This window comes from Ipomoea nil, unplaced genomic scaffold, assembly GCF_001879475.1.
Source record: "Ipomoea nil cultivar Tokyo-kokei standard unplaced genomic scaffold, Asagao_1.1 scaffold2921, whole genome shotgun sequence".
Lineage (NCBI taxonomy): Eukaryota > Viridiplantae > Streptophyta > Magnoliopsida > Solanales > Convolvulaceae > Ipomoea > Ipomoea nil.
The window spans coordinates 1,734,050-1,878,228 of NW_017619349.1; the positions used below are offsets into that span (position 1 = coordinate 1,734,050).

Genomic DNA, 144,179 nt, shown 5'->3' on the forward strand with positions numbered 1-144,179 from the left:
TTTACAAAATTGACAATGAGGGGCTACATTGCATATCTGGGAACTATCGAGGGACCAAAAGTGCGATTTTCCCTTCGAAATATATGGTTACAATAGATACTGTAAGAGGTGCTTTTGGTAGTTCTCGAAGCAATATGTTTGAAAATATTTTTGGAAAGATGGATTAACTTAGCCTTCAAGGCCATCAATTAGTTCCATTCTAAAGTCAGTACAAACTATAGCTACCATTTCCAAATCACTGACTACCAAGCAGTACATCATGCTAAAGGTAGTTTACAACTATGACTACAAATTTTATGTGTTAAAGTGGTTGGAGTGTGTGATTTTGACTATTTATATTTGTGAGAAAAAATTTACAAAAATTCTAATTTGATATAGAATCTAAAACTAAAAATAAAATAAATAAAAGCGTTTTTTTTTTCTCAAAATGGTCCCTATTTTTTTTTTTTTTTGTGAGAAAAAATCTACCGAAGTTCTAAATTGGTAGAGTCTAAAAACAAAAATGAAAATAAACAAAAAAATGAAATAAATAAAATAATTGAACAGGCCAAAATGCCATTCATTTTAACACTGAGTCAACGGAATACCTAAGGGAGGACTGAATTGGGTGAGTTTTTGAAAGTTGATGGACTATATTTTGTATAATTAAAAGTCAAAAATATAAAATTGAGAATGAGCAATAGTCTATTGACGAGAAAAAACTCTTTTCAAGACATAATCCCTATAAGATACAAGCTCCATTGTGGAAAATGCTAACAAGTGTGTTAAGAGCATCAATTTCATGTATGAAATTCATGAGTAATCATCATTAAATATAAACATTAAAATGTAAAATTAAGAGATAAACAACATTTTCCATTGGTGAAACGTACAGGGCACAGGGCAGTAATACTCATTTTTAATTTCTTTTGTTCACCACAAGAAATGATTAAAAAGAAAGAAATAAATATTTAATGTTTATATCACTCCATTATGTAATAATAATGTCAAAAAATGACAACACATGGGGGCCGAGGTGTTATAGAATGACAACATTGTGACACCATAGTAGTTTACTTGGACTATTATAGTGTGTGGTGGGCTATATTACCTATATATATGGCTATGAGAATTGACAAGTATAATGGAAGAATAAATTATAGGCTTAGCTTCATCTTTTCATTCAGTCTAGATACATCAATGTAACAAGGGGAAACCCCCAGAGTGGTCACCTGAGAACACAAGAGGATTTGGTCTATATATATATATATATATATATATATATTTGGGCGACTAAATGCACTTGTGTTCTCAGGTCACCCCTTTGGAGCCTTCCCCTTTATTATTCTCAAATTATCATTCTAAAAAAGTGAAGGCTTACTCTGGGACATAACGTAGTAGTACATGCTCGTGTCTTGATTTTATGTCACGACTAAAGACGATCGTGTGAAGGTTCACGCATGAATATTAAGGTGAGTAAGGTCTGACTGGTGGGCTGATTATGAAAATAGGATTGGATCTCCTGTGCTTTCATTACGCAACTTGCGATTTACCTCTACAATGACTTTAAGAGTCTAGGGGTAGGATTTTACTACTAGCTTATTTTGAAAATATTATTAAACAAAGCTTATAGCTTATTAGTAACGCTGAATAGTTGATGGATATTAAGGGGGGTGTATTCAATCATGACTTTTGTAGAGTTTTAAAGACTTTTAAAATGATAGATTTTAATAAACTTTGATTGACTTTCATAGAGTCATTCAAAACTTTTTAAAACTTTATAAGACTCTATAAAAGTCTATATAAAAAACATTCATAGACTTTTATCAACTTTTTATTTTAAAAAATCTACAAAAATTCTTGAAATTCTAAATTGAATACATCCTTACAAACTTTCAATGGTTTTGATTCTTATCATTTATATAATTTTCTTACAAAACAATTTTAATATATCATAAAATTTTCTTATTATATAGTTCTTCACCCCATCAACACTCTCAACATTATTATTTTTATCCATAGTATGCTGAGACTTATATGCTAATTACTTATATATATTATTAAAAAGCATCAAAAAAATTATTTCATTAGAAATTCATAACAATATTGAATATAAAATTTATAATAAAAGAGTTGATCAAATAAAATATTTAAAAATATAATTACAAGTTGCATAAAAAAAATAAATCTAACATTTATAATATATATATATATATATATATATATATATATATATATATATATATATATATATATATATATAATTATACTTGATATATTGCTAGACATCATGCAAAGAACTATTATTTGCAATAAGACTTTGGAGAATTAGAGAAAGTTAGGGATAAAAAATTAATAGATCAAAAAAATAAAAATTAATATAAACAAATAATAATGAAGTAAAAATAATATTATTTCAAATTTTTAGAGAAAGATTGTAAAGTTTAGGAGAGAGAAAAATTGGTAAAGTTTAGGTATGAGGAAAATATAGGATAATGAAGAAAAAAATAATTTTATTAAATTTAGATAGGTTTATAAAGTTTAAATATGAAGAAAAAATAGAGTTTAAATAGAGAGAGACAACATTCAAAGTTGTTAGAAAGAAAATTTTGAAATCTTGGGGTTGATGGTTAGATTTCAACTATTTATATTTGAGAAGGAAAAGTCTACAAAAGTCTTAAAATTAAAAAGTCTACAAAAGTTCATAACTTTTTGAATACCACATGACTTTTAAAGACTCTCTAAAAGTCTTAATCGAATACCACACGACTTTTAAAGACTCTTTAAAAATCTTGATTGAATACCGCTTGACTTTTAAAGATTCTCTAAAAGTTTGAATTGAATACCCCCAAACTCTTAAAGTTCATAAAAGTCTTTAAAACTCTATGAAAGTCATGATTGAATACACCCCCCTAAGTATTGTGTAATGTGTATAATGATATTAGAATAAAAAAAAAATTATATAATCATTTTTTTCAAATAAAAAATAAAATAGAAAAGTGGATGACTGCGAGAAATCCACGTGTAGTTCGATAATTTTCCCAAAATTTTAGAAATACCTCCGAAAATTCACAACTCGCGAAGAACAACTTGAGCAAGCTCCGTTCTCTCTCGTTGCACTGATCTTAATGCCAGTGAGTTCACTCTCATCTCAGCAATTTAATATGCAAATGCTCAATTTTTCCATTTAATTCTCACTTTCGTTTTGAATTTGCTGAAGATCTTCTTGGAAGTTTTTAGAGATTCCTATTTTCTTTTTAATGATAAGTATTCGTTTTGTCTATTTACAATGCTTTGTCAATGTGTATTTAAGGGTTAATTGGAGTAATTAGTTTGATGCTCGAAGCTTTTGTGAATGAATTATTTCAGAATTTTAAAATGATTTATCCTAAAAATCTGATTGTAAAGACGACCCGAATCCTGGTTGCTGAAATAATGCAAGTTTTACGTTATTCATGGGGTTTTCCTGCAAGATTCTCGATGGATAGATGTTAATTTTTTTTTAAGCTTTTATTTTCCCTGCATAGATTTCAGGAGAAGCTGATTAGTAATTGAGCAGAACTTTTGGCAGAAAGTTTTGAGGTTGAGTGTGAAAAAGGGACTGTTTCTTACCATCTGGAAATGGTTCAAGGGGCATCTCTAATCACTGTGGCAACTTCCAGATATTGTGGTGTTTGTGGAGCTACATGTGGTTCGAGGAGTTATTTTGGGCGTTTTAAGGGCGGGCCAGTAGTGTTTGGTGTGGAAAGTCAGTATGATTGGCATCAGTATCGAAAAAGAATATCCTTTGGTAGAAACATTGATATTGCACGGGGACGGAATTTGAGGGTTGAAGCTGGATGGCTGTTCAAAGGGGGCGGCAATCAGGACTCTGCCAGCATTGAGCGTAGCGAGAGTGCCAATGAGGATATATTGATGTTCTTCTTCCAACTGGATTTGGCAACGCGAGTTCAGGTCTGAAACTGGTTTGCACGAACTTATCGTATTGTTATATAATTTAAGAAAGGCCATGTAGCAATTGGTATGTTGAAACTTGAAAGAAATGTAACGAGCTCCATTATGTTATTTTGTTGCAGTATGCTTTGAATTTGGAACAATATGACATAGCACAGCAACTGAGGAATAAGCTCAGTGAGGTTAGTATAAAGCTCTTAAGTGTTTAATGATATTTGTACACTTTAATGTTTTGTGACTTCTTTATTTCCCCTCCAAATTTCAGCTCGTTAATAGCTGTAAAATGAACCTCTGAACTGGCAATTGCAGAACTACTATGCTCTCTTTTATTTTTATTTCAGAGTTGGTGTCTAGATTGGGACTGATGGAAGTGGAGTATTGAGTATTGAGTATTGAGTATTGATTAGCATTTCGACATGATTATTTGATGTTTGCAGGTTGAATCAGAAGTTTTAAAACAGCAGGAGTCTAGACTAGGATCAGCCTCAAAGAGTGAAGTTCAAGATATGGCTATTAGCATCTTGCGCCTGCGGTGAATGTCCACCAAAATTTGTTTTTCATTGTTCCTTCTGACTGTTACTGAATAGTAATGTTCCAAGGAACTATGAGTATACAGTGTCTCTTTACCTTTTCAACAGTCTATTTTTCTTTTTCTTCTTTCTGAACACTACTTGTTTAATTTTTCTTCTTTCAGTGCAGACCTGCAGAATGCTGTTGAGAGTGAAAACTATAATTTGGCAGCTGATATACGAGATCAAATATCCAAAATTGAGGCAGAATCACTGGCTGCCTCAGTGAGAGCCCAAGCTTATGAAAATGCTCAGTATGCATTCCGTTTGGGTCAGAGAGTGAGACACAAAGCTTTTGGTATGAATTTTGCTAACTAGCTTTTTCCACATTCTTACTCTGTGTCAAAAGCAATGATATAAATGTATTCAGTTGCCCCTGAGACCCCGGTTAGGGGAATTTGATCCAATGCTGAATTACTGCTTCTTTCTGCAAAATATACCCATTAGCAAGTTACATTGTCTTGTCTTGATCTGCTGTTGCTGAACTTTATCTGAAGCTGATACTGTGACTCTAGGATATCGTGGTGTAATATGTGGGATGGATCCAGTGTGCTGTGAATCAACTTCATGGATGGAAAACGCCAAGATTGAAAAGTTGTCTCGTGGTCCTGATCAGCCATTTTATCAGGTTTTTCTTGAACGTACTTATGTACAGAGTATTTATTTTCGGTGCAGAGAGCCACTTTCAAAGGCATCTGCCAATTACTGGCTACTTTGGTAGTGCATGCATGTTAAACGACACATTACTTTCAGTCTAGAAGTTTAGGAAAAACTCAACGCCGCAAAGAATTTAAGTCATCTTTGAGGAAAATAACCAAATAGTGATATTAGTAACAACAGATAAATACTTGAGATTTCATTATAAGGGACGTGGATCCTTTGCTTTTGTTTTGGGCTTCCCCAGGAGGAAGGAACTGTCACTAATACGAGTAGTGTTATTCTACCCTTCATCTCATATCCAGCTCCTGTTTGCTGCCATCCAAGAAACCGAAACTCCTTAATGTGGGGTTTTCTCATTTCTGACCTTCGCTATGATATATAAATCTCGGCTTTATTATTTGCAGGTGTTAGTTGATGTCCGTGCAGATCCAAATCTATTAGTTACATATGGTAAGATTTACGTTCTACCTTCCATCCTTTATAGGAAACGTCTATGATCTATCTAGTTTATAGGATTTGAGCTTATAAAGAATGGCATCATACATTTGTCTTATGGTTTGTCAAGCATGTTTCACTGGTCACGTGAGTTGTGTTTTCATCTTTCAGTGCCCGAAGAGAATTTAGAAGCCCCGAGTGAGGAAGATACAGTAAGTAATGCTATTTTCTGCAGAAAGTAGAAACTTGAACTCGCTTTTTATCTGATCGAATATACTATTTCCGAATGTCTGTACAGAAGAGGTTTGATCATCCCTATACCTCCTTCTTATTCTATGGGATGGATGGCGCGGGTGATTTCATCCCTATCAAGCAGCTGCGGGAGAAGTACAACAAGCCCCGGCACGAGGTGCCATATGATCCAGACGATGAGAAGTCCGGAGAAGATGCCTAAATGGCTCCCCGGCACAGATGAGCTCTATCCTAACAATTGAGCTTCTTTAGAGTTTGGATTATTCGAAAGTTAAACCCATCTCGTTTTTGTTATTGTACATTCTCAATTTTCGCTAGCAGAATTTCTCATTGACACCAAAATGTTTTCTAGTTACTTTTAGGTGGTGTTTAATTCAATTTATATCACATCTGTGGTTTTTGAGGGGCTTTTGCAGCAAAAAGTAAAAAAATAAATGCGCTTTTTCATCTCACAGATCACTTGGCAAGCACATGTTTTACACTTTTACACGTGCCTGCCGGGGCGATTCAAAGTCGCTGCCAGCTAGCGACTGCTCTGAATTGACCATTTTAATGGCCATTGCCAAGGGCAACAACCTGAGTTTTAAAATTAAAAAAAAAAAAAAAAAATTATTATTATTATTGATGATGATAGGGATTATCCCCTACCGAACTGTAATCTACACTTGATCGGTATCGGGTTCCGTACTTGAGAAAAGCCCGATTCAATCTTCACTGAAATGGACTGCTCGCCTATCCGATTTGAATAACGACCTAGTGCAGTCCGGTCGGCAGAACGAAGGGCAGTAGTGCAGTACCAATCAGCTTGCCTCGAGCACATAAGGTCGGGACTGAACAGTCGACTTATAATACTTGAGCCCAAGGCCTAGTTCCCTATTTGAACTTGAGGGCGGTACACCCAAAGGAATTAGAAATCTTCGAACACAGACGAGCCAATCTGCATTTCGAACTTGCCAATGTATGTATTCCACGTGCCATGCATGTCAAGAGGTCGAAACTGTCCCCTTTTTCCCTCTATAAATATCGCATTAATTGTTGAGATGAGGAACTTTTGACATTTTCCACACGCTAACCTTTAACGCGAGAACCTCTAATCCACTGTCATGTCATTCGAGCTCAAAGACTTAAACCAACAAATAGACTAAGTAAAGGCTCCGTAGCCAGAACCGATCTTAGCAGCGTAGAGATTAGTAAAAGTCCGTATTTACTACACCAATTATTATTATATTTGTTTTATAAATATATCTATCCCTACGACTTTAAATCTTTAATCACTGTCTATCCTATTTTTCAATTCATTCATATCCCACTCTTAGTTCATTCGTATCATTCTCTCAATTTATTCCTATCATTTTCTCAATTTATTTCATTTACATCAAATAATTTTTTTAATCACAATGGAAAGAGGTAATTTAAGCCATCAAAATTCAACAAATCCAAACATTACAATATCCTCCCGAATATTTTTTCTTCACAAAATTATGATTACACAAAATTTCTCATACAAGATATATGTAAAAATCACATGGATTTGGTTGAGCATATATGGAGCAACAACGGCAATTAATTTAAATATTTACATTTAAATTTTTTATTTTATAATTATCATTTCAATTAAGATTTTGTCTGAAAAGGAGAAAAATGACTTCTAAAAAATGAGTCATTTTTCATAAAACATTTTCTTTTCCCCTATTTTGCTGCATAGCAGAAAACTATCTTTGTGTGTTTGGTTCATTTTATAATTAAACATTTTAAATATTTTATTTAGAATATAAAAATATTTATAATAATATTATTTATCAAAATTTTATTTATAAAAAAAAAAAAAAAAAAAAAAAAAAAAAAAAAACAGGTTTTCGGCGAAAACCAGAGCTGTTCTGGTTTCCGGTGAAAACCATAGCTATTTTGGTTCCCGGCGGAAACCAGACTTATGGTTTCCGCTGGAAACCTTGTTCTGAGTGTGGCGGAAAATGACTTCTGCCAAATTTTGGAGTCGTTTTCCGCTAAAATGACTAGATTTTACCCAGTCAATCGAAAATATTTTTCGTTAACTAAATTTTCCAATTGCATCCAAACACTGAAAATTCAGAAAATGATTTCGTTTCCAAACACTGCCCAAATGTTGGTATGACTTTAAATAATTAATTTATGAATAATATTAAATTAATTGAATTGACACTATTAATTTCAAACCCACATCTCTGCTCTTCTATGTGCTTTGTCACACTCAAAAACTATAATTTTTATCATTGCAAGATAATAGTACTAAAGTAACATGATTAATTTCTCTTCTACATGAGATGAGTCTACGTGATATTCCAACACGGCAACACCATTGTTAGGTATGACAATTTTGGAGTCGCATATCACTATTCTATCCCTACCTTTCATTATGCTTATACTATGTATGTAGAGATAGATTATTATCATTTTGTTTGTTACATTGTATCTAAGAAGGATATATATGATGTCCAAATTCATTTTATATGTACTAATTTAGGAGCTGCTAGCTAATATTCTCATAAAAGCCATGCTACCATATATCAAGTCATCTCTCGACCACCAGTTGAAAAGGGATGGGAGTGTCATCAATAATGTACCAAATATTCTAATCATCAATAATAATATTAATAATTCTACTTATCTCTAACATTAAACAACTAATTTTACAAAACATCTTTTTATATATAAATTACTTATACAATTGACTAGTCAAAATCGCTAACACAATCCACTATCCGATAACTCTTCACTACCAATTATCAAACCAGGCAAAAAAGAAAGGTGTTTTAGTGACCGATATTGCTTACTAGCTTAGCGAGTGATGCATGTAGTATAATATCTTTTTATTTTTATTATTATTTTTATTTTTGACATAGAATTTGCAATAACTTTTTATCAAGAAAACATTAGGAGCTGAATTTCATGAGAAAATTTTATTACTTAGGTGAGAACGGAGTGAATTTAGCATCAGTTAGAATCTTGTAAAGTATTATCATATCACAACCAATATTATATATATGAAGGTGCTTTTCGGAATGAAATTAAAAAATAAAAAATAAAAAATAAAATACTAGTGTTAGTCATAACCGATTCTAGATGCTTTTATAAATAGCCAAGGGAAAATTACAGTTTTTCTCCATGAATTATATGTTTATAAAATTATTTTTTCTTCTTAAATTATTCATATATCTACACTAGCTTCCTCAATTATTTTAAAAAAATTCATTTTCCCTCATTTTATGTGAAATGAAAATTTTTACTCTTAAAAATAAGTATTTCATTTATTTATCTTCTCTAACAAATTATTGCTTACTAGGATTATGTGGTCTAATGGTACTTGGGTTGAATTTTCATTTAGAAAGTTGTGAGTTCGAGCTTCAGTGGAGGTGTTATTGGCTTTTTGTGTTTTAGTAGGTTGAGAAAGTATATGAACAGATACTACATTGTAATAGAGCTAGTAGCATTCTAGTAACAGAATTAAAATTTACACACAAATAATTCATTAATGCTAATAATTATAATTATTATAATATTAATGGTACTAGTACTAGTATAATAGTATTAATTTATAACTAGTATTTTCACCCGTGCGATGCACATAATGAAATTTTTGTAATATATTAAGAATATTTAAATTGATATATAATTATTTAAGAGTTAACTTCACCAGAGATTGCTTATCTTTCCTGACAATTCCAAATTTAATCCTAGACTATAGTTATTAATTATTACGATTTATTCTATGTTATAATTCTTACGTTAATATTCTTACTATTATTATTAATACTTAATTACTTTTAGATATTATTTTTACCACTTTTATTATTATTATTATTATTATTATTATTATTATTATTATTATTATTAGTTTCTTTTCAAGTTCTGTTAGTATATAATGGTCGTGAGGCACATAATAATAATATAATCATAATTAAATATTCATGTACTATATTCCGTGTGTCACAATAATAATATAACAATAATAAAATATACTTTAATTCTATATTCTTCTAGAATTTCTATTACCATCATTAATTATTCCCTAATTTACCATAATTAAATAATTTGACCAATTATAAAGAGAGATTATTAAATCATGCACGGGATAATTTTTTAATTAAAAATTTTAAAAATTCATTAATGAAACATAAGGTTCTCATAGTTTTTTGCTTAGAAACTATTTAAAAAAACATTTTTTTTTTAAGAAATTGGTGGACCAAACCGCCTACGGCTGTTTGCAGTGGATAGATATCGAAAAAATACGCGATTTCAAAACAACATTTGTCCAAAACGGAAAACCGAGTCAAAAGTTATGTCTTGCCAAACTTTTAACACTTCACAACTTTAACCCAGAATTATTGTACGAATGGGAAAGTAGAAATCAATATATTTTATTGGGAAGAAAGAATTTTTAGGAATTGGGCGGGAAATTAAAATTTTAGGATTTTGTTATTATATGAACAGATACTACATTGTAATAGAGCTAGTAGCATTCAAAAAAAAAAACAGTCACCATTTGCAAATATTATAATTATAATTTTAAGTTAATTCTAGTAACAGAATTAAGATTTACACACAAATAATTCATTAATGCTAATAATTATAATTATTATAATATTAATGGTACTAGTACTAGTACTAGTATAATAGTATTAATTTATAATTATATTTATAATATTTACAAATAGTGTGTGTCCTTTTTTTCGCATTTATTCTGATTTCTATATATACGCCATAATTTGTTTGTTAAAAACTAAATAAAATACACCAAGATTATGTGGTCTGATGGTACTTGGGTTGGACTTCCATTTGAAAGATTGTGAGTTTGAGCCTCAGTGGAGGCGTTATTGGTTCTTTATGTTTCAATAGGTTCATTCAAAAATGAAATACATGTTTTGTCTTTATTTTTAAGAGTAAAAATGTCCATTTAATAGAAAAGAATAAGAGAAATTGTCACTTTTAAAATAATTGAGAGAGTTGATGTGGATATATGAATAATTTAGAGAGGAAAAAAAAGTTATGTATATAATCCATGAAGAAATAGTGTCATTTTCTCAATAGCAAATGTGTCGTTTCAGATTAAAATTAAGGGAAAAATTGGGACGTAACTTAGCGTCGATATTCAAACCGACAAAATTAAATTTAATTTTCAACATGAAAATGGATGGTCGGTCGAAGGTGAAAGCAAACCTTGGAATATGCTGCGGAATAAAATACAATAATACATATGGATTGTCTCACCAAACAAACTCTCACATCCATATGTATCGCCACCTAAATATTTGGTGGAAATGTTTTGTGGAAATAAATGTCTTCTTAATTAGGCTGAATTTATTCCGAAAGAAGGACCTTTGCAAGTTGATGTGGAAAGAAAAAAAATATAAATATTTTTTTTAATAGTGATATGAGTTGTAAACTTACAACTGCAGCAAGTGTGTAACCCTGCACGAAAGGTTGTCACACTTGGATGATATTTTTTCTAATCATCGATGAATAATAATATTACTTATAACAATTCTCTTAATTTAAACACCACTAGCTAATTTTTTACTTTTTCAAATTTACCATTGCTTTCTTTTAAAAATTTTAGGCAATACCTAATCCATTTCTTCTTAGAAAAGTAAATTTGAAAAAAAAAATCATATCTTATTTGTTTTATTAAAAATTGTGGGAAATACAAATTATCCTTTAAAAAAAAAAAAAAAAAAAAAAAAAAAAAAAAAAAAGGTACAAATGGATCAGAGTGTTTCTAGTAAATAAAATTTTAAGTTATTTTTGATGGGAAAAATCTTTGAGTGGACTTATTGTAATTAATTAGGTGCTAGAAAACACATTCCAAAGGAAATAAAAATTCCCCAATATAGTGTATTATACTCACACCTTCTCCCAAAGTAATCTTCAAAATAATCTATCTCTAATTAAATATATAATGATAAAGCAAAAAAAGAAATCAGGGAATAATTCCCCAAGTTACAAGGAAATCAATATTGTTGTATTTACAACATAATTTATCATACCTTTCAGGCTAGGGACCACTAGCCACCCATCCAAAAGGATTCATTTCTATCTGAAACCATATAATATTATTAAATCATTGAACTCCGATCCCTACCTATAAATTGGTCACCTGCTTCAAAGGCATTACCATAACTTAGCTTGCTTTCACTCCTTTTTTCTTTTGGATAACATATCATCATATCATATCAATGGAGGTTACAAATTTTGTTATGTCTTTGTATAAGAGTGCCAAGCCACTCTCTCCATCTTTGGCTGGCCAAGATGCTAAGATTGTGCCACCACCATGTTCATCATCATCAAGGAAAAAGGTGGTGCAGAGTGCATTTTCCGGCGGCTCCGACGGCTACATTCATGGACCCGATGGTGGTGCCGGCGACAAGAATGTGGATGTCAAGGCTACAAGCTATATTTTCCAGGTTAAAGAGCGTCTTAGATTGGAAGAACTCAAAATTATGAATGAAAACTTGAAACTTGGTGTGTAAATAAAGTGATGAGTTGATATATATGTATGTTGTAAGGCTTGTTCATGAATTATTACTTTATTAGGTAATCAGCCCATAAGTGGTGGGCTCTTAGATATGCCTGGATGAGTGTTTCACTATTTAATCCTTTTTCTTTTTAATATATATTTGTTACTTGTTACATGAAATAATTAGCATTACATTGTTTTATTATAACTAATGATCACTGATATGCCAACTATCATATAGTGTGATTCCGGTTAACCATCTAAATGGATGGTCATGTAAAGCATAGACTAATGGCTGATTGCTTGCTTCACGAACCTCTAGTGTGCTTAATGCCATCTGTCATCAAGTCAACACTACTAGCTCGATCCCAGCAAGTATATTGTGTGATCCACAGACGGCACGCCCTTACAGTTAACGGAATGCGCATGTTTATTAGTGTATTAATTACCAACTGAAACTACAGTAACCGACACTGCCTCACGTATTATTTTTATATTATCAAACGAAACTGCAATTGAATTGAAATGAAACTGCAGTGTATATAAAATGAAACTGAATAACATTTCACATATTTGAGTATATATTGTGCAATGAAACTGTAGTTATATTGAAATGATAATGTAGTTATGTTTTAATGAAACTATAGTTCATATAAAATAAAATAAAATAACATTTTCACATATTTGAGTGTATAAATATCGAATGAAACTGTAGTTATATCGAAATGAAACTGCAGCGTATACAAAATGAAACTGAATAACAGAATTACTTTTTGTGGAACGGTACGGAACAACACGAAACGGGTACCATTTTGTTTCATTAAAAAAAACGACGTCGTTTAGAAGCTCGGTGCATAATCCATTATGCACCGTTGTGCACAATATAATTTGTCGCTCGATCCTTATCCTAGTTTGGTCATGTTACCTTTACCTAATCTGAACCAATTTTATATTCTCGGCAAATTGCCAAATTATGCTGTGGACTCGTGTCCACAATGCATTGTGGACATCGTTTTAAGGGAAAACGCGGTCTTCCAGTTAATTTTCTTTTTTTTTTTTTTGATTTTGTCTTGTCGTTAACGGCGTTAACGACACTATTCGTTTGTGGCATTATGAATGTACAGTTATGGAATTATGAATGTACAGTTATGGAATTATAATTATGAATGTAAGTTATGGAATTATGAACACAGGGCTCTGACATTATGAACTTACAATTATGAACATATAGTGATAAAATTATGAACATAGAGCTCTAAAATTGTGAACATAGAGTTTCGAAAATTATGAATTTACAGTTATTGAATTATGAATGTACAGTTACAGAATTATGAATGTACAATTTACAGTTATGCAATTATGAACACAGAGCTCTGACATTATGAACTTACAATTATGAACATATAGTGATAAAATTATGAACATATACTCCTATAACAAAGTGATATGAAATTTAAAAACAAAAAAAAAAATAATAAAAACAAAAAAAAAATGGAAGAGAACGGTGCCACTAACGGCACCGTTACCGTATCCAGCATGCATGCTGGACACGGGTCTATAGCATAACGATTGTATATTCTCCTCCACATTTTATATGATGGATGGTGTACAAGGGCCCATAGCCCACTGCCTGGTAAATTATATCGTGCACCGCGGTGCATAATCGATTATGCACCGCGCGTCAGACACTACAGTGTGTCTAAATCGACACTGTCAAAACAACGTCGTTTTATTTAATGAAAAGAAACAGAATCTTCGCAATAAATAACTCTGTTCTTCAGTTTAATTTTGTATACATTGGAGTTTCAGTTCAACACAACTACAGTTTCATTTCGATATAACTACAGTTTCATTCAATATTTATACACTCAAATATGTGAAAATGTTATTTAATTTTATTTTATATACACTATAATTTCATTAAAACACAACTACATGATCATTTGAATATAATTACAGCTTCATTGTACAATATACACTCAAATATGTGAAATGTTATTCAGCTTCATTTTATATATACTGTAGCTTCATTTCACCACAACTACAGTATCATTTTGATATAACTATAGTTTCATTTGATAATATAAAAATAATACGTGAGTCAGTGTCGGTTTAGACACACTGTAGTGTCTGACACGCAGTGCATAATCGATTATGCACCGCGGTGCACGATATAACGACCCCCACTGCCTAGCAAGAGAATGAATGAATAACTTGGGCCTAGTCGTATTGACTTATTATATTATTTATAATGTAATAACGACTAAACTTATTAATCATAATGTAATAATAGTTGGTTTATTATTCATAATATAATAGGATTGGGCGCCTTATTCCTATGTAACAAGGACATGAATATGAGATATTCTATGATTTCTAATCCTAGTAGAGCTCCTAGCCAAAAATATGTATAAATAAACCCACATACATGGGAAGAGGACAAGCAATATTCAGTAATACAATACTCATATTCTTTCTATATTTTCTATATTCTCATATACTCGTTATTTTAATAGTTTTGTTGGTCAGCCGTTGATAGCCCAAAAACCATAAAACCAAGATTATATATTCTTGTTATACATCTTAATCATTACTTGTTTTACTTGTTGCTTGTCATAATCAATCTTTTTAGGGCTAGATTTCCATGGAATTAATAGCATTTTGTGTTTGAGAACACATAAACTTGCATCTATTGCCAATCATTTTAGAACGATAAATTCACTCAAATACTGCTCCAACCAACGTTTAACGGAGGTTTCACAAAGAAACACTTACCTATCTTATGCAAGGATTATCCGTTAAACACTATTGTTGTTTTTTTCCACTTTCAAAGTCAATTTTATTCATACGGAGGATTATTGTTTTGAAAAATTTGCATAAAATTACATTTAAATGGTCATTTTGAGGCAATGTTTTGAGTGAGATCTACCCCTGATCTGGATCAAAGTCAAAGTGGATTTGGATTCTCCTAGAAGGGAGGGAATTCCACAGTAGTGTTGCAATTCCTCTGGACAGTTGTTGGGCATTCAATTATGTCTTTCCCATTAAGATCAACACAAATGTATATCTGGTAGAGCTGGGAAACCTTAGATGCATCTGAATTGCATTCTATCAGTGGTGTCACACCAACTCCTGCCTTTATTGCTTCTTTGATGGCTTCTACCTCGTAAAAATTCCCGTCTGGCTTGATTCCTAACACAAGTTTAAATGTTAAAACTTAGAAGATTTATAAAATCTGAGCTTAGCTCACTGGTTCAGTAGGCAGTATTTGAGAAAAGAGACTAATGTTTGAAACTCGATAATAACAATGTGGGGATTATGTTCAAAGTGGGCAAATCCCTTGTGCGCACTGACATTTGGCCTTGTCTATTAACCCATTGAATAATCGCGATTTACATCCTCCCAAATGTTCTGTCAGGCCAAGTTTCAACCTTTTGGGAGAAGATTTATAAGATCTGAAACCTTAATTAATTTAAGATTGATCTTTACTTTTGGATATTTACTTGGTCATAACAATAATTATGATACCTGCATTCTCAAGCGCTTGAAGGAAATTGACTCTGTCCTTGATGTTAAGTGTTGATTCAAAGTATGCACATTGATCAAATATAGAGCATGTTCCATGCTTTTCCCATTCATGTTTCCAGAACTTAGAACCATTGTTGGATGGACACGATAATGTTGGCCATTCACTTTGCATTCTTTCAATCAAATATGATATCTACAACAACATTTAATTTCAACTAGTCCCATCAAATTCAGTAAGGTGGACTACTAACATAAGATACAATTTTGTTTTGAAACATCATAAGGTACAATTTTAATATGAGTTAATGTCATATAGAGTCATGTTTAGTCCTAAACTTTCAAATTGATCACTCGTGGTCCATCGGCTTTCAAATTGTTACCATATGTGGTCCAAGTTAACCACTCATGGTGCATCAACTTTCAAAATGTGACCAGTCGTGGTCCTTCTAAAGACCATGGTTGGTTAAAATTTGATAGTTGAAGGATCATTGATGGTTAACTTGGACCAAAGATAGTAACAATTTGAAAGTCCAAGAACCACATGTGATCATTTTGAAATTTTAAGACTAAACGTGCCAAAATCACTATACTCGGGGTATTAACTCATTTAAATATATTAAAAAAAATATATTTTTAATACAAAGATTCATTTTGAAACTGAATGTTTATTATTTGATAATGAACTTTCAATACACGAATAATGTACTTTCAATATAAAAATGAGCATTCATTTATGGTCCAGAGTATAATTTGCCATTGATGGTAGTATAGGCTAATTGGATGAAAATTGCAATTTAGTCCAAAAGGTTTTATAAATGATATGGTAAATATCATCATAATTTTCTGTAGATTGACCGATCGACTTTACTATTAGATAGTTGTGTAAAGGCATAGAAAATTATAATACAAGATTGGATATGATAATAACATTTTAATCCAAGTAACATTCTCCCAATTCTTTCAAGTATTATACATCATGGGTTTAATCTTACATCACATGTTGATATGTTAGTTTTTAAATATAACTTGTTTATATGTAACTGGTGTATGTTTATTGAGAAAATTTTATAATGTCATAGATGTACATTTCAAAATATATTTTGTACTTTACAGAGTTTATTCTCTAATTTCCTTATACATTTGTCAATTATCACAAAATATAAATATAACTTCACAAAGTATTCGACTTGACATGCTAACTCACAATATTATAAAATTTCTATTTTCGTACATTTTCACGCTTAATTATTGTACTAATTTTTTATATTTTAAAACAATATTATATTGATCGCTTAACTAAATTTAAAAAAAAAAAAAAAAAAAAGACAAAAGACAAAATTAGATCCAAAATTGTGGTAAAAAATCGAGTTAACTCAAATATAAGGATGAAAAGAACTCTATTTGTCCCATTTGTCTCATTAGTCAAATCAACTTATTCTTCCATCTTTGCCTATTTTCTTTATTATTTTTTATTAGTTTTAAATTTAAATATTTGTAATGTGTTTAATAGTATTTTAATGTATTAAATTTAAATATGACTTCTTCCGTCTCATTTTATATGTCGGGTTCGGTTAACGAGGCTTGATTGAGGTTAATTACAATTTAATTTTTTATAATATTAAGTTTAGAATTTGCATGTGAAATTTATATATTTAGAAACTACATTAAAAGTACTATTAAACACAACAAATCATTTTTAAAAATTATAAATAAATACTAATAAAAACAAGCAAAGAAAAAAGAGTTGGTTTGATAAAGAATAGTAAATAGGATAGATAAAATGAGATAGATGGAGTAATACTTTATGAAATATTAAATTAAATATAACTTTAATCAAGCATCATTGACGTTAATCAAATTAGACACATAAGGGTCACACTTGTGTGAGACCATCTCATAGATCTTTATATGTGAGACATGTCAATATGAAAATGTAATACTTATACTAAAAAATATAATACTAAGCAGGAATAAAATGTTTCTTAGAGAAAATGTAATGTTTTTATATTTTGATGTAAAAGTATTAAATTTTTGTATTATATTTTCCCTAAGTAATGTTGGCAAGTGTTTGTTACTAAGAGAAAAAAATGTAAAATTCGAAGAAAAATATAATACTTTTAAATCAAAAGGTAAAAGTATTACTCGGTATATTTTTCTTCAAAAATATTACATTTACTCATATAAGTAATAAACATTTTATTCATGATTAGTATTACATTTTTCAGTATAAATATTATTTTTCATCTTGATTCGATTCATTAATAAGAATCTATAAAATGATTACATACAATTTTTTTTTAACACATAAAATGGGACGGGGAGTAATTTGGTGTGGTAGGTACCTTGGACTCATCATAGAGACTATTGGGATTGCAGTTCTCTGGCCAACTGCCATTCAACCATGTAGGCCAGAGTCCATGTATGCTGAAGTTTGTCGCAGGTTTCCCTGTGGATGGGTAACAACACCCTTTCTTGGTGTCGCAATAGGATCCTGGCCACTGACCAACAACATTAACTGAATCAAAATTGAATTTAAGGATACAAACTTGTAACTACAAGATTATGAGTTTAAATCTCATTCTTGGTTTAAGTCGATCAGTTATGAGCAATTTAGTTTGATTTTTTTTTTTTTTTGTAATCTTTTGTTTCTCTCAAAAGATTGAATTCCCAACCCCAAGACCCCCATATCCCGACCGGACAGAGTATTTGGGAGGATGTAAATTACAGTGACTAAATGCCTCCGCAAACATGGTCAAATGTCGATGTGCACAAGGAATCGGCTCACTTTGGGCATAATCCCACACTGCCGCTGTCGAGGTTCAAACCTTGGTCTCTCCTTCCAAATACTATCTACTGAACTAGTGAACTAAGTTAGTGCAGACAAACTTGACCCAGTGCACATCCTCGAATAGTAACTGCGGGTTTCTCTCGTTACTCAAAAAATAATAATAATAATAAATTAAGCTAAAGATCCAACATTCAAAGAATTGTTGGAGAAAATACCTGTTCAACGTAGTAGTAGAATAGATCGGAATTATGATCTGCAGCAGCATCATCTTCTGCAAATGCAGTCACAAAAGGTTCTTCTTCCTCCACTACTTGTTCTGCGTAGTACAAAAAGCTTTGACTGTGCGCAGCGTATATAGATATTGTGCATTGTAAGATGACAAGGCCGATTAAGATGGACTTCATGTTTTCCCCACTCTCTGATCTGATCTGTTCTCTACTTTAGAGGACAATAATGGTGTGAGGTTTGCAGTGATGGGATGGCTTTGGTTTATATATATGAGGAGGATGACTGTATTTTAATCAAGTTTGTTATGGCATGGAACATGTGAACGTTTTAAAATTAATTTTGATTGTTTACTATTTTGCATGTTTATATATAATTGGGTAGGTAACTCTTCTAAGTGAGACGGGTCGAGTCTACATAAAAATGTAATGTTTATGAGGTAAATTGTAACAAGAACCAAGTGGGATTGGGGTTAGGAGTGAATGATTTTTTTATTTTTTTTTTTTTGAATTTTGATTTGCCCACTCCCCATTGCATAAGAGAATGCATGTCTCTTAACAATACGTTTCAAACTCTTTAAAAAGTTTAAATTTATATATGTCAGTGCAAACTCATATATATATATTTTTAAATGTGGACAAATGCTACTTTAATTTAAAGTCTTTTAAAACTCTATTTTTTTCTAACTTTATAAGTACATTTTGAGAATCAATTTCTTATTTACTCATAATCGATTTTGAGTGTTAACATATCAAGTTAAACCTCTCAACTATGAGAATTCAAATTCATATTGATCTAGCCAAAATAGAGAGTGGACCCCACTCAAAATGTAACATCAAAATTACCACTTTAAGTGTTATTTACGCTAATTTTTCAACAATCCCTCACATTAATAAAATTGATTTTTGGGTCTGTAAAAAGATGCAACAATGTTCAATGGAAGATCCATGCGAGGAATAGGTAGCTAGGTCCCTTTGAACCCACCCTTGTAAAGATATATTTAATATTTCCACTGGCTATGCATTTAAGAGGATTCCTTGGTAGGTTACTCTCCAATCTCCATGCATCCTTGTGACAAAAAGGTTAAATCGTCCACCCAAACGCCCTCACATCCCGACCTGATAGTTTGTGGAGGGGTAAATCATAATGACTCAACTTATTAAAAGAGACTAGACTTTTGTTCACTGCGCACTCTCATTGCATCCTTGATGCAATGACTCAACTTATTAAAAGAGACTAGACTTTTGTTCACTGCGCACTCTCATTGCATCCTTGATGCTATCACCGATACTCCAAGATTTACTCGTTGGAAAGATTTTCTAGTATGTGTTCATATATACTTTTTAACCTATTGAAGCCCAACGAATCAATACTACCTTCATTAAGACTCGAACTCATGATCTCCCATTTGATAGAGTCATTTTATGTCGCTTAATCACAAGATCTTTGGCAAATCTGATCTTTTAATTTGATTCCCAAGCTTCACAAACTTTCCTAGGAACATCTTAATTATAATAAAGCTATATGATTTGGGAAGAAATTAATGTTACAATTAATGCCACAACATCCTTTATTATTAAAAAAAAAAAAAAAAAAAAAAAAAAAAAAAACACAACATTTGAAAAATAAAATAGCTATATATTATATAACCATATAAAAAATGAGCTTTTGAAAAATAAAATAGCTATATATTATATAATCATATAAAAAAATGTGTTCAATTAGAGTTTAAATTTACTCATACAAAATTTAAAATTTGCTTTCCAAATGTAATTATCTTAGTTATTATTCGTATTGTGAAAATTATAATATAGATGAAATATAATTAAGAATAAATTAATGTAATTATGTAAATTCTCTCTATAAGTTTATTTGAGTATGCACATAATTAGATATTATATTAACCATACAAAATTTTAATTTTAATTTTAATTTTAATTTTGTATTTTATAAAAATAATAAATACTTAACCAATGGAAGCTCAAAAATATTTATTATATTAAATAATTTAAAATATTTTAAATTTTCTATTTTTATTATATTTATAATAACATAATTTTTCCTGTGCATCGCGCAGGTGAATTATTAGTTAGATATTAAAACTAAATCAATCCCAAAAGAATTGAACTTCAGAAGTATAAACCATAAAAGTGAAGATTAATTCTTCTTAATACATAACCAAATAACGAACATTTTTTTATATATTATAAAGGAAGGGGATACCCAAACTACTAATTGTCCCAAATAACGAACAATTTTTATCAACAAGTAATAAAGTTTCTATCAAGTATAAAATACTATTTTTAATTCCACAACACCAAAATATTATTTATGTTTCCAGTGACATGTCTAAACATATAAATTCAACCATTTACTACATAAACATCCAACATTCATCCTTCATTTATATAGTAAACCTTGTTTAAATTGTCACAAGACACTAATGGACTTAGATACTGAATGATGAGGTGAATGTTAGGACCTAAAAAAAATTGAAAAAAAACCTCAACTGATGAAGATACTCTAAATAGTGATCTAGTAGAATCTTCGCCAGTCTGTGATCTTGTCTCAATGGAAATAATGACTTGTGGAAAAACAAAAATAAATACGGAGTATTAATCTGCCAAAATTTTTATTTATGTTTTTTAATGTTCGCCAAGCCTGGCATCTGAATTGCTCATTTCAATGAAGATTTTCGTATCTCGAAAATCCAATTTTAAAACTGGAAAGGGGAATACATTTTAATATTTTATCAAAGCCAGATAGGCTTTATCTTTTTCCTCGTTGGCGCGCCTAACGAGGATCTCTATTACGGAGTATTAATATGGAAAATACTATATGAACTCTATTTTTTACTCTCAACTCCTACTCTCTTTTATAATTTCTTGATGTTAACACTTTTTCTGATGTTCATATGATATTAAAAAAAAAAAAAACAATTGTCAGGCAAAAAAATTTAAAAACAAATATTTTACACGACTACACGCGCCCTCTAGGCGCGAAGCATGCGCTGGACGAACATTAAAGGAGATCGGCTTTTCATTTTCTCTCTCCACACGAGCTCCACGTTTGAAGACGAAAACCCACTCTCCCTGCAAGAATCTCCATCTCCTCTCTCCAACACTCTCTTTCTCTTCCACGTAGGCATAATCTCCTCTAAAAAAAATTAAGCAAAAACCACTGATGGAGATGTTCTTAGGTAATTTAAATTTTATTTGATTAATCTTAAACTCATAGAATCTATTTTATATCCCTACCCAAAAAAAAAATAGAATCTATTTTATAAAGTTACTATAGAGATAAATTGCAAGTCGCGCAATCAATCAATTAGTTAAACTTTAATTTTTATGCGTGTACAAGAAATCTAATTCACACATTATATTATCTTTGGACATTTTTCCAACAAAGACAGATAATATTCATAGTTAGTGACCCATGTGACAATAAATAAACAAAAAAATAAAAAAAAAAAAGATAAAAGACACAAGGCAGGACAACACGTGTGAAAAATAGGAGCCAATGTTGCAACTTAATATTGAATATCATATGCAACTCAACTATCACTTTACTTTAAAGTTAGAAAAAAAAAAACATTCCTTATTTTAGTTACACCTCTCCATAAAAACAAACTAATCAACCCACCAACGTAATTTTTAGGATCTTTCTGAGCATTAACAGCGATAGTGGAGTCTAATATGAGGTGAATAATAGAAAAAAATGACAGAGAAAACATTTTGATCTATGCAAGTTAAGGATTTTTTGTGGACTGCAAAAGAGAGAGAATGAGAGAAATTACGTGTTTTGTGCACAATAGCGCTCAACAAGGTGGTGCAGTTCACACGTCAGCTGGCGCGTTAAGCATATTCTCTCTTCTTCTTTTTTTTTTCTTTTTTTTTTTTTTGTCGTCATAATACTTTTTTTCTTTCTTTCTTTTTTTTCTTCTTCTCTCTCCCTCCTCTCTCACCTCTCACGGGCTCACAAAAGGATGCCAATTAGAGCATCCATATCAGTTGGGGATATTAGGGGGAAAATGTAAGAATGATTAGGAAAGGAAAGATGTGAGGGAAGAGAAAAAAAGAAAAAAAAAATTGAATTTTAAAATAAAAAATAATAATACTTTATGATTGTCAGGTGCGCCTGACGCGCCCGCTAGGCGCAATGGTGACAGCCATGTGTGGCTGTCACCATTAGTATAAATTGTGGTGGGTCCCACAAATTCTGAATTATCCCAACTTTTTACGGGAGCAATTCAAATTTCTCCCACCTACACTTCTCTTTTCTATGTAAGCTCCATATTTCTTAAAAGTTCAGCATGCTCTTCAAATTCTCATTTGATGTAGAGCTCTTTGATGATATTGATATTGACAAAGAATTTAATTTGCAGCAAAAGTTTGAATTGAGATGATATGTGTCGGGCATGTAGCAACACCACCCATACATGCCTCTACAGTATCCACACAATTTCAAAAATAAAAAATATTATAATTACCTATATTAGCAAGTTTAGAGAATTTACCCTAGGTTTTCTGCAAGGTTACTCTAATTTAAATCTAAATAGACTTATTATAATACTAGTTCTTTATATGCGCGATACGCAAAAACCTATGTCCAGGGACGAATCCAACATTGGGACAGTGGGGACAGCTGCCCCCTCACCCCACTCCCACCCTATATATAACCCTTGTATGTATATATGTATATATATAGTACAAGTTTTAGTATAAGTATAATAAAATAAAATAGATAAAAGTTAACAAAAGATTACTAGATTAAGTGGCAAAGTGTGTGTTTTGTCTTTGTAAGTGGTTAGGGTTTGAATCCTCAGTGTGTGTAGGTTTATTCTATATTACTTAGGTGGTAAAGTGTTTATGATATATATATATATATATATATATATATATATATATATATATATATATATGACTTTTAAATACTTCGTAATAATTAATTGTGAGATTTACACACACATATATATAACTTTCTTTTATATTAATAATGAGATGTGTTTATAATGTATTTTTTATTCGAATTATTTTATCAAATTAATTATGTTTCATATTTTGTTATGAATATTTTTTATAAAGTTTTGATGTGTTTTATTTTTCGTCCATATCCAACAATATTTATTCTATACTTTAAGTGTTTTTTTTTATCAAACTATCTCTTTTGTTTTAATGCGTTTCGCCCCTACTGAACAAGTTTTCTGGGTCCGCCACTGCCTATGCATGCCCAATATTTATATTTTTAAAATAACTAACAAATCCCTACTAATTAAAATCTATATGAAATCAAATTTATTTATTATAATAATCCAATATATAATGTCTACAAATATTATTATCATTAAAGAATATAAGAAATTATATGTTGGATATATGTGCATGGTAACAATAATGGAAAAGATAACGAAAGTTATAACGACGGGGTATTTTTGTCCAAAAAATTATATAGTACAACCCTAAAAGCACAATGTACAAAATGATTAGCATTAAAAATATGAACATAAATGAGGAATATAACTTTGATTGATATTTATTATGTTTTTAGATAATAATAATGCTATATGACATTATTTATATAGCCATGAGGTTAAACCATTTATCCCTAATGGACCAAGATTATCCCAATTAATCGTAGCCCAAATAATTGATCTTTGGGCATCAATTACCAATTGTTATGATATGGACCCATGTCCAGCATGGATTGTGGACACGGTAACGGTGTCGTTAGTGGCATCGTTATCTTTCACTTTAAAAAAAAAAAAATTCAGATCGCTTTGTTATAGAAATATATGTTCATAATTTTATCACTATATGTTCATAAGTGTAAGTTCATAATGTCAGAGCTCTGTGTTTATAATTTCATAACTGTACATTCATACTTCCGTAACTGTACATTCATAATTCCGTAACGGTACATTCATAATTCAATAACTGTAAATTCATAATTTTCGAAGCTCTATGTTCACAATTTTAGAGCTCTATGTTCATAATTTTATCACTATATGTTCATATTGTAAGTTCATAGTGTCAGAGTTCTCAGTTCTGTGTTCATAATTTCATAATTGTACATTCATAATTCCATAACTGTACATTCATAATTCTATAACTGTACATTCATAATTCCATAACTGTACATTCATAATTTTTGAAGTTCTATGTTCATAATTTTATCACTATATGTTCATAATGTTAGAGCTATGTGTTCATAATTCTATAACTTACATTCATAATTCCATAACTGTACATTCATAATGCCACAAACGAATAGCGCCGTTAACGGCGAGACAAAATTAATTTTTTTTTTAACTGGAATGCCGCGTTTTCCCTGAAAACGACATCGTTTTGGACTCGTGTCCACAATGCATTGTGGATACGAGTCCACAGCGTAATTTGCGAACAATTACATATGCGAGCACACAGCAAATTATATCGTGTATCAAGGTGCACAATGTATTGTGCGCCTTAAGAGTGTATGTGTATTATGTTAAGAGTTAATATGTATTATGTATTATGTTAAAATTATGTGTATTATATTAAAAGTTTATATATATTCTACTATACAATTGTGCACTTACGAAACATGGAAATTTTAGGGCGCATTGGTGCACGATATAACAATTGGCGGGTGCACACACACATTTATAGATGATGCTTCATGCATGTGAGAATATATTATCATGTAAAAGTGATGTCTAATCTGGTCTATCTGTTGGAAAAAATAGCTTAAAATGACATGTTAAGTGGCTATTTTGTGGTACAATTATCAGTGGGTTCCACTTTCGATTTGGTTCGGATCAAAGTGGATTTGGGATCTTCATAGTGAGACAAAGAGATTGATATATTATATACTCAAAACGGATAATGGGTGAATGAGATATTGATTCTCAAAGTAGACCCATTTGAGTTGAAAAATGAAGGGAAAAGTAAAGCTTTTGTCCCACATTGGTTTGGGAAGTGGATTTGCACCACTATTTATACAAGAGCTCTTTTAAAACTTATTAAATTGTATAATATAGAGGTTCTCTCACGAGCAAAAGGGTGCAAATCAAATCACAAAGATTGGATAAGGCTTGTCCCAACATTGGGCATCAACGAACCTTGTCTTTAAGGTTGCTTCCTTCAACCAGAAAGCATTTTTCCAACACACAAGAAATCAGCTCCAAAATCTCTGTTTCTACTCCTTTCTTAGTCTAATTGTATTCATCTCGTTGCTCTAGTTCGTCGGCTCCTAGCACTTGTGAGAGGTAGCAAATAAGGTTTTAAGGTTATTATTTGAGTTTTACCAACGAGATTTCCAACACTATCCAATTTGGTAATTACGGAAAACTAAATCGATTATAAAATCAATATTTGAGGATTTAATTTGACAAAATTAATAGTTGATGACCAATTTAATAATTACGGCAGCATAGTTGAGGGACCAAAACAGTCATTAATTTTTTAAAAAAATAATAACACATTTAGTAAAATTTTGTATTTATTGAAACATGTCTAAGATGAAATCAACCTAAAATTATAAAACTAAACTTGACATTTTGACTAAGTGGTCATTTGAAAACTAAAAAAGGGCTTTTGGTAGTCCTTTTACAATATTTAGTTATTCAAGAAAAATGAAGCCATATATAATTTTTTTTTAGTGTAAATCATGAGGTGGTCCGGATCAGTGTGTTTGGTTCGCACATAGGAATTAAAATAAGAATGGACATCAAATACTTGGTAATGGTAATGAGTTTTGGTGAAAGTATATTATATATTTGATACTAAGGTGAAATTGGAATAATTACCAATATTGTTATTTGGTTATGTATGATCTTATATTACTCTTTAAAAAATGGAATAAGGTTCAAATTGGTCACTGAACGTAACCTGAAAATGCAATTAGGCCACTGAACGAAAAAAAAAAGTGCAATTAGGCCACTAAACACACCAAAAACGTGCAATTAGACCACTGAACACTCCAAATGTATGCAATTTTACCGGATAGCAGGTTACCATCAATTTTAGCAGGTTACTTACTTACGTGGCAGCTAAGTTGGCATTTTTAATAATTTTTAATAATTTTTAAAGTAAATTTAATAATTAATTTTAATTTTTTAAAATAAGTTTTAATAATAAATTTTAAATTTTACTTACTTACCATTGTTTTTTAAAAATTTTAAAAAAAATTTATTAAAAATTATTTAAAAATGTCAACTCAACTGCCACGTAAGCAGGTAACCCGTTAAAATTGATGCTAACATGCTATCAGGTGAAATTGCATACATTTGGAGTGTTCAGTGACTTAATTGCACTTTTTTTTCGTTCAATGACTTAATTACATTGTCAGATTACATTTAGTGACTAATTTGAACCTTATTCCCTTAAAAAATTCTATAAAATCCACCCCTTAAAAATTGACTTTTCAATCCATCTAATTCTAAAGCCTTCACCAGATCCGAGCTCAATAAAATATCGCCCACCTGAAAAAGATTGCCACTACGGATAAATCTGAACAAATAAATACACCCAGCGCACATTGGTCCATTTTTTCCAGATTCTTCCAATCCTTCCTGTGGGCCATCCATCCATCATCTTCTCCATAAATCTCCCTTCCAGTCTCCATTTCACTCTCTTCATCTCTAAACCTCTCTCCTTCCATAATGGATTCCCAAACAGAGCATACCCTTTCCAGAAACAGAGACCTCTCTCAGTTACTCCCTTCCTTTTTCGGCATCCCAAACCCTAACCCTAACCCTAACCCAGTCCAAAATTCCTCGGACCCAGATCAGGAGACCGGAGGATCTTCCATCGCGCGTGACCGGATCGTCCTCATAAACCCGGTGACGCAAGGCATGGTGGTCATAGAAGCCGGCGGCGGCTCATCTTCCTCCTCGAGCTTGGAATCTCTGCTGCAAGACTTGGTTAGTAAAGATAATGGGCACCCACCGGCTTCAAAATCCTCTATTTTGTCCTTGCCGAGTGTGGAGATTGGCGAGGGTGAAGAGAGCAATGAATGTGCGATTTGCTTGGAAATGTGGGGTTTGGGTGGATTAGCTAAAGAAATGCCTTGTAAGCATATATTTCACCACAAGTGTATTGATAAGTGGCTGGAGATTCATGGGTCTTGCCCAGTTTGTAGGTTCAAAATGCCAACCCAAAATGGTGATGATTTGAACAAGAAGAATCCCAATAGACAGAGGAGAGAGATTTGGGTGAGCTTTTCGTTTGGCAGTGATAGGAGAACTGAGGAAACAACTCAAACTCAGCATATTGCTTCCAATTCAGCTGCTCTTGATGATGAAATGGAGACATAAAGAGAATTTTTGTAAGAATTTTTTTTCTTAAAAAATTTTAAGTTGAACATGTGTATAGAGCCAAAGCTGTTGTATAATACTTAATGTTTTTTGTTCTGTGGATTTAGAAATAAAGTTTTGATCTTTCCATATTTCTTCCAAAGATTTTTTTCTTTGGTGCAATCAAAGCTATTTGTTATTTTCAAAATAGGAGGACAGCTTAATCAAGTGGTTGCCCCACCATTCTATTATATAAGTTGAGGTGGACCTTCTACAATCATATATCCAATAAAATATGGAAGATAATGTCAACTGTGATTTGTTGTGTACACTGATTTGTCACTTTTAGTTCTAAAATTTGGGTGAATGATTAATTTGAAAGTTTAAGATTGAACTTGGCAAAACTATTATACTTAGAGGATCCCAGATGACATTGACTCTACAAGAAATTGTGAAGTGGTACTTAAATTATGGGCAAACCTTGCTACTTATGAGCTAGCTTTTGCGGTGGAATTAGGATCTTGGCTTGAGTGTCTATATACCCAGAAAAGATCTTTGGCTATTCATTCACAAATCATGATATATATATATATATATATATATATAGTTTGTATAAACAACATTATAGCTGTACACCAGTGACTTTATAATATCAAAATCAAGTGAACTGAGCATCTGCATTAAAGTTTGCATGCACTAGCTATACCCATTAAATTGCTCCACTCCATTGCTGTTCAAGTCAATAACTTTAGGGCCTGTATCAAAGTCACTAAGGCACTTGGCATTCAAATCCAGATTCTCCAAGAATCCATACTTTTTCAACTTGTGTTCATCATATGTGCTGCTGGCTTTGAATATTTTATCAGATGGTTTTTGGACACAGGTATTATCAGGGATGCTGGTGCTTTGGCTTCTTTTCCTTCCACTTCTTGCTTGATCATTTGATGCATTATGGGTTGGATGCATTTCCATCAGTGAGAGTTCGATGGAATCCTCCCCCCTCGACTTGTTGCTATCGTCTTCTGCTTCTTGCTTTGCTCGAGAACGTTCCATCCTTCCCGAGCTCTCAGATGATGAGGGTGAGCTGCTTCTCATGTGTTTATTCTCGGTTTCTTTTGTTACTGAACCTTCCTTTTCAGTCAGTACTGACATTGAAGAACTCTGCAGGCACCCCCCCATTTCCGCCATTGACACTAATTTAGAAAGTTCGGCTTTTGCACCAAGCTCCACTCCTGTACAAGAACCGTACCCTGCAAGTGTTTCCTGTGCCTTTTTCATAACAGATTGGAGATACTTTCCCTGGGCTTCAATTCTCAGTTGGAGATGTCTTTGCACCTGATAGAGAGATGTTAATTTAGTATTTACATAAATATCAATGCTAATATGTTGGGCAGAGGCCGGTGAAGGGCCAAATCTAGACCCTAACAAGTGGTATCAAAGACAAGACAGTTAAGGCTGACAGGTGTTGAGGGAATTGTTAGGCGGAGGCTGGTGAAGGGCCAAGTCCAACACCAGGTGGCTAGGAGATTGTTGAACGGAGGCCGGTGAAAGGCTAAGTCCAACATGGTATAAGGAAATAAAGTTGCGTTATTTTGACGCAGCGGTACGATCAAAGACAGGGTAGTTAAGGACTTAAAGCTGACAGGTGTCGGGGGAATTGTTGGGCGGAGGCCGGTGAAGGGCCAAGTTCAACACCAGGTGGCTGGGAGATCGTTGGACGGAGGCCGGTGAAAGGCTAAGTCCAGCATGGTATAAGGAAATAAAGTTGCGTTTTCGGTACGAGCTGTAACTTTTGACGTAGTGGTAAGTGCTTGATTCTAACGAAATATTTGATTATTACTCCGTATTAAAGATTGCTAAGGAACTTACCTCAATTTGTTCATGTAGTTTCCTCTGCACCTCCATTTGCATTTGCAAAGCCCGAGCTATCTGCGTGTTTCTGAAAGAGAAGAAACAAGTCTGAATTCTATCTAGTTCCAAATCCATTCTAAGAAAACGTTATGAAGCTAATTTTATCAGGTATTACTCATTCATCTGCCCCTCGGCTTCATCACACCTATCTGCAGCAGGTAAATGACTCGGAGATTCTCTGTGATCTGCATCAAAATCTTTTCAGTTAAGTCCATTGCCTGCCAGTTTCATCTCCTTTCAAGGTTAGAAATAAACTAAAATTGAAACGTGTGCTCCATCTCAATTGAAAGCCTAAGTTGGCAGTTGGATTGCACATTTCTGTTTATATATTTTTTATGCTCAACACGCCTCCTCAGAGGCTCCAAGCAATATGTGTACTATAGTCACCCTAACTCTTGCATGGGATCAACTCTGATATCAAATTGAAGCTTGTGTTCCATTTCAACTAATAGTCTACGCTGATAGTTGAATTGCACATTTGTGTTTATATATTTCATATGCTCAACAAAAATGCACCCCACATATTAATTACCTCCCTGCTTGTCATCTTGGTATGGCTGCAATTGCTGACTTTTCCCCAGCCGAAATTTCTGCAGCATGGACCATTCATCAATTCATACTTGTGTCATAGAAGAATAGAGATAAACAAAACTTGAGCTTAAGTTTGTTGAGCATATATATATATATATATATATATATATATATATATATATATATATATATATATATATATATATATATATATATATATATATATATATATATATATATAATATATAAACATAAATTTCCAGTCCAACTATTAGCTCCGTCTTTTAGTTGAGATAGAGAACATGCTTCAATTTGACATCAAAGCCAACCCCACGCCAGAAGTTATGGGTTCGAAATAAACATACCTGCAAATGGCTCTTGAGGTGGTGCAGAGTAAGGCCATGAATGTTCATCGCTCTCATCAATGATTTCGGTGTAGCCTCTGCAAGATAATGTCATCTATTATGAATTGAATCATGAAGAAGAAGAATAAGTCTTGGTTTTGCAGAACGTATAAGTAGACTACACTCACTGTCTGCACCTCCAAGCTGAGCAATGGCATCAACGAATCTCTGGTGAAGTTCTGGAGTCCATTTCAGCCGTGGCTTCGCATCGCGGGATAAAACCAAGCGTGGATCCTTATTGTTTGATTTCTGAAGAGCCATTCGTGCTACAACTGCAGTATTCCGCGGCTTGAAACATATATGTATGTATGTATATGTTGGTGTGTATATATATATCTAGAGAACAGAGAGGGAGTGTGTGGGAATCTTGGTTTGATCCTTAATGGTGTTCTGCCTTAAAATGTGGAAGCTGTAGTTGATTTTATAATTGGGAAGGTGTCAAAGTGTCCCATGTTGTTCTCACTCTATTTCTGGAAACATAGGCCTAGTTATGTAGGTAGGGGAATATATGCCATCAGCTTTGGCGTTTTCTTTCTTTCATTTCCCATTTCATATCAAACTTTTTCTTTATTTCTATACAACCCTTTTTTTTATTTTTTAAAATTATCCTTTTTCTTTTCACTCATTTGGGCATGTTCCACATAGACCTTTAGACCGTAGATCACTAACATAATGTACATTTTTAATATACTAAATGTACAGTTTTAATAAACTAGTTCATGTATTGAAAGTATTGTCTGAATATTGAAAGTACATTATTCAGTACATTATCAAATAATGAAACCTTCGATGCACAAATAATGTACATTGACTTGATTTCATAACTGAAGGCGGTAGTATGGAGGTTCGAATCCCATAGGAAACATGAATGAGAAAAAAGCTGATGATGGAATGTGTGGAACTGTGGGTTGGATCTCCCGTGCGTGCATGAAGATTAGGGTCTGATCAGTGGGCTGATTGTGCGTGTTGCAATATACCTTTGCAGTGGATCTAGGGGCAGGTTATGCGCGCATGAAGGTCAGGGTCTGATTGGTGGCTGATTGTGCGAGTTGCAATATACCTTTACAGTGATTTTAGGGGCAGGGTTTTGTGGGCTTAGAATTAGTTGAGGTTTCTTTAGGTCACTTGAAAGGGTTGGAGAGAATCTGAGATATACCAAGAAAAACCAAAGAAATCAACACTATATTTCTCAAATTGAGTCTCAAAAGGAGAGAAAAGGGTAAAGTGTAGTAGGCAGGGTTTGTTTTTATCCTTAGTGTTCTCTCTAATCCTCTCCTCTCTGCTTGATTCCCTGCAAAAAAAGGCAGCCCCACCAATATGAATAATGGAAGAAACTTTATTTTTAAAATTACTATTGCAAGCTAGCTAGTCTTGATTGATAATGGGAGAGGGGCATTTCTTTTTTTAGAGATTGAAAGGGATAACCAAATGAGTATGTCTTTTTATTTCATTATATTATTATTATTTTTTATTTTCTTTAATTTCCTTTGGTGAAATTGGCAGATTCTTTTTGTTTGCTTGTAAGGATGAAGGAATCAAAGAATCTAGTGGGTATAGATTTTAAGACAATCTTGTTTATCACAGTTAGTGGGTGAATAAAAATCAGCCATTTCACCAGCTGTCTTAGACCTACATAGAGTTCATGTCAAAGTCCTTTTGTCAAGTGTATTTCCATGATTTAGTAATGACTTAATACCCAATTTAGTTCTCGGTTTATAATGATTTTTCTCGATTTAGTTCTAAACGACTTTTTATATTTAATTGGATCCTCAACTTTGTTGGTTTTACCTGATTGAGTCACCTGTTATGATAACTTGGTAATTTTCCATCTATTAATATCCAATTTAGTCATCGTCTATAATAGTTTTATCTTAGTCATTGAATGTAGTACTTTTACCCAATTTAGTCATCGATTATTGTAATTTTTCTTGATTTAATCTTTGACTCTAACAGTTATCAGAGGCAAAAGACTTAATTAGGTAAAACCATTAAGTTCAAGATTCAATTAAGTACAAAAAGTCATTTAATATTAAATCAATAAAAATCATTATAATCGAGAACTAAATTAGATACTAACTCATTTAATTCTAAATAACACAGAAGTACACATAATATCGTATGGTTTTAAAAAGGTGTTAAATAAACGAATGACATAAAATTATGTGTTGATTTTTTGTCATATTTAAAGTGGTAACCTATCCTTTCAGGATTATAAAATTCTCAGGTCAGGTGTCTATATATGTTATGTGATTGTGCTGATAAGAACTGATGCTTAGCTGAAAAAAGAAGAAAGAAATATATGTTCATTGTGAAACACAAGCCATTGACCACCATTTTGGGATTTTGCTTTATTGTAGTGAGGGTGTTGGGCAAAAGCTGGTGAATAGTCAAGTCTAGCACCAAGTGGTTAGAGGGATCGTCGACACGGAGACCCTTCAAGGACCAAGTCCAGCACATTGCCAGTCGAAAATATGACGAGTATAAAGAAATAACGTTGCGCATTTGCTATCAGCTATAATTTTTTTTGGCGTAATAGAGTAAAAAATGTACAATTAAGGCTGATAGATACAGAAGAAATTGATGGGTGGAGGCTGATAAAGGATTAAGTCTAGCATCCTGTCTATGGAATGCTTAGCTTGTATATGAAGTGATCAAAGGCAACAAAAAGATTCTCAAGTAGAAGAAATGAAAGCAGAAACTTAGCAGAAAAGGAAGATTGGCTTTTCCTAAAGCTCAGATCCACATGCAGTGGAACTGATTAAACAAAAACACACTACATATTTTTTGTGTAAAGAAAAAGGGAGAAGAAAACAAAAGCTGATGAATTGAAGAAGAGGAAAGTGGCAATCAAGCAAGAAATCTCTAAAGTCAATTAGGATCATATCAATCTTAATTGGGATTTCTTGGATTGCAGTCAAGGGCTGGCCTGTTTGATCACTGGAATCAAAATCCAATAATAATTCATCATCTTAGCAATATAGGTTTAAAACTTTAAACTTGAGGGCCCCTCAGGGTCTGAGGGCTTGCTTTTTGTTTCAAGGCTAAGATCCTCTCTCATTGAGGAGGTTCGAACTCGAGTATTTGTTGGGTCACTACACACACTCAATCGTTTGACCATTGAGCTAAGCTATGTCCCGGGGGCTCATCTTAGCAATATACACTCACCTGATATGCTCCATTTCTTGTGACAAAAAGGTGGAATCGCCAACCCTTGGTGCCCTAACATCTCGGCCCGACAGTATTGTGGACGGATAAATCATGGTGACTCAACTGATCAACAGATACTAGACATTTGCTCATTGCACACAAGAAGCCTCTCATTTTGAGAGGTTGCTCCCAGCCTCCCACACTACTGCCGGTGAAACTCGATCACTGGTCTCTTGTGACAAATTTCACCTCTGTGAAGATACACTCCATTTCAGAACAACTGAAAAGACAAAAACACAGATTCTTCACTGTTGCAATAAAAATACTCCACTAAACTACACAGAAGCATCACAATCCATGAAATAAACAGAAAACTTGGTACAAGATATCTCATTCAATTAGCACACATTTTGTGCTGTTTATTGAACTGTAGTGAAGTGAAAACATAGTACTAATAACATAGTCTTCCTCAAAAAAATCTCAGTAAACTGAAAGTTCCCTCTGGTGTATCCGATAAGCCTGGGGACCAGATGCATAAGGGCAATTCAAAGGTAAATTCTTTATTAACTTTGCTACTTTTTTTCTGTTTTTTTGTTATTTACATGTTGGAAGAAAAGAATATATGAGGCTATAATGATTCATAATGTGTGGCCCCCCAAGTGTCTGAAAAATAAAGAAAAGAAAGGGATATTTGGGTTGAAGTATCTTTGTCTGTCTTTAAACTCTTCTTCTGCCTTCTACTTTCCTGCTTTAACAAATTCCATAACAAGTAAAGGAGATTCTAGGATGATGCCTGGGATTTTGAGGCCTCAGATCATCACTGTTTAGCAGAATGTCCTAGATGTATGTGAATCAAAAAGCTGGTAAATTTAAGGCCGTAGGTAACATAGTTAGCTTATCAGTCAATTTTGTTTTATTTGATCACTATTAGTTGTTTGACTTGATTAAACTGTCAATATAATTGTTTGATTAATTAGCTTTTGTAACAGCTTATTGCTCCAAAATATTAAAATTCAAAAAACTACTTTGAGCAGCTTTTTCGATAAGCTATTTGAGAAAGTCATTTTGCATGTAATCAGCTATCAATTAACAACTAATTTACCAAATATTTTTCTACAATAAGCTAATGTTATCAATTAGTCAAACCTGCTAAACCAATCAGCTAACAGCTATTTACCAAAAACCCGTTAAGTGACCATAATAATGTTATTGGAGTATATATGAAAAGAAATAATCAAGCAAAGTAGAGTGTTGAGTACAAGTTTATTTGAGTGTGTCCCCTTGTTACATGCAGTCAACCTTTATACTAATGGTAACAGTTACAATATTAATGGACACAACGGCCTCTAAATAAATGCAACGGTTCCCCTCCTCGCGACACCTTAGTAATTGTTGAGCGCTTCCCTACACAACTTCTGCTATTTATGAGTCGGTGCTTCAATAAATGTGATAAGTTCTGCCTTGAGTGCACCGTTACACATGCTCTCTGCTTGGTCGTTACTATTTGACTGAGTTAATTGCTTTGACTCTTCCATATTAGACTAATGGCATCGAGTCGAGTCCAGTATCTTGTCCAATTATCTTGTCATTAAGCAAAGTTGGCCTTAGCTTGAGTTGATAATCAATTATTGTTCTGCTAGGGGGCCTATCTGGATCGGAGTGAGCTTTTGGCCTTAGCGAGGGAGGGCACTATATCTCACTAAACAAAAAGCAGGGAAAAGAAGATGAGAAGAATGTGGCTGGCTGGCTGGCAGGCCTCAGGAATCCAAAAAAGCAAAACAAAAGGAACTTGCCACAATCCCAAAAAAGAATAATTCATATCAATTACCTATCCCATCTATTTCTACCTATACAACATAATTATTGATCAAAAATGATGAAAGCATAGTGGTTCGCCGCCTGACTTGATGCCACGACTAAAGGCAATAGTTGTAGGGGTTCAAGTCAAAAACATGAATGGGAAAAAGGTCCAAGAAGTGCGTGTGATCGGTGGGCTGATTGCGCAACTCACGCATGAAGACTAGGGTCTGACCGGTGAGCTAATTGCGCAGCTCGCTATTTACCTCTGCAATGGCTCTATGAGTGGAGTCCTATGACTTACGATTAATATGGCGAAACTGGGATCACCTAAGTATTAAAAAAAATGATGAAACCCTAGGGTCATTCTTAGGTGAACTTACTAGGTAAGTCCTTTTGGGGTTTCCTGAGGTGACATAACAAATCATATGTATATGCAATATCCCACAGATGTATATATGCATTATTGTGTGTGATATGAACAAGTGCAACCTGACTTTTACTGTTGGATTGAAAGGAAATGTCTTAATCCCACAAAGAGAGTGTGATCAAATGATCTAAAGTAGTTTTCTTTCCTTAAAGTTTGCAATGATAATGAAGAATTCCATGATTATATATATATATATATATATATATATATATATATATGATTCCATGCTTTGCCAATAAACCTTGATAGTGAGGCCACTTTCCATGTGAGGTGCAGAGGTTAACAATCAATTCTTGTGGCCATACAACACTTTCGAGAATTCTATACAAGCAATGAATTTACAAGAACCTGAATAACTAAGCTAACGGGGAAGCCAAAGACCTTGTGATCGATCACCATGACTATGGTTCTTTCAAATGAGAGTTTATAAGTTCGAACTCAGACAGATACTATATTGTAACAGAGTCAATAGTACTCCAAAAAAAAAAAAAAAAAAAAAAACATAAGAGAGGACAAGCCCTCCAAAGACTTTGCTGAATAATGCTTGCTTGTTAGATGAATAATTTCATTCTTGACTTAGCAGACAGGTGCCCCACATCCTGAGGAGTAATCTTTGTCTAAGACCCCACACAGCTTGATGAATATAATTCAGAGTTGAGACACAATCAAAATCATGAGAATGAAAAAAAAAATATTCCCTCAGATAATAATTTTCCTGTTGTGTCTGTTTTCCTAATATTTTTGAAAATTCTTGATTGTTAGGATCCCGACCCCTGCCAACCTTAACTGTAACCTGACTCTAATGCTACTTGTTAGATCAAGCGTTTGTCACTACGCCTAAAGTTATAGTTAGTAGCAAAGACACAACTTTATTTTCTTATATACCAGCACATTTTGGAAAAGAATGGTGCATAATATATCAAATTAAACATCTCACTTAAAAAAAAAAACCTGAACCGACATTGATCCAATTCAAATTGGAAGTGAACCTGACTAAAAATTAGACCATAAAATTACCACATTAAATACAAATTTTACCTAATTTTTCCAACATTTTAACGTTTCTACTTTATAGCAGGCTATAATTGCATGCCCTTAGGAATCTCATATTTTTCTGCATGTCCTTTACTGATGATCATGATATTCTCAGAAACAGGCAACTCCAATGATCATAGCATTTTCAAACATAAAATTATTGTGTAAGAGACATGATACTATACACACACTATCAATAATTGGAAAAAGGTCATAAGTATTTATACAATAATATATACAAGAGACCAATAGTAGGTGAAGCTAATTTACCTGAGCTAGCTAACTACAGCGACAAATAACAGCAATAGATAATATCAAAGTTGTCCACACAGGAAGCTCAATTGGTTCTTGAGTTGTAGATTGTAGGCAAGATAATATCAAAGTTAGAGCTGAGCCATATTTATTGTGGGTACTGAAACGTTGCTGACTCGTAATGCGAATAGCGTAGCTTTTAGAAGGTTTCATTAATTCCCCGGGGCCCTTGGCCCCTTCCCCCTACCACAAAAAAAAATAAAATAAAAAATAAAAAATAAAATTGAAAATTTGTGGGTACTGAAATGTTGAGTTTTAGTGGTACTGAAATAGATAATCCTCTAAAAACAACCGCTAAGCCTTATTTATACCTCCAAAACGCACCAAAATAACAACTTTTTAACCTTCTGGGCGCTTGCTCACGATTTGATCGTGAACTCTGGCAAGCCTTGCGGCTTCCCAAACTCACAACGGACATCACGATTGTGAGTTCCTAATCCAGCTCACGGATTATTGTGGTCACTCTGATACTCACAGCCGTTATGCGTCATGAAATCAAGAACACTATTCAATAGAGCCACGAATGGAAGAAAGAATTCTTATACAAGTGCAAAGAAAATTTTAGGAATTTTTATTGATAACTTACTCTTTAAAATCAAAACACACACACCCCTTTTATGGGTGAAAGTGGCATGTGATAGAACCCTTAGCTTCTAAAATCCAATAAAGAAACCTTCTAAAATCTAATAAGAAAAGCAACAAATGTAACAATTTAAAATAGGAAACAATTTTTCTAATCTAAGTAGTGATTAGGGCTCTATCAAATGCCCAAATCAGCTTGAATGCAGTTAAAATACTCTAAATATTCACCATCATTGATTGGACTCCTTATTGAGCATTTGAGCTTTCAAGACTCTTCCACCAATGTTGCACAAACCTAGTGGCCCAATAAAATATTAAGAACTCTTAATGAGTCATGTGTGAATTGACCCACATCACACCCCAACTTTTAAACTAATTGCTAAATAATGCATATGACTAATGCATTGAAACCATAATCTCACAACCTTTAGGCATATTAAATACAAGTTGAAAAGAGAAATAAGTGAATTAATCACCTGATGGCATCTAAAGTTTCAAACACCCCAAAAAATCAGTAAATATAAAGAGGATTAGAATCCTATATTCCTATTATATTTTAAAGCCAACTTAAGAATCCAAATATAAGCACTAATCTTGTTATAGAAAAGAAGAGACAAAAGTCAAATGTAAAATAACACTAACATTGCAGTGAAACAAGGACTAATAATCTTGCTGACCCATATAAAAGTATTACATATTTGAGATCCATTTCACATTAGAATGTCTCACACAATACCAACTGATTCCAAATATATTTTATTTTTGAAATACTCAAGATTCTTTACAGATAAACCATGGGTTACGTTACTCATTGGAGGAATTCTGGCAGGGGTCATTTCTGATATAATCGAAGCCCGAGCTTTAGTGAAATCTATAATCCAAGTACTAGACATTTGTAATTTTCGAAGCCAACACTATCAAATCAATCTTATTCATCTTATAGCTAATCTGTAATACAATGTCTAACACACATTTCATTCACTCCTTGTGTTACTATGCAACACCAGATCGACATCATTACTCGCTATCCAGTGTATCAGTAAGCCACAGAGTAGAGGAGCAAAGATATACAATGAAGCATTTAGCACCGCTTATAACAACTATACTTATTTTGCCAACTGCTATAAACAAATATCTCCTGAAGAAGCACCACACTTTTCAGAAGGTATTATCACAATATCACCAAGCCATTCTAGAGAACCCCATATAAGCCCATATACAGAATGTGTTATTACTAATCACCATTAACAAATAGGGAGTTAGTGTCTATTACCATAACATTAACTGAATTTGTATTTCATTATTCCATTCTCAAATAAGGAGTCCAGTTCATGTTGTAAAAGTTTTATCGGCATCACGTTTGGAGCCAATATATATCTATCTTGAGTCGGGGAGTCCATAACAAAATATCAAATACTGAGTACCAATATAACAGTTTAAACACAAGATATATTATAAACCCTCACTTCTTTACTCACACCAATTTCTCAATAAATAGAATATACTCCTTTCTCCAATTACATTAATTCCCTATCAACTACAAAGTCAAGTCCATATCTAAAGCAAAACCAAGCAAATGTATAATCAAATAATGGTTAATTTGCATAGATAATAGCACAAGATTATCATATAAAAGGGGAAGAAAAACCAAACAAAATTTAGCTAGGTTCTTATTCTAAATTTCTAGTATTATAAAAAAATATTGTTAGCTCTCACTGCCAATTGAGAAAGCAAAAAAAAAAGCAGTGATAAATGGCAAAACAATATCCTCGAAAATTCTTAGAGAGAGCAACTGAGCAAAATACCCTGAATTTGAACTCAGAGTCTCCAAGAATTAATTTTTTTTACCAAAAATTCAATATCCAATCATAAATGAAGAAGGGAAACCTGAAGCAAAAAATTTCAAAAACAAGAGAAACTGTTAGAATATAAGCACAACAAATTAAAAATTCACAAATGTATCAATTCAAAATTCACATATTATAATTATATCTCAGAAATTAATCTTATCATTCTAATAAGAAAATTTCATACAAGTTTCAAGGATTTGTGGAATTATGAATTTACGATTAAGGATTCAACGATTTGAACTTGACAAACTGCTGCTTCACGGCTAACGACAGTTGACGGAGTTGCTGACCGGAACCCTAAGATGGAGGCGGCAAAGCTGCATGCTAATGCGCACAGATCAGACAGTAACTCCAGTAAGGCAGGCTGTTACTACTCGACTGCTCGCTGAAATATGCAGCTGAAGTTGTTCTGGAGAAGAGAATAATGGAAGAAGGCAAGAATTGTTATACCATAGACCCGGGTCATGTCCACCTTGCAACGTGAATCTGGTTTTAAACGACGTATACATTGTTTATTTTTAGTATTGAAATTAGAAATTTTTAGAATATAAATTATGTTTCTAAGTTAAAATACATAACAGTTGTAGAATGGAACTTGCAAATACAATACAGCGTCATAAAATCATAATATTAAGTTAATATTGTGTGACTGCAATATTTGAAAGGAACTTGTGAATACAAAACAAGGTAATCAATTACATATATGTTTATTCCAAAAAAAACTACATATATGTTAACATTGTGTGTTAGTAGTTTACAAATTATGAATTTTTAAGAGATAAATTATAAACATTTAGTATGTAAATTGTTAACATTTGGACCCAGGTCCACCTTGGAGTCCACAGAATAATTTGCGAGCATAAGGATTTGGGCTTGAATGCGTACAAGGCAAAAATTACAAATAAATAAATAAGCATGGAAAAATATTAAACATCTAGAGTCCGTTTAAAAATTTGGAAAATGTTTTTTGAAAAAATAATTTTTAAAAAAATGACTTATTTTCTAAAAAAATATTTTAATTTTTTAGTGTTGGGCTAAAGTTCAGTGCGAGTTGGGTTCTGATGAAGCGTTTGTACATTCTACAGTGTGTGGATCCTCAGCGAAATTGTCGAGCATGGTTGGGGGTTCGTGTTAAGTTGTTTGGTCCGCAGTGTGCATTGCGGGGTGGGATTTTGCCAGCTACAATGACAATGGGTCTTGGGAGCTGCTCTATAGAGTTGATAGTATTTCTTATTTGTGTTTTGTCATTGTTTTTATTTTTTCAACCCATTGAGCTCAATCGGGTGCACTTGACAGATGTGTTATTGATATTTCACTATAGGCAAAACGAAATACATGTCACCTACTCGGGACAAGTCTATTAAGTCTTTTATTTGGCAACGTTTTGATAATTTGGAGCATAACGTTGATTTATATAGACATTATGAATACTTTGGAAGTTTTTTAAGGAACTATGAAATCTCAACATACAAATGCACATAAATGAAACAACTGAACAACAATGAAACATTATACAAAATAAATAAATAAAGTGGTGCATCAACAACTTTTAATGTGCCCTGTAGGTGCTATACGTGCATGACACTTGTTGGGCACATCTAATTTTCTCACTCACCTAGCTACCAATTGCCATAAGATTATTTATTTATTTTTAAAATTTTGGTCAAATGTGCATATAAGATAGTATATTTAAATATATATTTTTCTCTAATCAATGTGTAATACGTACACTAGGACTTATATGACATCTTAATGTTCCCAAATGGTGGCGTCATGAGCTTGTCGCGATGTTTCTGTATTGTTGTGACTCATGAGATCTGTTGAGAAAGAAAGAAGGTGGCGTCATGACCAATTGCCATAAGATTATCAGGTGAAATTGCATACATTTGGAGTGTTCAGTGGCCTAATTGCACTTTTTTTTGTTCAGTGGCCTAATTGCATTTTCAGGTTACGTTCAGTGGCCAATTTGAACCTTATTCCAACTATAAATAGTAAATCCTAAGCAATAAAAGGTGAATCGTTAAACCAAACTTTAAAATGAAAAAAAAAAAAAAAAAAAAAAAACCCATATATATTCCGAAAAAGAAAAAAGAAACCATAAACTCTAAAAAATGACCATAAGTGTATTGCACTTTCACATTCGGTGCACTACATAGTATTGCTAAGTACATTGTAAAACTAAATCATAAATACTAAATTCTAAACTGTAAAAATGAACTTCTAAGCTAAAAATAAATAAATAAATAAATAAACCTAAAATAAAAATACTAAACCATAAACTTTAAAAGGTGAATCCTTTCCCTACACTTTTACATATTATGAGATATATTATGTAATATTGCTAAGTGCACTTTTAAAGTCCAATTACTTAAGAAAATGACACTATATTTTTTTTTTTCCTTTTCCTTGCTTTAAAGCTATTAAATTTTCTTAAATAGACAATTTTGATTAGTCTCTAGATTTTTTCTCCGTGCAAGTTCTCATTTAATCGGTACTCTCTCTCTCTCAAACTCCATAAATAAATTAAGAAAATTTATAAGTATTTTAATATTTTTCTCGTAGGCTCGTAGCATTTGGAGAATAAGATTCACATAGATGCAAAAAATAAATAAAATAAAAAATCCAATTTTAAAATCCCGCAGTCCCTTGAACCATATAATGGCTTTAAAAATATATATATAATGGCATATAACATTCGATGAATTATGCGATATAATTTGAGCCAAATACCCCTATTAATTTTCTAAGAATAAAATTATACGGATTTTATAGAGAGTTTTTGTAATGTTATTCATTAAAAAAAAAAAGAAAATACACGTGTTTTTGTTACATGTAATTTTTTTTCTAACTCAATTAATGGTAAAATATTTATCATTTTCCCTTTTTCCTGAAGAAGACATTAGAAATTTAGAATGAAAAAGGAATTTTAAAAATTTCCAAACTAAACAACGTATTTGTGGTACAAAATGCAAGTACATAGTTGCAGGTTGGAGTCAAGTTCAAAACAAGAAATTAGGCAAATTTAAGAATGCATATAGTAGGAGTATAATTGGGATATGCGCAATCTGCGGCTGAGGCTGGCTGATATGGACAAAAAAGGAATGAAAAAAAAAATATAAAAAAAAAGTACAAAAGCACTGCCTTCTTCCTTTTATTATTATTATTATTATTATTATTATTATTATTATTATTATTATTATTATTACTATATCTGTCTTATTTTATGTGTCTAGTTTGATTAACGAGGTTTAATTATAGTTATTTTTAATTCAATTTTTTTTTTTATAATATTAAGTTTAGTATTAGTATACAAAATTTATATATTTAGAAATTACACTAAAAGTATCATTAGACACAAAAATTAAATTAAAAAATAAGTAAAAAATATTAAAGAAAATAAACAAAAAAAAAATAGTTAGTTTGACTAATGGATAGTAAGTAGGACATATAAAATGGACAGAGAGTATTATTTATACTTAGGTGATCTTAGATTCGTTGGACTAATTTTAAATTCACGAACCCTTTCCCTAGAGTCACTATATGTATTCATGAATTGCACAATCAGTCTACCTATCAGACCTTAGTCTTCATGCGTGCACAAGAGATCCATTTGAACCCCACACTGCAACCTTTTGTCCTAACTAATGTTGTAAAAGGCGCTAGGCGAGCGCCACCTAATTTATATATATATATATATATATATATATATATATATATATAGTAGGATTTCAATGAGAACACTTGCTTAGGTGAGAACGTGAGAATCGTGTTTGCACACATTTAATTCGCGTTCGCACACGCTTAATCTAATCTAGACCATTAAAAAATATTAAATGAATGCACACGATTTGTTCTCACATTCTTACCTAAGCAAGTGTTCTCATATGATCTTTACTTACTGTGTACAAGGAGCCCCCTCACTTTGAGAGGTTACATTTGCTTATTGCGCACAAGAAGCTACCCTCACTTTAAAGGTTATTCCCACACTGCTACAGGTGAAACTCAATCCTGATCATTTTTCCAAACTACACCCCTATCTGGGCAGGGCTAATTTTTGCTATTATTGTTAACACAACTGGACTACTGTTTCTGGGGAATCAAAAGACCAGCAAAGCAAAAACCACCCCAATCCCCACAAAGAAAGATCTCCACTGCCACAAACAACTTGTGGCTCAAAATTCACCTCCCATGCTGACGTGGCCACCCACCCTGTATCGTGAACACCCCCCACCCCATCATCCCCTCGAGAGTTAAAACAAAATCCAACTCTTCATTTTCTGCTACATCTTCGTACTTGATCGCAAAAATCAACAAAAGAAAAATGAGCCGAACTCAAAACGACGACGAATCATATATGCCGCCGCAGAGTTGAACTGAAACTCCGTTTGAAAAAAGTGGAGAGAGAGAAAGAGAAAGAGAGAGAGAGCGTAGAAACCGAGAAAAAAAAAGCTGCTACAAAGAGAGACTTTTGGGTGTTGTTGTGTTTCGTGCGTTGGAAAAGGGAGAAAACGAAAAGTCGAAAACATGGGAGAGAATCAAAAGCAAACCAGAATGTCGGAAGTGAAAGACCCGGCGATCAAGCTCTTCGGGATGACGATCTCTCTGCCACCGCCGCCGCCGCCGCCGCAAGACGGCGACGCCGACGTTTCCATTTCTGTCTCGACACCTTCCCAAGACAACATGGTAGAATTCTTGAAAAACCATGCTTATATTTGGCACTACTTCTGTTTTGCTAGTTTTACGTAATGGAATATGAAAATATTGGGTTGTTTTTAGTATATATATATGATATGATATATAAAGCTCTGTTTCTATTTCTTCTGCATTCAAAAGAAAATATATTGGCTTGAATGAAGGCTTTTTGTGGTGTTTAAGGGAAACCCATTATCCAGAGTAGTATAGTGAGTAATGGGTTGATCATATTTCTGGAAATTGAGTCCAAAGTTTGCAACTTTGATTGAATTGTTCTGAACCATTTTGGATCTCCTAGAAATGAAATGAAGAATCACAGCTACAACCCTATGGTTGTTTCTTGAATTGAATCCAAGAAATTTCTGGAATTGAGTCCAAAGTTTGCAACTTTGATTGAATTGAATTGATTATACATGCCCCCATGTTTGGTATGCAAAATCTTAGCCTTAATGTCTTGTCTCTTTTATTGGGGTGACAAGAGAAACCTGCCGCCACTACCCAAAGCGCGTAAATCCTGTTTTGTGACCCTAGTCGGTAAAGGACCATAAGGAAGTAAATCAATCCAGATTGCCCATAGCTGACTGACTCAAACCACCATAAGGAAGTAAATCAACCCAGATTGCCCATAGCTGACTGACTCAAACCAGGAGACTAAGATTCGAACTCGTTACCTTGTGGTTATAAGTTTGTATCCTTAACCAATTTGGCTGGGATTATCCCGTCTTCTCTCTTTTATTAGTAGTTTGTGCTAAGAAAACCATGGGGGAATATACTTACATCAGTAACTTATGATAGGAAAATGTTTGCCTGGCTAGACTAGACTAGACAAATATGGATTGATATGTATGCTAGCTAAATGTACAGTTAATTGTTTTTGCAAGAAACTTGAGTTTAACCCTTATCATGAAATTATTATCAGAACACTTCAGGAGTAGAACTTACGGGCGATAAGCAGGAAGTTGAATCCACGGTTCTAATTGATGAAGAGTCGGTAGAAGCAGTAACCTCTTCGGTAATTAGTGAAGATCCCTCGAGGACACAGAGTCCAGATAAAGGAACAGGATCATCGAGAGATATCAAGAAGGATGACCCGAGTGAGTCGAATGAGTCTCAAGAAAAGACACTAAAAAAGCCCGATAAAATACTTCCATGTCCGCGTTGCAATAGCCTGGACACCAAGTTCTGCTACTACAATAACTACAACGTCAACCAGCCCCGCCATTTTTGCAAGAATTGTCAGCGGTATTGGACTGCCGGGGGAATAATGAGGAACGTTCCTGTTGGCTCGGGCCGACGAAAGAACAAGAGTTCTGCTACGAATTACCATCATATAATGGTTTCTGATTCCCTAAATGCAAATGGGGCTGTCCTTGCGTTTGGCTCGGATAACCTTGTTGAGAAACCGCAGAATTGCGGTCCGAATGGATACCGTGGATCGGAACAAGTCCCCGCTTGTTATGGCGGGAGGGATACCGTGAATGAACACTCTAATGGGCTAGAGAGGGGAGGTAATGGCGGTGTAGCCGAATCAATGTGGAAGAACTTTCATGGATTTCCACCTCAAGTACCGTGCTTTCCCGGCCCTCCTTGGCCTTGCTCGTGGAATGCAGCCCCGTGGAGGTCTCCAATCCCGGGAGCTCCCGCTCTTAATCCTTCTAGCTTTCCCGTGTCGTTTTACCCGGCTGCTGCTGCACCTTACTGGCGTTGTCCTTGGAACGTGGCGTGGATCTCCCCGTCATCTTCTTCCGATCTCTCAGCCCAATGCAGTAGCCCAACGTCTCAAACATTGGGGAAACATTCTCGAGAAGAGCCTCTGGGGACGAGTAGTGTCCTAATTCCTAAGGCTCTTCGAATTGATGACTCGAGCGAAGCAGCAAAGATCTCTATCTGGTCAACATTAGGAATCAAGAACGAAAAAACCGATTCACCGGGAGCAAGTCTCCTGAAGGCCTTCAGCTCAAAAGCCGACGAGAAAAACCACGTGGCCGATCATTCTTGGTTGATGAAAGCCAACCCTGCCGCTCTGTCTCGATCACTCAACTTCCACGAGAGCACATAAACCGCTGAACCATCACAACTACCTCGATCTGCAACAAAAGAACATATGGATTCGGATCGTTTAAGGTAATGCAGCTGCCAGTGAAGTCATTTCATCACCGAGAATCGAGTATATATGTTGAGTAACACTCGCTAAGGGGAAGAGCTCTTACTAATCCTTTCGGTTAGTGACTTTTTTGTTTGCGTTTTGGCAGCGGTATGTGGAATGCTGCTTCAATTTCGATACGAGTATATATAGTTTGTCAGTGTGTTTCATGTACATATATATACATATCTTTGACAGGCGACCAAATAGACACAGAAATAAGAGAGAATCTTGATTGCACTAAAGCAAAGAAAAGTTTTTGCAGTCTGTAAATGTAAATGTAGTATATCCTTGGCCTTGGTATCCTCTTTTTTGTATCTTTTACTGACTGAAAGTGGCATTTTAGATATTTCCATCTATAATTTGTTTCAATTTTCCTATGCTTCACTTTTTTCCTTGTCTTTTAAATCATTTGCAATTTTTCTTCTTGTGATCACTACTTAACATAACATTATTGCCTGGAATCATTTAATGAGATGTTTGGTAAATAACTGTTAACTGATTGAATTAGTGAGTTTGATTAATTAGTTGATAGCATAATTAGTTGATAGCATAAAAGCTGATTGAAAAAGCTGCTTTGAATAAGTAGTTACAAAAAAATTGACTGATAAGCTAACTATGTTACCAAACAGGGCCAATATCATTGTGCATTGTTTAACAAGCTTTCTTACACTATTTCTGCAAATGAAAGAATATGAGATTGCCCCGCGGGACTTAGTTTAATGGTTCAATGGTCACTTTGGAAATCTTGCTACGGCGGGAGGGTGGGGGTTAGGTGTGTGCAGAGTGTTCAAGTAGGGGTGGAAACTGAGGACTGGGTTGGGCGATCTGCCCCGCGGGACTTAGTTCAATGGTCACCTTGAAAATCTTGCTACAATCGGAGGGTGAGGGTTAGATGTGTGCAAAGTGTACAAGGGTGGAAACTGAGGACTGATTGGACGACTCACAATTTACCTCATCCAGCGCCTTTGGGCAGGGTTCGAGTTTTGGGAATTGGAGATTAGTCTAGCGTAAGCGGAAAATCTAATGTATTAAAAAAAAAAAAAAAAAAAAAGAGATCCAAAGAGTTTAGGACAAGGTACAAAAGTTTTGGTGGGCACAAATGGGAACATAGATAAAGGTGGAACCTTATTTTGAAAATTAAACCAGCTAAAGTTTGTTGTAGGCCATGCATGTGTAGATAAACTGGAATTTATGTCATCACAAAAGGCCAACCACCTTTCTCTTTCAGGGCCAAAAAGCTAAGGATATAAACTAGTGATGCCAAAAGGTTGAAACGTGAAGATATAATAATAAAGTTCTCCTTTTTCTTCTTTAGTTTTTGTCCACTTTTCAGAACCCCCAATCCTTTTCAGTCACTTGGAATCTGTCTCAGAGAAACTTATCTAATACTTCTCCATTTTATTATTGGTACTTAGCCTTATTGCATCAACTTATTTGTACTGATAAATATGAATTCCTTCATAATTTTGTACTAAGATGTGTGCAAATCTTGATATTTTGATCACTATTAATTGTTTGATTTAGTTCAAATATCAATATAAGTGTTTGGTTAATTAGCTTTTTGCAACTCCAAAATGCTAAAATTCAAAGAGCTACTCTACGCAACTTTTTCAATTAGCTTTTTTAGAAAAGAAATTATACCAAACAGCTATCAGCTAACAGCTAATTTACCAAACACTTTTCTACAACAGCTAATGTTATCAACTAGTCATACCTTCTAATTAACACAATCAACTAACACAGCTAACAATCATTTACTAAACAGGGCCAAAAGTCATAATAAAATCTATAGACCACTTGTCGCACCCTTAGAAGTGTCTATGACAATTCAACCAGGAAATTAGTCAACGGTGAAAGTATGGGTTACATCCAAAAAAAATAAAATAAAATACGAGTATTGTTGTATTGTATTTGATAGTGACGTAGAAAATGATTATATATAAATTGAAAATGATGAATGGATTTGTAATAATCCAAATAAATGTCGAGACTGAGAAAGTGAGAATCTAATGAGCATATATATGTGTTCCTGAGTGATCGGGCAGGGAGAGACATGAAGATATTTGACTGTTGCTATCTGCACTGGAAAGCCACATATTCCTTTTGGGCTCTGGCAAATAAGTTGTTATATGGAGCCATGGCATGTGATGAATTGAAGTGATAGAGAGCATCCCATTTTATCTTCTCTTGTATTTTTGCTCTCTTGTCCCCCCGCCCTTTTCTTATTGCACTTCTCTTTTCCAATAAAGAATATTGACCTAAAGAGTGAGAACTAATAAGGGTTATAAGAGCAAACACAATAGTCTAATTTTTTTGTGATTTTTTAGGTGTCAAATAGGAGTGAGAAGAGGGAGCGAAAAAAGGGAGAAAAAGAAAAAAAGAAAAAAAAAACTAACACGGAATTATTTAAAAAAATAAAAAAAAATAAAACTAAGCAAGTAACATGCTAGCGGGCACGTGCAGTGCCCGGCTGGGTGGCTACATCTTCAGAACGCCAGAGACAGTGCCCGGCTGGGTGGCTACATCTTCAGAACGCCAGAGACCCCAAAAGCTTTGTTTTCATTTCTGAAAATGTGGACCCTACAAAAGTGCTTCACTTGCAGGAGGAAAAACATTTTAAAAAAAAAAATCATCTTCCATCCGTTTTCAATTTTAACCTTTGATTTTTTTTATCTACAAAAACTCCAAAAAAAAAAAAAAAAAAAAAAAAAAAAACCAGAGATGTGGTTGATCTGATTTCTAGTTACAACAAGTTAATTATATGATGTCATTTCAAGTGGAATACATTTTGTCTCAAAAATTCAACTATTTGTAATTGTTGAGGTGCAAATTAAAGGGGTACATATCAGATGAAAAGAAACGTCCATGTAAAAAAATGGGATGAGGTATGAACCGTTAATTTGTCCATATCAATGGCTCTAAATAAAAAAAGAGAATTTTTCAAACTTTGTAAGTTTGTAGTATAAGTCTATGCACTTGTATTATAAAACTTATTATGCACTTCGTAATATAAATCTATGCACTTAGTAGTATGTACTTATGCACTTTCAAAATCAGTTTAGAAAAAATGTGGTGACATTTTTATAAATATCTCTAACTTTGAAGTACACAGATTTATACTACATTGTGTGGACCACGATCCACGCAATAACTATTATAGTCTAGTAGTACGAGTAATATTTAAGTGATTTATATTGGGCAAATTATGTTGTGGAACCGTGTCCACTTTACAAGTGTGCACAGTTCCAAAATTGTCATAATTATGAATATAGAGTTCAAAAATCATGAATATAGAGTTCTCTAATTATGAACATAGAGTTATGTAATTATGAATATAGAGTTCAATAATTGTGAATATGAAGTTCAAAAATTGTGAACATAGAGTTTTATAATTATGAACATAGAGTTCTGTAATTGTGAATATAAAGTTCAATAATTATGAATATAAAGTTCAGTAATTATGAACATAAATGGATACAGTTCGACATAACAATTGTTTATCTTGGTTCTAGGCCGTTGTGAGATTGAATCCATTTTTTGTATAGTTACTAGAATTGGGCCATTGAAAGTCTAGTGTGGTTCATGAGATATACTGGGCTCAGCCTAATTCTTTAAGACTGACCCATTTATCTAATGCTAACTTATTAGGCAAATTATGCTGTGCATCCGTATGCATCAAGCATGGTGCATACGGATGCAAAAACGACGTCGTTTTTATAAAAAGCGCGTCTCCCCTTAAAAACAAAAAAAAGGTTCGAAACTATAATTTCATAATCGATGAACTATAATTCCATAATCGATGAACTATAATTCCATAATCGATGAACTATAATTCCATAATTGATGAACTATAATTCCATAATCTAATCTATGAACTAAAATTTTCAGAATGAATGAACTAAAATTCCAGAATCTATGAACTAAAATTTCAGAATCGATGAACTATAATTCCAGAATCGATGAACTATAGTTCCATAATCGATGAACTATAATTCCATAATCCATGAACTAAAATTTCATAATGAATGAACAAAATAATGTTGTTACTAGGAATCGAACCTGAATTTTTTTTTTTAAAGGGAGACGCGCGTTTTTAATAAAACGACGTCGTTTTTGCATCTGTATGCACCATGCATGGTGCACACAGATGCACAGCATAACTATTCAACTTATTAGGGGAAACAACGATGACAAATTATTGTGTCGACTATGGTCTATATAATATTGTATGGAACATAATAAAAATAAATTTTTAATATACTAAATGATTATTATTTGTGTATTGAATGTACATTATACAAAATAATGTACATTCAATACTTAAATAATATACTTTTTCTGAATATAGCGTACATTATTAATATACTAAAAGTACATTATTTTTGTACTAAATGTACATTATTTTATAACATACAAAATATGGTTCACATAATAATATTTGAACAAGGATAGTGAAACTACCTTAAAAAAAAGGATATTGAAACTGGAGAGTTCTTTTTAAATAATAAGTATTTCTTTTGGATATTTATTTATAAATTAAGGTCAAAATTACAATAAAAGATAATCTCCACCACCATTACATATGTCCAATTCAATTAAGGGTGTGTTTGGAAAGCAGAAAAATAACTTATGGAAACTGAGTCATTTTCTATAAAATATTTTTCTTTCTAATATTTGGTTACATTCCAAAAAACTGTTTTGGTGTGTTTGGTTAATTTTTTGAAAATGAGCATAATTGTTTTTAATTTTAAACATACAATGTGGTGGTGGTGGTGGTAGCGGTGAAGATGGGTGAATGGATGCTCGACTATTGCAAACGGACAATGACTTTCAAAAAATAGAAGGGGAAGTCATTTTCTAAAAAAATCTCTCTATTTTCCATTGACTTCCATTTTTCCCATCTAGCCAAACACCGAAAACCTAAAATTTGCGATGAAAAGTGACTTTTTCAATCAGCTTTTTGAGAAGTCATTTTGTATATAGTCAGCTAACAGTTGTTTTACCAAACATTTTTCTATAATCAGTTAGAGCATCTCCAATGTGCACCAAATATCAACGCCAAAACCCCATCCCACCAAATTACTCTCTCCAATGTATCCCTGCATCGCGCCAAAACGCCAAATAAAATGGCGATAATGAACAGTGCAGCGCCATATTTGGCGCTGCACTGTTCATCCGCGGCAAATTGAATATAGGGAAGAAAATTACCCTTTTGCCCTTACTTCTTTTTATAATTCCAAATATATCCTTTATTTGTTTTATATGTAATTTTTTATTTTGTTAAATACTTATATTTAAAGTTTGTATTATTAAATAAAAATTATACCATTTTAAAGATCTCATTAATACGATCGAAACAAGGCTAATATTGAATATATATTAATTAAAATTTCAAATACATCAAACATAACTAGAACATAATAAAAGTTAAAATACATACGCGATACATCAAACATGACTAGAACATAATACAAATTAAAATACATACGACACAATATTAATATTAGAAAATACAAATACAATTTAAAAAAATATATATTTCAAGAATTTCTTGCTCGGCATAGACAAATTAAAGATAAAGAAGCTCATTATGCACTCCGTAATGCATTGATTGAGCATTTGTGGGAACGATATAGTAATTCCGATAATTAAATGTACTAGATGTTGTATGCTATATTATTATTGGAATAAATTCAATTTTCAAAAATATTGTTAAATTTGATTTTTTTAAAATAATTAATCTTATAAAAAATTAATATTAATAAAAATTATTGTTTACATCATAAGTTATAATTTATATTAAACTAATTAAGTTCGAACTAATAATTGAGAAATTAAATTATTTTAGTGTAAAAATTTGGTGTTTTGGTATAAATGGGTTGGAGATGAATAAAATTTGGTGTGAGAATATGCTGGTATAAATTCCTTCTGATGTGACATTTGCTGGAAAAATTTGGTGTTTTGGAGATAGAGGGGTTAGAGATACTCTTAATGCTTATCAACTAGACAAACTTACTAACTCAATCAGCTAACCGCCATTTACTAAACACCCCAATATAACTATCACTTTACTCCTTAATTGTGTCGACTTGATGTACACAGAAATTAGTCTAAATATGATAGGGCTTAAAAGAAAACAAACATTGAATTAAAGTAACCGCAAGCAATAAAAAAGAAAAAAAAATAGAGGTAGGAACATATGAATCACAAATGGAACTTTTGTCTCAAATACTATCTACAGAACTAGTGAATTAAACCTGTATCTACGTCACAAATGGAACCCCGTCCATCTTTGAAAGCTTTGAAAATCAGCACCATCAGAAACTGCCAACCCAATCCCAGTCCTTCCACCTCTCCCAACTCCTCTGTAATAAAGCCTCCATTGCCAATCTTCACCTCCATTATCCATCTCAACTAGGCAAGGTGAACCCACCCCTTCACTATCCCAACACCCATCTTCTTCCCCACACTTCTCCAACACAGGCCTGCTGTTATTCACCCTCCTCCACCCCTTCAACCCATCCAATGAAACCGCCATTCCAATGCTCCTCCTCCCATCCACCCCAACCCCTTCATAGCTCATAACATACCCCCCACCCCTCTTGTTTCTCACCACATTAGCCTTCATTACTCCCTTCTCATCAAACGCCCCCGGCCCGCCCCCCTCTAGGATCTTCCCTAGTTTCACCCATTTTATCCCATCTCTTGACCTTGCTATTCCAATTGCGAAGCAATTGGCTTTGGTGTCGAATGAATGGTAGTACATTCGGAGATCGCCGTTGCCATGAAACAGAACATTGGGTGAGGATATGAATAGGGAATCCCAGTCGTGTTTTTGGCCGGAGTCGAATAGAGCGCCGGAATGATGGTCGCCTTCGATTCTTGCCCAGTGTCTCCCGTCTTGGCTCATTGCTAAGCCTGGGAGTGACTTGAAAATGGTGGAGGATTGGGAGGAATTGGAGCAAGCCCTTTCTGGGTTTTGTAATTGGAAACCCGGGGAGAAATTTTCTGGGAGTTTCAGTTCTTCGGCGCTGAAACCGGTGTAGTAGAGCCAGTAAACGGCGGCGGTGTTTGCCCGGAGTTTGGCGCTGGACATGATGGAAACCTCGCCGGGGATAACGCTTTGGGTATCGAATCCCCACCAATCTTGGCTGGGATTCATCACCAATCCCACATCCCCGCTTGATTCCACGCCCCCAACGCCTCGCTCCCAGTGAATCCCATTGCTCGAAACCGCTAATCCGATCGCGTCCGATTCCGGGTTCTTGCCGGACCTGCCGTGGTACCACAGGTGCCACCGCTCTTCCTCGTCGCCCAAATATCTCTTCACCACCGGTGACCCAATCTCCAAATTATCCCACGAATCCCCACACCCCAAATCCAAAACCAATCCCCTCAATATCGAAGATGAAGAAGAAGAAGAAGAAACTGCTTGATCGGGAATGGGTTTTGCGTCTTCCCCTTCAATCCTTGAACCGATGAGCTCAACGGATAAATCCTCCCCGTTCGTTGTGTGTGGCTTCGCGGAGCAGTGGGTTAGAAATGGCGACTTCTTTGAGTTCTTTCTCAAAACCAGCAGTTTTTGCTTGGGTTTTGGGGGTGATAAGGCAGGAGATTTCTGCAGGGGAGGGAGTAAAAGGGTGTTCACAATCTTGATAGTAGATAAGGGTGCTAGAGTTGCAGAATCCATGGCGGGGCTGGGGAAACTCATCGAAGTAGTGAAATCTTGAAGAAATCAAAATGGAAGACTAGTTATGAAATCCCAAAACCAATCAAGCTTTGCCACATGTGAGAGAGAGATGGGTGAAGATTTGGTAGTGCTGATCTGTGAGGGTGAGTGGAAACTGGAAAATGTGGTATATAATGGAGAGAGAAATTTCACTGAACAGGATAAAGTGGAAAGAATTAGATCTGGGACTGGGAAAAAGTAAAGAATAAAGTGAAAAAATAAATAAAAGCAATGATCTTTGGAAATTGGACTGAGGCAGAAGCAAAGGGATTCTGCCTATGCTCAAGCAAGGTAGCAATATAATTGGAAAGAGTTCTACTATTGGATTCCAAATTCTACCCTATTAATTATACTTCCTGATGTGATAAGGATATGACATTTTCATCTTATAAAGAATTATCTACATTCAAGACTTATGAAGTAAAAGTTGATAATAGAATTTGGGAGTATTATAGAACTTATTTAAGAGCTTATAACTACTTTAAGCTATTAATAAGCTATAAGTTCTGGTTTGTAATGTTCTCAAAATAAGTTAGTAGCTTAAAATAAAAGTTTATTTTGAAACACTACCATAGGCTCTATTTGACCGAGCTTATTTAGAAGTTTATAGCTTATTTTAAACTACTAATAAGCTATAAGCTGTGTTTGGCAATGGTCCTAGTATTATTGTTGCACGACAATTTTTAGTCTTCTATCAACAAAATCGTTGAAATATTTTTAAATATAAAGAAATTTCAATCTTTTTTATACAAAGTAGGCTGAACCGCTATATATATATATATATATATATATATATATATATATATATATATATATATATATATATATATATATATGAAAACAAACATAATTGAAGACTAAAATATTATTGTATTTAACGATATTTAAATTGTTTTGTTGATAAATGACAAAAAATGTCACGTCACGATAAATAGGGTTTTGGAGTTATACACGTATACGAGAAGGGTTTGTGAAGTGTCCCCTTCGCATTGTAGGGCCTGCAGCAGTGCGATTTGGCCGCTTTGGAGGACGCCTCGACCTCCTTCCTCCATTCTGGTTCAAATTTTGCGCCTTCGGAAGAATTCCGATGCTTTTTCCATCAGAACTCAACTTCTTTGGACGACCACGGCCCCTCCTAGCTGGAACAGGAACAACGTTAGCCACAGCGGCGGGAGAAACAGGAATCGCGGGCCCACCATCTAATCCAATCGAAACAAACATGAATTCTGCTCCAACGTCAGAAATCAGAATAACCTTAAAAAAAAACGTTTGCGCTGGTTAGGCGGGTTAGACGCCACCTAGACCGCCTAAGCGACCACGGAAGAGGCCGATTCCGGTATTTCTCGACGCGATTGGGCACCGCCTAGGTGCTGATTAAGTATATGTATGTATTTTAAACATATTTCTAAATTGTTATGAATACACAGTTATGATCCATTTGAAATACATAAAAATATATATATATTAATGGTATTGAAATAAAATAACAATTAGAAAGAAAAAAAAACAATTTTTCAACTAAAACCGATTTATATTACTAATTCCATAATCTAACATTCCTAGTAATTTAATACAAGTATTTTCTAAGATAAGCTAACATTTCCTTAACCAACTCACAGCATGTTTGGTTCACATAATGAATTTTGAGGTAATAGGAATGCTATTCCATATGAAATGGAATAGGCCAGGAATAAAATATGAATTCTATTCTATTGTTTGGTTCGCGGAAGGAATAGACTTTATGAATTATATTACAATGTTTGGTTGGTTTAAGGAATAGAATGAAATATGTTTCAAAAGACATAAATACCCTTATAAAAATATGTGGTGGTGTTGGTGTTGGTGGTGGCGGCGGTGGCGGTGGCGACGGCGGTGGTGGTTGTGGTGGTGGCGATGGTTGTGGCGACGGTGGTGGCGACGACGGTGGTAGCAGTGCCGGCAATGGTTGTGGTGGCAGTGGCCATGGTGGTGGTGGTGGAGACGGCGGCAGTGGTGACGGTGATAGGGTATTTTCGGTATTATAGTACTAAACCTATTCCCAAATATTTGGGAATAGCTAATACCAGGGGATCCCTTAGGAATGACTATTCCCCCTGCAAAGAGAATAGCTCATTCCCGGAAACGTTATTACCTTGAACAAAATGACAAATCAAACAATGAAATAGGTCTATACTCGAGAACGGTATTCCATTCCCGACCTATTCCATGAATCAAACGCGCCATCAGTGTATATTATATTATACAAAATTTATTGGGATGTGAACAGCTAAATCAAAATTTATTGGATGTAATTTGCTACTATGTATTTTTTACAGTTCTCAGCTACACGTCGTCTCTGCAACATTCAATCGCCATGGCTGCAAGCGTTTGGGGAAGCAGAATCAGCTCCTTTCATAATCCCAAGCCTCTCAATTCCTCCTCCGCATCAACCAATTTCAAAACCCATTTAACCATTTCCTCCCTTCCATGCCATCACTTCTTCAGACCCAATAACAATTCTAAACCCCTCAAATCCACAAGGTTAGCCCCCACCCCCAACATTTATCCTTATACACTCCATTATTGAGACTACACAAGATTTAATTTGTATGTATCGATGTGTATGTGATTGACTGATTGTTTAGCTCTGCCTTACAGGATGGGGATTTCTTACCAAAAATGGGAGCCAAAAAAGAAGCCGTTTCGGATGCCAATAGTGTCTTGTTTAGTAGAAGATACTCCTGAAAATTTCCCGGAATCAGGCTCAAATGATTCTTCCGCGGTACGTGATTCTAATGCTTTTGCCATTCTATGCTTGCCCTCTAGTCTGTTGGGATTATGGAAGGGCTTTTGTTTTGTGTTCTTAATCTTTGTTCTTTACCCGTTAATTCAAATTTAGCTAGTTTATTATCCATTGATTTGTATTTGTCGAATTATGATGTCAATACTGGCAATTTTGTGGTTTAAAGTTAATTGGAAATATTAAGAAATGCATTGTTAGGTTAGAATTCAGAATTGGTAGTCACAAGAGAAGAATTCACAAGGGAAAAAAATGCATTTTTAGTCTTTCAATTGTTCTTTGCTTAGTTGTTTTAGTCTTACTCTTTAACTTTTTATTGCTTCAAAAGAGTTCTGTTTTAACCAGGATGAACAAAACTATTAAACTCTATTAAAATTTTACTTAGTAACATCAGCACTGTGTAAATCAATTCAATATTCAATCTATATCATAACTATGCTGTGAAGTTATTATTATTATTATTATTTTTTTTGAAAGGATGCTGTGAACTTATTATTTATGAATATCTACAAGATAACTAGATGCCCAATTGCAGGAAGTGGTTTTTGACTTGAAGCTCCCGAGGAGAAGTTTGTTAGCAACTTTCACATGCAATGCATGTGGTGTGCGATCTCAAAGGTTCATAAACAGATTAGCTTATGAAAGAGGACTTGTCTATGTGCAGGTACTTAATTACAAGTTTATCATGGTCACATATCTGTCTTGTATATCTTGATCCATCTTCTTCAAGTCCATGTTCATGCCTTTTTCTTTCAAATGCTTTTGTATGGAGGATTATTGTGTCAGCATATACCTATTGTTTTCGTTTTGTTATGGTGCAATGCCAATGGCATTAATATTCTTTTGATTATTTAAGGATGTGTCTGGAAACCAGGAAAATGACTTCTGGAATATGTTTTATGGAAAATGAGTCATTTTCCAGAAAACATTTTCATTTCTCGTGTTTGGTTGCATTACAGAAAACTGTCTTTGTGTGTTTGGTTTTTCTGGAAAATAAGCAGAATTGTATAATTTAAATTTTAATTGTTGTTAACTAAAAAATATTTGAATCTTATTTTTTTTTTCTTATTATGCATTCTTTGCAAGTGTGCTGTCCATTTTTGTTGGAACTAATTGGAAATGCATACTTTTACAGTGTTCAGGGTGCTCTAAGTATCACAAATTGGTAGACAATCTTGGACTTGTAGTTGAGTACAACTTGGGAGATGAATATGGTGAGGATTCATAGGCAAATCAAGCTTGAAGGGATTTACTGAATTGATTACAGATCAAAAGCCATTGTATGTACAGATCAAATATATCTACAAGGAGTTTGTTTATTATATCTATCTGTTGTGATAAAAATCTTCCACTTAAGAAACAATGATTTATCCCCTTATTATTGTTTTGTTTAAGCATGCATGTAAATGTCCAACCTTATCAAAAATTTTGTATTGATAAGGCTAGATATAGCCTGTACACAGTGAAACAGTTGACAATTAGACATACCAAAGAGCTCACCAAATTCAGTGTTTGATGTATGAACAACTTTAGTTTCTTACTTTCTTTGATGCAGCACTTAAATGTAATACTTACACTTAAGTTCCTGTGCGGCTGTACAGTCATTAACTATTAGGTATGCATAAATGCACCATTAGGTGCAGTGTTGCAAAAATCGGGCCTAGGTGCCAATTAATCGGCGCCTAGGCGCTAAGCGGTCGGCCACCTAGGTGCTCTAGGCGCCCGCCTAGGCGCTTTAGGCGGTCCCCAGGTGCCTAGAGGGCGCCTAGCGATTTTTTCATCCTTGATTAGGTGTGGTGCATTTCATTGTGCTGCATTTCTGAATATTGTGTGGTGCATTTATACATACCTGATGCCTGATGGTGAATTCGTACCGGCCGCACGGAAAGTATTGTCCGCATTTGAACCAGTATATATATATGAAGCACAACTTTTATTATAAAAAAAAAAAACTAAAATCACTTGGATTGATTTGTACCATTCTATTACAACATCATCAGTGAGCCAAAGTTGAAATGAATCATATGATGCACACAAAGTCCTTGAAACATTGGCACCAGTGACATCAAATAAAATAGCCAACTAGGTTCCATCAGAGATTACAAACAGCATGGAGTTCTGATTACAAACAGAACATAAGATGGAAGGCATCATGCATCTTAGCGAGCAATTTGTTTGGATGTCTTGAAAGGGGAAGGCGAGATGGCGGAGACTCTGACTTCTTTTCCTTCTTTCTACGAAGTTGGAAGAATTGCTGCATCGCATCTGCACACTCTAAGGCCAATACTCCTCGTCTAATACTCATGTTCGGGTGGAACGGATGAACTGGAGCAGGCGGTTTATCTGTTGATTGCTGACCGTCTCCTCCATCTCCATCCGGGAAAAGCCTGAGAATTGTAGATTATTGTGTCAAAATATAGTCCCGTCATACCATTCATTCGTTTTCTGTTTTGCTCGGAGAATTTTAGTTGTCATTTCGCAAAGATAAACTTAACCAAGATGCCCAAAGTAACCCGTTTTAGAAATTTGATTTGCATACCTAATCCAGCTGCCATCAGCACCGAGAAGCTTATTGGGAGCGCCCCAAACAACAGTATCAATCCTAGCTTGGAGTATCGCTCCAGCACACATTGGACATGGTTCGAGTGTAATATAAAGCGTGGTGTCCTACAAAAATAATTATTATTTTTTTAAAATAAACAAAATAAAAATGGATGTCAGAATAAGAGAATAGAACTCAATAGAATAATCAATTTTGAGATTCGAATATTAAACAGATACGAATACGAATATTCGAATATATATATATATTTTTGAATGCTACTGACTCTATTACAATGTAGTATCTGTTCATAACTACTTTCTCAACCTACTGAAGCACAAAGAGCCAATAACGCCTCCACTGAGGCTCGAACTCACAACCTCCCATATGGGAATCCAACCCGGGTGTCATCTGTGCACAAGGTGCTTGGCGAATATTCGAATATATAGTTGAATTCGAATCGAATAATGAGATATTTGACTCGATTCGATTCCTTTACACCCCTAGTTTTAGGGAGACTGAACAAAATATTCACTGTTAAAACAACTAACATGTGGAAAATTACCGAAAGTCTCCAAGACCGAAGGACATTAGAAGCCTCCCGAATGCAAATCATTTCTGCATGGGCAGTGGAATCACGCAATTCTTCTACTCTGAAATATGGATCATGACAGAATGACAGATAAATAGTAGCACATGAAGCAAATAGATGATTCAGAAAAACATTTATATTTACAGCCAAAACTTACAGGTTGCATCCCCGAGCAATTATCTTTCCACCCTGCACGAGCACTGCCCCAACAGGAACCTCCCAATTGCTGGCAGCTTTTTGAGCTTCCCGGAGTGCCTCCCTCATAAACATTTCATCAACTTTCCGCTGCTCAGTTTCAGTCCTATATGCTTCTTCCCATTCATCAAATCTATCTCTTATCATTTGATTGGCCCTCTGAAATTTCCTTTGCCTCACTTCCCCATCTTTAACCTCGGGAATGGATATTTCAGTTGAAGCTGAAGGAACTACTTGCTCGGTACTACTGCTAGATGCTGCAGCTTGTTCAGCCCTTGTAGTCTTTTGCAAAGTTTCTTCGTTTGATGCCAAAGAAATACTTGAAGATGGCAAAATGGAAGATGAAGCGTCCTCCCATTCAGGCTTTATTTGGTCCGTTGATAAGTTTGACACTTCTTCTCCCTGGCTTTGAATTTGAACCTTTTCTTGTTTATGCTGTTCGGAGGAAGATTTTTGTAGCAAACGCTTTTCCTTCTTTACACTCTCGCTGTCACTGCCCTCAGGTACGTGACCTGAAATCTGGGCCTCATTAGAATGATGCGATGAACTTGTTCCACCGGATCCTGAAGTTGAAGCATGCTTACCAGAACGTGAAATCCATCGCATTCGTACTATATCTGCGATAATATGCCACATGGACTGGCCAGTTCTCTTGATCTCAGCACTCCCAACTGTTTCTGTGTCATCCTTTAATTCTGTTCCTGGTGTTTCTTGAATAGAGGGTGCTGATTCTTGAATTGATGGTTGAGTTTGAGTTACCCACATTTCATCTGAGGGGCCTGCAGCCCTGGAGCCTAAAGAACTTGTAGAATCTTGCTCTTTCGATTGAGATTCTTGCTCACCCTCATATACCAACTTTGTCTCAGAGGATCTTTTCTCGATTTCAGAACTGGAGACTTCATGCCTTACTTTCTCAACAAATTCACCAACATATTCTGCAGAGTACTTCTGCAATCGATTGGCTGAACCAAGTCCATCTTCTGGAGAAACGAATTCTAAACGTTTCTCACTAGTCTCACCCCTTTTGACCTCACCATATGTTTCTCGGGAATGCTCCATTGGTTTCTCACTAGAACCACTTTGTGCACTTGAAGGAGAGAAAAACCTTTGTGCTGCAAACCCACTCATTGATTCAACGGTCGAAGAACTTGATAACGATTGAGAAGATGAATGGGCCTGTGATATTCTTTTATTCGTCTCATTTTCATTAACAATGTTGACATCATTTTGACAAGCCACCGACACATCCCTTGCATCCATTAAAGCTGTCGTTTGTTCAGACCCCTTCAAAAGTTCCGTACTTTTAGTACGTTCTACATTTGTTTGGGAAGATTCCCCTCTGGATTCTAGAGATGACTTGAGAGAGTAGGTCTTATATTCTTCTTGATTTGTCAATCTTGTCTTCGATTTCCTCTCCGAAATGTAAGTACTTAGTATATGTTCATCTCTAGCTTGGTTGTGTTTCTCATCCGTGATATATGTAGAACTCCGACCTCTAGATGAAGAAACTTCACCGCTTGTTCTTCTAACGCTAGACTCTATTTCTCCGGTGAATGCCCCTCTAACATCAACTTCTTGAATTTGTGATTTACTAATTTCTTGAGAATGCTTCCCAGATTCATCTTCCCTTCGAACAATATCAGTTTTACGATTTTCATCTCGAGCTTCCTCCATTCGAGTCATGGTTTCAGTGGGATCACGGTTTGCTGGCATTTCTAGAAATTGCTTATGCTTCATTCTGGTCTCGGACTGATCAAAATCCACAGTCGAGGTTAATTTCTGTTTCCTATCATCATATGCCTTGGAGGAACTAAGTTCCTTCCCGTAGTTACTTTCATGAACGCCCGAAATCCTTGATTGTTTCCGGGATGATTCCTTCCTATCTTCAATTGATATGTCAGTAAGCCTCTTCTCGGATTTCTTTCTCCAGCTACCGTCTATGTCAGCTGAGGCTACATATGATCCCGCTAAAGTATCTTCCTTACTCGAGATCATTCCCTGTTCTTGGGAACAATCCGAAACTCGTTCCCCCACTTCCCCATAACGAGTAAATTCTTCACTCCTTGAATGCTTTCCATTCTTGTTTGACAATTCACCTTGAATTTGCATCTCGTTATCACTGTCTAGTTCACCTGTTGAAGAAAGCGAGTAGTATGAAGAACAGCTAGACCCCTCTTTTCTCACTTTTTGCCGGTGATCCTCTCTTCTTGACAAATCTTCCCCCCTCTCTTCTTCTCTCCTCTCCCTTTCAATGTTACTCTTTCTTGAAAAATATTCCCTCTCGTCCCTCACAACACTCGCCTCTTGATTCTCACCGCTCAACAAAGCCTCGTTGTTATCTTCTCCCCTCACCCTTTGTTTCACCAAACTTCGCCCCACAACCTCACGAGCATTTCTCCGTGACTTCTCTCCCCTCGGTAAAGCATCTTTCTCTTTTTCTCTCCTATGCTCGTTTTTTATCTTGTCTTCCTTCATCGACACACACACCATTGACTCAACCTCAGACGACTTTTTATCATCACCAAATTTCCCACCCTTCTTCTTATCAATGGAATTATTCTCTTTAATCTCCACAACCCTTTTCTCCCAAGACCTTCCCTTTCTCCCCCTAAAATCCACACACTCCTCGTCCAAATCCTCGCAAAGCAAACTGAGCAAAACCTCAGCCTCGTCGACATCACAAAGACTAGGCATTTCACTCTCCTCCTGAAAACCCATACACCCATATCTCTCTCTTCTTCTACACACACTTCTCTTGTTCAAGGAGCAAGATTTCTCATAATAAAGTTTTCTTTCAATGCCAAAACCCGGGAAACTCGCATTGCACCTATCTAAACTCCTCAAGATCATTTTTTTACAAGGGGACCACTGAATCAAAGTGGATTGCCTCAAACCACAGGCATAGCTAGGGCCAAGTGGCACTCTATGCATTGAATTTGCAGAAGAAGAACAACAACAATAACAGCAGCATGATTGTGAATTGCATAATGGGTATTTGCTAAACCTATTTTTGGTACAGTAAGCATAACCATTGAATGAAAAGGAAGCACCCCCATCGCATTTTAGCGAGAGAGTTGAGCTTACACAAGTGTTGTACATGGCGGCGCTATTCAGTACAAAGAGAGAATTGGAATATAGAGTTAGAGAGAGATACCTTGAGGAGAGAAATGGGGTTTCAAGAATTCGTTGATTTGGAGAAACTGAAGCTATGGTGGCGTCCAAACTCCAAAGAGATCCTGAGTTGGATCAGATTGATCGGTTGAGGGACAAACAAACAAAGAAACAAGCACACAGGAAATGATGGCATCACTGAGTCAACTCGGAATCTTTTACTTTATTTATTCGCTTATTTGTCCGGAAATAATTTATTTTCCCAGCTTGTTTAATAACTTTTTTTTTTTTTTTTTTTAAAAAGACACGGGGTGTCATAGTGGCATGAGCACATCCTAACTATATAAGACACCTTTAAATTATACAATATTTACGTTAATTCTCGTGTGCGTCGAACCAATTCAATTAAGAGGTAAACATGTTAAGTTTTCATATGAAAGGAGATTTTTTTTTTTTTTTTTTTGAAAAGAAGAACTCAGTTCATTAAATCATGTTCTAAAATCGGGACCAAAAAATCTGGTGGCTCATCTAACCACTCAGCCGAACTTGACATAGAAACGGCTTCCCGTGCAACAGCAAGGGCCGCGCAATTCGCAGATCGCCGAACATAAGCAAAACTAACCCCATGCAAAAAAGTGGCTATATGTTTTACATCGTCTACTAACAATCCAAAAGCAGAAAAAAAAGACTCAGATCGTATGGCATGAATACATAATTGAGAGTCTGACTCTACATCCACCTCCCCCAAACCCGTATCTCGCAGCCATGATAAAGCTTCACGCAAACAACACCCCTCTGCCTCCTCCACCGTATACTGGCCCTGTACACGCACCCCCTTCACTGCCAAACACCGCCCAGCATCATCCCGCACCACCCACCCCAACCCCAACCCCATAGCATTATTTGCATAATCAAAAGCTGCATCACAATTCAACTTCAGCCTTCCTACCTCCGGCGGACGCCACACCTCGTCAGACTGCCCGTGATCGTTGCCTCCACCCACTGCCTGCACCGCCATCCAATTATGCCAGTATCGCAAAGCATGATGTTGTACTGCCTCTCTTACAAAATGCTCCCCCCGCCACACACTCGCATTCCTACTCGTCCAAACTGCCCAACACAACATTACAAACCTGCTTCTAGTGTCATCATTTAGGGTCCCTAACATGCCAAAAAACCAATCAGTAATACTAGCATTGTCATGAACACTAACAGTGAGATGTAGCCATGCCCATATGGACCTTACATGCATGCAATCCCGGAACAAATGAAAAGCTGACTCCTCCACACTACTACACATATGGCAATTTACACCACACACAACCCGTCTCGTGGCCAAAGCCTCACGAGTTGGTAGCACCGCGGAAGCCAGCTGCCATGCAAACAACTTCACCTTGGGAGGAACCTGAAGCTGCCAAATTAAAAGCCAAGGGTAATCAGATATGAAAGGAGATTTTGAATTCCTGACTTCTTTTAAAGAATGAGAGTGCAAGATTACTCACATCAATCAAACTGATTATATACATTAATTGATCAACAATGTTACGTGGATTTTTTATTTTTCACAAATTTTTATCGTAACTTTACGTAGTTAATTTGTGATAAGTCAATTGTTATACCATGGACCATGATCCATCTTGCATTGTAAATCCTGGCAGGGCCGGCCCTGGGCAAGTCTGCCCAGGGCCTTTGCACAGGGCCCCCAAAAATTGGGGGCCCCTTATAAAAAAAAAAAATACAGTATATAATATAGTCATCGCAGTTTCAGTTTTGATTATTCGAACCCTATTACTCTATTAGTTTATTACCCTAATTGACTAACCGTAGCTTGTAGCTCGATCAACCCTCAACAAGCAATTGCACAAGCCTAATTAATTGGCAATTTTAGCGTTTTCCGGCATCAAAGTGATCGAACAGCAGTACTGCACTACATGTTCAAGTTCCAAGATTTCATTATTCTTTCATTATGTAGTTTGATCAACAATTTAACATTAGAATTTTTGTATTTTTGTACTTGATATCAATATCAATTTTGGTTGATTTTAATATTTGACCAATATTATTTCTCAAAAAAAATAAAATTGGCGCAAACAACAACGGTAGATGCAGCTCTGCAGATGATTGATTCTTCAATTCTTTTAACAGGTAATTAAAATTACTTATTACTTCACAATTCTTGTTTATTATTTTATTTACATGACTTAATAATTTTGATTTTAGAATAATTTAAAGATGAATTTTTTGATTAATTATTTATTCATAGAGTTTCTAAATAAATTTTTGTTTTTTTCCTTAAAATTTTATAATTATGTTTTCTAGAAAATATTCATCCGGATTTTAGAAACGTAAAAAGAAAAGTAAAAAAGAAAAGAAGAATTGAGCAACTAACTCAATCTAAAAAATGTGCTCTTGAAAAATTCATTACAAAAAAAAATTCAAATAGATTAACAAAAAGATGATGCCAAGAAAAAAAATTGTTAGTTGCTAATCTGCATATAGAAAATCAAGATGATTGCAAGATTGAAAAAAATTTAAATGATAGGTTGTACAACAATGATAGGACAATGAAAATAATAAGAATGTTAATTGATAGTTATTTAGAGGATGTTGATCACAATAATAAACCAAATGATTCGCTTTTATTTGACATATATAATCCAAAAAAATTGGGATGCCCTTGATTCTAAATTAATAGATAATTTTGTGAAAGATAGTCCTAAAAGAGATTTATCAATAAATAAAGGTCCTAAAGATAAATTCTCTAAAAGATTTCTGTCAGTATTTTACACAAGATATTTGTCAAATGGAGAGAAGTGTGATCGAGATTGGTTTGTATATTCAAAAGAACTTGACAAGGTGTTTTGTTTTTGTTGGAAGAAGTTGATATCAAAAGTTTGGTAAATGATTTTGCATATAAATGTGCACGACGCATGTCACTTTTTAAATAAAATGTTAAATGTATTTTTTATGCAATATTTATATTTTGAATTTTTTATATAACTTTTTGAACAACTATTATTTATATATAGAAATTACTTGAGAAAAGGACCCAAATTAAAATATTGCACAGGACCCCAATATTGATTGGAACGGCCCTGAATCCTGGTCTAAAAATTGCATCTGCAGTTAATACAGACGTATAATATGTTAACTATATACACATAAAATCTTAACTGCATACGGACGTATAATATGTTAACTATATACACATAAAATCTTAACTGCATACGGATAATATGTTAACAACATATTATGTGTTTGTAGTTAACATAAACTGTTAACTACATGTACAAAAAATGTTAACTGCAACACATAATATGAATGTTATTTTTACCCGGATTCACAATGCAAGGTAGATCCTAATCCATGGTATAATTTGCCGTGATAAGTTAGTCAGTTTAAGAAGGATAACACTTGTGTGAGACCGTCTCAAGGTCTCAATTCATGAGACGAGTCGGATCTTTGATTAATTGATCAAATCTTTAATTAATGAGTCGAATTTTTGACATCATTAATCAAAAATTTGACCCGTCTCATACATTTGAGACCCGTGAAACGATCCCATACAAGTTTTTATGAATAGAAAACAAATTAACAAGAATTACGACACAGCACATGTTAGATTATTAGGTAAAATATTTGGCAAAAATTTTGGTTTGAATAATATTTCTTTGAATTATTCTCATTTTGGTGTCATGACTATTTGTGTTATATTTGATACATAATTTATACCTTTTTGTAGTTATTATAACCAAATTTCTAATGGAAAATGGTTAAAATATGCTGCATTTTCAATTTGAAATTATACATGTGGTAAGGCTTTGAACAAAAAGGGAGTATTTGGGAATTAGCTAATAGTTGATAGTTAATTGATTCAGTTGATAGCTATATCTGACTGTATTAGCTGTTTTGACTGTATTAACATATTATAGAAATGTATTTGATAAATTAATTATTTAATTTTTACTGATTACATATAAAGACAAGCGTATTGTGTTATTTACTTAACTCTATTTTTACAATTTTTTATTATTATTATTATTATTATTATTATTATTATTATTATTATCTATTAACTATTAGTTTTTGTTTTATCATTAATAAATAATGTCATAATTGTTTTTTTAAAAAATACAATGTAGTTAATAATAATTCACATAACAATTAACAAAATAAGAATATGGTCTTCTGGAGGACTAATCTCAGCTGTCCATCATGGTTCATCAATGGTTGATGATTTTAGTAAAAAAACATGTAATCAACTTTATAATTATTGCAACCTACTAAGTTTTCAAAATTACCATTTTTTTTTCTTTTAGTTTCCAGCAATCTTCAATTGTTGATCTACCTAGATAGATAGATCAAATCAATGCTAAGTTTTTACGTGGAAGCATGTTCCCACAATCCCACCTAAACCCTCCCGACTACAATAGCCAACAAATACGGAGTATTAAGGGTAAATTATACTTTTAAAACATAAATCTTATAAACTACTCAAAATAATTTTTTTTTTTCATTTCATTTTCAACTTATTGGCATCAATAAGTCAAGCTAAAGTGTTGTTTACCAAACATTCATATTAAAGTCAAATAAGCCAAACTTTGCTAATAATTTTCTAATTTGCTCATAACCAGAATGGTATTTACAAGAAATCCAACTTCAATGTTGCATATTGTTTAGATACAAGATAAGTAAACCTACCATTAATCCAGGTTAGACAATTACACCTAATAACCGGCCTGTTTTCCCGAGTAGCGAAAAGATTATTCCTTGCAAACGATGATCTTTCCTTGTCGTTCAAGCTCACGAAGCATGGCAAGTGCAGCAGAATCACTAGAGCTCTTCTTGTCGGGTTGTTTTTCACCCAAGAGCTCAATTGCTCCGACGTTAGGAATTGTCAAGGTGATTCGAGATTCGAAGCTAATGAAGCCTGTCCTCCTTTCAGACGACTCGCCAAATTCAATCAGAGACCTGTGCCGATAATTTCACTAGTTATACATTGTTGAATATGTAATTAACCGAGGAAAAGAAATGCGAATTAAGTGTTTGTTTGGCGTACTTTGATTTAGTCTCCAATGGATCAATTGTAGGCATTGGCCATTGAAGTGTCTTGCAAAGGTTGAAAAGCGAAGTCCTCGGCCCTCCCTTTTTCATGCTGATTGGTGGAATTTCTGAAAAAGAAAATAAACACCATTCATGCACATTGGCTCAATCTTAGATTATAACATGGTATTAGAACTTGTTCGGTCCACTTTGTGTTCACCCGGTTTATAAGGCCATGGGTGCATTATAGCCCAATTGAGTGACCTTGACCCAAACGATAGCAGTATAGCACCATGCTTTTGAACTTTATGACAAGTTGGTAGAGTTCAAATATCGGAGAAATCTTTCTTACCCATACACTCTACAAAGAAAATAAACAGCTCATACCTGGAATGTTATTTGAATTACAAGGACTGCTCGAGCTATCAGCGGTTAACAAAGGAACTCCAGCTAAAGGAACAGCAACAAGGTCGATCTCCGGTCTATTTCTCTTTGATGAGATTTCTCGACTCTGTTGTGAGAAAAAAACTGAATTAGAGAGTAGCTAATGCAAGATGAACGAATGGAGCAAAAGCTCAAATGAGTAGCAAATCTAATTCTCCAACTCACCATAACCACTCATTGATAAAATAAGAGGGAATATATGGATTTATAAGACCATGGGTTAGACTAGCTAATTGGTTGGATTCAATCTTTTAGTGTGGTTTGACCCATGTACATTATAGCCCAATTGAGTGACCCTAGCCCAATCTAAGATTATAACAATAATAACCAAATAAATACATGTTACCACCTTCAAGTCTTTGAGAAGAAGAAGAGCCGCCTGCCCTTTTGCGTCTTTTCTGCACTGTCCGAGTCCCTCTTTGACCAACAAGTCATCTTCGAGCTGTAACGAAAGTTCGGCATGAACAGCTTCTCCTTTTCTTTTCCAGTCTTGTTTTAAAAAGTAGCCCAAAGAGCTACACAGTTCGATCAATTCCCGATAAGGAGGGAGTTCCAAATTTTCAGGAGTAACAATGGGCGAAAGTAACGGTTCAAAGATTTCCCAAACTTTTCCCAAATCAAGTTTGGTATCAATAAGTATTGCCCCGGCAATACTTTCCACCAAATCTCCCAGTTCCTGTAACACAAAGCAAATAAGTTGGAAGTAATGCCAACTCAGCAAGGTCAAGACAAACACGCAAATGGCAACTTTACAAACCTTCGGCGCTTTCCCGCCCATAAGCAAGTCCGCATTGCAGCTAGATTTGGACACCGACTTCTCAAACGCCAATACTTGGCTTCCAAGAAGCCCCGAGCAGTGCTCGAGATGTGGATGAAGATTTGCCCTCACGGCAGCAAGAGCGAAATTTTGGTTGTTGACGGAGGCAGAACGTAGATCCGTTAACTCCCCGGGGTCCACATCGGTGTGATTTCGATAGAGATACAAAGTAATCAGTATATCTAATACCGCATCTCCGAGAAATTCAAGCCTCTGCAACAGATTCAACACTAAGAGAAAACGTACACAAATGGATATAATAATTGTATTGTAATTACGTAAAGAGGAGAATTTTCAGTAACCTCGTAAGAGTAACCGACACCTAGGTCTTGCTTAGTTTTGTGCGTTATGGCCTCTAATAACAACCCCTTGACAGAAAATACGTAGCCGAGCTTTGACTCGAGGGTTTCAATGCCTTTAGAGCTCGGGGTATAGGAGCGGAGAGACGCAGCTTTTATGGTATCATTCACCCGAGATAGATCAAGATCAACGTCCACGCCAATCCATTTCATCGCCTTAAGGGCAGCATCCAAACCGCCACCTACATAGTACGCCCCGATAAGTGCTTCAACGCAATCTGATATAGTTTTCGATACCATCCATCTGTGACCTCTATCACAGCACTGCCCGATTTCCACTTTCTCGTCATCTCGGAAAAATTTCCCGTCCACAGGCACTTGTAAAGTCTCCACACCGTGGTTGCATGGAGAAGGCCAAATAGAAAGTTGTCCCGGGGCAGTCCACATCCGAGGAATAAATGGACGGTCTAGTATATATCCCTGCAAATAACAGAGAAGAGCTCCATGAACCCAAAAAGATCAAACAATAGCATTTAATCAATTGAACTTTTACAAGTAGAAATTTGTTATAGAAGTACTACGAAAATAAAAATTGAAAGGAAATAGATATTGTCATTGTTAAGAGTCCCACATTAATAAAATAAGAGAGAACATAATGGGTTTATAAGGTCATGGGTTAGACTAGCTAATTGGTTGGATTCAATCTTTTAATGTGGTTTGACCCATGTACATTATAGCCCAGTTGAGTAATGACCCTAGCCCCAATCTTAGATTATAACATGGTATCAGAGCCTCCACTTTGGTGGCGTCTAGAGCTTTCATTTCAGGGGAGTGTTATGGATTCAATCTTTTAGTGTGGTTTGGCCAATGTGCATTATAGCCCATTGAGTGACCCTAGCCCAATCTTAGTTTATAACATAAACAAATAGGTATGGAGAGACAAAGAGTTTACTATGGCTAAGGATAACATAACATATGTATATTCATTACCTGTATATCACGACTGATGCCCAACTTATGAAGTGTTGAATTGCAAACTGCCCATCTACGCTTATCAGATAGCCCGCCTTCATTTTTATCGGGATATTTAAGGAAGAGGTGACAGCTCAAAGCATACTTCAAAACTGAATCTCCTAGCAATTCCAAACGCTCCATGGAAATACTCTCGTTACACCTCTGAGTTGTGAGAGCTGCCAGAATCTAATCAATAAAAATGTTCAGTTAGCCACAATAAATTATTATTTTTTTGGTTAGACCACGAGGTCTCCTGAGTAGGCCCTAACTGTAGGAGGTACCTTTAAGCCCGTACCATACTCAGACTAATCCCCGTTCGCACCAGGCCGGCCCAATTAAGGGACAAAGTGCTGGCCAGATTGGTTTTTCCATACGAGATGGGGTTCGAACTCCCGACCTCTCTTAAGCCACAATAAATTATTGAGATTAATCATATTATTTTCTCCAAAATGAAAATTACGTACCAATGAGCTTGGCACAGGTGAGTCGCCATAATGACGTGAAATCTCTCTTCTAAGCTGGCTGGCCAGCATTAAGCAGTGAAGTCGATGCATTAGTGAAGGTAGCAAGTATAACGATCTTAAGACATCAATGCTAACGTCAATACTGATTAGAAGTTCGGGTGGAATGTGAACATGTTGCTGTGGTTTTATACTAGGCGTTTTGCTGTCATGCTCTGATTTCCTTTCCGAGGACAAACCTGAATGAAAAAAACCGAGCACAATTGCTCAAATCAAAATCCTCAAGGACAATAGCTATGAAAATGTTTTCTGAAATGCAACCAAACACTGGAAATGAAAATGTTTTCTGGAAAATAACTCATTTTCCTGCTTTCCAAACGGACGTTCACCAAAAAAAAAAAAAGGAAGAAGAAAAAGAAGAAATGTGCTAAAATAAATTACTAATCGTTCAGGGGAAAGGAGATGACCTGCATTCCTAAAGTCTTCGAGAAGATTATGGGCATTATGGCTTTGCTTTAACAGCAATAACGGCTGTTCAGGATGCGCCAGAGTAATCCCATACCTGATAAACACTCACATTATCATAACCGAGAAATGGTAACTTATCAAAGTGGGCAAAAGTTATAGGACGATATAGACTACCTTTTCAGGAAATAGTCAGCATACGATGAATAAGTTGACGGGATCTCATCACTACTACCTTCAAAAGGGCTTTCCGCAGATGAATTAGTAACGGCTTCCAAGATAGAATAGATTCTTCCCGTATGAATAGCAACAACCACCATATTCCTCACGCTGTTTCCATGAACTGATTTATTGGCCAAGTGAATCGGCTCGGTGCAATCAATATCCATTGTATCAGAATCGTTTCTATTTAGTAAAGAATCCCTCCTATTAGCTTCAGACATCTCGGCATTAAGCCAAGCGTTTTTCTTCAAATATTCCACAGCGGAGAACGAAGATTGAATTCCATTCCAATCGATGCACGATGGTTCGGGACTAGGGTCGATTGTATCGAGGGGCAAGAGCAAATACATGTATGATTTCTCCCACAATGATTCTTCCTTGTTAAAAATAAGCTTTCTTTCACCCGATACTTTGGTGAAAAGTTTCCCAAATAGCCCATTAAAAAAGAATTCCTGAAACCGCTTTGCTTTTGCAACCTGGTAGTCAAGAATAATTGAATTGAATTAACTACGCATGTGTTATGAACAAAGATTGGGCTAGGGTCACTCAACTAGGCTATAATGCACATGAGCCAAACCACACTAAAAGATTGAATCCAACCAATTAGCTAGTATAACCCATAGCCTTATAAGCCATATGTTCTCTCTTATTTTATCAATGTGGGACTCTTAACAACATGAAAGATCCACAATAGGGCAGAGAAAATGTCTGAACCTGATCTGAGTCCAGGCATAATTGCCCGAGTGAGGAGACAGAAGCTTTGACGTTTCTTTTAAGCAAGTAGAGCTCCACTTCAAAATTTCCAACATCATCGTCTAGCTTTTGTTCCAATAAAAGAACGAATTTCGAATACTGCACTTCGGGATCGCTAGAGCAGAAATCCATTTTATATGCTTGAAACTTCACTTCACCTTCCTCCTCCCCCCACGTTCCAGCCAGTGCGTTATTGCAGGTTGTCCCGTGCAATTCCTTTCTCTTCGTCGTTCCTGGAAGTATTTAATAGCACTATGAAACCTCAAGGCGATGGCAATATAAGAACAAGTCAAAACGTCAAAAGCTCGTATAAATTAATACTGACCTGCACCCGAAGTCGATATTTGAGTCATTTGACCGTGCAGATTGGGATCCTTTTTGGGAGGCTTCGAGCCAGTAGGGAGAAGATGGTCATTCAACGCCCCCATCTCATGCAATTTTTTGCATGCCTCCAAACATGCACGCTTTTTCGCTAGACGAGCATTCAAACTATGAGGACCAATAATTGTTTGAAAAGCTGCCTTTTCCGGTAATGTCAATTTGCATCTATGCAAGAGCCCTAAGGACATGGTCTCGAAATTCGGCCTAGGGGACAAAAAGGTAATTTTGATATTATAAGTAGTAAATTGACTATAGAACGATTTATCAGAAGTATCCATACTCTACATATAAGAAGTATCCATACTTGTCTCCGAGTTTTTGACAGTAACGATTTATCAGAGCGATGCTTGAATCCACATTCACAGATGCACCAGTTGCCTCTATGCAATACACATCACTTTCCTTCATTTCACACGGTTTTAGAACAGGAGCATCGGCCTCCTTGCTTATAGCTACATCGGTCACGGGACACTCACTGCATATCAAATCGAACATTTGATCTCTCTGTTCTACGTTTCCCCTGAAATACATACAAACGGTTTGAAAACAACAAAGCGAAGTACAGAGTATTATGCTATTACATATTCATCGAAAGTGATAAAAAGGGTAAGCCATTTGGTAGGGATTTGTTTCCAAAAATAAAATTCTAAAGATTTTCCTTTATGTTTTCATATTATACATCCAACACTATCAACCTGTTAGACATTATAAATGGTAAGAATATATTCAGCATGATATTAGCGATTAATGTGTATATTCTTAGAGATTAGGTTCTGATCCCTACCTTAGTTAGTATATAGTTTCTTGTATAAATATGTATATTCCTTAAGTTATTAGATTCTTTTTTAGACTTAATAAATGAAATAAAAACAATACCAAATGGCCTCCAAGATTTTCATCGGTACATCCTCATAAATTCTAAATCCCGAAAGAGAATAACAACAGCTGTCCAGTTCATTCACCTTTCAAGCATTGTTATGTACTTCAAATCTTTCTGAGAGGCTCGTTTTTGAGATTGGACAAAACTGGAAACTGTCCTCGGCAAATCAAATCTTATGACAGAAGGGCAGTCGGGTAGATTAATTCCCTCCACAACTGCATCAGTCGTAAATAACACATCCACCTGAGACATAAGTTTGTAGTCAGCAAATAAAATTCAGGGTTGTTAAAAACTAAGATTGGGTCAAGCTCTCGCTCAACTGGGATATAGTGCACATGGGCCAAACTACACTAAAAGATTGAATCCAACCAATTAGCTAGTCTAACTCATTGCCTTATAAACCCATATGTTCTCTCTTATTTTATCAACGTAGGACTCTTAACAAGGGCTATTACCAATCGTTAATCATGTAAGGTGTTAATACCTTTCCAGAGCAGAAGGATTCCAAAGTTTCTCCTTCCAATTCTGTTCTCGTTAAATACGAAACATTGAAATGAGGTAAGAAAGTTATTGTCTGTACAAATCTTTCGATTACTTTAGCTGTGAAAATGTTTTCAACAAATATGAGGCACGGTACTTGATTTTTGCTGCGTCCAGGACAGGTAACCGAGATTAGCAAGAAGAAAGAAGGAAAATTGTAAGAATGATTTGAATCAATCAAGTACAATTATGAATTACCCGAATGATTTGATAGTTTCAAGCAGCAACTTTAACTTCGGAGATATATGGTCCATAGTAACAGTTACAGAATCTGCAGATATGAAAAGACAGTATAATCAGAAATGGTAAGAATATAGAGTCAACAAAGCGAATTGATATAAAGAAAAGGGTATTACCAGGTGGAAATGATTCATCAAAAATCGATATGACTTCCTCAAGAAAATATCGACACTGTGATGAACATTCCGTATATTCACATTCTTCTCTATCGTTAAGAATGTTTTCCAGACAAACTTTAGCAGCCTACAATGTATGACATAAATATAGGCATTAGAGCGAGTTGTATGGATTTAGATAAATTGTGTAGATTATATTACCTCAAATGCAGGTATTGCCCCGAGATTATTTAGACAACATATAATGCTTGCGTGATCCTCAGACAACTTCTTCCGCAACATCTCATACTTAGCACGGGCATCTATAGACTGACTTGGCAGCGAATCTTGCAGCTTGAGCATAATTGCATCGAACTGTCACAAGAGTCGATTAAATATAAATTACTTTCGGTCTTTTATGAACAGAAAACATCATTCAAGAACATGGATAAAAGCAGCTCTCATGTTGATCCAAATTCAAACCTTAACAACTCCAAAAAGCTTGTCTTCCTCTTTCCTTTTCCTTTTATATTAAATATACTTTACTAAACTACTTATGCTAGCTCATGGTGTTTATTCCACGACAATCTTAAATAGGTGACCTTAACGAAGTTAAAGTTTTCACCTTTGACCAAGATGAATCTAATTTCATCTTCATTTCTGAACTGGAGGTGACTGGCGGATCATAAAATATGCAGCATTCATTTGCAGAGCAGACAGGGTCTTTCAATTCTCCCGAGTTCTCTATTGTAAAGATCTGAGAAAATGCAATGCAAACTCCAGTACTTTAGAAACAAGTTATGTCGGGCATGACTAATGCATAAAAATATTTTAAAAAATAAAAATAAAAACCTTGGAATCTAGAAGACTTTCAAGTTCTTCAGTTGATGAGATACCTGTAAATAAAGGTAAATTTACAATGGAAGAAGATTTCAAAGATATAGAACCATTCATGAGACGTCAAAAGTTTATTAGAATGTCATGATTCTATATAGAATGCAAAAGGTTTAAACTTTACCTTTTTTAGGAATAGCACAAGCAGCCATCCCAAAAATCTTGGGCTTTTGGCTTGATTGGTGATAGAACTCCTATACAATCGAAAAACTATTGATCACTAGGAGATCCCGCTTCGTCAAAAGCAACTAGACTTGTAAACAGTAAAAACATTAGAAAATTAATCAAGAGTTTCTAAAGGAACTATGGCTTCACCTTCATAATTTTGGCATAGGGATGGCTGCCGAAAGCTCGATAGCACTCATCTAGCACCATTAAGCAAATTCTTCCAATATTCAAGAATCCCTTTTCCAATCCATTCAGCAAGATTTGTGGTGTCATCACCAAAACCTATCGGAAAATAGAAGCAAGTTACGTTTTATTTCATTTTACAATTACATCATTATAACTACTTACATCATGATCATTCACTTCTTTTTCCCATGTCTTTCCATCCCACGCATCAATTCCTTTTGCCCCATAGAACTCTTGAACTTGAAGCTTTGTGTGGCATTTGATGGCTTCATATTGCTGTAATTTGGGGGTCAAAATGATAATTAGGCATTTCATTAATCAAGTATTCAAGCGCATGAATCTTCAAATCATACATAGAACTCGAATAAGGCAAATTAATAAATGCAAAAAGTGCCTGCTTTCTCAGCATTGCAAAGGATTAAACTAAACCTTGAATAAAACTATCCATCAGATTCAGTAACTTATAGTCCCCATTCAACAAAGGTTGAATCTTTGCAGTTTAATTAATTAAAGATTATAAATGATCCATAATCAACTTCAGGGTACTGGCTTAAATAGCTAAAATATAGTTCATAATATATAAACTAAAATCTTCACCAAATAAGTAAACAGCTATGCAAAGCCAAAAACCCTAGCATAATCCAATTAACCTCTAATTGGGCATCTTCATGATTCACTAGCCATAAGCTAAAAGGGAAAAAGAAATACAAGCAGACACTGTATATATAGAAACTGTGGGAGCTATAATCTGGAAAAAAATTATAAAGAAACGTTTTTTAGCAGAGAAGCTTAACCAAAGATAAGTAGTTTAACTACATTTTAAGCTGTAAACCTTGTAATTAATATTGGGGGAAAAAGAAAGTTAAGGAACAAGAAAAAGAACATACCTGATGAACAAAATTAACAGTGGTTGCTAAAATCACAATCTTTTTGCCAACATTAATCTCCATGAAGGATTTCACAAATTCTTGAACCATCAAGAGGGAAAGCATAGCCCTGTCAATCCCAGAATCCAGAATAGCAATTGTGTTCCTCATCAATGCAACCTTAACCACCTTCATCTCACTTTAATTTTAAAACCACCAAAAAAAAAAGATTTTTAACAATTATATCGAAATCAAAGCTGCATGATATCTAGCATAAATTGCAAAAATTAAACGCATACTCTCTGGGTGGTAATCTCTTCTTGTCGGGGTCAGTATCAAGTCCTCCATTCATGGCTTGGAAGCTTCTCTTCAGCGGGTTTAGCTTCTTCTCTGAATGCTCCATTCTTCCTTCGTCTTCTTCTTTTTTTCTACGACAAATATTCGAAAGAAGAATAAATATTTTCAACCCACAAAGTTCCTCCTTTCTGCAATGCAAATGGTGTGATCACTGTGAAGGCATATAAATAAAGATTAGGATTTTCGCCGTGAAAGGAGCAATAGTGAGCGTTTTTACTTTTTTCGACTGGTTTAATAAGCTTAGAACTAGTTATAATTACTAGAATATATTATAAATTCTTACTCCGTATTAATTAGAGCATCCCAAATCCCAATAAAGCTTTTGGGATGATCTTTAAGGTGGTTTTGAGACTTGGAATCCTACGTGGAAGTGAGAGAATGGGAAGAGAAAGATTGGATTTTTGTAGTAGGGATAAGTTTTTATCTCCTAATGTGGGCCTCACCAAATAATTAAAAAGAAAAAAAAATGACAGCTGGTGCGCGTTAAGTGCACCAGTAGTGCCCAATTAATTAACTTTGTAACTAAATCTGATTGTATTTAACGCGCACCAGCTGTCACTCAATCATACCCCCTCGGTTGCTATAATATATTATATATATGCCTTTAAAGTATTGACGACATCTACAATTATGTTATATTATTACTTTATGTCCTGTAAAGTGTAAATTGTCTATTATTGTTTTGTTATAAAATATTACATTTATACTATAAATAATGTGAGATTAATGAAGTGTAAAATTAACTTATGTATTTAGTTAAAGTTGTAAGAATGTAATATTAACTTCTTTTTTTTTTTTAATACAATGTAATATTAACTTATTTGATTGAAATTTATATTACATCATTTAAATAAATACCCTTTCTATGAAAGTATTAAAAATGATTGGCTTCTAAAACTGTTTTGGTAAATGTGCAAGTATGTTTTTTTTCCCTAGTTTAGAAATAAATACAAGATGCCTCTAGTAAATTTCAAATTAAAAAAAAAAAAACAAAAAAAACTTTGTAACTAAATTGGGAAAATTAATTGTTTTTATATCTATATCTATCTACATCTACAAACTTAATAATAGTCAATAAAGTTAGGTCCCTAACGAGTGCTAAAAAATGTTGGTGTAATTGTCTGTTGAAATGAATGGTTCATATTATTTTGATTTTAGTTTATTATTATTATTATTTCTTTTACTTTACCTTCTATTATATCATTTACTTTTTCTAAATACCCCTGCATTCCGCCAGTGTAAATTTTAGTAAGATAATAATAATAATAATAATAATAATAATAATAATAATGATGATGATGATGATGGAATGCGTATTGTAAATTTATGCAATTCAATAATAATAATAATAATAATAATAATAATAATAATAATAATGATGATGATGATGATGATGATGATGGAATGCGTACTGTAAATTTATGCAATTCAATAATAATAATAATAATAATAATAATAATAATAATAATAATAATGGAATGCGAACTATAAAGATGCAATTCAATGATGCACATGTTAGAAAAAGTTAAGAACCTTGGAGAAGGAAACACATATTATTTAGAGTAAATACCTAAAATGGTCCCTCAACTATAGCTAAATTCACAAATTGATCCTCGACTTTCAATTTCAACTAATTAAGTCCTTAACTTTGCAATTTTGACACGATTTGGTCCTCCATCTATTTGACCATTTGTTGACCGTGATTGACGATCTCCTGAAGAACCTTCAGCTCTTGTCGGAGCACGTGGAGGCCTCCAAGATGACGTTGCACCAGTTCGGAAACACGTCGTCTTCTTCGCTCTGGTACGAACTCAACTACATTGAATCCAAAGGGAGGATGAAGAAAGGCGACCAGATTTGGTAGATTGCTTTCGGCAGTAGATTCAAATGTAACAGTGCGGTCTGGAAATGCAACCGGAACTTTAAAAACCCGACGATGGACTATGAAATTACATATATATCCTCAAAAATCATAGTCAACAAACGGTCAAATAGACAGAGGACCAAATTGTGTTAAAATTGCAAAGTTAAGGACTTAATTGATTGAAATTGAAAGTCGATGACCAATTTGTGAATTTAGCTATAGTCGAGAGACCATTTTGAGTATTTACTCTATTATTTATGTAGTGGTTAATGAGGAAAAGACAAAAGTGTTGCACATCGCTTTTCAAAATTGCATCATTTATGCGGAAATGACAAAGTTTGTTGCACAAGAAAGACAAAACTACACCTACAGGCTACAACGCGTTGGAGTTTTGTGACAACATTGGACACCTACCGGCTACCGCAATAGGGGGTAACCAGCTAGCTGAATTGAGATACACACAAACTCACGCATTTTTCAGCTAGCTTTTAAAACCAAAACCAGCGCTACAATTATATTTAGGCCCTTTTTGGTAAAATGACCGTTAGTTGACAGCTGTTTGCTGTTAGCTGATTGTGTTAATTAGAGGGTATAAATAGTTGATAACATTAGCTGATTGTAGAAAAGTGTTTGGTAAATTAGCTGTTAGCTGATAGCTGTTTGGTATAATTTTTTTTTTCAAAAAGCTAATTGAAAAAGTTGCTAGGAGTAGCTTTTTTAATTTTAGCCTTTTGGAGTTGCAAAAAGCTAATTAAACAAATATTTATATTGATATTTTAACTAAATCAAACAATTAATAGTGGTCAAATAAGTCAAAATTGACCTATAGGCCAATTTTTTACTAAACAGGGCCTTAGACTTTTGCTGTTTATATTAACTAGTTTCGAGCTGGTTGATAAGCTTTGTTTATTCAAAACGGTTTTAAGTTAAATTTTTGAAAAAGTCTATTCAACCCTCCTCCTCCATTCCCTTTTCTTATAGACTTTTACCATCTTTGGGACCAACATGTTATTTATTTATTTACTTATACATTAATTATGTTTTCTTTATTTAAGTATTTATTTAGATTAGTGACATAAAATTCATGAATAATTTCTATAACTATTAACTTTAATGTGTGTGAGTGACTGTGTGCATTCTTCACAAAAACCTAATCATTGTTTACGACTCTTGCTGCTATTGGCAATTTTTACATAGGAGAAACGCACAAGATGCGAGAAGTATGAACAGAGAATCTGAAGGGATTTGTCTCCTTAAATATAGATATAGATGATAGATGATTAGAGACTTAGAGTTAAGGGCAAACTATTTGGTGGATCCACCTTGTAAGGTAAACCCTGATAAAAAACTACAGAATTTATATACTGAATGTTCATAATTTAAATTGTAAATATTTAATGTAAACTGTCAACATTTAATATATAGATTGTGTATTTTGACCCGAGTCCACATTGCAATGTAGATCTGGGTCTATGGCATAACTGTTGTGGGTTGGGCTTTGTTAATTACATGAGGCAGAATATTGTTTTTGCCTTTATGGGCCTGATTTTTTTTTTGTAATGGGCCTGTGGATTATATATTCTTTTAATTTTGTTTTAATATATATTTAAGATGTAATTTTGTGCATATATAAACTGTTATTTATTTATTTACTTACTTATACATTAATTATTTTTTATTTATTTAAATATTTATTAGATTAGTGACATAAAATTCGTGAAATTTTTTTATAATTATTTACTTTAATAAATAAATAAATAAATAAATAAATATATATATATATATATATATATATATATATATATATATATATATATATATATATATATATCAAGATGGAGGGTGAATGTGTCCACATGTTTTATAGGGAGAGATATTCTAAGCTGAACATCTTATTTTTCAATTTTTCTATGTAATTACATTTCATTTCCTACAAATTATCTAATATTAATTTTCTACACAGTACACTATTTATGATATAAATAATCTAAAAACTAATAAGTGTGAATGAATGTTACACATTTTATTTATGTCCATTTTTTCGTTACATTACGCTATAAGAGTTGTACTATACAATATTTTGGACAAACATATCCTACTGTTATAACTTTCGTTATCATTTTTACTATTGTTATCATGCACATGCGTCCACCATATATTTTCTTATATATTTCTCCTCCTCCTCCTCCTCCTCCTTCTTCTTCTTCAATAATAATAATAATAATGTAAAACACCAAAGTTTAAGTTATTTATGAAAATGTTACCGCGATTGTTTTTTAAAATTATACCTGATTCATTAATCTGGACACGTGGATGGCTGCGATTCATTCTTATATATATATATATATATATATATATATATATATATATATATATATATATATATATATATATTTCCTTACCAAAGTTTGAACCTTTGACAATGACAATGTGGGGATTATGTTCAAAATGGACATGTGTGCATTGATATTTGACTTTGTCTGCTGAGTCACGGTGATTTAATCTTTCTAAATGCTCTGTCATATCGAGATGTCAGGCCCTTGGAGTTGAGAATCGCAAATTATGCCCTGGAAACGTGTTCACCATGAATGGTGAACACAAGTCCAAACGACGTCATTTTTACGCAAAATAAAAATAAAAATTCGCGGATGTGGAGTTAACGGCGCGCGTTTGATCAAATTATGAATTTTCTGTTATGAGATTATGAATGTAATGTAAATTCATAATCTCATAACAGAAAATTCATAATCGCATAAAAGTAAAATATTTATTAAATTATGAATTTTCTGTTATGAGATTATGAATGTAATGTAGATTCATAATCTCATAACAGAAAATTCATAATTTCATAACAGAAAATTCATAATCTCATAACAGAAAATTCATAATCTCATAACTGAAAATTCATAATCTTATAACAGAAAATTCATAATCTTATAACAGAAAATTCATAATATCATGGCTCCAAAGTGAATGTGTAGGCATGGTTCCAAAGTGAATGTGCAGGCATGGATTCATAATTTATGAATGTCCGTGATTTCGCACGGGAATGTATAGGCATGGTTCCAAAGTGAATGTGCAGGCATGAATTCATAATTTATGAATATCCGAAATCATTGTTTACCTCAAATTAAAGTGAAACCGCGAAATGTAAAAATGAAGAAGAAAAGTCACGCAATTAATTAAGAAATAAAAAAAAAAAACGGTGTAATGATGAATACGGTTCCATGGCATAATGATTGGTTGAGAATTCAATCTTTTTGGGAGAAAGGATGGAAAAGTTCCAAGTAATTAACTTTCTAAATTATAGTCAACAAGAGGTGCTGCATTTAATAAATAACTAAATAGGTGCATGCATGGAACATATGCCGGCCCTAATAAAAATATACTGTCGTCGATTATATCTTAATTATAGTCACCAAGTCAAATATATACTGTATTTGCACTTTCTTGGCAGGTTCTTGGCTGCCCATCCATGTGTTTATAAAAATATATTTAATTAGTGCACCTACTTATATATAAAGCCTCCACTACAGCACAAGACTAAACAAGCCAGCCAACTCTCTCAGAACAATACTTCACAGCTTCTAACACCAGAGAGATCTGAGAACGAGGAAAACTAAGTGAAAGCAAAAGAAAATGAGAAAAGCTCCCCATTATCCCCACGCTTTCATCTTCGTCTTCCTCGTAGTAATCTGCACGTTCATATTCAAGAAACTGCTCCAAATGTTTCCGCAGTCAAGGGTCCTAAACTGTGTTGTTTCTGTAGCAGCACAGCTAAAATGGGCTTCGGATTGCCTCCTCTTGCAATCTTTATGCCAAGATCCCTACAAATTCAACGCCGTCACCGGAATAATGTCGCCGGAAAATGCTGCCTCCGAGGTGGGAGTGAGGGTTTTCGAGGGCGAATCGGATGGCGCAGTAGAATGTGCAGTTTGTCTGTGCAAGATAGAGGAAGGAGAAGAGGTTAGAGATTTGAAGTGTAAGCATATTTTCCACAGGGCTTGTTTGGATAGGTGGGTGGGCACTGGCCGGAATTCATGTCCGCTCTGCCGAACTCACGTCAAGCCAGCTGCTCGGCTTTTCGGAGAAGATCTTCATCAAGAGGTTATCGTCTTCGATTTCTGCTCTCGTCGTCGAGATAGATGCTCATGGTGGTTAAGATGATGATCAGAATGATCAATCATTGCTTAACATATCAAAATTCTTTGATTGTTTAATTTGTATTTTAAGGAAAATTAAAGTTGGTACATATATATATATTTTACTTCCATAATTGGGTATTAATTAATTTATCTGTTATTCGTCCATATTCACCACAATCACTTACGTGCATGTTCAAACACAAGCAAAGTTGCAAAATATTTTTCTAACTTTTGGTTTTGGGAATTTTATTTTTCACAATTATTTGAAAATAAAACTTTCTCCAACAAAAAAAAAAAATGGATGGTTAATTAAGACGGTGTGAATTTAAAGACACTTTCTTTAAAATCGATTTGTAAGAATGAATCCCACCAAAGTCCAAACTAGCACCATAACAATGGTGGCAACTAACTAACGGTGGAATCGAAATTTGTCATTGGAAATTCCTTACCTAAGAAGATGCTAGGGTAAAGAAGTTTGTAGTTGGAGATTCCTTAACTGTATAAATGAATTTAGTATCTCTTTTTTACATTGGGAGTCGAACTTAGAACCTAGGGGTTATCAAGTCTAATAGTCTAACCAACTTGACTTAAATATAATATTAAGTGTTAATTTTACTTTTGGTCCTATGACTATTGCGATGTCGTTAATTTTAGTACACAAGTTCAAAGCTGTCAATTTAGTACCATAACTATTCAATTTTTCTAAATTTCAGTCCATCCAACCAAATTGTCGGCGAAAGTGGCCGAATAATTCGAATGGATAAAATCTTGAGGGCAATTTAGTCATTTTCTCCTTCTCCGTTTCTCCTCTTCTACGTCGTAAATTTTTTTCTCCTCTCAGGGCCTCACCATTAACTTCGGCGACAACCTGCCAATCGTCGTTGATTTCAAGCTGAACGGAAACGCACTTTTATTTAACTTTTTTTGTTTATAGTCACTGAATGATGCTGAATTTAATAAATAAAAACGTGCACGGGGTATTTTATAGAAAAACATATTTCCTAAACTCTTTATTCAACAAACATCTACTACTACTAGCTTCAACTCGCACTTTCTTGGTCATTTCTTGAGACGCCATTATCAGAGCCGAACACTTTCATTGACCTACGTGCACGCATGCGACAAAATTAAAGAAATTTTGCATTGAGGCACCGGGCACGCATGCATGCTGGATTTGGTGGTCTAATAATAGTAATATATAGTATGCTTTTATATTTTTAATTTCTTCAGCTATTTGCATTTTTAAGGTTAAAAAATTGTAACTTTCAAACCTGATAAATTAAATAAAATAAATTTACGCACCATTCCGGTACGGTTGGCTCGGCAGCCATTATTGTATTCCTCATTTTGAACACATGTATACTACTAAAATTTTATTAATATAAATTATTACACATGTATATATATATGTGTGTGTATATATAGAGTACAAGCCAATCAAGCCTCTCCAGAGACTAAGTACAGTGAAGCGAAAGAAAAACAACAACTAAGAGATGAGAATGAGAAACGCTTCACATGCTTTCATCTTCATCATTCTCATAGCAATCTGCACTTATATTTTCAAGAAAATGCTCAGAATGTTTCCGCAGTCTGCTATACTAAACTACGTTGTTTGGGCAGCGGCGCAGCTAAAATGGGGTTGGGATTGTCTCTTTATCCAATCATTCTGCCAGCCGCCGCCTTACAAATTCAACGTCGTCGACGGCACCGGAATGTGGCCGGAGCACGATGCCTCGGAGCTCGGAGCTCGGGTTTTCGAGGGCGAATCGGAAGCTGTAGAATGCGCGGTTTGTTTGTGCAAGATAGAGGAAGGAGAAGAAGTTAGATACTTGAGGTGTAACCATATTTTCCACCGGGATTGCTTGGATAGATGGCTCGCTACTGGCCGGAATTCATGTCCGCTCTGCCGGACCCAAGTCAAGTCAGCCGGCCGGCGACTTTTCGACGATCGTTATCAAGAGGTTATTGTGTTCGATTTCTTCTCTGGCCGTCAAGATCGATGCACATGGTTACGATGATTGAAATATTTAAAATCTAATGATATTTTTTGAGTGAAAGTTGGTAAATATATATGCCACTTCCATATCATTGGATGATATAGAGTAATTTTTTTTTTTTATTTGTAAATTAATTCTATTCAATTGCAGTCGATCAAGTCAATATGTTTCCTTTATATATTTATTTACCAGTTATTATACTCATCCCGCAATTAAACTAATGCCCTATATGAAAATTAAACTAAATAAATAATTAATATAATTTTTAAATATTAAAGTTAATTAATATAAAGTAAAATTGATTAATTTCGATATAATTAAATTGAGTATTTTCAACTTGTGATAAAAGTTATAGTAAATATGATTATTATTGCAGAGAGATATGATTGAAAATAAAAAATCATGTTCTAATAATTTTTATATTAAAATAAATTAAGTGCACTTTAGAAACTTGGAAAATATTTTTATAAAAATTATTTTCAGAATTCGACTCATTTTTTATAAAATATTTTAATTTTCTGGTGTTTGATTGAATGTTAGAAATTAAAACTATCTTATTCTGTTTGACAAAAAGGTAAGAATTGCATTTTTTCTGTTTGGTTCATTTTTTTGAAAATAAACATATTATTTGTTATAATAATAATAATAATAATAATAATAATAATAATAATAATAATAATATGTGGTAATGGTGGTGGTATTATGGTGGTAGTGGTGTGGTGGTAGTGGAGATGATGGAGGTTGTGGTGGTGGTGGTGGTGGTGGTGATGTTGGTGGTAGTGGCGGTGGTGATGGTGGTGATGATGGTTGTGTAGGGATGTCAGTCGCGCCCGCCCTATCGGGCTAGTCCGTTATTTTATTATTTTATTTTCGAGTTCGGTTTGGCCCTAACCCTAAACTTCGGGTTGTCGGGATAATCAGGCAGACTGAACTATCTGAACTAAAATTGAAAATTGAAAGTGAGTATCCATATTTAGAACTATAAAAACAAGTCCAATTTGCCAAGTTGAGCCCATTTAGCCTATGTTTAGGCATGTTGGGTTGTATATTTCTCCGATCCGATCCAAATGGGCTGTCCCGTTTAGCCTCTACCATGGCATATGTAACACATGGGACACCTATATAACCCGCCAGCCCTAGTTATACCTCCATCGTAAGTTTATTTAAATATTTATTAGTTTAAATGTGTTTGTAATTTTGCATTAGAATTTAAAAATAATGTTAATAGTAAGAAATGAACTCTTAGTTTTAGGTTTTTTTTTTTTTTTTTTTTTTTTTTTTTTTTTTTTTTTTTTTTTGTATAACAATATATTTATTTAAATCATTCACTAACATTATATAATTATATAATTATAACACACACGCACACACACATTAATGATCAAATGAGAATCACCCCAATGGTGAGAACTTGAAAACCAACATGAATGTACACAATCTACTCCACTCCAGGGTAGATTGTGTGCTTGGAGCATTTATATTGTAGTTTGGAGTTCTCACCTAAGGAGTGGTGGTGACTTTAACGCAAGCACGCGCGCGCACACATACACATATATAACTTAGTCATATTATGATTATTAATTTTTACATATATTAATTAACACGTTTTATTGTAATTTTATAGTAATATTAATATAATTATATATATAACTAATGTAAATTTTATTTATTTATATAAATTAAGTAAAGTTACAAACTATACATTTTATAAACTTCATAACTTTTTTTTTTTTTTTTTTTTTGAATGCAACTTCATAACTTAATAATATTATAATTATAAAGTAAAAAAAAAATTACATATAAATTATATGAATGTTAAATAAATTATAAGTATATTTCAAACTAGGACATATACACTAATAAATATAGACTTATACATAATTCAATTAATCTAAATCGGCGTTTCTAAATTCTAACTAAAAATAATTAATATACCTACACAGTTACACTATAATATAATATTTACAACATGTTTTTAAATTTTCATTATTTATTATTATAAAAATAATTTATATTGTAATAATATATTTATTAAAATTTTATTTAAAAATGTAATAAAAAAAATACTAAAGATGAACTCACATATAAATTTCATGTATATGTTAGGTTTCACATATATCGCTTCTATAATAAAGAATATTTTACAATAGTTCGGGTTATTGGGTTAGTCTTACCGGGCCATCGGACTTATCAATTTCGGGCTCATCAGGCTAATGTTTTTTATCGGGCTAGCCCATTCGGGCCATAACCCTATCGGTTTTGGTTTTATCGAGCCGACCCATCGTGTTCATTTCTATGGTTGTGGTACTTATAGTGGTTGTGGTGTTGGTAATAATAATAATCTTGAAATTAACTTAAAAAATTTAAAAAGAGAGAAGAAAGATGAAAATAAAGAATTAAGAAAATGTCTTCCGATTAAAAATTAGGAAAATATTTTCCTTCAAATTAGATATTTTTCTGCTGACCAGAATAAATATTATTTTCTATCTTATTTCCCTTATCATTAAAGGAGCTCAGTGGTTATATATCTTATTTCCCTTATCATTAAAGGAGCTCAGTTTGTTCCATATATATCTTATTTTCCTTATCATTAAAGGAGCTCAGTGGTCCCATATATATCTTATTTTGAGGATATCAGCTAACCTGTTTGTAATAGAACATAAATAATTGCCTATAACAGGGCTTCAACCCAATACTTCCTATATAAAGGAAAAACGTGATACTAATGGACTACAAGATCCTTGGTGTTGATGTCCATTATTATTAGTCTATCATCATTATAAATCAATAAATAAATCATAGATAAGCAAAGACACATCATATATCGATCAGAATTGCTATGCTCTATATTCAAAATACATCAAATATATATCCTACAATGTAATAGAGTCAGTAGCCTTCAAAAAAAAAAAAAAAAAAAAAAAAAAAAAGTGAATGTCCCCGTTAAAGATGATGTTGGAGAAGGAGACCTCAAGCAGCTAGACTACAGATTCCAAAAGGTTAACTACTAGTTCACAAGTAGAAGTAGAAGCTAGGAATTGAACACATGTCTTCTTACAATGTTGGATACTCAAAGCAAATGACACGCTACTTTGCCTAGCTTGGATATCTGTCCCTATCTTGTAAAAGATATATTTATTTAATCTCCCTTCAATCCTATAAATGTCGTACTCATTCTCCCAGTGAAATACACGAATGAATATATACAAAGTCCATCTCTCTTCTTCTGTTCATTCTGCTGTTCTTACATATTATATACATTGTTATTATTACTAGGACTATGTGGTCCAATGGTACCCGGGTTGGACTTCCATGTGGAAGGTTGTGAGTTCGAGCTTCAGTGGAGGCGTTATTAGCTCTAATAGAGTTAGTAGCATTCAAAAAAAATATACATTGTTATTATTATTAAATTCACAACATATATATTGTATTTGCATTTCTTGGCAGGTTCTTGGCTGCCCGGCCATGTGTTTACTATTGAACATATGCCTAATAATAAAAATATATTTAATTAGTGAACCTACTTAATTATTTATAAAGCCTCCACTACACCAGAAGACTAAACAAGAACAATACTACTTCACAGCTTCTAACACCCGAGAGATCAGATCAGAGAACGAAGGAGACTAAGTGAAAGCAAAACAAAAATGAGAAAATCTCCCCATTATCCCCATGCTTTCATCTTCGTCTTCCTCGTAATAATCTGCACATATATTTTCAAGAAACTGCTCCAAATGTTTCCGCAGTCAAGGCTCCTAAACTGTGTTGTTTCAGTAGCAGCACAGCTAAAATGGGCTTGGGATTGCCTCCTCTTGCAATCTGTATGCCAAGTTCCCTACAAATTCAACATCGTCACCGGAATAATGTCGCCGGAAAATGCTGCCACCGAGGTGGGAGTAAGGGTTTTCGAGGGCGAATCGGATGGCGCAGTAGAATGTGCAGTTTGTCTGTGCAAGATAGAGGAAGGAGAAGAGGTTAGAGAGTTGAAGTGTAACCATATTTTCCACAGGGCTTGTTTGGATAGGTGGGTGGGCACTGGCCGGAATTCATGTCCGCTCTGCAGAACTCACGTCAAGCCAGCAGCTCGGCTTTTCGGAGAAGATCTTCATCAAGAGGTTATCGTCTTCGATTTCTGCTCTGATCGTCGAGATCGATGCACATGGTGGTTGAGATGATGATCAGAATGATCAATGATAGCTTAATATTTGAAATTCTTTTTTTATTTTTTATTTTTTTATTTTTTATTTTTAAGAAATTTGGTTGTTTTTAAGGAAACGTTAGTAAATATCCACTTCCTTAATCCGATATTAATTAATTTCATTTTTGTATATAGGATGAGAATAAGAATTTCTATAGATAATTTTTATTATTGATCAATCATGTTCGTACAAGAAGAGATGTATGTATAGGGATGCAAAGAGATAATGCTAGCTAGAACGAGTAAAAGTAAATAATAATATATGAAAATTGAGTGAAAATCCTAAACTTGATAAAATTAGTGGACATAAACTAACCTGTTTGTAATAGGAGTTAAGAGACCTTTATTTTTCACTTATTAGTATATCATCACCATTAACCAAAAATACATATCAGGGTTAGTAGTGTAATAGATAAACAAAGACATGCACATCAGTTTTTGAAGCCTTGAGGCCCTTGAAGCTGGTTGAAAGTAAGCAATCATGAAGACATTTGAAGTTCAACCAATCATGAAGACATTTGAACCACGCACTGCACAACATGCTTGTTTCAAGCCATAACGTGATTTCTATAGTGTGCAAACATGATTAGGAAAATCTTTGTCTCTGTACCATGATAGTTGCTTAATAAAAATGTTTACTTAGGGGGCCATTTCTGTGAACATCAAGTTGGCAGAATAACTAGTTTTTGGTTATGGTATGAGATAAGGGAAGTCTTACTATATATAGTTGGTTTGACCACTGGACTGAAAGTGTTGCAATAATCTTCTCATTCAACTGGATTGAACCTTTTGGCAACAAGTCGTTGAGCCTTGTAATGGTCAATTGATCCATCAATCTTTCTTTTGACTCAGAACACCCACCTGCATCCTATAACATTCATATCCCGGTCGGGTGGAACTAGTTTCTATGTTGTTGTGCAGTAGGACATTGAACGTTTGGTCCATCGTTGTTTGCCATTTAGAACTCTTCATGGTTTGAGAGTATAGTTGCAGGTGGGCTCAAAATCTTCTAGACATCTAATCAATGCTTTGTTACCTGTAAAGCAACGAGTCATGTGATGAAATACTATGATGTGTTTGTTGAGTCGGAGTTGGTTTTTGGTGCGATGGGGGTTAGGAAGGAACAACTTGACGATGCTTGGGTGTGGATTCCGCTAGGGGGTGGGGTAGTGCTAACATGGCTCTGTCTAGGGGGTGTCACGACCATGTCCCTTTCTATCTAGCTAGGTAACAATGCACGACCATGAGATGGGGGCGACACAACCGTTCCTTTTTGCTGAAAGTGTGATCGACTTAGGGCGCTCGCGCTGATAATAACCCATGGTAATATATGCATCTCGAACATGAATAGGAACGTAACCTGTAGAGAAGTATTTGCTGCAAAAGGAAAACATTCTCATTAAATCAAACATGACGTACGATAAAAATCTTTCCACCATTATTGAGATTCAAATAATGATATCCTCGAAACGAGTCTAGTAATTAACCAAGAAATACAGATGTGGCAAGTCGAAACTCCATTTTGTGCTTGTTGTAGGGATGAAGATAAGGAAAACATAGGCAACCAAAGACATGAAGGAATGAATAATCAAGATTTTCTTTGTTGATGAGAGCATAGGGGCTTAATTGGTTGCAGTATATTTTTCAAACAAATAATTACTTGAAGTATCGAGTTATCGATCCATAGGGAAGTGGGGCGTATTAAGCACTAGCTACTATTCTATTTTTGTGAAGCTAATCCTAATGATTATCGTGGATGGTTGATTAAAATAATTAAAGGAAAACAAAGTATGCAGGTTTGTGGAAACAATAGAGAGAGAATGAGATTCATGGGATTCAAGTATTTAATTACTTAGTGTCAATCTAAGTTCAATATTAAATCTGGGTTTAAACAAGTGTGAGAATGCTAAGGTGGTATAGAGCTACTCCCGTAGTCTCTAACCCTAGTGAATATCCACTCCCGTGATATAAACATCCAACAATATGAGAACAAGCATTCATAATAAAATCCTAACTACTACCATCTCCCGATGTGCAATAATCAAGAATTAAACTCCCTAACATATATTGCATTCTCCCAAGGTGCAACAGTTACGTGTAATTGTGTGTGTGCCCTAATTTATGCCCAACTCCCGTTATGACACAAAGATAGCTATGAAACAATGAACTATGGCCACTAATTACAAGCATCTACGATTTAAATCACAATTGCAACATAAGTATAAAACCCAAATAATAATGTACTAAGAATAATAAGAACTAGGAACAAAGGTTCATAAATACTATCACCCAATAATCTCTAAAGTGTTTAGCCAAGCATGACTAAACTAGAATTCATAATAATAATAAAGGGAACACAAATAATTAACGAGTACAAGAATAAACCAATTAAGCAATTCTCCCGAATCTCCTTAATTAGCTTTCTTCTTGATTTCCAAGACCACTTGTAGCTCTAAATTCTCTTCCTTCTTCTCTCCAAAACACAAGACGATCTCATCTAGGGTTGAGGAAGGTGTCCTTTTATAGCGGGAACAGAATCGGGGCATTTAGGAATTTTCCGTGCAATTTTTGGAAGCTTCCCGAACTGCTGATTTCGCCCGCTCGACGCGTCAAGTTTGGGCGCCGAAACTTACGAAACATTCTGGACGGATTTGACGCGTCGAGTCCGCTGTACTCGCACCGTGACCTTACTGGAATTTTTGGACGCGTTGAGTCCAAATCTCGACGCGTCCAATCCTCTGCAACAGCCTCCTTGTCCATTTTGACTCCAAATTTGTCCTAGAACTTCCCTTGCTTTTGCACTAGGCCACAATGGTTCCAAAAACACTCACAAACACCATAAAGCATTCAAAACAAGTGTAAACCATATCTTAATTAGAAAACAAGAGAATATGCCATTAAAGTAACAAATTCATGAACTTGAGCCCAACAAATATTATCAAATGAACACTATAAACATGCAGAATTAGACTCACATCAGAGCGCATATTGTTTAGAGTGGTAGAAAGTATACGGTTGATAAGAAATTAAAAATCGCAATTTCGTAGGCATATGTCCAATGCCTAGGAGGAACAGAGGTTTGGACAATCTAAGTATGGTGAAACCGATTTTGACAATATGTCTGCCTTTCTACACATTCATTATGGTCATGCATGTGTGTAAGTAAGCACAAGATTGACGGTGACTTATCTCTAAACTAACAAAAAATTTGTCTATTGTATAATCTATATCTATAATCTATAATATAATATATAAGACTTAAAACACTAATAATATATGCAATGATTTTATTATTTTATTACTTTATTCCTTACCAAATGTGTATTAGCAATAAAGTATTATATAGGCTACCAAGTACGAAGAGGTGCTGCATTTAATAAATAAATAAATAGGTGCATGGAATATTTTATGGAAAAACATCAGAATTCTGCGCTCTATATTAAAAATACATCAAATATATATTGTATTTGCAGTTTCTTGGTAGGTTCAATTCTTGGCTGCCCATGTGTTTACTATTGAACATATGCCTAATAATAAAAATATATTTAATTAGTGATCCTACTTATATATAAAGCCTCCACTACACCAGAAGACTAAACAAGAACAATACTACTTCACAGCTTCTAACACCAGAGAGATCAGAGAACGAAGAGGACTAAGTGAAAGCAAAACAAAATGAGAAAAGCTCCCCAATATCCCCATGCTTTCATCATCGTCTTCATCGCACTAATCTGCACTTTCATATTCAAGAAACTGCTCCAAATGTTTCCGCAGTCAAGGGTCCTAAACTGTGTTGTTTCTGTAGCAGCACAGCTAAAATGGGCTTGGGATTGCCTCCTCTTGCAATCTTTATGCCAAGATCCCTACAAATTCAACGTCGTCACCGGAATAATGTCGCCGGAAAATGCTGCCTCGGAGGTGGGAGTGAGGGTTTTCGAGGGCGAATCTGATGGCGCAGTAGAATGTGCAGTTTGTCTGTGCAAGATAGAGGAAGGAGAAGAGGTTAGAGAGTTGAAGTGTAAGCATATTTTCCACAGGGCTTGTTTGGATAGGTGGGTGGGCACTGGCCGGAATTCATGTCCGCTCTGCCGAACTCACGTCAAGCCAGCTGCTCGGCTTTTCGGAGAAGATCATCATCAAGAGGTTATCGTCTTCGATTTCTGCTCTCATCGTCGAGATAGATGTTCATGGTGGTTAAGATGATGATCAATGCTGCTTAACATATCAAAATTCTTTGATTTTTTTTTTGTATTTTAAGGAAAATTTACATATATATATATATATTTTACTTCCATAATTGGGTATCAATTAATTTATCTGTTAATCGTCCATATTCACCGCAAACTAACCCTTGTTCAAACACACAAGCAAAGCTAGCTACAAAATATTTTTCTAACTTTTGGTGTTGGAAATTTTATTTTTCACAATTATTTGAAAATAAAACTTTCACAAAAAAAAAAAGAAAAAAGAAAAAGGAATGGTTAATTATTAAGACGTGTGAATTGAAACACACTTGTTCAAGATCCATAAGGATGAATCCCATCAAAGTCCAAACTAACAACAATGATGCATGGAAATAACAACAATGGTGGAAACGAAGTTTTAATTTCATGAATGTTGCGAACTCACAGTTTGGTGATCCCGGTAAATGTTGGTTCGTAAACCAGTAATATAGTGACTAGTGGCTTGCAAAGTGTTGGGCGTGGGTTGAATTGGCTGATTACAGCCCTACTTAATTCGAAACGTAACGATGTGCCTTACTATATGGAGGTATGTGGTTAAATCGTTAATGTCGACTTACTTATTACCAATTGGTTTTAAGTAGGATATGACAACTATACTAGATAATCAAAAAATTATGTGGTTAAGCGTGTTTGACTTACAACAATTACAGAATGGGTGACCCACTAGGAAGGAAGTATAATGCAGCGTTAAGATTTAACAATTGGTATCAAAGCTGATGTCACGAGTTCGAATCGATGACGTGGTGAAAGTCGAGTCCTTAGTGGGTGCGGAGGCTAAGGATCAAGTCAGGCTGAAATGTTGCGCAACTAGGTTTGGTGATCAAAGGTTGTGGGGGAGGGGGATTGTTGGGCGTCGATGGGGTTGGTTGAGTTCAGCCCCTGCTCTATTCAAGACGTGACGTTGTGGCTTACCAATGAAGGATATGGTTAAATGGTTACCTTTGCGTTTAAGCGTGCTTGACTTACTGCACTAACATGATGGGTACGGTGACCACTGAGAAATAAATAAATAAATACGTGCAGGGGGTATTTTATAGAAAAATAAATTTCCTAAACTTTTTATTCAACAAACATCAACTACGTACTAGCTTCAACTCGCACTTTCTTGGTCATTTCTTGAGACGCCAATATGAGAGAGAACAGTACACTTTCATTGACTACGTGCATGCGACAAAATTAAAGAAATTTTGCATTAAGGCACGCATGCATGGTGGATTTGGTGGTCTAATAATAGTAATAGTATATATGCTTTTATATTTTTAATTTCTCAGTATTTGCATTTTTAAGGTTATAAAATTAGAACTTTCAAAGCTGATAAATTAAATAAAATAAATTTGCGCACCATTCCTGTAGGGTTGGCTCGGCACCCATTATTGTATTCCTCTTTTTGAACACATGTATACTACTAAAATTTTATTAATATAAATTACACATGTATATATATATGTGCGTGTGTATACATAGAGTACAAGCCAATCAAGCCTCTCCAGAGACTAAGTACAGTGAAGCGAAAGAAAAAAGAAAACGAGAACTAAGAGATGAGAATGAGAAACGCTTCACATGCTTTCATCTTCATCATCCTCATAGCAATCTGCATTTATCTTTTCAAGAAAATGCTCCGAATGTTTCCGCAGTCTGCTATACTAAACTATGTTGTTTGGGCAGCGGCGCAGCTAAAATGGGGTTGGGATTGTCTCTTTATCCAATCATTCTGCCAGCCGCCGCCTTACAAATTCAACGTTGTCGACGGCACCGGAATGTGGCCGGAGCGCGATGCCTCGGAGCTCGGAGCGAGGGTTTTCGAAGGCGAATCGGAGGCAGTAGAATGCGCGGTTTGTTTGTGCAAGATAGAGGAAGGAGAAGAAGTTAGAGACTTGAGGTGTAACCATATTTTCCACCGGGATTGCTTGGATAGATGGCTCGCTACTGGCCGGAATTCATGTCCGCTCTGCCGGACCCAAGTCAAGTCAGCCGGCCGACGACTTTTCGACGATCGTTATCAAGAGGTTATTGTGTTCGATTTCTTCTCTGACCGTCGAGATCGATGCACATGGTGGTTACGATGAATGAAATATTTAGAATCCAATGATATTTTTTGAGTGAAAGTTGGTAAATATGCCACTTCCATATTATTGGATGTTATAGAGTAATTAATTTAATTAGTTTTGTAAATTAATTCTATTGAATTGCAGTTGAGTCAATCTGATTTCTGATTTCCTTCATGGATAAAGAATAAAACTCAACTTATTTTTTTTTTATTTTATTGAAAGTCACATGTTTATAATATGTTTACTAATGTTATCAAAGGTTGATATAACTTGTGCTCAGATGACATACATTTCTTGACTATCCTTGAGGAAAGGTCACAAGATCAAACCCATGATGGTGGGGTATTGACTCTTTAGGCTACAAATAACGTTTGTTACATTATATTCATATTTGATGGGGCTATGGAACCCTGAGATCCATTTTATTGGGAAAGTCTTGATCCAAGTGGAGTGAAAAGAAGGAAGATTGGAGCAAAACAATTTAGTGGTATCGAACTCACAACTTCCACAAAGGCAACACACGCCCCAACTCACCAAGCCACTACTTATCTCGTATATTAGAGGTCAGGGAGCAAGTGCCCGGAAAAAAAAAGTAGTAGGGGGACACATGTGTGGCCAAGAATGAATGAAGATTAGTCGATGTCATACACTTGTCAAGTATCCGGAAGGTCTTCAACAGTATATAATGCACCATTACCTTCCCTTAAAAGGCATCCATTAATCCTTATAATTCTTCCTAGACAAATGGTATGGGTTCCTGACTTCCCACCCTAATACTAGGGTTCGACTTTTACTAGCTACAATATTATTCTTAATAATTTTCATTATGCCCCGAGCAATAGCGACAAAACCAGCATTGGCGTCGTCTATGGGAACGCTACGAAAAGCACGCGCGCTCAAGTAGCCAGACCGGCCAATATGTGAAATTTATAGGAAATTACCGTCACCCAGGTGAACCTCATCAGATCCATTGTACTCGGAGAGTGTCTGTAGCGACGTGAGACCGTCACCCAGGTGAACCTCATCAGACCCATTGTACTCGGAGAGTGTCTGTAGCGACGTGAGACTAGAGGTGGCATGATGCGATGCGTCGCTGTCAAACAGCCAGTGTGGAGATGCTGAGGTGGCATGATGCGATGCGTCGCTGTCAAACAGCCAGTGTAGAGATGCTGAGGTGGCATGATGCGATGCGTCGCTGTTAAACAGCCAGTGTGGAGATGCTTGCGCGGACTGGACTGTAGGCGGCGTTTGTGCGGTGAGGACGTTATGCACTTTTAGGAACCTAGCAAGCTTGCGGCAAACTTTCGTTTCATAACTTGCAAAGTTACAAAACTTGCATATAACAGTGGACCGATTAGTTCCGAGGGGACGAAGTCCGCTGAGTGGCATTAGCAGTTGCCAACAACAACTGGCGTGCTTCATCTGCGTCCTTTAACTGACGTTCATGGTCAGTGAGGACATCGACTAACTCACCCAACGAGAGGGGTTTTTCACGAACGCGGACTGTAGAAATAATGGAGTTGTACCCCTCTCCTAGCTGAGTCAGGATGTACACGAGTAAATCTTCCTCAGACATCGTACACTGAGCCAAGGCAAGATCGTCAACTATGGCTCGCATGTCATTAAGATACGCTGAAATAGACCGAGAGCCTCTCGGGTTCTGGTTAGCTTTGCCTTGAGAGAGATAATATGTCCTCGGGAGGCACTAGCATAACTTGCAACAAGGCGTTGTCACGCATCATGAGCCGTCGTGGCCGACGAGATGAGCGGCTGGATTGTATCAGTACAGCTTCCTAGAAGCGCACTAACAATAATTTGGTCTTGACGATACCAAATTAAGTGATTAGGATTGGGGATGGTTTGAACAGCATTCGAGAAGTTGGCCGGTTCCTTGGTGGAACCGTCAACGTAGCCGAGGAGATTGAGGCCAACAAGGGTGGCGTGAACCTGTCGGCGCCAAACTGGAAAGTAAGCTCAGTGGTTTATTAATGTAAGCTCAGTCAGTTATAAATAGTGTACAGAGGAGAAAATGTAGAAAAGAAGTTACAACAACTAATCTAACATATACAGCTATTCAACAGGAGCTAAATTAGAACAATACATAGATGAATAATGTGAGCCTCATATGTCCTTAATATCTACATGTTTTACCCTTGTTCCCTTTGCGCAATCAAACCCGAGATACACAAAAAAGACCGAATTACAAAACAAGCATTCACTGAACCCACAGAAATGCTTAGCATGCGCGATAGGGCTCAGTTTGATACGTGAGGGTCTATTCCCCACCCGGGGAACGTGAGAGGTCCGACTGGCACTATAGCCGTCAGAGGAGACGCTACATCCGGTGGAACCAACCAAGCCCCCCTCCATCCCCCCTCCCCCTCCCCCGAGAGTAAGACACTTAGACCTAGCATTCAATCTTTAGCTCGAGAGACAGCTAACGTCATCGATGAGTGGGCTACCCATCAAAAGTGGGGGTGCAACCTGACCTGGCTCAATAGTTTTGTTTTTGGTAAAATATTATTCAATAGTATGAAGAAAGTGCGTGTAATACTTATGAAGAAGTTGACCTGACCCATTTCATAGATGAGGTTCCTTGAGAGGGTAGCACAAGAAATTTTGACAAATTAAATTACAGTAATAAGTATCGGCACTCCTATTCTTTTAGGATAAAAAAGTCCCAACTCCTAACTAATTTTCTTATAGGCTACCAAGAGGTGCTGCATTTAATAAATAAATAAATAGGAGCATGGAATATTTTAAGGAACGTCATATATATCGATCAGAATTGCTATCTATATTCAAAATACATCAAATATATATTGTATTTGCACTTTCTTGGCAGGTTCTTGGCTGCCCATGTGTTTACTATTGAACATATGCCTAATAATAAAAATATATTTAATTAGTGAACCTACTTATATATGAAGCCTCCACTACAGCACAAGACTAAGCCAGCCATCTGAGAACAATACTTCACAGCTTCTAACACCCGAGAGATCAGATCAGAGAACGAAGAAGACTAAGTGAAAGCAAAACAAAAATGAGAAAATCTGCCCATTATCCCCATGCTTTCATCTTCGTCTTCCTCCTACTAATCTGCACATTCATATTCAAGAAACTGCTCCAAATGTTTCCGCAGTCAAAGATCCTAAACTGTGTTGTTTCTGTAGCAGCACAGCTAAAATGGGCCTGGGATTGCCTCCTATTGCAATCTTTATGCCAAGTTCCCTACAAATTCAACGGAATAATGTCGCCGGAAAATGCTGCCTCCGAGGTGGGAGTAAGGGTTTTCGAGGGCGAATCGGATGGCGCAGTAGAATGTGCAGTTTGTCTGTGCAAGATAGAGGAAGGAGAAGAGGTTAGAGATTTGAAGTGTAAGCATATTTTCCACAGCTCTTGTTTGGATAGGTGGCTGGGAACTGGCCGGAATTCATGTCCGCTCTGCCGAACTCACGTCAAGCCATCCCGTCGGTGTTTCGTAGACGATCTTCATCAAGAGGTTATTGCCTTCGATTTCTGCTCTGATCGTCGAGATCGATGCACATGGTGGTTGAGATGATGATCATAATGATCAATGATAGCTTTGTTAAGCAAATTCTTTAATTTGATTGTTTTCAAGGAAAAGTTGGTAAATATCCACTTCCGTAATTGGATATTAATTAATTCCATTTTGTATATAAGATGAGAACAAGAATTTTTACTGATAATTTTTATTATTGATTTATCTTGTTTTCAACATACAATAGGAGATTATTTATAGACCGGGAGGTAAGATATAGTGCTTTCGTAGTAAAAGTAGAGTTAAAATAATATAAGGAGATGGAATGAAAATCCTAAACCTGATAAATTTGACATTAGCTAGCCTGTTTGTAATAGAAGTCTCTACATTATTAGTATATCATCAACATTACCCAATAAATAAATATGAATGTTAGTAGTGTAATAGATAAACAAAGACACATCAATTTTTGAAGCTTTAAAGCTTATTGAAAGTAAGCAATCATGACTTTGAGGACTTTTGAACCACGCACGTACCGCACAAGGTGCTTGTTTCAGGCCATAGAGTTATTTCTGTAGTGTGCAAACATGATTAGGAAAATCTTTGTCTATGTACATGATGGTTGCTTCATAAAAATGTTTTCACTTAGGGAGCCATTTAGGTGAACATCAAGTTGGCAAAATAACTAGTTTTTGGTTATGGTAGATTGGTAGGAGATAAGAGAAGTCTTATTGTAGTTGACTTGATCACTGGACTGAAAGTGTCACAGTAATCTTCTCCTTCAACATTTTGCCAACAAGTCGAGCCTTGTAACGGTTAATTGATCCATCAGTCTCTCTCTTGACTCAAAACACCCACTTACAACATATCACATTCATATCCCATTCAGGTGGAACTAATTTAATTTCCAAGTATTGTTGTGCAGTAGGACATTATATTGAACACTTGGTTTATCGTTGTTCGCCATTCAGAGCCCTTCACGATTTAAGAGTAACAGGTGGGCTCAAAATCTTCTACACATGCAATCAATACTTTGTTACTTGTAGAACAACGAGTCATGTGGCGAAATGATAGGATGTATTTGTTGAGTCAGAGTTGGTTGTTAGAGCCATGGAGGTTAGGAAGGAACAACTTGCGGATGCTCGGGTGTGGATTTTGCTACGGGGTGGGGTGGTGCTAACATGGTCGTGTCCTAGAGAGTGTCACGATCGTGTCCCTCTCTGTCCAGGAAACACGACCGTGCCTTTTTGCTGAAAGTGCATGTGGTCGGCTTAAGGCGCTGGCCACACTTCTAATTTTTTAAAATAATAATTAAAATAAATTTATATATATAATTAGACAGTATGACATCAAGGGAAACTTGGAAGTAACCTGTAAAAAAATGTTATATGTGTAATTTTTTAGTTTTTAATGGTTTAATTGCACACTTTTTTTTTGTTCGATGGTTCAATTTTACAATGTGTAAAAGTTTAATGGCCTAATGGACACTTTTTCCTATGTAAAATTACATTGTTTGCTGGGGAAGAATTGAAAATCCTACCCACCCCCTCCCTCCCCCAAGAGTTGCATTTCCAAGCTAGATAGGAAGAAAAAAAAAGGTGTTGTATATGTAGAATCATACTCCTCCATCTTTATCAAAAAGGGGGTTGTTGCTATTGCTGCTACTACTACTATAAAGTAGTCTTTATATCACTCTTTCCATTTCAATTCTCATATCTATCAAATATATATTTCGATTCCTGCATAACAAACAATGAAATTTGAATTTCTCTGCCCCCTCACTCCCAAAATTCTCTCCTTCCAACTAGGGGTGTAAACAAATCAAATAAAAAAAATTCGATTCGTGATTCGAATTCGAATATGTTGATTCGAATTCGAATATTTCGAATACGAATTCGAATTTGAATACTTTTTTCAATTCGAATATTTTTCGAATACGAATTAGAGTGTATTCGATTCGAATAGTATTCGAATATTTTATGTTATTTACATATAAATTTTTATTACATTTTATCTTAATTTATTAGAAAATTTTGTAAAAAAATAAATTAGGCATTTCGAATTCGAATATTTGAGTCGAATCGAATATATTCGAATAAACTGGTCGAATAGAATACGAATCAAATTTTAGATTTGAATATTAAACGAATACGAATACGAATACGAATACGAATATTTGATTATATAGTCGAATTCGAATCGAATACTGAGATATTTGACTCGATTCGATTCGTTTACACCCCTACTTCCAACCAAATAGCCTATGGGCGTTATGCTGTCAAAAGAATGAAGATGTTGGGGAAAAGAATTTTGTCATTGGAGATCCCTTAACTATGAAAATGCTAGGGTAAAGGAAAAGTTTGTCATTGGAGATTCCTAACAACAAAATGGTGGATTTAGTATCTCTTTATTATTGAGAGTCCAACTTAGAATCTTGAGATTACTAAGTCAACCATCTAATCAACTTGACTTAAATATAATATTAATTAACTTTTCTTATATTCACGGAATGATGCTGAATTTAATAAATAAATACGGGCATTGGGTATTTTATAGAAAAACATATTTCCTAAACTCTTTATTCAACAAACATCAACTCGATCGCACTTTCTTCACACTTTCATTGATTAACTTGCATGCGACAAAATTAAAGAAATATTTCATGGTGGATTTGGTGGTCTAATAATAGTAATAGTATGCTTTTATATTTTTATTTTCTTAAATTATTTGCCTTTTTAAGGTTATAAAATTGGAACTTTCAAAACTGATAAATTAAATAAAATAAATTTGCGCACCATTCGTGTACGGTTGGCTCGGCAGCCATTATTGTATTCCTCATTTTGAACACATGTATACTACTAAAATTTTATTAATATAAATTACACACACACATATATGTGTGTGTGTATATATATATAGATTGTACTAGCTACAAGCCAATCAAGGCTCTCCAGAGACTAAGTACAGTGAAGCAAAAGAAAAACGAAAAGTAAGAGATGAGAATGAGAAACGCTTCACATGCTTTCATCTTCATCATCCTCATAGCAATCTGCACTTATATTTTCAAGAAAATGATCCGATTGTTTCCGCAGTCTGCTATACTAAACTACGTCGTTTGGGCAGCGGCGCAGCTAAAATGCGGTTGGGATTGCCTCCTTATCCAATCATTCTGCCAGCCGCCGCCTTACAAATTCAACCTCGACGGCGCCGGAATGTTGCCGGGGCACGATGCCTCGGAGCTCGGAGCGAGGGTTTTCGGGGCCGAATCGGAGGCTGTAGAATGCGCGGTTTGTTTGTGCAAGATAGAGGAAGGAGAAGAAGTTAGAGACTTGAGGTGTAACCATATTTTCCACCGGGATTGCTTGGATAGATGGCTCGCTACTGGCCGGAATTCATGTCCGCTCTGCCGGACCCAAGTCAAGTCTGCCGGCCGACGACTTTTCGACGATCGTTATCAAGAGGTTATTGTGTTCGATTTCTTGTCTGACCGTCGAGATCGATGCACATGGTGGTTACGATGATTGAAATATTTAAATCCAATGATATTTTTTTAGTGAAAGTTGGTAAATATGCCACTTCCATATCATTGGATGTTATAGAGTAATTTTTTTTTTTTTTTTGAAAGTTACTGGCTCTATTACATTGTAGTATCTGTTCATATACTTTCTCAACCTACTGAAACACAAAGAACCAATAACGCCTCCACTGAGGCTCGAACTCATAATAATCTTCCAAATGGAAGTCCAACCCGGGTACCATTGGACCACATAGTCCTGGTGGATGTTATAGAGTAATTAATTTAATTATTTTTGTAAATTAATTTAGTCGGTCTAGTCAATCTGATTCCTTCAATGATAAATCAAACAAACTCAACTTATTTTTTTTATTATTATTTAAAGTGACATGTTTATAATATGTTTACTATTGTTATCAAAGAGTTATATAACATGTGCTTAGATGAGATACATTTCTGTGACTCTCCTTGAGGGGAGGTCACAAGATCAAACTTCGTTGATGGGGTATTGACTTTTTAGGCTACAAATAATGTTTGATACATTAATATTTGATGGGGGCCATGCATGGGACCCTGAGGTTTTATTGGGGAAAGTGTTAATCCAAGTGAGGTGGGAAAAATTGAAGAAAGATTGGAGCAAAACAATTTAGTGGTATCGAACCCATCCACAACGAACTTCCATAAGGCAACACACGTCCCAAGCCACTACTTATCTCGTATATTAGAGGGCAAGAAGCTCAAATTATACAAAAGAAGTGCGCTAGAAGCAAAGTAGTAGGGGAACACGTGTGTGGCTAAGAGTGAATAAAGATTAACCGGTGTCATACACTTGTCAAGCATCCTTGCTTTCCCTTAAAAGGCCTCCCTTGGTCCTTACAATTCTTCCTAGACAAGTGGTTTGGGTTCCTGACTTCCAACAGTAACCCTAGTCCCTTATTAGAGCTATAATATTCATTATGTATTATTTGAGAGGCAGTTTTGGGATGGTATCTCGTGCTTTAATTTGTACGTACTCTTTTGGGCTTAGTGCCCCGAGTAATAATACTACTATTTTCTACCCTTGTTCTATAATTTCATACTTGGTCCCGACAAAATCATCATTAGCGTCGTCTATTGGAACACTACGAAAAGCAAGTGTTCCTAGTTTCTACCCATTTTACCCTTGTTCCCTTTACGCAATCAAACCCGAAATACACAAAAAATGTCCGAGTCACAAAACAAGCATTCCCTGAACTCGCAGAAACGCTTAGTAGGCGAGGCAGAGCTCAATTCGATACGTGAGGGTCTATTCCCCACCTGGTAACGTGAGAGGTCCGACTGGCACTATAGCCGCTAGAGGAGACGCTACATCCAATGGAACCAACCAAGCCCCCCCCCCCCCCCCCCCCCCCCCCTTCGAGTTAGACCTAACATCCAATCTTTAGCCTAAGAGATAGCTAACGTCATCGATGAGTGGGCTACCCATCAACAGTGCGGGCGCAACCCGACCTGGCCCAATAGTTTTTTTTTTTTTTTTTTTGTTAAATATTATTCAATAGTGTGAAGAAAGTGTGTGTACTACTTATGAAGAAGGTGACCCGACCCATTTCATAGATGAGGTTCCTTGAGAGGGTAGCATAAGAAATTTTGCCAAATTAAATTACAGTAATAAGTATCGGCACTCCTATTCTTTTAGGATAAAAAAGTCCCAACTCCTAACTAATTAACTTTCTGGGACTCCTACTTTTTTAGGATAAAATAGTCCTAACTCCCAACTAATTAACTTTCTTAATTATAGTCACCAAGAGCTGCTGCATTTAATAAATAAATAAATAGGTGCATGGAATATTTTATGGAACATCATATATATCGATCAGAATTGCTATGCTCTATATTCAAAATACATCAAATATATATTGTATTTGCAGTTTCTTGGCTGCCCATGTGTTTACTATTGAACATATGCCTAATAATAAAAATATATTTAATTAGTGAACCTACTTATATATAAAGCCTCCACTACACCACAAGACTAAACAAGCCAGCCAGCCCTCTGAGAACAATACTTCACAGCTTCAAACACCAGAGAGATAAGAGAACGAAGAAGACAAATTGAAAGCAAAACAAAATGAGAAAAGCTCCCCATTATCTCCACGCTTTCATCTTCGTCTTCCTCGTAATAATGTGCACATACATTTTCAAGAAACTGCTCCAAATGTTTCCGCAGTCAAGGGTCCTAAACTGTGTTGTTTCAGTAGCAGCACAGCTAAAATGGGCATGGGATGGCATCCTCTTGCAATCTTTATGCCAAGATCCCTACAAATTCAACGTGGTCACCGGAATAATGTCGCCGGAAAATGCTGCCACCGAGGTCGGAGTGAGGGTTTTTGAGGGCGAATCGGATGGCGCAGTAGAATGTGCAGTTTGCCTGTGCAAGATAGAGGAAGGAGAAGAGGTTAGAGACTTGAAGTGTAAGCATATTTTCCACCGGGCTTGTTTGGATAGGTGGGTGGGCACTGGCCGGAATTCATGTCCGCTCTGCAGAACTCACGTCAAGCCAGCTGCTCGGCTTTTCGGAGAAGATCATCATCAAGAGGTTATCGTCTTCGATTTCTGCTCTCATCGTCGAGATCGATGCACATGGTGGTTGAGATGATGATCAGAATGATCAATCATAGCTTAACATTTCAAATTCTTTAATTTGATTGTTTTAAGGAAAAGTTTGTAAATATCCACTTCTGCAATTGGATATTAATTAATTTCATTTTGTATATAAAATGAGAACAAGAATTTCTACACATAATTTTTATTATTGATCATCAATAGTGTTTCCAACATATAAGAGGAGATATATTTATAGGGATGCAAGAGATAGAGCCAGTAGAAGTAGTAGAGTTAAAATATATTCTTCTCCGACCCGATAGAGCATTTGGGAGGATGTAAATCATGGTAACTTAAGTTTACTGTGCACATTCTATGACCAGTTGAGCTGCCCAGGTTAGTAAAGTTAAAATATATAATATACCGAGATGTTGTAAAAATCCTAAACCTGATAAAATAGACATAAACCAGCATGTTTGTAATAGAAGTCAAACGACCTTTGTGGTTGTACATTATTAATTAGTATATTATCAATATTAACCAATAAATTAAATAAATATGAGTATTAGCAGTGTAATAGATAAACAAACACACATCAGTTTTTGAAGTCTTGAAGTTGATTGAAGTAAGTAAGCAATCATGAAGATGTTTAAACCACGCACTGCACAAGGCGTGCTTGTTTAAGGCCATAGAGTGATTTCTGTAGTGTGCAAACATGATTAGGAAAATCTTTTTCTATGTACCTAGGTGGTTGCTTCATAAAAATGTTTTCACAAAGGGAGCCATTTATGTGGACATCAGGTTGGCAAAATAACCGTTTTTGGTTATGGTAGGAGATAAGAGAAGTCTTACTGTAGTTAGCTTGATCACTGGACTGAAAGTGTTATAGTAATCTTCTCCTTCAACTTGAATCCTTTGGAAACAAGTCGAGCCTTGTAACGGTCAATTGATCCATCAGCCTTTCTCTTGACTCAAAACACCCACTTGTATCTTATCACATTCATATCCGAATCAAGTGGAACCAGGGGGTGTTGTGCAGTAGGACATTGAATGCTTGGTACATTGTTGTTCAGCATTCAGAGCTCTTCACGGGTTGAGAGTAGCAGGTGGACTCAAAATCTTCAATCATTCTACACATGCAATCAAAGCTTTGTTAGCTGTCGAGCAACGGGTCATTCATGTGGCAAAATATTAGGATGTGTTTGTTGAGTCGGAATTGGTTGTTGGTGTCATGGGGTTAGGAAGGAACATTTTGAGGATGCTCGAGTGTGGATTCTGCTAGGGGGTGGGGTGGCGTTAACATGGCCGTGTCCAGGGGTGTCACCACCGTGTCCCTTTATGGCTAGGTAACACGACCATGAGATGGGGGCGACACAATCGTACCTTTTGCTTGAAAGTGTGGTCGGCTTAAGGCATTGAAAACAACCCGCAGTAATATATATATATATATATGCCTCTCGAGCATGAATAGGAACTTGTAGAGAAGTTTTTGATGCAAAAGGCCAAACATTCTCATCAAATCAAATATGACCTACGGTAAAAATCTTTTCAATATTGAGATTCAAAGTTCAAACAATAATATCATCGAATCAAGCTGATTAATTATTTCTTAGCCATTTATTGAGACACTAATATGAGAGAACACTTTCATTGACCTAAGTGCATAGGACAATTTATTTATTTATTTATTTATTTATTTATTTTTGCATTGGGGCACGCATGGTGGTCTAACAGTATGCTTTTATATTTTTAATTTCTTCAATTATTTGCATTTTAAGATTATAAAATTGTAACTTTCAAAGCTGATAAGTTAAATTAAATAAATTTGCGCACCATTCTTGTAGGGTTGGCTTGACAGCCATTATTGTATTCATCATTTTTAACACATTTATACTACTAAAATTTTATTAATATAAATTACATGCATTATACACGTGTATATATATGTGTGTCTGATCTGTGTGTATATAAAGAATAGAAGCCAATCAAGCCTTCCATCCTCTTAACTCCAGAGACTAAGTGAAGCGAAAGAAAACGAAAACTAAGAGATGAGAATGAGAAACGCTTCACATGCTTTCATCTTCATCATCTTCATAGCAATCTGCACTTATATTTTCAAGAAAATGCTCCGACTGTTTCCGCAGTCTGCTATACTAAACTATGTTGTTTGGGCAGCGGCGCAGCTAAAATGGGGTTGGGATTGTCTCTTTATCCAATCATTCTGCCAGCCGCCGCCTTACAAATTCAACGTCGTCGACGGCACCGGAATGTGGCCGGAGCGCGATGCCTCGGAGCTCGGAGCTCGGGTTTTCGAGGGCGAATTGGAGGCTGTAGAATGCGCGGTTTGTTTGTGCAAGATAGAGGGAGGAGAAGAAGTTAGAGACTTGAGGTGTAACCATATTTTCCACCGGGATTGCTTGGATAGATGGCTCGCTACTGGCCGGAATTCATGTCCGCTCTGCCGGACTCAAGTCAAGTCAGCCGGCCGACGACTTTTCGACGATCGCTATCAAGAGGTTATTGTGTTCGATTTCTTGTCTGACCGTCAAGATCGATGCACATGGTGGTTACGATGATTAAAATGTTTAAAGCCCAATGATATTTTTTTAGTGAAAGTTGGTAAATATGCCACTTCCATATCATTGGATGTTATAGAGTAACTAATTTAATTATTTTTTGTAAATTAATTCAATTCAATTGCAGTCCATCGAATCAATCTGATTCCTTCATTGACAAATCAATAAAACTCAACCTATTTTTTTTTTTTTTTAAAGTGACATATTTATGTGTTTACTAATGTTATCAAAGAATATGTATGTAATATAATTTGTATTCAAACGGCACATTTGTGGCTCTCTTCATATTTGATGGGGCAATGTTTGATATATTCATATTTGATGGAACCATGAGACCCCAGGGTCTAAGCCTAGAGCAAAACAATTTAAAGAGGTACTACCTGTTAGTATGTCATGTATTATTATTATTATTATTATTATTATTATTATTATTATTATTATTATTTTATATTATATAGTTTCTGTTTTAGTGGTGATAGATTAGTTGACTTAGCCTTTCTATTAGTTAGGATTAGTTAGAGTTTTATTCATCGATATACTCTGTAATTCTATCTTTGTGATAATCTATCTGAGGTGATTTCTCTAATCTGGTATCAGACAGGTTATCCGATCCTCTTCAACCTCCACCACCAATTTTTCCCTCCCTCACCCTCTGCGTCAATCGATCTCCGACTCCATCATGTCGGCATCATCCGAACGCACAGTCTCCGCCGCCGGAACCCTGTCACCGGCCATCGGAAACAATCTCTCCGGCGCGCACCATTATATTACCATGAAACTCACGATGAAAAAATTTCTTTTCTGGAGAATGCAACTCCTCTCCTTCCTCCGCGGCCAGGACCTCCTGGGCTTCGTGGACGGTAGCCACCCATGCCCACCGGCGACGGTCCCGGGCGCACCATCCACCAGCGACTCGACCACGACGTCAGCTGAAGCAGTTCCGGTTGCCAACCCGGAGTATCACGCGTGGATCAAGCAGGACCAGACGATCGTGTCGCTATTGGTCTCCTCCATGGCGGACGACGTACTCCACCTTGCGCTTGGTCGAGAGACATCCGCCGAGATATGGACCTCCATCACCGGTGTACTACCATGGGGTATCAAACGCCCCAACTCACCAAGAGAATATGTGTGGTCAAGAATGAAAACTAGCCGATGTTGTACACTTGTCAAGCGTCCAGAAGGTATTTAACAATATAAGGTACCTTTGCCTCTGCAAGGTACCCCTTGGTCCTTACAGTTCTTCTTAATTTCTATCTGTTTTACCTCTGATTCCTTTACGTAATCAAACTCGAGATATGTCATAATAGCCGAGTCACAAAATGACCATTCCCTAAGAGAAGTCTTATTGTAGTTGGCTTGACCACTGAATTGAAAGTGTCAGAGTAATCTTCTCCTTGAACTTGATTGAACCCTTTGGCTACAAGTCGATCTAGCCTTGTAATGATCAATTGATCCATCAATCTTTCTCTTGACTTAGAACACCCTCTCGCATACTATCACATTCATATCCCGGTCAAGTGGAACTAGTTTCCAAGTGTTGTTGTGTAGTAGGACATTGAACGCTTTGTCCATCGTTGTTCGCCATTTAGAGCTCTTCACGGTTTGAGAGTAGCATGTGGCCGGGCTCAAAATCTTCTATAACACATGCAATCAATGCTTTGTTACCTATAGACCAACGAGCCACGTGGCGAAATACTAGGATGTGTTTGTTGAGTTGGAGTTGGTTGTTGGTGCCATGGGGCTTAGGAAGGAACAACTTGAGGATACTCGGGTATGCATTCCGCTAGGGGGTGGGGTGGCGCTAACATGGTCGTGTCCTAGAGGGTGTCACGATCATGTCTCTTTCTATCTAGGTAACACGACCGTGCCTTTTTGATGAAAGTGTGGTCGACTTTAAGGCGCTGACAACAACCCACGGTAATATATGCATCTCGAGCACGACTAGGAACGTAACCTGTAGAGAAGTATTTGCTACAAAAGGGAAAATATTCTCATTAATGAAACATGGCGTACAATAATGATCTTTTCACCAGTATTGAAATTCAAATAATGATATCATCGAAAAGAGTCCAGTAATCAAGAACGATAGATGTGGCAAGTCAAAACTCTATTTTGTGCTTATTGTAGGGATGAAGATATGGAAAACACAGAAAACCAAAGACACGATCGAAGAAATGAATAATCGGGAGTTTCTCTGTTGATGAGAGTATGTGGGCTCATATTGTTTTGGGTGGTTGGAAGTATATACTTATAAGAAAAATCACAATTTCATAAGCATAGGTCCAATGCCTAGCTTAGGAGGAACAGAGGCCTGGACAATCATGATAATACCAATTTAACAATGTGTATATAGCACTTTTCTATACGTCCATTTTGTTCATACATGTGTGAAAGCACAAGATTGACGGTGACTTATCACTAAGCTAACAAACAACATGTCTATGATATAATGTATATAATATGTAAGGCTTAATACACTAATGATTTCTGCAATTTTATTATTTTATTAAAATTAATTTATTACTATTTATTCCTTACCAAATGTGTATTACCAATGAAGTATTATAGGCTACCAAGAGGTGCTCCATTTCATAAATAAATAAATAAACAGGTGCACCGTGCATGGAATATTTTATAGAAATACATCAGAATTCTGCGCTCTATATTCAAAATACATCAAATATATATTATATTTGCAGTTTCTTGGTAGGTTCTTGGCTTCCCATGTGTTTACTATTGAACATATGCCTAATAATAAAAATATACTCCGTATTTAATTAGTGAGCCTACTTATATATAAAGCCTCCACAACAGCACAAGACTAAACAAGCCAGCCAGCTCTCTGAGAACAATACTACTTCACAGCTTCTAAAACACCAGAGAGATCAGAGAACGAAGAAGACTAAGTGACAGCAAAAGAAAATGAGAAAAGCTCCCCATTATCCCCATGCTTTCATCTTCGTCTTCCTCGTAATAATCTGCACATTCATATTCAAGAAACTGCTCCAAATGTTTCCGCAGTCAAGGCTCCTAAACTGTGTTGTTTCAGTAGCAGCACAGCTAAAATGGGCTTGGGATTGCCTCCTCTTGCAATCTGTATGCCAAGTTCCCTACAAATTCAACATCTTCACCGGAATAATGTCGCCGGAAAATGCTGCCACCGTGGTGGGAGTAAGGGTTTTCGAGGGCGAATCGGATGGCGCAGTAGAATGTGCAGTTTGTCTGTGCAAGATAGAGGAGGGAGAAGAGGTTAGAGATTTGAAGTGTCAGCATATTTTCCACAGGGCTTGTTTGGATCGGTGGGTGGGCACTGGCCGGAATTCATGTCCGCTCTGCCGAACTCACGTCAAGCCAGCTGCTCGGCTTTTTGGAGAAGATCATCATCATCATCATCATCAAGAGGTTATCGTCTTCGATTTCTGCTCTCGTCGTCGAGATAGATGCTCATGGTGGTTGAGATGATGATCAGAATGATCAATCATAGCTTAACATTTGAAATTCTTTAATTTGATTGGTTTAAAGGAAAAGTTTGTTGGTAAATATCCATTTCCGTATAGTAGTGGATATTAATTAATTTCATTTTGTATATAAGATGAGAACAAGAATTTCAGCACATAATTTTTATTATTGAGCAATTTGTTTTCAACATACACATGGAGATGTATTTATAGCCATGCAAGAGATGATGCTAGTTAGAAATCAGTATAAGTAGAGTTAAAATAATATGCGGAGATGGAGTGATGAAAATCCCTGATAAAATAGACATCAGTTAGCCTGTTTGTAATAGAAGTCAAGAGTCCTTTGTTGTTGTACATTATTAATTAGTATATCATCAACATTAACCAATAAATAAATATGAGTGTTAGCAGTGTAATAGATAAACAAAGACGCATTTGTTTTTTTAACCTTGAAGCTGATCGAAAGTAAGTAATCATGAAGATGTTTGAACCCCGCAGTGCAAAATGTGTTTGTTTAAGGCCATATAGAGTGATTTCTGTAGTGTGCAAACAATATTATTAGGAAACTCTTTGTATATGTAACCTGGTGGTTGCTTCATAAAAATGTTTTCACTAAGGGAGTCATTTATGTGAACATCAAGTTGGCAGAATAACTAGTTTTTGGTTAGGGTAGGAGATCACGGAAGTCTTACTGTAGTTGGCTTGACTACTGGACTGAAAGTGTCACAATAATCTTCTTCTTCAACTTGATTGAACCATTTGGCAACAAGTCGAGCCTTGTAACGATCAATTGATCCATCGGCCTTTCTCTTGATTCAGAACACCCACTTGCATCCTATCACATTCAAATCCCGGTCAGGTGGAAGTAGTTTCAATTCCGTGTGTTGTTGTGCAGTAGGACTTTGAACGCTTAGTTCGTCGTTGTTCGCTATTCAGAGCTCTTCACAATTTGAGAGTAACAGGTGGGCTCAAAATCTTATACACGTGCAATCAATGTTTTGTTACCTGTAGAACAATGAGTCATGTAGTGAAATAGTAAGATGTGTTTGTTGAGTTGGAGACTGGAGTTGGTTGTTGGTGCTATGGGGGTTAGGAAGGAACAACTTGAGGATGCTTGGGTGTGGATTCCGCTAGGGGATGGGGTGGCGCTAACATGGCTGTGTTCAGGGAGTGTCACGACCGTGTGTCCAGTTATGTCTAGATAACACGACCATGAGATGGGGGCGATACGACCATGTCCCTTTATGTCTAAGTAACACGACCATGAGATGGGAGCGACAATACCGTGCTTTTTTTTTTTTTTTTGTTTTGAAAGTGTGGTCAGCTTAAGGCACTGACAACAATCCATGGTAATATATGCATCTCGAGCACAAATAGGAACTCAACTTGTTGAGAAGTATTCGCTGCAAAAGGGAAAACATTCTCATCAAATTAAATCAAACAATTGGTGTACGATAAAAATCTTTCCACCATCCTAGTATCAAGATTCAAATAATGATATCCTCGAAACGAGTCTGGCAGGGTAACCAATAAAGACAGATGTGGCAAGTTGAAACTCTATTTTGTGCTTATTGTAGGGATGAAGATAAGGAAAACACAGGCAACCAAAGACATGAAGGAATGAATAATTGGGATTTTCTTTGTTGATGAGAGCATAGGGGCACATATTCTTTAGGGTGATAGAAAGTATACGATTGATAAAAAAAAATTGCAATTTCGTAAGCATAGATCCAATGCTTGGAGGAACAAAGATAAGAACTAGACTTATTGGCCCTTTATTAATTTTTCTTACAAATTGTCTATTATAATTTTCTTACAAAGTACAGTACTTATCGTATAATGAATAATATATAAGCTACGACTTAAAATAGTAATAATATCTGCAATTTTGTTATTTTATTAACTAGTATTTGCACCCGTGCGATGCACGGAATTGATTTGTTGTAATATATTAAGAATATATGAATCGATATATAATTATTTAAATTAGAACATCAAATATTATATAGTGCAATTAAATATATGGTTTGGATCGTTTATATATTTTGATGGTATCATTGCTTGAATTTGTGCAAATAATTGCTCAAATTAATAGCTAATGTCTAGATATACGCATACGGTGCTATAACTTTGAAGATTTTATTTATCATTGTTTAGAATTTTCATAAATTAGTAAAATGTGCTCGTTCTCTAACAACTCAGTTATAAAAATGAATTGGTATCCTTATTCATTTGTATGGAAGATATATATTTTTTGTCCAAATATATAACAATTTTTTCATTTAAAAAAACTTAATATCACCGATTATATTTACACATTATTGAAACCTCTTTGTAGACGACATTGGTAGTGACAACACAATCCTATTCATCTTCGTCTAGAGCTAACACCTTCAATCCATCAGGACGGATTACTTGGATTAAAATATATAACGGTATAATATTACTCGATTAGTTATCCTTTTATATTTTCAATCAATTAGTGATATCGGATTCATTTTCAGCCAATTATTCTTTTTTATTTTCAGTCAATTAATCAATTAGAATATCAAATGTAGTGATATTTTTACCTAATTTTCGTTCCATTTTTAATTGATGATGTAGAATTGTAGATATTATTATTAAAATATTTCCATTTCATTTTTAATTCACCTTTACTATTGTTTAAAATATGCATTTACTATTGATAATGTAGAATATTATTATTGAAATATTTTTCTCCAATTTTTAATTTTCATTCCATTTTTAATTAAAATGCAATGATCTGGTCATTTTTTAGTCAATTATGGAGCATTTTTTTATTTGCAGTCAATTATTAATATTCATTTCCTTTTAAAATTTTCAGTCAATTAGTAATATTAGATTTATTTTCAGTCAATTATTTTTTTTTAATTTTCAGTCAATTAGTCAATTAGAATATAGATGTATTAATATTTTTACCTAATTTCCGTTACATTTAAATTTGATGATGTAGAATATTATTAATGAAATATTTTCGTTCCATTTTTAATTTACATTTACTATTTTTAAAAATATGCATTTACTCCTTCATGATGGAAATATTATTATTGAAATATTTTCTTTTTATTTTTAATATTCATTTGCTTCTAAACAAAAAGGAAAAAAAAAAAAAAAAACTTTGGACTTCTCACTCCTTGCCCACATTGATGGCAAGCAATTATGTTTGTAAACATTTTCAAGAGCTCCTTTTTCCAAACATTTTCAATGTGAGATTAAAATGATCCCACATCATTCTTCTTCTTTTTTTTTTTTTTCTAATTTTAATTTTATTTTGTATATCGTTTTGTTTGGATGATTATGATGATGATGATGATTATTATTATTATTATTATTATTATTATTATTATTATTATTATTATTATTATTATTATTATTATTATTATTGACAATTTTAAAAAATTGAGATTGAAAAATTTACCAAAATTTTAACAAATTCGTCATTTTAACAATTTATCTTTAATCAAAACACCAAAAATATTATTTAATAACTTAATAATTTGCTCTAAACTGCTAAAAACTAAAACAATACATACATTTTGGATTAATCTTTCCCAACTCACTAATAATTAATAAATAATAAATAATGAATAAATAAATAAAAACTAAAATAAGAAGACAAATCTAAGGTTTCTTAAATAAGAACCTTTTAACTTCTCGATACTTGCGACATTGATGGACAAACAATTATGTTTGTACCTCTTATATAGAGGAGTTCAAGAGCTTATCTTTTCAAACATTTTCAATGTGGGATCAAAATAATCTCATATCATTTACAAAGGGACGGGCTCCCCTTTGTCTTTTTTTTTTTTTTTTTTTTTTTTTTGTTAATTTTAATTTTATTTGGATTATTATTATTATTATTATTATTATTATTATTATTATTATTATTGTTGTTGTTGTTGTTGTTGTTGTTGTTGTTGTTGTTGTTGTTGTTGTTGTTGTTGTCGTCGTCGTCGTCGTCGTGTTGTTGTAATTTGATTATTTGGCAAATTCGACAAAATTTTAACAAATTCAAATGTTTAACATTTTATATTTAATCAAAACACCAAACATATTATTTAATAACTTAGCAATTTGCTCCAAACTGCTAAAAACTAAACCAATACATCTACATTTTGGGTTAATCTTTACCAAACCCCCTAATAAATTTTAAAAAAAAATAAAATAAGAAACCACTAAGATAAGGTTTATTAAATAAGAGTCTTTTGACTCGTTGGGCTTCAATAGGTGAACATATATTATATGTAACAGGTCAATTGAATAGTTATGCTGTGGAACCGTGTCCACCTTGCAAGGTGGACACAATTCTATGTTAATAATTACTGAATTATATGTTCATAATTATAAAGCTATATATTCATAATCTTTGAACTTCATATTCATAATTACGACTTAAAATAGTAATAATATCTGCAATTTTGTTATTTTATTAATTTATTCCCTACCAAATGTGTATATTACCTATAAAGTATTATATAGGCTACCAAGAGGTGCTGCATTTAATAAATAAATAAATAGGTGTTTGGAATATTTTATGGAAACACATCAGAATTCTGCGCTCTATATTCAAAATACATCAAATATATATTGTATTTGCAGTTTCTTGGCAGGATCTTAGCTGCCCATGTGTTTACTATTGAACATATGCGTAATAAATTATATATTTAGTGATGAACTTATGTATAAATTAAAGCCTCCACTAAAGCAGAAGGCTAAACAATATTTGTCAGTAAAGTGTTAAAATCAAATTAATATGAGAATCTCTCTTGTAAATCAACACTCTTTCCTAACTGACTAGTTTAATTTAGTCAATCTGAATGCTAGTATAATTTAATTTGTGGTATGTGAAGTAACATTATATTAGATAGTAACAATAGTTGGAATTGAAGACAAAGATAATTGGAATCAGTGTTAGTACATGTTGTAATATTATTATTGCTAAGTTGCTGATAAAATTGCAGTAGAAATAATGTAAGTAAAATAGTGATTGAAGGATTATTTAGGGTGAATTTGTTGTTTTCAAAGGATGATTGACAATAAATTCTGTTTATGTGTTCTCAATCACAAAGTACTATCAATTCTATAGAAATCTAGTCATGATACAGATTGATTATGACAAGTAACAAATAAAACAAGTATTGTCTAAGATGAATAACAAGTAATATAAAAGGCGGAGGAGATCAAATAGGAAATTGTATTAGCTAGGTCAAGGTAATGTAATCAAACTTGTAATCTAACAGGGTAGCTCAAGTGGCAAATAAACTCTCTTTGGGAAAAGAATTAATCTAGGTTCAATTCTCACAAGTGAAAATTTCCCTTGGACCAGTTCATGTGAGTGTCATTTTGATTAACATCATCAAAGCCTCATAATAGAAATTGCAATATATTCAAGATCAAAAAAGTACATACAATTTTGTCCAACAAACTCATAATCTTTTTACAAGAATATATCAAACAAGTCTTTAAGTTACAGTTTACACTCTTTCAACTGCATCACACTTTTAATTCCACAATAATATATACAATATATAATGCCTTGAATCACACTTTTAACTGCATTTAAGATCCATTTTCTCACTCTCTCAAGTCTAGCTTTAAATGCTTAGAAGTATGCACACACACCTTACTGGAATTTATTGACAGACAACATACATTCAGATTATGCATGGAACAACAACAACGAACAATATAGTACAGTTCGATGAAATTAAGATGGGGGTTTTGGAGTGTGACGGTCATTTGCTGATCCTGACCCTGGATAGTAATCTGTGCCGTCCAATCCGATGCTGCCACCATTCATCAACTTCTCTTCTACATTCTGAGCAACATGGATATATAGAAACACTAGCATTTAGATAGATTATCAACCGTCACAGTAACTAATTCCTTCGCTGAATTGTATGCACCTCTAAAAGGTGGGACAACTGGTCTAGAGATTTAATAATACTGCTCCATACATAAGGCGGAAGATCGATTCCTTGACGTTTGGTTAAGATTAAGTTGTTATATGAGGTAATTAATAACGACCCTTTTCCTAAATGCATCTAACCCTTACAATTTTATGTGTGTGCATTCATATCTTGACAAATACTATGAGAACAATTCGAGGATTTCGAGGTTCTTAATATGATTTATTTCGGAACAAGTAAGGTACCTGCTGGCTGCTATTTTCTTTGCCAGAAATCTCTGGGTTTTCATGTAGAAGATGTGCACTCCCTGCAAGCACAGCAAGAAACATTTGTCAGGATCAAACGCTAACCATTACGTCAAAAGTTATCTCAACGAATGTGAACTTTATTTCAACCACGACATTTTCGGGAGGTAGGATGTCGGACTTAGCCCTTTGCCCTTAGCCCTTAGCCTATAAATACCTTCTCTCAAAGAGATAGAAGGTACTAATCAATTGAAAATTTCTAAGTATTCAAAGCAAGTTAGAGTGACATCTAGTGATCAGTCGTGCGAAAGAGAGACAAAGCCGGCTCTTCCTCGGTCGGGTCATGCCAGTGCAGTTAACTGGTCCCCGGCTGGACAATCTCCAAGTCACTAATTGCTGGACTTGACCCTTTATTGGCCTCTGCCCGACAACATTGTGGGTGAAAACATTGTAAAAACTCAACAACACTGGAGGGATTAAATAAAAGTTGGAAGTTTTACTTGAAATTGGGATAGCATTCAAGGAGATGATAAGGTAGGAGAGTGCCAGTGAAATGAGCAACAGATGGGATGAATTGCCTGCCATTTTGTGAGCTGATATGGTGATCTGATGGACTGGCAACTGGCAAGATTCCTATTTATACAGCTTTGATTTGTCGCCTAGATATTTTGTAGCAATAAATGTAACATTATACTAATGTCAAAAAGGTGACAAAATTAAAACATCAGTGGTGGAGGAATACCTAACAAATAGTACCTGAAAAGCTGATGTTGTCTGATTTTACACCTCCAAAGAGGCCAAGGATGCACACATTAATTTATTCTATTACTATATTATAAACTAATAGCATATTATAAGCAAGAAGGGTGGAAATTGTAAAAGAAATGCACCACTTGTAATCATGAACAGATTTTTGCGCGGGAACAATTTGTGATGTCTATATATATAAATTTATTTATTTTCAGGTGGGAACATTTCTTAACGTGAGAACATGCTGACTTCTTCAGTAATGCACAGTAAATTCTACATGAATGCACAATATATACCTACCCAGCTCCGTGATTACTACATGAATGCACAATGCATTCGAGTAGTAACTATCGTGCATTCATGTAGTAGATGCAGTACATTCATGTGGTAGTCACGGAGCTGGAGTAGTTATTGCGCATTCATGAAAAACTTACCGTTGTTCAAGTCTAGCACACAGCCTCTGAAAAATGTGACGGTATAATAAGGAAATAAAATTACGCCTTCACGACCAGTTATAATTTATTTATTTATTTATTTATATAATGATAAGCGTTGTGCACTAGATCAGCAACTTAGCAAGTGAGAGAATTGTTGAGCGGAGATCTGAGGAGAGTATAACACTATGAAATTTGTGCAGCTAATCAAAATAGATTTGTTTAATTAAAATTAACTATTTACTCATCATATCGTGTGGCTCCTCGATTTGGCATATTTATAGGGAGGCAAATAAGGTTGCTGATGCTCTTGTGACAGCGGGTCTCAACACTCGCTCATCCTCTAATTTTTACTCCATTAGCTCTTTGCCAGTAAATGTCAAACTGGCTCTCTTGTACGATCTCCGAAATTTTGTGACCCATCAGGCTATTCGCTTTTAATAAAATTTCGGTTCTGCTAAAAAAAAAAAAAACTATTTACACACATTTTTTAATATATTAAAGCATGATATATGAATTGAAAAATTAATGCAAAGATGAAATTCTGAGAAATCATTTAATTTAAAATCGTTGGTTTAATTTTCAAACTCATGGAATTTTTAATGAAATGAAATCTAGTAATAGCCTTTATTAGTCTGCAAATATAGCCTTCATATATATATATATATAGACTCCTAGGTTCTACTTTCTTCAATATTTATTTACCCATTTTTCCCACACATGTTCATACAACATTTATATTTTGGTCACATAGAACAGATGGCTAAACGAGCAATTGACAGAATGACACCCAACATGCCACTCTACTTGCTTTACTATGTGCAACATGTACACAACCTAGGTTTATATATTCTCTCCCTATATATATAATACACATTTGAATAATTTTATGTTCGTGTACTACATTAGTTTATGTATGCATCTTTTTTCTGTGCAAACTGTACTATGACACCTATCATGCTTATCAAACACAAAACCTTGTTTATTAATTAATACAAATGCCCTGCAATAATACTACGCACTTTGAGCACTTTTAATTATCCTTTTGTCGGCCAAAATGTAATTCAAACAAAGTGGGTTTGTTTATTAAATTATATTAAAAGTATTTGATGTTGACACAATGTTTAAATAAACCTATAATTCTCAAATTCTTTCCAAAAAAAAGTTGAATCCCCAACAACAAATTATTGTGTGGACTGTGGTCACACAACTATATAGACGACGGTCCAAAACGACGTCGTTAGTTTTTATGAGTTCGAATAATGTACATTATGAGTTAGAATAATATACATTATATGTTAGAATAATGTACATTATGAGATAGAATAATGTACATTATGTGTTAAAATAATGAAACTTATGGAATAAGATAATGTATTTTATGAGTTAGAATAATGTATGTTATACTTTAGAATAATGTATATTATGTTTTAGAATAATGTACATTATGCGTTATAAAAATGTATGTCACAGTCGGTCCCATAAAAAAAATATGTAAAACGACGTTGTTTAATTTTCGGATCGTGGTCCACACAGTTGTGTGGATCACAGTTCACACAATAACTATTAATCCCAACCCCAAAAGGCCCCGCACACCCCTGCCCGACAGAACATTTGGGAAGATCCAAATCACAGTGAATCACGGGTGAAGTAAACATGACCAAATATCCGACCGTGCACTCAAAGAATCTGCCCACAGTATTTGATGTTGACACAATGTTTAAAGAATAATTCCCAATTTTTTTTTTGAAAATAATAATAATAATTCCCAATCTTTATTTTGCTATCTTTCCCATTTTAAAGCGCTTCTTCAGTTGTCATTCTTTGCAGGCTGACTATAAACTATAGTTAAGTTTTTTTTTTCCCCCAGTTTTTAATAATAATTCGAAATTATAATAAGTTTAGTGGGTGGCTGAGTTTGGACTTCTCATTTATAATTAATTTTCGTCGATCGATAGTAATTCATTTTGTATAAGATTCTTAATTTCATTATTTGTAAATATAAACTAGTGGTAATTAACTAAGGCTGAAATAAAATGTTTTTGGAGAAATTATATATACAATGCTGAACAGGTAGTACAAAAAAAAAAAAAAAAAAAAAAAAAAAAAAAAAAAAAAAAGGGTAGTACAAAAGAGCATTATTACCAATGGATATTTAATCTATACAGAAAACGAAGAAAACATCGATAACGACAATACTAGTCCTACATGGGAAAGTAGCATAAGTACAGTTCTCGAAGCCAATCTTCAACCATCCGCATTCTCCCTCCGTTTAACGGTACAAGTCCACCTGATTAATCATCAATCGCTTCAAAAGACATAAGAGCTGGTCCAAAGAGAATTATTACTTGTAAAAATCGAACTCAAATTTTCTAAGAATTCTCTCCTATAAATTGAGCTCATTTGCCACTTAAACTACCCCGTTGAGTTAACCATCCACATTATGTAAGCTTTGAAACTAGAAGAAAAATGCAAACTATAATCACAATAGTTTTTGTCAAAAATATTGTTTTTTTTTTTTAAATGTAAAAGATAACACTTTTGACGAAAATTGTCGTTGTCTTTGAGCTTACAATTTTTAAAAGACAATGCTTTTTATTCATCCGTTATTATTATTGATGTGTACCGCTCTGTTGTTTGGTGTGTTGTCTTAAAAACTCGTTGCATGTCTTCGGGCATACATTATTTTCTAGCTGGTAGCGAAGGCGCAACTTTATTTCTTTATAAACCGTCATCACATTTTTTAAAGATAGTGTGCTGGATGTGGCCCTTTACCGCCTCCGCCCAACAATTTCCTTAGTCACATGGTGCTGGACGTGACCTTTCACCGGCCTCCACCCGACAATCTCCTAGCCACATGTTGCTGGACTTGGTCCTTTATCGGTCTCCGCCCAACAAGTTAATTGATGCAAGTGGACTATAAGAAGAAAAATGTTTAGCTTAATTGCAAGAAGTATTAGTTACTCCCAAAGAATCTAAGCACATACCGCCTTCGCCCAACAAGAAAAAATAGATGAAATGACATTACTACCTTTTGTTATTATTACTATTATTATTATACAATGATATTTTAGTCTTTATACAACATCTTTCATTCTCAATTCCAATAATTCTATTTCTCCCTACCAAATAACGTAATTTGAATTCCAACTTTATTCTCACCTTATTTTCTTTCCACCGAATTACAATTCTATTCCCTCATAATTCATTCCTTCCAACCAAACGCCCTATAAATTTTATTTTCGTGCATATCTATTTACCCTCATTTTCCCACACATAAAATTTATCTTTTGGTCACATAAAACAGATTGCTAAAAGAGCACTTGACAGAATGACACCCAACATGTCACTCTACCTGCTTTAGTATGTGCAACATGTATATATACATGCTACATTTATATATTCTATCCCTATATAATACACATTTTAATATTTATATGCACATGTACTACATTAGTTTATGTGTGCACCTTTTTTTTTTTTTTTTTTCTGTGCACACTGTACTGTACTGTTGACACCTATCATGTTTATGAAACTCAAAACCTTGTTTATTAATACAAATGGCCTGCAATAATACTACGCACTTTGAGCACTTTTAATCATCGTTTGTCTGCCAAAATGTAATTCAAAGAAAGTGGGTTTGTTTATTAAATTATATTATTAAAAATATTATGAATGAGTGTAATTAGATTTTTATGAGGCAAAATGTAATTTAGGTAAAAATTTAGAATTCCAAATAGTATGGAATGAGAAAGTGTTCCCATTGAACTTTTCCATCTTATACTTTGATGTCATTGTAAATGTTGTTCTTGATTCAAATAATCTTGAATAATATATTTAAATAGTATGTGTAATAATAGAATGTAACATTACTGGCATTGTGAACAGTACACCAGAAAAATATTTCTGGGGAAGAGAGGTGAGTAACATATGAACTACTTAAATACCAAGTCTTACCCAGAGCTTTTCTAGATATGTACAATCACTTTACCAGAATGGATTCTAACATAAATGATACAAAAAAGATATATATCTATAAACCAACATGGGGCTCTGATACCACTTGTTAGGATCAATGCGAGTTCACAACACCTAATTACAAGCAATATCAGCTTGGGCTGAAAATATTGAGAATATTTCTAGTGTAAGATTTAGAAAAAATCATAAACACAACAAGGCAATTTTGAAGAAGAATTGTCTGTATTGGCAAAAAGATATTACAATAAGAGTTATATAGAAATATAATTCTCTATCTCGCTCTAAATACTTTGCTATGCTATGTATTTCTATATGAGATGGGATAGGATTTACAATGAAGATGAATTGTCTATTTATGGCAAACTCAAGTGAATATTATTAGCCATAGATTTGTGTGTCTAAAATTGTATGTCTACAAATTTACAATTCCTGCAAACATTTAATGCAACCTAACTTATTTAATGCAAATATACTCATGACACAATTCTTTAAATTAATGCAAACTTAGCTCAAACCTTAGCTCAAGCCTTTGTTCCAAACCTTGGCTAAAATCTTAGCTAAAACATTGGCTCCAAACCTTAGCTACTTTCCACATTTGACTTTATTCTTTATACTTGGTGATGATAGCATTTGTGTACACTAGGAAATATTGACTCATCAATAAATTTTAATAATATGTCATTGGTCATGTTGTCCAAGTTGTTTTTTTTTTCTTTTTTTTTTTTCATCTGGGGTTCATTCTAGACTTGGTTTTGGAATGTATGTCGAGGTATTTACTCTCTCAAGGTTATGTAATAAAGGAATTTTTTAGATACTCCATAATAGTAAAGTTGCACATTAGAATAAAAGATTTTTCAAGACAAGGTAAAAACTGATTGAAGTACATATAAGATAATGGCAAAGTAAATTGCATAGAAGTAAATGATAGGAAGAATTTTAATTTTTATGGTTCAAAGGTGATGTAATCCTTTACTCCACTCTTATCTCATTATCTAAGAAGATATTCACTAGGAATTTGTGTTGCCACAAAATTACAGTGAATTGAATGAGTCAAACGTCGGGTACTTTTGATCACAAGCTAAGTTTGCTGAAGTTTGCTCAGGTTTTCACAAGACAACCCCTGCTACTTTTCCTCTATCTACCACACAGGTAAAGATCTACGTACAATGCTTCAACACAAAGGTCGAAAGATCCTCCAAGTAAGAAACTAAGAAAAACTACTAGATCTGATCTTCTTTAACCTTGAAGTTTCTTAATAAACTTGATGTTTCACGTGTGGAACTTTTTGATTGAATTCTTGAAAACTTGGTATTATCTCATATATCTTTAATTTGTGTCTTTTCTTTAAGCTTTATATTTTTATTTCAAATTTATCTGTTGGGAAAAAAAAATTCAAATCACCCACTTGACAAAAAAATATTAGGCCTAGATTTGATAAGGTTTGCGTCCAATGGTTGCTTGCAGCTTGTCTATAAAATCTAGCTTTATATGACTTCAAGATGCTTTCTTGAAAACTCATGTATCCCCCCACCTTCGATAATGTGCCAACGCTCCAAAAGAAATAAGGATTGAGTAGAAAATGTTGGTCGAGAAGCTTTGCTGCTTATCATCCTTCTATCATAAGCTTTGGGAATTGCTACGTACTTATCTCAAAGTTCCCACGTACTTATCTCAAAGTTATGTTGCTAGTGTAGAAGTAGTCATGCTACTCAAACACTTGCTTCTTGAACTTCTAATGTCCTAAAATTCTTGTTGTTCTCAATCCTCTGTTGCTTAAAACCCTTGCCGTTGATTGAGAACCTAGCTATTGTAAAGTCATGTTGCGATGAATTAAGCAATAAATCACATTGTACACTTTGTGCTGCTTGTAAACTCTTGCTATCTATAAGCATGTGTTGTTGGTGATTTTAGCATCTATCTATGTCACTCTCCAAAATCCTACTTTTAAATTCTTGCTGCTATGTAGCTTGTGTTGCTTACCAACCTTTGATGCTTGTCATGGCCGGATTTTAGGCTGTGCAAGCTGGGCTACCGCACAGGGCCCCCAATTTTAGAGGGGCCCCAAATTTTATAGGTCCAATATTTAATTTTTATCTAGCTAGTTTAGAAATAAAAATTAAGAGTTTTCAATTAAACTTAAAAGGTTCTATGAAGAGATGGTAAAAATGTGTATTTATTGTATTTTAACTTGGAGGTCAAAGGTTCGAAGCTTGCATGTATTGATTTTAAAAATTGTGATTTTGGTAGGGCCACATTTATTTACCAGAACAGGGCCACCAAAATTTAAAATACGGCCCTGATGCTTGTGACTTCATTATAACATCTATCAGCTTGAAAAAGCTTTGTTGTGTTGAACTCCCTTTAAACTCGAAAACTTTGACAAATTTTGCAATAAACATACATTGTCCTAGTTTATCATTCTAGAATTTGAAATTTGGGGGTCTAAATATCTATCCTATATTACATTTTGACCTATCAACATTACTGGCTAACATTCTCATATGTATAATTTTGATGAGTTAAAAATAATATTTTAAAATTATTTTTATTAAAAGATATTTTTATTTTGAAAAAAATGTACTTTTTTCTCCTGAGTTATATATTTATAGTATTTTTTTCTCCTGAGTTATTCATGTGCCAACATTTGCCCCCTCAGTTATGTTATTTTTCCCATTTTATGTTAGATGGACATTTGTACCTTTAAAAATAAGTACTTCATTTATTTTTTTTCTCCAACAAATTATTTCTTATATGTAGGGATGAGTACGAGTTCGATTCGAACCGAACCGAACCGGACACGGTAACAATCGAACCGAAATAGTAGGGACAGATTTGATTACGATTTAGAACCGAAATAAAATAAAATAACATAAAATAATTTTTGAATTTAGACTATTATCAAAATAAGAAATAGAATTTAAAATAAATAAATAAATTTTGAATCGACGGTTCAAAATCGAAAACTGGAACCAATTCACCGAACCGATTTATTATTTACCAATAGTGTTTGATCATTTTCACATTTATTTTAATTCCACATATAAGTAGATATGACTGCGGTTCGGTTCCGGTTTACAATTCTGGGAAATGATAAATCATAACAGGAACCTTTAGGAAGGTTTTAATTTTGGTTTGAACTGTCAGTTCGGTTCTAATTTACAATTCTAAGAAATGATAAATCGGAACCGGAACCTTTTAGGAATGTTCAGTTTCGCTTTGAACCGCGAGTTCAAAATTTATTTATTTATTTTTGTAAATTCTATTTCTTATTTTTAAAATAGTTTAAATTAAAAAATTATTTTATTTTATTTTATTTTTTCCCGGTTCTGAATCGAAACCAAAATTGTCCCTATTGTTTGGGTTCGGTTACTACAGTGTACAGTTAAGTTCGAACTGAACTGTGATCATCTATACATATAAGTAATAATTTATTGAAAAACAAAAATAAATGAAATATTAATTTTAAGGGTACAAATGTCTATCTAACATAAAATGAGAAAAAACATCACTTTTAACATAACTTAGACGTCAAATATAAATGCATAAATAACTCAAGAGAGAAAAATGCTATAAACATAGAAAAAGTGTCATTTTCCATTTTATTTTTCTTTAATAACTTTGATATTGATCTCAGATTTTCATACTTTCACGTAAAACGCGTAAAATGGATTGTATTTCATATTTCAACAATAAAAATAAACTATTTTATAGATATTTGCAGCTTCTTGGTAATTTCTTCTTGAGCTGCGTGCCATGCATCTCAGGGAACACTTTCCATGACCTTATCGTGTCTAATTGCCCTTAATTCTTTAAGTCATGAATCTATAAGAATGATAAAATAATTAACTTAAAGACTCATCTATATAATTATGTAGAATATTTAATTTAGAGGGTTGAAAGTTTAAATTTAAAAATTAATTGTCTCCATATTCAATAATATTCCCTCCATCCCTATTGTATGTATCTAAGTTGATTATTAAAATTTAAATTTGTAGTTTAATATTTTAATATTTAGTTTATTATTACTATATTATTTATATATTTAGAAACTATAAGTCTATAATAAGAGCATTTCTAAAAGAAAAAGAAAACAGTATTTAAAAATGATGAAAAAATTAACTAAAATAATAAATATTTATTGATTTTGACGTAAATGAATGTTTATCATAATTCATAAATCTTATTCATAAATTGAATGGAAATTTACTTCAAAATAATAAATATTTATTTCATATATATTGAATACCGTACCTGCGACAGTGGTTTCCACATTTGTGGTCTAGCACTATACTCTATTCACGCATTATATATATGAATATATGATCTTCGCATAATGAACACATGTATAATAAAAATAAGAAAACTTTAAAATATACATATGTTTTTTTTATACACGTGTTTATATATGTATGTATGTATACACCAACTACTCTAAAACACTAACCAAGCAAGCTAGCCTTCTAAGAATAAATAAATAATGTTCCAAAAAAAAAAGAATAAATAAATAACAGGGAATATATATATATATATATATATATATATATATATATATATATATATATATATATATATATATATATATATATATATATATATATATAATGCCATGATGGATCTAGAATGATTTTCAACAAACATAAAAGAAAAAAAAATTGGAGTATATAATTTAGGGCGATGAAAATATCTGAATATATATTTTGAAGTTTGTTGGTCATTTCATGAGCTTCGTGCTCAGGCATGTAATTGTGAGGGAACATTTTCATTGACTTATAGCGGGGGAGAGAAATAAATAAATTAACCATCTTATTAGTACAATTATCGTGCCCAATTGACCAACAAAAATATTTATTGAATTGGCCCAATTGACCAACAATAAATCTCAAATTTCATCACAAATTAAGCGCACTATTTCAGTTTGGCCTGCTAGTGTGTACCGCGGCTGACATTATCATATTATTCATTTTGAACACATTATACATTACATCTACAATCATTATTCCATGAACCTTGATTCACACATTTGTGTGAACCATAAATAAAAGGTATATTTTAATATATTAAAAGTACATTATTTGTATACGTAAAATACATTATTTGAAAATACATAACTTTTTATATATTAATAAATAATGTACATTCAATATAAAAATAATATACTTTTAGTATATTAAAAAAGTATATTGCATTCCTTTCAAAAAAAAAAATTATATATTTCATTCATGATCCACACAACTATATAAACCATAGTCCACACAATAATTTGCCTTATAGCATAATTTGAACAAAACGTTTATGGGTGTACATAAACCCAACTTCTCTTAGAAGGCAAATTTTACTATGGGCTATGGTTCAAAACGGTGTCGCGGCACCCGTTCCATGTAATTAATTCTATTTGTATAATATATTCAATTTCATTTTAGATACATTGTAGTTTCATTTCAGTACAACTAAAGTTTTATTTTGTTTCAACTACAATTTCATTTAACATTATACATACAGTAGTCTTATTACAACGAGACCTGTTATTAACTTTCATTTTATACACACTATAGACTTTTTACAACACCACTAAATTATAATTCTAATTCAACTACGGTTTTATTGGAGAATATACACTCAAATATGTGAAACTGTTATTTTGTTTCATTTTATATACATTGTAGTTTCATTACAACAAAACTAAAGTATCATTTTGATATAACTACAGTTTTATTTGACAATATACACTCAATATGCGAGATATGTTATTCAGTTTCTTTTTATACATACTGTAGTTTCATTTCAGCGCAACTAAAGTATAATTTCAATTCAACTACAATTTCATTTGATAATATACACTCAATATGTGAGACATGTTACTCAGTTTCATTTTATACATACTGTAATTTCTTTTCACCACAACTAAAGTATCATTTCAATTCAATTACAATTTTATTTGATAATATATTAAACACAATATGTGAAACAAGTTATTCAGTTTCATTTTAGATACACTGTAGTTTTATTTTGTTCGGAACACACCAAAAATGTGAAATTTGTTAAATATAATGGCCACCATTTCTTTACCTAAAGAAACGACACTATTTTTAGATCATGGTCCACCGTATAACAGTTGCTCTTAGAATACTAACCAAAGGTCTAAACCAAACACTGAAAAAACAATACTTCACAGCCTCTAGCACCAGAGACTAAGTGAAGTAAAAGAAAATGACAACCGTTAGACAGAGGCCAGTAAAGAGTCAAGTCCAGCACCCGGTGGTTAGAGAATGGATAAGTGAAAAAGGACCAAGTCTAGCATCGTGCCGATCAAAAAAGTGACGAGTATAAGAAAATAAAGTTGCGCCTTTGCTACTATATGCATATAGCTTTAGGTGCATTGATGATGATGATGATGATGATGATGATTTTCTACACAAAAAAAAAAAAAAAAAAAAAAAAAAAAAAAAAAAAAAAAAAAAAAAGAAGAAGTGACCGGCGAAATTTTCTGCAAATCTGGGTCAGTTGCTGGTCACTTTTGTTTGCCGGAAAATTCGCTGGGATGTGGCCTGAACCCTAAGGACCTGTGATAACAGGTCATTAACTTGTTTTTGGGCTTCATTGCACCTAAATGAATTGTTGATGGGTGTAATTGCACCTTTAAAAAAATTTAAGGGCCTAATTGACTTTTAAGCTTTAGTTCAAAGGCTTATTTGACCATTTTCCCTAATAATAATAATAAAATCTTCACACACTGTTTTTCCAATAAACTCGATAAGTCGATAGTGACTTTGTTAGAATGCATAGAATTTTTGGTCCAAATTAAACATTATATTGTTCCCATTAATTGAATTCAAACATATAATACAAACTAGTTTTGTCCCATTGAATTTGAGCCACATAAGGGCAAAAAAATCGTTTAACGTACGATCAATTGCTAACCACACCGTACAAGGAATTGAAAGTCAAATTCTTTTTGAAAAAGGTGTAACACGAGGAAACAAAGTGGGATAATTATTTATATTAATTTTGTTTGAAATATTTTATTTAATGATGTCTCTATGTGATCACAAATTATTTTGTGGACTCTGGTCTACCTTGCATCCGGGTCTAAATATAAAATATTCACAATTTACCTTTTAAAAATTTACAATTTGTATATTACGAACACGCAATGTTAATATATATGTAATTGTTTTTTTTTTTTTTTTTTTTTGGGTATCACCCTTCTAGACAATATAAAAACCTATATGTAATTGATTACCCTGTTTTATATTCACAATTTTTTTAAATACTGCAGTCACACAATATTAACATATTAGAATTTGATAATCATGTATTATATTTACAAAGAGTTGTTATGTGTTTTGACTTCAAAAAATAATTTATATTTTAGAAACTAATTCACAATTCCAATACTAAAAATACACAATTTATACGTCGTTTGGTATAACAACTCCTTTGATATGTTATAATTATTTTATGAGTTATTTAAGAATACTTAACTATTTTTATTAGTTAATTATGTATTTTCATATGGCAAAGATTACGTAATTCTTTCTTCTTCTTTTTTTTTTTTTCATATATGGCATTGCAGCAATACTTATACCATAGACTAAGGTTCTTATCAGAACGTGAACACAAATAATTCCAATCTGCTCTCCCAGGCTTTGTTTGACAAAGTCTATTTAAGAGCTTATAGTTATTTCAATATACTAATAAGCTATAAGTCCTGTTTGGTAATGTTCTCAAAATAAAATAGTAGTTTAAAATAAGAGTTTATTTTGAAAATTAAAGCTACCTTAAGTAGCGTTTCAAAATAAACTAGAAGCTTTTTAACTTTTTTTTCCTTCTTTATCATTATTTTATAAAAATAAATGACATCTTTTACCCTCTTCCGTTAAAAACCTTTTGACATTTTGTCTTCTCCTATATTTTTATTCATCCTCTTCCACAACTCTTCACCACCCACCAACTCCTTAAACTTGTAACTCTAATCGTCCGTTCATAAATAAATTACATCATTTACCCTTGCCAATTAAAAACGTTTTTTCTTTTGTTTTAATTTAATATATATATATATATATATATATATATATATATATATATATATATATATATATATATATATTTATTTATTTATTTATTTATTTATTTATATATTAAAAACAAAAACTTTTTTTTTATAAATTAAATATATCTCATATCACTACTGGAAATTATGGAATTTCCGACCACTTGAAAGTGATCTTAAATCAAGTTAATACCAAAAAGTGGTCGGAAATAGCAACAAAGATTTTTCCGGATACCAAAAGTGGTCGGAACAAGGCTTTCGACTTGATTTAAGATCACTTTTAGGTGGTCGGAAATTCCATAATTTCCACTAGTGTATATTTAATAATATAAAAAAATATAATAATCACACAATTTAAAGTTTATGAAAATGTCATTTTTAGTCTTTTTACATTTATCAGCTTATCAGAATGCTAATTTTACCAAACACATTTAAGCATAATCAGCTAGTTAACATCTCTTCAGCTTTCAAATTCTAGCTTCTAGCTTATAGCGTTTCAGCTACTTTTCAGCCAGGTTTACTAAACATAGTCTTAAATTCTTTTTTTTTTAAGTTTAATTTTTTTCTTTGTATAAATAAAATTAATCTAAAAAAAATACATCATTAAAAACTTTGAGAATATTTTTTAAATGAAACATTTATTGATATATATTTTTTATTTTAATGAATCTAATTCAATTTATAGGTTCGTAAATTTACTATTGCAGGTTCATAAAAATCACGATTGTAGGTTCATTATATTAAAGTCACTACTAAAAGTTCATAAATTCACTAATATAGATTCATTAAGTTTCTATTACATTTTCGTACGTAAAGTCACTGATGTAAGTTTATTAACTCGCTATTACATGTTCATGATTAAACTACTACTGTAAGCCCATAAAATCACAAAATCATAATTATAAGTTCATAATGTTACTACTGTAGGTTCTAAAATTTCTTGAAGTCATTAATGTAATTAAGTTCATTTAGTTAATAGTTACTAATTCAAGTTAAGGGAATTACTATTCCATCCACGTTCCAATTCATTAACTAAATATTAGTACAAATTTATATAGTCAATATTGTAGCGTTATTATATTCATAAAGTCACAATTATAGGTTCATAAAATAAATAATATTAACTCACTACTGTAAATTCATCACACAATTATCGAAACTATATATATATAGCTAGGGCTGTAACATTGGAGATGACTCAAGGATTGGAATTCGATCAATTCATAACATGATTATCATGCAAGTATTAAGCTAAGAGAAATCAATAACAAGCTAAGCATTAGTAAGCAATATCTAGTATACAAATAAAAGTCCAAGAGAGTTAGGCCTATAATGGGTAGAACAAAAATGAAGGTCAAAATTTTTAATCAAATGAATGACTCAAATTGATCAGATTTTAATTTTTTCTTAAGATTTCCTAATTTATCTTTAATGAATATGATTATCCGTTAAATATTATCTTTTCTGTTAATTTTTGTTAGTTCACCGTTAACTTACTCATTGATTTCAATAAGAAATCTTAGGTTCGAACCCCATCCCAATCAAAGTTGGCATAATTAGTACTCTATTTAACTCTTATTAAATTAAAAAATAATAATTTAGTAGCTACAACAAAAAATAATACATATGCATTTCTTTAATTTAGAATTATGTGTCTACAATGTCTTTATTCAAAAAAAAAATTATTCATTATCAATAAATTAAATAAGAAAAATAATAACCAAGACTATGTGGTCTAATGGTACTTAGGTTAAACTTTCATTTAAAAGGTTATGGGTTCGAGTCTTAATGAAGGTGTTATTGGAATCTACTACATTGTAATGGAGCCAGTAGCATTCATTTTATTTCTCGAATGTAAAAATTCTTTACATTCAAATTTATCAATTGATTATATTCACTACATTGTCTATTATCTTTTTTTGCACTATTTTTTAATTAAATACCAAAGTTATAATACAAAATAATGCTATATATTTATTTACCAAGTATTTTATTAATACCATGAAAAAATTAAAAAAAAATATAATCACACAACAAATTGAAGTGGGAAACTACCTCGCAATGTCCTTGTTTGACAATCAGCAGTTAGCGGATTATATTAGCGAATTTGACCAGCGAATTATATCAACGGTTGGTAAAAAGATATTTGAAAAAATTAACTATTTAGATTAACATGTAAAATGACCTAAGGGTATACATGATTACAGACATGACACTATGGCTTATCAAGGAGTTCTTTGATTATCTGATTGTCATATCCTTCTTAAAACTAATTGGTGATAAGTAGGTGGAGTTAATTATTTAATCACACCCCCTAGTTCAATGGTAAGCCACAGTGCCACGTCGCGAATTGAGCAAGGGTTGAACACCGCCAACAAAACTGACGCCAGCAATCCCCTCCCAGCACCTGCCACAACCTTTGATCATAAAACCTTGTTACACAACATGACTAATTCGATCCTTAACCTCTGCGCCCATTAATCCCTTCTCGGGACTGGATCTGGCCAAATCTATGCTCATCCCATCTGGGATTGGACTTGGCTACTGCTTTGCCAATGATTTGAACTCGTGACCTTGGCTCAGCTCTAATACCAATTGATGGATCTCAGCACTACACAATGCTTACTTCCCAGTGAGCCACCCATCTTGTAAGTCAACCACACTTAAACCACTGAGTTATTCTTTGATTATCTGGTTGTCATATCCTTCTTAAAATTTTAAGAAGGATATGTATACCTACTTATCACCAATTGGTTTTAAGAAGGATATACCAACCAAATAACCAAAGAACTCTGTGATTAAGCGTTCTTGACTTACGCGTCTTGACATCCCATACTTCCTTTTTCTTAAAGGTACAATAAGGCATATTATTTTGGAAAAATAGCATTAAAATGACATTTTAAGTAGCTATTTTGTGGTACAATTATCAGTGGGGTCCATTTCCGATTTGGGTCAAGTCAAAGTGGATTCGGGTTCTTCGTAGTGAGACGAAGAGATTGATATATTGTACGCTCAAAACGGATAATAGGTGAATGAGATATTGATTCTCAAAGTAGACCCATTAAGTTGGAAAAATGAAGGGAAAAAGTAAAGCTTTTGTCCCACATTGGTTTTGAAAGATGATTTGTCCCACTATTTATACAAGAGCTCTTTTTAGGCTTATTGAATTGTATAGTATATAAGTTGTCTCTCGCGTGCAGGGAAGGGGATGCAAATCAAATCACAAACTAAGATAAAAAAGGCTCGTGTATGTTAGCACCTGCGGATCATTTAATTTTGAATGTTATAATTTGATTTTAAAGATTAATATTAAACCGTAGTACTTTTGGGAGGTGTCAAATAAGGTTTTAAGGAAAATGAGTTTACACTCGACTCGTACTTACCACTCTTCTTCATCTCCTTTCTTCTCCGGTTTTGGGATTATGCTCTAAGCAAAAATCCTTGTACTATACTTTGTTTTCTTTTGGTTGGAATTATAATCTGAAGATTATAAATTCCATTTTGGTTGATATACACATATCTTTTTCGTAGATATAGATGCATATAACTGTGGGGGTCTGATTTATATATATTTGTGTGTATATATATATTTCGGATATATATCGAACAATATTTTATATACTTTCGTGTGTATATATAAATATTATTTTACGATATTAAATCGACATCTGGTTCATTATCACCAACATATTAATCACTCGAGTCAAGATTAGGTAATCACTTATTAACCTAAACTCAATCATGTTAATTAACATCATCAATGCCAAGTCTCGTCTCCCTAACCCAACTTCTCCTATTTATATTTTCTGAAAATGGTGTGTTACGAGCTGAACATCATCATGTCGTGACAAGTCTCATGATGGCCTTGATCACCTCGCATGAACATGTGTACAAGCATTATATTCTCACGTCGTGATGGTCAACGTGGCAGCAGAGCACCCCTTGTATGTAGAAGATTGCTCCATGACTCCCTTGTCACGTCGTGATACATGCTCGTGGTAGCTAAAGGTGTCTCGCAGATGTTTCCGTCACAAGCTCTTGTCACACCGTGATAAAGCTCGTGATAGCAGAGGATGACTTTCTGAAGTTGTTCCTCACAAGCTATGTCACGCACGTGACACCCTTGTGTGACAGTGTTCTTTTAGCTTCCCTCTTATTTTTGTCCTTTTCTGATCTAAATTGTCCTTTTTTACATTCAAAACACAATATTGCTATCAAATTAACTCCTCTTGATACGTTATAACATAATTGGTCACTTTACACATAATTAAAGCAATACTAAGCAAAAAATGACTAATTAATGCATAAGAAAAGTAACACAATTAAGGACCCATCAAGAGTCAAAATTGAAAACTTATTTTATGATGAATTAGCTTTTATGCATACAGAGTGAGGGAGATTTGTAGATTTTATGTCAATTTATTTTTATTCTCTTAACAGAACTTGTCTTTTATCTAAATACAATTTTATATAATAATATATGCACTTTTAGTCGTTACCTATTAAAGTATTAAGTTTACCATTTGACAATAAACAAACTTTCATTTACTAATTTTCTACTACCATGTTCTTCCAATAAGTAATTTTAGAATTATGCCTTTCCTAATATAGAGTAATAAACACAACCTACTTTTTTTTTTTTTTTTTAATATATAGGGTTAATTAAAGTAAAACAAATTTTTAAAAATATAAAATATTATATAAAACGTAGATAAGTCACATCAATACTATTTGCCATCCAGAGCAATCACAATATATGTTAAGTAGAGAGTACAGTACTTTTTTTTTTTTTTTTTAATCTACATTCACTCAAATAAAAATAAAAGCATATGTTGAGCAATCACTCCATTTGTCACACTTTTAATATCTCAGGCTAATTTAAGGTTGTCCTCATTTCAAAAATTTTGTCAATTATAAAATAATATAGACTATGAGGTAACTTTTTAAATTTATTTTTGTTTAACTTTGCACGCCTGCAAAAAGAGGCTGCTGCACCCGCTGCCGTGCAGCAGCCTTTTGTATAATTTTAATTTTTTTAATTTTTTAATTTTTTTACTTTATTATTATTTTGTTATTATATTTATAATAATATAATATAAAAGTGATACCACTTTTGAGAGTGAGAGAATATTGTAAGGATGTAGTTAAAATAGTGGGAAAATTGTAAATTTGATGATGTGGAAATAGGACCTATTTTAAAAAGTGAGAGAATATTGCAGTAACAAGGATAACCTAAGTTCATTCCTGTAATTTTGGCATTACAAAATGACATGAAAATTTAAAAAAAAAAAAATTAAAACAATTTTTTTTAATTGAAAATGTGGGTTTCAAGCTAGCTTGCAACCCATATTTTATCTATATTGATAATATGAAACCAATTTTGAAAATAAGAAAGTATCACAATGGTATAAAGAAAATAATATAGTAAGAGAATATTGTTAGGACGGATAAAGATAATCGAAATACGAACACATTACTCAAAAAATTTCTATGCATCATTTAGCCAATGCGATTAAGCTTTTTTTAAAATAATTATTTAATAAATACATGTGTTCATATCATGGTTGAAAAAATCGCTAGACGTTTCTCGGACGCTCGAGGGTGCTTAGACGGCGATTAATCGGTGCTTAGACGCCCATGTATTTTTTATTTTATTTTTAAAATTTTGTTTAAAATTTTAAATTTTTTAAGACTTGATAATTATATAATTCCACTAGAGGTCTCTTGTGTTTGGTGACAATTGCAAATTTAGTCCTAGACTATCATTTTTGTCATTTTTCATCCCAGACTATTATTTTTTGGACAATTTTAGTCCTTCTCATGACTTCCTCTATTTTTAGTAAGGGCATTTTTATCTTTTCATATTTATCTTTTGTTATTTTTCCGGTTTAATTGGTTTAGAACTTTAGGTAACCTCTGATTTTTAGTAACCATATTTTTCAATCGATTTTTAATAAAGTCCTAAGTCAATTAAACCAGTTGCAACTGGAAAAAGAACAAAAAAGAAAAATATGAATAAACAAAAATGCCCTAAAGTTATATATATATATATATATATATATATATATATATATATATATATATATATATATATATATATATATATATATATATATAACACGCAGAAGAGTACACATTGATGAAATTATGAAGAATTAAAGATTAATTATTAACCAAGACTATGTGGTCTAATGGTACCCGGGTTGGATTTCCATTCAGAAGGTTAGTGTTTCAGTAGGTTGAGAAAGTATATGAACAGATACTACATTGTAATAGAACCAGTAGCATCCAAAAAAGATTAATTATTAAAAATTGTAAAACTGTATAATCCTGGTCCAAAGCAACGTCGTTTTCACATGTTTCGAATGTACATAATTGTATAATAGAATATATATAAACCCCTAACATAATACACGTAATTTTTTTTGAAAGGATAATACACATAATCTAACATAATACACAATACACATAAACTCTTAACATAATACATATAAACCATTAACGTAATACACATAAACTCTTAACTCTTAAAAAAAAATCTCATATTTTAAATATACATAATTGTATAACAGAATGTACATAATTGTACAACAGAATACACATAAATTTTATCGTGTCAACTCTCCACATAACTTAACAAAACGACTTCGTTTTAGATAATTGTGCGCGTGTTGCACGACATAACGATTGTGATTAGAGTGCAAGAATACTTTGCCTGAAAATTTTTTTAGAAAGGCAAATATGAGGAGAAGTTTCTATTTCCTGGTTGGGATCAGAATGGAAACAAGACAAAAACTATACTCTCCGCGGCCACCCCGCCTATTGCCATACCTAAAAACAAGTCTAATTAATTAAATGTACCCAAAAAAAAAAAAAAAAAATCCCCACAAAAACATCGTAGAATCCTCTCCATATATTTTCTTATCCTCTAAAAAAATGAGTAAAACGTGTTAACACAAAGTTAAAGTTATTCACACCATAACCACCATTCATATATATCAGGATTCAGGCAGTCTATATATTAATTATTTATACATCTATCTATAAATAGCAAATATATTTATATACTCCATGCAAAAGTAAGTGAAGCAAATAAAAGAAAAATGAGAACCGCTTCACTACATGCTATCTTCTTCCTCGTCCTCCTCATAATCTTCACATACACTTTCAAGAAACTGCTCCGAATGTTCCCGCAATCCACGATCCTAAACTACGTCGTTTTCCTACTCACCCAGCTAAAATGGTCTTGGGATCACCTCCTCCGGCAATCCTTTTGCCAGTTTCCCGGCGCCGTCACCGGAGCATCGCCGGAGGTCGGCGGTGTAAGGGTTTTTGAAGGCGGCGGAGCGAAGGAAGCGGTGGAATGCGCGGTTTGTTTGTGCGGGATAGAGGAAGGGGAGGAGATTCGAGACTTGAGGTGTGCCCATATTTTCCACCGAGCTTGTTTGGATAGGTGGCTCGGCACCGGCCGCATGACGTGCCCGCTCTGCCGCTGCCACGTCAAGGTGGCCGCCGCCGCCGCCGGCGGCGGCGGCGGCTGGGTTCTTAACGATCTTCATGAAGAGGCCATCGTGTTTGATTTCTTCTCCGATCACAGAGATAGATGCACATGGTGGTTAAGATGATATGATCGAAATGAACATCAAAAGCCTACACATTGGAGTTACAAGTAATTATTCATTCGAGTGTGGGAGATTAATTACTGCGGAGTATTATCTAATGTTTGATCTTTTTTTTTTTTTTTTTTAATGTACTAAGTACATTTTTTTTATAATAAATATATTGTTGTAAAAATTAGTTTAAGCGGCCGCCTAAGTGCTGATTAGGCATTAGGTGCTCCTAGACGGTCGAGGGAATTTTATCTTTAGGCGGATGGCATTAGTCAATCAGCTGATTAGGTGGCTTAAGCCCTTGAGTCGATCAACTCCAGCCCTCCCTAACTCGAGCAATTCAGCTGAGTATTTTTATTTTGATTTGCAATGTATACAATATTTTTCTTATTATTGTTACTTATCCGTCTAGATATTTAAGTGTTAAGCGTCTTACTAGCACCTAATGCCTTCTATAAATTTTTAAAATTATGCATTAGCTATCGTAATATAGAGTGTTGGATGAGATAGTTTATATTTGGGAAAATGACACTTTTTCCCCCTTAGTTATATACTTATAGCACTTTTTTCCCCTGAATTATTCAAGTGGCTCTTTTTCCCCCTGAAATGTTAAATTGACATATTTACCCTTACAATAAATATTTCATTTATTTTTCTTCTCCAACAAATTATGACCACGATTCGATTCAAACTGAACATACACTATAACAACTAAACTGAAATATTCAAATTACAATTTAGAATCAAAACTTGATATTTAGAGTTTATTAAAATTGCGAACCGGAACGGCCGGTTCATGTTCCGAACTGAAAAAAAAAATACATTTATTGTTGAATTTAGGCTATTTTAAAAATAAAAATAAAATGTTAAAATAAAGACGATTCAAAATCGCGAACTAGATTCGGAACCGCCGGTTCACAATTCAGAATCCAGTTTTTTTGATTCATTATTTTAATAAATTGAAATCTAAATATTGGGTTTTGGATCTGAGTCATAACCGGAAACTTTCAATTCGATTGCTATAGTGCCCGGTTCAGTTCGAACCGAACCGTGGTCATCCCTACGTATAAGCAATAATTTGTTGAAGAAGAAAAATAAATAAAAGGGAAAATGGCACTTTTTACCCCTGAGTTATATACTTATAGCACTTTTCCCCCCTCAATTATTTAGGTAAGCACATTAGCCCCCTCAATTATTCTAAAAGTGGTGCCTTTTCCCCCTAATATATTAAATTGACATTTATACCCTTAAAGTAAACATTTTATTTATTTTATTACTCCAACAGATTATTGCGTATACGTAGGGATGACCACGGTTCGATTTGAATTGAATCGGATACTAAAGCAATCGAATTAATAGTTTACGGTTATAATTCAGATCTAGAACCTAATATTTAAATGTCAATTTATTAAAATTATGTATCAAAAAAATTGAATCTTGAACCGTGAACCAGCGGTTCCAGATCTGATTCGCGATTTTGAACCGTCTTTATTTTAAAATTTTATTTTTTATTTTAAAATAGTCTAAATTCAACAATAAATGTATTTTATTTTTTCAGTTCGGAACATGAACCGTCCGTTCCGGTTCACGATTTTAATAAACTCTAAATATCGAATTTCGATTCTAAATTGTAATTGGAATATTTCGGTTTGGTTGCTATAGTGTTTGTTTAGTTTGAACCAAATGGTCATAATTTGTTGGAAAAAAAATAAATTAAATATTTAGTTTAAGGGTAAATATGTCCATTTAACATTTCAGGGGAAAAACAGCCACTTCAATAATTTAGGGGGAAAAAACGCTATAAGTATATAACTCAGGGGGAAAAAGTGTCATTTTCCCTAAATAAAATGTTTACTTTAAGGGTAGGAATGTCAATTTAATATATCAAGGGGGAAAATTGCCACTTTTAGAATAATTGAGGGGGCTAATGTGCTTACGTAAACAACTCAGGAAAAAAAAGTGCTATAAGTATATAACTCAAGGGAAAAAAGTGTCATTTTCCCTTTATATTTTTGTTTCCAGGTTTTACGGTTAGCTTTGTCATATGGTGCCATTTTCAATATCCCATCGTACCATTATTGTACTATACACATGGATTGTTGAATATAACAACTCTAATCTTGTCATCACTTCATTATATGTTTCAATAACACAAAAATTTCAAATGTTATTTATTAATACTTTTTATAACCCATATTTTTTGGCTTTGTCAAACTCTAGTTTGGACCTCATGAACCCTCTCAGACTTATGAAGGAGATGAATCTCGAGTTACTCAAATGATTCATGGTTCCCCGTCATCTATACATTTCTGGGCAGAAGAGATCTTCACCACTACTGATGGGTCAAATTCCTCTAATCAAGATTTATTTGAATTTTTATCCAATCACCCACATACTAAATTAGAATTCGTCTCCAGGGATTTAGCTTTGTGGTTTGTCGTATGACTTGGTGTCACGACTGAATGATGGAAGCTGTGGGTTTCAATTCGAATCCCAAAAAAAAAAAAAAAAAAAAAGGTCTGACTGATGGAAGCTGTGGGTTTCAATTCGAATCCCAAAAAAAAAAAAGGTCTGACTGATGGAAGCTGTGGATTGGATCTCTTGTACGTGTATGAAGACTAGGGTCTGACCGGTGGGTTGATTGCGCGACTTATTATTTATCTCTACAATGGCTCTAAGGACGAGGTCTTGTAGGTTTAGAATTAAATCGACGAAACTGGGATCACGTAATATAAGTATTAAAACCTATTTGGGTAGTAGTGTGGGGGGATTTTCTCAATACAAGCAAAAAATAAATAATTTTCTCAGAAAAATAATTTCAGTCACAATATCAATAAAAATTCAAGACGTTTAGTATTCACACTTTCATTGAAACCTATTTGTTTCCTTCTGAGAATGCTAGAGGCATTGAAGCATCGATATCCTATGATACAATGAGTTACGTCAACATATTTAAGCACTTAAATATATTGTTTTTAACGAATTTGAACAATTATTTCAATAGTTGCATACTTGCATATTATTTCAATAGTTGTGTATTTATCATCAATGCATTAAAAAGTTATAAGCGAATTATATTTTGTGGTCTTCAAAGAAAATCGTCAACTAAAACCATATGGATTGTTTAAAACGATTTATTTATTGAATTTTTTTTTATTTTTTTTTTTTTTGCAAATTAAATTAGACTATATATAGGTACAATTCAAATATCAAAGGTTTATTAATCATGTGCATGTTGTTCCAAATTCATAACTAACATTGTGTTGGACTGTAGCATAAAATTCATGTTTGGTAACATAGACATAGTTAGTTTATTAATCAATTTTGGCTTATTTGATCACTATTAGCTGTTTCGGTTGGTTAAACAGTCAATATAAGTGTTTGATTAATTAGCTTTTTGTAATAGCTTATTGTTTCAAAACATTAAAATTCAAATAATTACTCAAAATAGCTTTTTTGATCAACTTTTTTAAATGATCATTTTGAATGTAATCAACTATATAATAACTAATTTGTAAAATGTGTGGCCGATGTTGATCGTTCATAAATTAACGACGAATATCTGAGTGGGAGTCGCTTTCAGGTCTGGAAAATGTGAAAGTGATGATACTTGAAAAATATCAAGAGGTCTGCGATGTCTGGCTGAAATTATCCTGCAAGGAACCCAGTAAAGTTGATGTGAAAATTTACGGTGAAAGCTTGCAATCATACCAAAAAGTTGCAGGTGATGTCTTTTTGTACTCTTTAATTTTAAAATTTTTGTTTTTATTCTCTTTATTTTTTTTTTTAATGTATTTTAACAACTTTATTTCTTTTTTTTTATGTAGTTGATTATTTTGAAGAAATAATTTTTGTACTCTTTTTAAATTATTATTTTATTTTTTGTATTTCCTTTTGAGTAATTTTATTTATTCGATTATATAAGCAATATGAATTATTTATTTAATTTTTTAAAATGATTTGATTTTGGAATTTAATTTTGTTATTTTTAATATTCGAATGTAATTAATATATAGTTACTACTACTATTCTTAAACTTTGGACGTAGATTGTCTTTTATTTTTTTATTTAAAAAATAAAAAAATAATAATTAAATAGTTAACTTTTATTTACAAAATTAACACCGTGTCATTTGATGCGTTCGGTGTTTGAACTTCAGACGCAAATTGTCCTATTATTATGGTACTTTTTGTACTAGTGGGTGAAGATTGAAGGTCGGAAAGCTGAAGACTTTGAAGACGAAGAGTTGAAGACCGAAAGATTTAATGGTCAAATAATGAAGGACCAACCTTGATCGGAAAGTTGGGAACATAAAGTTAACTAAGCGAATAGTTAACACTTCTGGAAAGTAAAGGATTGACTCAAGGAAAGTCAAATCCGAAAAGTTGCTAAAGAATGATACAAAAAGTTACTCATGAGAAGTCAATGTAACTTTACGGATCAACTGTTCAGACAATCTCTGAACAAAAGTAAACTTTCTTTAAGTCAGATATTGCACAAGGAATGTCACCAAAGGAAAATGAGTCCTAGGTACATTTTCCAAGAAAGATTTCTCAAAAAGCCAAGACAAAAGGTGCAGTTCATAAAGCAAAAAACGAACACCAAAAGTAGAGACAATTGTGGGAAATTTGAGCAAAAACAACCTATGCATTACACATTGGTCATTACACGAATGGGTTGTTTGGTTCACGAAATAGGCCTGGAATGACATAGCATTCCCATTAATAGGTCTATTCCTCTGTTTGGTAACCACTTGTAATCCCAGGAACATTGTTCCCGGGAATGACTTATTCCCCTTGCAAGGGGAATAGAGATTCCTGGGAGGGGCCCTGGTATTAGGCTATTCTTGAGTTCTCGGGAATAGCCTAAAGTTTCTATTTTACCCCCAATTAAATTTATTTCCTATTTCACCACCACCATTGCCGCCGCCGCCGTCGTCGCCACCGCCACCATCATCACCGCCGCCGCCACCGCTACCATCGCCATCGT

The 144,179-nt window shown here is 34.0% G+C and overlaps 18 protein-coding genes across 23 annotated transcripts; 12 read left to right on the forward strand and 6 right to left on the reverse strand.

Moving 5' to 3' along the window:
* Positions 1–2,984: 2,984 nt before the first annotated feature.
* LOC109161157 lies at positions 2,985–6,239 on the forward strand. Its single transcript, XM_019309507.1, has 9 exons — positions 2,985–3,113; positions 3,507–3,933; positions 4,056–4,115; positions 4,371–4,465; positions 4,628–4,800; positions 5,018–5,130; positions 5,567–5,612; positions 5,769–5,809; positions 5,896–6,239. Exons 2-9 carry the CDS (start codon positions 3,601–3,603, stop codon positions 6,049–6,051), a joined length of 1,017 nt encoding a protein of 338 aa, XP_019165052.1. The 5' UTR covers positions 2,985–3,113; positions 3,507–3,600; the 3' UTR covers positions 6,052–6,239.
* Positions 6,240–15,147: 8,908 nt separating this feature from the next.
* Positions 15,148–19,108, reverse strand: LOC109161158 (ribonuclease 3-like). The gene is made up of 4 exons (XM_019309508.1): positions 18,871–19,108; positions 18,210–18,365; positions 15,868–16,060; positions 15,148–15,531 (listed from the first exon to the last, which is right to left on the reverse strand). Exons 1-4 carry the CDS (start codon positions 19,057–19,059, stop codon positions 15,308–15,310), a joined length of 762 nt encoding a protein of 253 aa, XP_019165053.1. The 5' UTR covers positions 19,060–19,108; the 3' UTR covers positions 15,148–15,307.
* Positions 19,109–27,407: 8,299 nt separating this feature from the next.
* Positions 27,408–29,113, forward strand: LOC109161098 (E3 ubiquitin-protein ligase RING1-like). The gene is made up of 2 exons (XM_019309435.1): positions 27,408–28,189; positions 29,038–29,113. The coding sequence occupies exon 1, from the start codon at positions 27,522–27,524 to the stop codon at positions 28,173–28,175; it is 654 nt and encodes a 217-aa protein (XP_019164980.1). The 5' UTR covers positions 27,408–27,521; the 3' UTR covers positions 28,176–28,189; positions 29,038–29,113.
* On the reverse strand, positions 28,694–31,605 carry LOC109161097 (myb family transcription factor PHL8-like). Of its 2 annotated transcripts, none has more exons than XM_019309433.1 (6): positions 31,129–31,605; positions 30,962–31,038; positions 30,598–30,655; positions 30,181–30,250; positions 30,024–30,093; positions 28,694–29,489 (listed from the first exon to the last, which is right to left on the reverse strand). In XM_019309433.1, exons 1-6 carry the CDS (start codon positions 31,259–31,261, stop codon positions 28,851–28,853), a joined length of 1,047 nt encoding a protein of 348 aa, XP_019164978.1. In that variant the 5' UTR covers positions 31,262–31,605; the 3' UTR covers positions 28,694–28,850. The 2 variants fall into 2 exon arrangements, with proteins under 2 accessions (XP_019164978.1, XP_019164979.1); XM_019309434.1 differs by having other exon boundaries at positions 30,962–31,055; positions 31,129–31,229.
* Positions 31,606–44,358: 12,753 nt separating this feature from the next.
* LOC109161188 (cyclic dof factor 1-like) lies at positions 44,359–47,346 on the forward strand. Of its 2 annotated transcripts, XM_019309552.1 has the most exons (4): positions 44,359–44,836; positions 45,765–46,450; positions 46,484–46,936; positions 46,967–47,346. In XM_019309552.1, the coding sequence occupies exons 1-3, from the start codon at positions 44,678–44,680 to the stop codon at positions 46,902–46,904; spliced, it is 1,266 nt and encodes a 421-aa protein (XP_019165097.1). In that variant the 5' UTR covers positions 44,359–44,677; the 3' UTR covers positions 46,905–46,936; positions 46,967–47,346. The 2 variants fall into 2 exon arrangements, with proteins under 2 accessions (XP_019165097.1, XP_019165096.1); XM_019309551.1 differs by having other exon boundaries at positions 46,484–47,346.
* A 5,770-nt stretch (positions 47,347–53,116) lies between these two features.
* On the reverse strand, positions 53,117–55,002 carry LOC109160753. Its single transcript, XM_019308991.1, has one exon. It carries the CDS (start codon positions 54,700–54,702, stop codon positions 53,260–53,262), a length of 1,443 nt encoding a protein of 480 aa, XP_019164536.1. The 5' UTR covers positions 54,703–55,002; the 3' UTR covers positions 53,117–53,259.
* A 1,983-nt stretch (positions 55,003–56,985) lies between these two features.
* On the forward strand, positions 56,986–59,019 carry LOC109160784. Its single transcript, XM_019309027.1, has 4 exons — positions 56,986–57,240; positions 57,358–57,481; positions 58,035–58,163; positions 58,635–59,019. The coding sequence occupies exons 1-4, from the start codon at positions 57,074–57,076 to the stop codon at positions 58,725–58,727; spliced, it is 513 nt and encodes a 170-aa protein (XP_019164572.1). The 5' UTR covers positions 56,986–57,073; the 3' UTR covers positions 58,728–59,019.
* A 420-nt stretch (positions 59,020–59,439) lies between these two features.
* On the reverse strand, positions 59,440–64,138 carry LOC109161099 (tRNA(adenine(34)) deaminase, chloroplastic). 2 transcript variants are annotated; one of them, XM_019309437.1, is made up of 5 exons: positions 62,083–64,138; positions 60,791–61,881; positions 60,607–60,694; positions 60,039–60,166; positions 59,440–59,886 (listed from the first exon to the last, which is right to left on the reverse strand). In XM_019309437.1, the coding sequence occupies exons 1-5, from the start codon at positions 63,925–63,927 to the stop codon at positions 59,622–59,624; spliced, it is 3,417 nt and encodes a 1,138-aa protein (XP_019164982.1). In that variant the 5' UTR covers positions 63,928–64,138; the 3' UTR covers positions 59,440–59,621. The 2 variants fall into 2 exon arrangements, with proteins under 2 accessions (XP_019164982.1, XP_019164981.1); XM_019309436.1 differs by having other exon boundaries at positions 60,791–64,138.
* Positions 64,139–68,518: 4,380 nt separating this feature from the next.
* On the reverse strand, positions 68,519–78,304 carry LOC109161083 (endoribonuclease Dicer homolog 3). The gene is made up of 25 exons (XM_019309413.1): positions 78,007–78,304; positions 77,729–77,906; positions 77,004–77,117; positions 76,803–76,937; positions 76,612–76,681; positions 76,446–76,489; positions 76,219–76,350; positions 75,816–75,968; positions 75,615–75,741; positions 75,457–75,529; positions 75,203–75,365; positions 74,801–74,961; positions 74,143–74,358; positions 73,783–74,042; positions 73,419–73,690; positions 72,660–73,180; positions 72,485–72,579; positions 72,021–72,256; positions 71,533–71,742; positions 70,546–71,022; positions 70,184–70,456; positions 69,776–70,102; positions 69,370–69,493; positions 68,999–69,110; positions 68,519–68,910 (listed from the first exon to the last, which is right to left on the reverse strand). Exons 1-25 carry the CDS (start codon positions 78,108–78,110, stop codon positions 68,703–68,705), a joined length of 4,785 nt encoding a protein of 1,594 aa, XP_019164958.1. The 5' UTR covers positions 78,111–78,304; the 3' UTR covers positions 68,519–68,702.
* Positions 78,305–83,488: 5,184 nt separating this feature from the next.
* On the forward strand, positions 83,489–90,267 carry LOC109161085 (E3 ubiquitin-protein ligase RHA2B-like). The gene is made up of 2 exons (XM_019309416.1): positions 83,489–84,097; positions 90,244–90,267. The coding sequence occupies exon 1, from the start codon at positions 83,568–83,570 to the stop codon at positions 84,093–84,095; it is 528 nt and encodes a 175-aa protein (XP_019164961.1). The 5' UTR covers positions 83,489–83,567; the 3' UTR covers positions 84,096–84,097; positions 90,244–90,267.
* LOC109160806 (RING-H2 finger protein ATL1-like) lies at positions 85,567–86,091 on the forward strand. Its single transcript, XM_019309053.1, has one exon. It carries the CDS (start codon positions 85,567–85,569, stop codon positions 86,089–86,091), a length of 525 nt encoding a protein of 174 aa, XP_019164598.1.
* LOC109160807 lies at positions 89,718–90,245 on the forward strand. Its single transcript, XM_019309054.1, has one exon. The coding sequence runs from the start codon at positions 89,718–89,720 to the stop codon at positions 90,243–90,245; it is 528 nt and encodes a 175-aa protein (XP_019164599.1).
* A 3,601-nt stretch (positions 90,268–93,868) lies between the features above and the next one.
* Positions 93,869–112,275, forward strand: LOC109161084. 2 transcript variants are annotated; one of them, XM_019309415.1, is made up of 2 exons: positions 93,869–93,906; positions 111,645–112,275. In XM_019309415.1, the coding sequence occupies exon 2, from the start codon at positions 111,658–111,660 to the stop codon at positions 112,195–112,197; it is 540 nt and encodes a 179-aa protein (XP_019164960.1). In that variant the 5' UTR covers positions 93,869–93,906; positions 111,645–111,657; the 3' UTR covers positions 112,198–112,275. The 2 variants fall into 2 exon arrangements, with proteins under 2 accessions (XP_019164960.1, XP_019164959.1); XM_019309414.1 differs by lacking the exon at positions 93,869–93,906 and adding an exon at positions 105,599–105,646.
* Positions 93,914–94,592, forward strand: LOC109161086 (E3 ubiquitin-protein ligase RHA2B-like). The gene has a single exon (XM_019309417.1). It carries the CDS (start codon positions 93,944–93,946, stop codon positions 94,469–94,471), a length of 528 nt encoding a protein of 175 aa, XP_019164962.1. The 5' UTR covers positions 93,914–93,943; the 3' UTR covers positions 94,472–94,592.
* On the forward strand, positions 96,051–96,578 carry LOC109160808 (RING-H2 finger protein ATL1-like). Its single transcript, XM_019309055.1, has one exon. It carries the CDS (start codon positions 96,051–96,053, stop codon positions 96,576–96,578), a length of 528 nt encoding a protein of 175 aa, XP_019164600.1.
* LOC109160809 lies at positions 97,488–98,136 on the reverse strand. The gene is made up of 2 exons (XM_019309056.1): positions 97,964–98,136; positions 97,488–97,875 (listed from the first exon to the last, which is right to left on the reverse strand). Exons 1-2 carry the CDS (start codon positions 98,134–98,136, stop codon positions 97,488–97,490), a joined length of 561 nt encoding a protein of 186 aa, XP_019164601.1.
* On the forward strand, positions 103,012–108,886 carry LOC109161087 (RING-H2 finger protein ATL40-like). Of its 2 annotated transcripts, none has more exons than XM_019309419.1 (2): positions 103,012–103,281; positions 108,446–108,886. In XM_019309419.1, the coding sequence occupies exons 1-2, from the start codon at positions 103,059–103,061 to the stop codon at positions 108,730–108,732; spliced, it is 510 nt and encodes a 169-aa protein (XP_019164964.1). In that variant the 5' UTR covers positions 103,012–103,058; the 3' UTR covers positions 108,733–108,886. The 2 variants fall into 2 exon arrangements, with proteins under 2 accessions (XP_019164964.1, XP_019164963.1); XM_019309418.1 differs by having other exon boundaries at positions 103,012–103,284; positions 108,449–108,885.
* A 26,408-nt stretch (positions 112,276–138,683) lies between the features above and the next one.
* LOC109160810 (RING-H2 finger protein ATL40-like) lies at positions 138,684–139,205 on the forward strand. The gene has a single exon (XM_019309057.1). It carries the CDS (start codon positions 138,684–138,686, stop codon positions 139,203–139,205), a length of 522 nt encoding a protein of 173 aa, XP_019164602.1.
* Positions 139,206–144,179: the final 4,974 nt, after the last annotated feature.

Coding starts and splice junctions, on each gene's coding strand:
- LOC109161157 (XM_019309507.1), top strand. CDS start 3,601: ATGGTTCAAGGGGCATCTCTAATCACTGTGGCAACTTCCAGATATTGT. Junction 4,116..4,370: donor TGAGGAATAAGCTCAGTGAG/GTTAGTATAAAG, acceptor TGATGTTTGCAG/GTTGAATCAGAAGTTTTAAA. Junction 4,801..5,017: donor AGTGAGACACAAAGCTTTTG/GTATGAATTTTG, acceptor CTGTGACTCTAG/GATATCGTGGTGTAATATGT.
- LOC109161158 (XM_019309508.1), bottom strand. CDS start 19,059: ATGAAGTCCATCTTAATCGGCCTTGTCATCTTACAATGCACAATATCT. Junction 16,061..18,209: donor GTCTCTATGATGAGTCCAAG/GTACCTACCACA, acceptor ATGTTGTTGTAG/ATATCATATTTGATTGAAAG. Junction 15,532..15,867: donor TCAAGCGCTTGAGAATGCAG/GTATCATAATTA, acceptor AACTTGTGTTAG/GAATCAAGCCAGACGGGAAT.
- LOC109161098 (XM_019309435.1), top strand. CDS start 27,522: ATGGATTCCCAAACAGAGCATACCCTTTCCAGAAACAGAGACCTCTCT.
- LOC109161097 (XM_019309433.1), bottom strand. CDS start 31,261: ATGGCTCTTCAGAAATCAAACAATAAGGATCCACGCTTGGTTTTATCC. Junction 30,656..30,961: donor ACCTCAAGAGCCATTTGCAG/GTATGTTTATTT, acceptor TCCATGCTGCAG/AAATTTCGGCTGGGGAAAAG. Junction 29,490..30,023: donor AACTACATGAACAAATTGAG/GTAAGTTCCTTA, acceptor TCTCTCTATCAG/GTGCAAAGACATCTCCAACT.
- LOC109161188 (XM_019309551.1), top strand. CDS start 44,678: ATGGGAGAGAATCAAAAGCAAACCAGAATGTCGGAAGTGAAAGACCCG. Junction 44,837..45,764: donor CACCTTCCCAAGACAACATG/GTAGAATTCTTG, acceptor AATTATTATCAG/AACACTTCAGGAGTAGAACT. Junction 46,451..46,483: donor CCTTGGCCTTGCTCGTGGAA/TGCAGCCCCGTG, acceptor AATCCCGGGAGC/TCCCGCTCTTAATCCTTCTA.
- LOC109160753 (XM_019308991.1), bottom strand. CDS start 54,702: ATGAGTTTCCCCAGCCCCGCCATGGATTCTGCAACTCTAGCACCCTTA.
- LOC109160784 (XM_019309027.1), top strand. CDS start 57,074: ATGGCTGCAAGCGTTTGGGGAAGCAGAATCAGCTCCTTTCATAATCCC. Junction 57,241..57,357: donor AAACCCCTCAAATCCACAAG/GTTAGCCCCCAC, acceptor TCTGCCTTACAG/GATGGGGATTTCTTACCAAA. Junction 58,164..58,634: donor GAGGACTTGTCTATGTGCAG/GTACTTAATTAC, acceptor ATACTTTTACAG/TGTTCAGGGTGCTCTAAGTA.
- LOC109161099 (XM_019309436.1), bottom strand. CDS start 63,927: ATGTACAACACTTGTGTAAGCTCAACTCTCTCGCTAAAATGCGATGGG. Junction 60,695..60,790: donor ATTGCTCGGGGATGCAACCT/GTAAGTTTTGGC, acceptor TCCATATTTCAG/AGTAGAAGAATTGCGTGATT. Junction 60,167..60,606: donor TTCGGTCTTGGAGACTTTCG/GTAATTTTCCAC, acceptor TTATTTTTGTAG/GACACCACGCTTTATATTAC.
- LOC109161083 (XM_019309413.1), bottom strand. CDS start 78,110: ATGGAGCATTCAGAGAAGAAGCTAAACCCGCTGAAGAGAAGCTTCCAA. Junction 77,907..78,006: donor AAGAGATTACCACCCAGAGA/GTATGCGTTTAA, acceptor TTAAAATTAAAG/TGAGATGAAGGTGGTTAAGG. Junction 71,743..72,020: donor CACCTGTGCCAAGCTCATTG/GTACGTAATTTT, acceptor TTTATTGATTAG/ATTCTGGCAGCTCTCACAAC.
- LOC109161085 (XM_019309416.1), top strand. CDS start 83,568: ATGAGAAAAGCTCCCCATTATCCCCACGCTTTCATCTTCGTCTTCCTC.
- LOC109160806 (XM_019309053.1), top strand. CDS start 85,567: ATGAGAATGAGAAACGCTTCACATGCTTTCATCTTCATCATTCTCATA.
- LOC109160807 (XM_019309054.1), top strand. CDS start 89,718: ATGAGAAAATCTCCCCATTATCCCCATGCTTTCATCTTCGTCTTCCTC.
- LOC109161086 (XM_019309417.1), top strand. CDS start 93,944: ATGAGAAAAGCTCCCCAATATCCCCATGCTTTCATCATCGTCTTCATC.
- LOC109160808 (XM_019309055.1), top strand. CDS start 96,051: ATGAGAATGAGAAACGCTTCACATGCTTTCATCTTCATCATCCTCATA.
- LOC109160809 (XM_019309056.1), bottom strand. CDS start 98,136: ATGTCTGAGGAAGATTTACTCGTGTACATCCTGACTCAGCTAGGAGAG. Junction 97,876..97,963: donor GATGAAGCACGCCAGTTGTT/GTTGGCAACTGC, acceptor TAACTTTGCAAG/TTATGAAACGAAAGTTTGCC.
- LOC109161087 (XM_019309419.1), top strand. CDS start 103,059: ATGAGAATGAGAAACGCTTCACATGCTTTCATCTTCATCATCCTCATA. Junction 103,282..108,445: donor CGACGGCGCCGGAATGTTGC/CGGGGCACGATG, acceptor AGCGCGATGCCT/CGGAGCTCGGAGCTCGGGTT.
- LOC109161084 (XM_019309415.1), top strand. CDS start 111,658: ATGAGAAAAGCTCCCCATTATCCCCATGCTTTCATCTTCGTCTTCCTC.
- LOC109160810 (XM_019309057.1), top strand. CDS start 138,684: ATGAGAACCGCTTCACTACATGCTATCTTCTTCCTCGTCCTCCTCATA.